Below are 144,179 nucleotides of genomic sequence, written 5' to 3'. Positions count from 1 at the left end.
CCCCTGTTGAAGTACGCGCAGATGTGCGATAACCATGAAGAGCAAAAGGTAACATCTCATGCCAGTCTTTGTAGGTTACTGTCATTTTTTGTATGATTTTCTTGATGTTCTTGTTGGCAGCTTCCACCGCGCCGTTCATCTTTGGTCGATATGGAGAGGAATTATGATGTTTGATCTTGAACTGTGTGCAAAGTTCAGTAATCATTCTGTTGTTCAGATTTGTGCCATTGTCCGTGATAATCCGTTCAGGGATGCCATACCGACAAATGAGATTGTATTTGATGAACCGGGCTACCACATTTTTGGTGACAGAAGCAAATGAAGCTGCTTCTACCCACTTTGTGAAGTAGTCAATAGCGACCAGGATAAAGCGATGTCCGTTGGAGGCAGTAGGTTTGATTTCTCCAATCATATCAATACCCCACATTGCAAAAGGCCAAGGAGCCGTCAGGACGCTTAATGGAACTGGAGGTACATGTACTTTGTCAGCGTATATCTGGCATTTGTGACATGTTCGGGAGTGACGATGGCAGTCTGTTTCCATGGTAGACCAGTAATAACCTGCTCTCAGGATCTTTTTAGCCATTGTATGTCCACTGGAATGAGTACCGAAGGCACCATTGTGTATTTCTTCCATGATCTGTTCTGCTTCCTTCTTGTTTACACAGCGAAGTAAAGTCGAGTCATGGTTGCGTTTGTATAGGGTTCCATTGCTTAGAAAGAATTTGGCAGCAAATCTCCTTAGAAACTTTCTGTCGTTAATGGATGCCCCTTCAGGGTACTCCTGAGCTTCGAGATATCTTTTTACCTCATGGAACCATGGTTTTTCCTCGGTTCCTTTGGTATTGATCTCATTGCAATAGGATGGTTCATCTTGCCTGTAGATGGTGATCATAGGCGCCTCGTTGTCCCATCTGACTTTGAACATGGATGACATGGTAGCTAAAGCATCAGCTAGTTGATTTTCCTCGCGTGGGATGTGTTCGAAAGTGATTTCTTCGAAGTAAAGAATCAAACTCAGCACATATTCTTTGTAAGGAATTAGATTTGGGTGCTTCGTGTCCCATTCCCCTTTGACTTGGTAGATTACCAAGGCCGAGTCTCCGTAGACTTCTAGGAATTTGATTCTTAGATCAATTGCAGCTTTGAGACCCAGAATACATGCTTCGTATTCGGCTATATTGTTAGTGCAATTGAAGCATAACCTGGCAGTGAATGGTGTATGACCTCCTGCGGGGGAAATGATCACAGCTCCGATGCCATTTCCAAGTGCATTAGAAGCTCCGTCAAAAACCATAGTCCACCGGGATCCTGGCCCGGGTCCTTCTTCTGGTCCTGGTTGTTTGTAGTCATTGACTAGCATAATGTCTTCGTCCGGGAAGTCAAAGTTCAATGCTTGATAATCATCCACTGCTTGATGAGCCAGATGATCAGCTACCACACTTCCTTTGATTGCTTTTTGTGAAGTGTATTGAATGTCATATTCTGTTAAGATCATTTGCCATCTCGCTATTCTTCCAGAGAGAGCAGGTTTTTCGAACACGTATTTGATGGGATCCATCTTGGAGATTAGGAAAGTGGTGTGATTTAGCATGTACTGTCTTAGCCGGCGAGCTGCCCAAGCTAAGGCACAACAAGTTTTTTCGAGTAGTGAGTATCTTGTTTCACAATCGGCAAACTTTTTGCTAAGATAGTAGATTGCGTGCTCCTTTTGGCCGGATTCGTCATTGACGATGAAACCTAAGAGTTTGCCGGATCTTACTCCAAAGGTACACTTATTTGGGTTCAGTCGCAACTTGTATTTCTTGAGTCTGTCAAACAACTTGTGTAAATGACCCAAATGTTCTTCCTCGGTGTTGGATTTTGCAATCATGTCATCGACATACACCTCTATTTCTTGCGTTTTTCAGACCAAAGGGCATTACTTTGTAACAAAAGGTTCCCCAGGGTGTTGTGAAGGTTGTTTTTTCCATGTCTTCGGGTGCCATCTTGATTTGATTGTACCCTGAGAATCCGTCCATAAAGGAGAATACCTTGCATTGTGCGGTATTGTCAACCAGTACATCGATGTGTGGTAAAGGGAAATCATCTTTGGGACTTGCCCGGTTCAGATCTCTGTAGTCCACGCACATTCTGACTTTCCCGTCTTTTTTAGGTACAGGGACGATGTTAGCTATCCAAGGAGGATAACTTACAACTTTTAGGAATCCGGCATTGAACTGTTTTTCAACCTCGTCTTTGATCTTTTTTGACATATCAGGCCTACTCCTTCGTAGTTTCTGTTTGACTGGAATGCTACCTTCTTTGATTGGTAGGCGATGAACTACGATGTCCGTGTCAAGGCCTGGCATATCCTCATAGGACCAGGCGAATATCTCGACGTAGTCTCGCAGCATTTGAATCAGTCTTTGCTTGACGCTGTGTTCTAAATCAGCCCCTATTTTGACTTCTTTCTTTTCTTCGTTGCTGCCCAAGTTGATGACCTCAATTGGCTCCTCGTGAGGCTGTATGGCCTTGTCTTCTTGTTCTAGCAGCCTTGCAAGTTCTCTTGGCACTTCACAATCTTCCTCACTTTCGTCCTCAGTTTGGTAGATCGGATTTTCAAAGTCATGACGGGCAATAGCAGAATCGTTGTTGACTGGATCCAGAGTGTATGTGAATCTGCAAGTTAATTATGTGAGTATGTGTGAAGAAAAAACATAGCTATTTGAAAGCGAAGAAAGAAGGAAAAAGGATCACAAAATTTAAATATGCAAGCGTCCCATGATTTTATTGAATGCACATGATCATGATATGATAAGCCCTTATAGAAGGACCAGTGTGCTAAGGCACACGGCTTTCAAGCTCATGGTTCGATTGTTCAGGAACCACTTTTATCTTTGCACATTATACACAAAGAAAACAGGAAATGGCATTTACTCCTGGTCAAAGGAGATCACATCCTCAGCTTTCCAGTTGTTCAATCCACTGTTGTGAGCAGGGGGTACCCAGCTGTTCCAGTTGCAGTTGTCTTTTTCATCTTCCACAGCATTGATTTCATTAGTGGGAAAATGAGCCGGTGATCCTTCGGGATAAGGGATATACTCTGCTGGATACGAGAGCCCAGGCTGAGATATCTCTGTTGGCTGAGCGAGATGCTCGATAAGGCCGTCCCATGAAGTCGGGATGATGTTTTGAATAGAGACTTGTGCATCTTGGTGAGGAGTGTATGCTGACAGAAAGCAACCCTCGTTATTTGGTATTTCCCTGGCTTTTTCAAGAGCGAAATTGTCATCGTAATGTTCATCCCATCCAGTTGGGACAATGTCCTCCATGGCAATTTGTGAGCTCGGAGGAGCGGAATATTTCACCATATAGTCATATTTGCCGCTGGGTTCTCCTAGCGTGTCCCATACTTCTTTGGGTGGATTTTGATATTGCTCAGTGACGGGACTTGTGAAAATTTGATCATTTCCAACTTCATCACCCCATCCAGTCGGGGTAAGGTCCTCCATAGCAATATAAGAATTCTGAGGTTCGGCATACTGATAATTATACCCGCCGTTTGGTTCTCCCACAGCATCCCACATTCCCATGGAAATGGGTGGAATTTCATCTGGATATGGCTGAATGATATGGTTCATGAACACTCCTTCATCTTCAATAGCGTTTACTTCTTGGCTGACGAAGTGTGACATTAATCCTTCAGAACGAGGACTTTGATCATTCTTTTGATTTTCACTATCATAGCCCAGACCTAGCTTGTCAGATTTGTAGGGTATATCGGGAAGCTGTCCCCATACTGTGCAATCACCCTGTTCAATCATGGCTTTGGCATCTTTGAGAGAAGCCATAGTTGTAGTTGGAGTAGCAGGAATATGCTTGGTGGTAGAGACATCTGGAGAGACCACCTCAAATGATTGGCATGGAGTTTCGATGAATTCGTCCTCCAACTCGACATATTTGGAATTGCTTAGGTGACTAACCACATATTCCTCTTCGCCATAGACTGTGACAATCTTTCCTTTTACTGGATATTTTAACTTCTGATGCAGGGTAGAAGTTACAGCGTTTGCCCCATGTATCCAAGGGCGTCCAAGTAAACAGGAGTAGGCTGGGTGAATTTCCATTACGTAAAAGATAGAATCAAAGATTTGAGAACCCACTCTGATTGGGAGATTCACTTTTCCGTATACCGTTCTGGTTGACCCGTCAAAGGCTCTTACCACAACATCGCTTGGTTGTAACACAATTCCTTCGAAGTCAAGCTTTTCTAGTACTGTTTTCGGTAACACGTTCAGAGAAGAACCGTTATCTACTAGCACATGAGATAGAGTGGTGCCATTACATTCAATGGAGATATGTAAGGCTTTGTTGTGATTTTTTCCAGCAGGGGTTAGATCCACATCAGAGAAACCGAGACCATTGCTCACGGTTAGATTGGCAACACAATTCTCAAATTGGTCGACTGAGATCTCTTGAGGCACATGCGCAGCTTTCAGGAACTTCATCAGAGCTTTGGCATGAGCTTCTGAATATTTTAGCAGAGATAGCATTGAGATTTTTGAAGCAGTGTGCCCCAGTTGCTCAACAATATTGTAATCACTCTTGCAGATGATTTTCAATATTTCCTCCATTTCTTGCTTTGATGGATCCTCAGCAGTGATCTCCACCGGGGTTTGAATTTGTTCAACTTGTGGCTCTTTGCCTCGAGCGTTGACATTTTGATTAGGAACTGGGACTCGGACTGGACCAGCAGCAACATTTGGAGAAATTTCTGGTGAAAAGATTCTTCCACTTCTCGTGATCTTGCTGGTACCCACAATATTACCCACAGTTGGAGTAGTTAACTTTGCGGTCTCTTCAGTCGAGGTACCCTGCTTAACTCCATGAATGTAAACATTAGTGTCATATCCCCATGGGACAGCTTTGTCTGAGGAGTATGGAAATGGAGTTGGACTAGCAATGACTACTGATGCCACTTTGAGTGTAGCAGAAATTTTGAATGGAGCCTTGGCAGAGATTTTGAATGGTAAGCTGGAGATCACTGAGGCATCCTCTATTCTTATCCCGTTTGCAAAGACTTCGCACAGTACGTCCATAGAAGGGAGCCTCTCAAACATAATGATACGGCGATCCATCCATTTTTGAATTCCCATCCTCAGATTTTCACAACCATTGGGCAGGCAGGAGCAGTAAAAGCAGTCGGGGTCACACCCTGGGAAGTAACCAGCTCGGATTAGCTTTCCTTTGACTTCGCAGAGTGGAGTTGATAATTCGTTCACATCATAGATGTAAACAGTGTCCAGGATAGCGTTGACAGTTTTGTCATGCTTTGGCATAGGTGCTGTGATGACATTTGGAGTTTCTGGAGGATCGAACTCAATTTCACCAGCATCTATCATATCTTGTATTTTATTTTTCAGGGCCCAGCAGTGATCTGCGTCATGTCCTGGACAGTTTGAGTGATAGGCACATGTCGCATCAGGGCGATAATTCAGAGAGGAAGTGTTGACATTCCTTGGAGGACCTCTTAAGGTGATCAGATCTGCTTTTAGCAAGTGCTGCAATGCCTGAGAAATTGGCATGTTGATTTTGGTGAAATTTCTTCTTGGTGCATCTGGTCGATGCGTATATTTTGGCTGTTGATCTTTTTGAGGTGCAGATGCGGAGATCAGAACTGCCCCTACAGATTGATGCTGCTCACTTTTGCGACTTTTTTGAATTTGAGTTGCATTGACCTCATTTCTCCCACTGATGGGCCTTTTTGTAGTACCAGAGGTGGAACCTATTTGAATTTTTCCATTTTGAATGCCACTTTCGACACGTTCTCCGGTCAGTATCAGGTCAGTGAAACCTGATGATGAACTTCCCAGCAAATGGCTATAGAAAGGGCCAGTTAAAGTGCCCATGAACATGTCAACTAGTTCGCGATCAGATAAGGGTGGTTGAACCCTTCCAGCCATATCTCTCCACTTTTGTGCATATCCTTTGAAACTTTCTTTTGGTCCCATAGACATGCCCCTTAGTTGAGTACGGGTTGGCGCAAGATCAGCATTGTATTGGTACTGTTTGTAAAAAGCAGCAGCTAATTCTTCCCAAGTATGAACCTTGGTATTTTCCAGCTGATAGTACCACTCGAGTTGTGTACCCGACAGACTTTCTTGGAAGAAGTGAATCCACAATTTGTTATCCGTTGTATGAGGTTGTATCTTCCTCACATAGGATCTCAGATGTAGTTTCGGGCAAGAAACTCCATCATATTTTGCAAAGACAGGAACTTTGAATTTTGGAGGGATAACAACATCCGAGATGAGCCCCAGATCATTGAAATCTAAGCCAGGTATTTTTTGTATCTCCATAGCTTTCATACGGTCTTCCAGCTGTTGGTATTTTTCATCATCCGGTTCGTCCCCAGAATGATCATTTTCTTCATTTGAAGAGAGAGAGGGTTTAGCAGAACCCTGGTTGCTTTGATTGTCTTCTTGTTCATCATCACCGACTGTTTCAGGGATCGGTGGCTTTGTGAACTTTTTGACTGGAATTTTGATCTTTCTTCTCAGGTGACTCACACCTACAGATCCTTTGGGCTTCTTTTTCTTCTTGATTATCAGGGCTTTCAGTTCTTGCTGCCCCTTTGCCAGTTCCAGAATTGCCACTTGAACTTGGGCATTCTGTGCTTCGAGATTCTTGATGCTCATTTCGGATTCCATCTCTTCTGACTGAAATAAACAGCGAGAAGATGAGAAATCCGTCATGTGAACCTGTTATGCAATGTGTATGACTGGATGCCATGTGTATGCAATGTATGAAATGTATATGCAATGTATATGAATGCAATGTATGAAATGTATATGCAATGCATGAAGTGAAATGTGTGTGCAATGTTTCAAGGATCTTAGAGTTTAGATTTGTTAAAGAAGAAACAAACGTTAGTTAATCAATTTATTTCTTTTTTTTTTTTTTTTTTTTTTTTTTCTTTGCCTCATTTGGGCTTACAAGACAGAAATAAAATAAATGATCCTTCAGGTCTCCCGTGGACGCTTTCTCTTTGCCCCCAGGAATGTGTTGATCTGCTGTTCTTCTTGAAGCTGTCCGGTGAGCTCCAATATCCTTCTCTCATAGTCCTGACAGTATGATTTGAAGGTGTCTCTTTCCTCTTTGAGTTGAACCCAAGATTTTTGCAACTCTTCTAGGTCAGTTGGCATGTCCGGGTGTAGAATAACTTGAGGTTCATATCCTTCGACCTCTGGTTCAATAGTCACAGGTAGAACAGCAGGATATGGCATAAGGAGTTTCTGAGCATGAGTGCGGACCCATCTGAGGTAGGGTTCCATAGGAATAGAATTCCATTGCCCCAGAGTTTTGCTTTCTATTCTATAGACACTGCCCCATGCATGTATGAACCTTCGTCGGTGTCTATGAGAATCATTCTCGTAATCAAACACAATGCCATGGATAATCATGTCATGAGGACCGTTGCTCCTTGCATATCCGAATTGGCGTAGAGCTAAAGAGGGATTGTAAGTGATGCCTCCTTTGATGCCAAGGAGTGGCACATTAGGGTACTCTCCACAATGATCAATGATAGTAATGTCTCTTTGAAAGAAGTTGTTCCACCGGATATCTGAATGAGACAAAGACATAATCCTGCGAGACCAATGCATTCTTTGTTCATTTCTCAACACTGATCGGGGAAGATGAAATGTAAACCACCTAGCCAGTAGTGGTATACAGCACATGAGAGTTCCTCGTTTCTTCATGGTACGAGTGTGTAGAGAATGTAGAATGTCTCCCAGCAATGTTGGTACCGGGTTACGGATTAGGAAAAGGTTGATGATGTGTACACTTATGAACTGGTCGGGATTTGGGAATAAAACCAACCCATAGATCAAAAGTGCCATAACTTCCTCAAAAGCTGGATAACTTTTGTTTTCTAGCAGTAGTCGAGCCTTTTCCAATAAGAACTTGGCAAGTAAACCCTTAACTCCACTCTTTGTTTCCCAATTGGACTCGATTTCTGATTTCCGCAGATGTAAAGCAGCAGCAATGACTTCAGGTTTTGGAATCCTTTCTAAACCAGTGAAAGGTAATTGATTTCGAACAGGCAATCCCATTAGTTCAGAGAATTCTTCCAAAGTGGGTACCAACTGGTAATCAGGAAAGGTAAAGCAATGATGTTCAGGGTCAAAGAACTGGAACAGGACCCGTATCATGTCTTCTTCAAATTTTGAGGTAACCAAATGGAGTAGGTGACCATGCCTTTCAGTGAATTGAACATTCCTGGGGAATTCTGACACTAAGTCTTTTAGTTCAGATGGTACCGTTGAGATGTTGATTCGGATGTAATCTTTGGTGGCGGGAGCCATTACCTGCAAAAACAAAGGTAAACTCTTTGATCCTTGAAGTGTTTGGTGCAAAAAATGATATGCTTATGATGCAAACATGTGGCACACAAAAACAAATCAAACAATAGCCTTAGGTTTAAAGGCTTGCATGGAGCTGATAGGTGATACCCTCCCCACTGAAGTTGAGTTGGTTAAAACCTGTCCTAGAATTGGATTCGGGTTCTATGATCCTTGGAAGTAACATCTCAATACGGCGCTCGAGCGGCCGATCAAAATATTCCTCGAGGATAACTAACTTCGATCAATTTCAAAGCTAGCCACTTAATAGGCCACAAGTCAAGTTCAACTAAAAAGGTTCTAAGACAAATTAGTGTTTAATGACATTTCGGAAGCCTAATATACTCCTTGATCGTTTTCAAGGGACATCAGTATAAACCAAAGTATCGCACTAACGATGACTACCAGATCAACCGTATCGGTACATGCCGTACAGTTTCCTTGGTCTATTGTCATATACTTAAGGTATCTCGAGATTCGGGTTAGAATCTTTCACACAAGCAAAATACCCAAGCAAGCCTTTGAAAAATAGAGCAATCAAGTCAATCAATTGAAAACATCGAAGTGATCTATTCTCTTAAGGTAACCCCTTTTGAAAACATTTTGTTTTTGAAAGTATCTCCCCAGCAGAGTCGCCAGTTCTGTGGACCTCCGATTTTTTTTAATACCGGGCCATACCTCTGATCTGTAGAGATACGTGAACTGACTCTTTTTTGTCGCTTAATGCTTTCGCATTTTTGAAAATTCACAGAGTCGCCACCGACCTTTTATTTTATCCAATTAAGGAAAGGTTTATAAAAGAAACAGAAAAAAGACCTTTAAGAAATTCTGGGTAAGGGGGTAGGTTATACAAAGGGAAGGTGTTAGCACCCTTTGTATCCATGGTTATCCATGGGCTCTTAAGTTTGCTTAGCTCACTTGTTTTTCGATCACTTTTCAATTGCTCTGAAATTGCTCATATGTGGTTTCAAATACCTTTGTAAATTGAATTTTGTAATGATCCGTGTGTGGATGTATACAAAATGCTTGTTTATCTTTCGAAAGATGTTTTGAAAAGAACGTTAACTTTGTAATAACCCGTGTTTGGATGTATACAAAGTATTGTCTTTTTTGAAAGTTTTGAAAAATCAACAGTGTATGAGAATTTTGTTTGTTTTGATTTGAGCAAGCAAACTAGGAGGTCTACCCTGAGTTGTAAGGTCTTTATCCTATTTCCTTTAAAAATCTATCCTTTCACCGGATATAAAAGCAAGGTTCGATTTTGTACTCAAAACAGTAGAATTTTGACTTTGATTTTGAAAGAATGAGAAGGGATTACCTGAAGAGGTGCAAGTGTGATTGTGATTGGATTCAGATATTTATCTTTGAAGTTAGTGATCTAACGGTTCAATTTTATCTTTGACATACACGCAGTTTATATTTGCTGGAAATTAAAGTGCGGAAATGTAAAGTGCGGAAAGTAAATCTACGCTATTACATCGATTGTGCGGGAAATGTAAACTAGCCTATTTACATGAATTTGACATCCTATACATTTATCTAGGAATTTTAAATTGCAAGAAAAATAAAAGGCATGTTTTTGGAATTTTTATGATTGGTTTTAATTATAATTAATGCATGATTAATTAAATTAAAATGAAGAAAAAAGATGAAAATAGATTTAAACCTAGAAATTAAGTTTAAAATATGTACAAAATATTTGTTAATTAATTTTAAAACAAAACTAATTTTTTTGGAATTTTTGGAAATTGATTTGAAATTGATTTAAGTTAATTAAAACATAATTATGCAAATAATTATACAAATAATTAAAACTTAAAAAGAAAATTATTCAAAATATGTACAAAATTAGTTTATAATATATAAACAATATTTAACACAAAGAACAATTTTTTTTATGATTTTTTTGATTGGTTAGAATAATTAAAAAGCAAATATATAAATATATACTAATTAATTATGCAAAAATATTAAAATTTTGAAGAAAATAAAATATTTTTATTTCAGAAAATAATATATTATTTTAGAAGTCTAAAAATATTTTTTGTGTATTTTTTGGATTTTTAAAACTATTTTAAATTAATTTAACGAAGAAATTAAAATAAAATAGAAAATAAAATAGAAAATAAAAGGATACTGATCCTGTGTGGTAATCAGTGAGGGAGCATGGTGGGGAAGAGTGATCTGGCGCGTTGGATCATTCATTAAATGAGATCAGATGGTCCAGAAATTGAGGCACGTGGTGATCAGTACACCTGCAAAGCACAGAATCAGAGATAAATTTAAAAACACGCGCGCGCTTCTGGACCAATGAGGGGGAGACACCTCATCGTCTTCAACCTTCAGACAAGGCCTTTTACAGCGCTTTTGTAAAAAAGCGCTATTGTAAGTGAACCCTAAATCTGCAAAATAACGAATAGGGTCAAACAAGCATAGAAATCAGGCGCGATGGTACCATTGGATTCGTCTTGTTCCACTGAATGTAACCCTGCCCTTAATTTGTTTTAATTTTGGCCCTAATGAAGAACCCTAATTTTGAGCTAAGTAAACCCTAAAATGGTATATGCTACAAACATCCATTAAAATCCAATTGAAGCTCCAGAAACGACCAGAGCTTCAAACCAAACACAATTATGCATCTACATCTTGTTAAATATGCGTGTGTTATGAGATATAAGTTGGTTTTAGTTTGAACAAACCGTGGCCTATATAGCTCGATTCAGTGATGTTTAGGACTTGCAATTGATTGGAATAGTTTCAGTGAAGCTCAGAGATGATGTTTGAATGCTTAGTTTGTATTGAAATGGACTGAAATTAAAAACTCGAATTTGAATTTTCTTTGAATTTTTTCAAGTGATTACAAGTGTATATGAGCAAGGCTTTGTTTCTGATTCGTGTCTCTTGTTATTGCTGATGTATTCCACTTCTTTTATAGGCCAAAGGCTGCTTGGAAGTGAAGCTAAGAATCTTTGTTGCCTTTGTTGAAAACTTGGTTTTTAAATATTAAAAACCTTGAATTTTTGACCAAGTCTTGACTCCATTCAATGCTCTTGCCTTGTGCACCAATCCTCTGCAGAAAATTGAAGGTTCCTTGGGTGAGTCATGCTTAGATTGTAAGCTACCATTTATCCATGCATTTTCCTTTTAATTTTAATCTTAAAGTAAGATAAAATCATGCAAAAAATGGATAAAAAAGGTATGGGCTTAGTCTTGGTCGTGGGAGGCCCATTACATCATGGAAATGATGTTTGAATGCTGAAAACTTGGCCCCATTTGGAAAAAATGCATTTTTGAACAATGTTGATTTCATGTATTTTCCCAAAATTTAGCCAACTTCAACAAGGTGTAAATCCTTCAATTTTTGTCATATGAAGGAGATCTTGCACTTTTTGGAAACCTCAAAGAGTCCTCTAACCAATGCCTTTGGTCTCATGTCAAAATGATTTTTGAAGCTCCTTGTGTGTCCTTTTGAAAAAAGTGTCTTTTTGTTGACTTTGAAAATGACCTGTAATGTCTTTGATCATATTTTTCAAATGGTGAATCCAATGACCATGGGATCAATGGCATTTGAAAGATAATTGAATTTCCTTCCCAATGAGCTTTGGTTTGAATTTTTTGGATGAAGGATGAGAGAGTTATGATCAGTCAAAGTTGAGTTGACTTTTCAGGCAAAAACCCTAATTTTGAATCTTAGGGTTTTGTTGATTTTTGATCTTTCCTTGATGAATTATGATCATCCAATGATCAAATGATGAATCCTTTGACAAAATATGGACTTTGACAAAAAATTTCATTTTTGACTGTCTGTTGACTTTTTGGTCAAACGGGTCGTCTGTTGACTGTTTGAGCTGCTGACGGTGCGTCTGAGTGAATTGAAGTTTGAAAATTTGTATGATGGTACTTTGAGATATATGGATGTGTATGAAATCCATTTGAGCTCTCAAAAACTTGTTGCTCCTGTAAAAACAAGAAAAAACCCTGATTAGGGACTGTTTGTGTAGGAGACAGTTAAGCGTACCTGATTTTTGTGCAGTGTTGAGTCTCTGCTAATCGCGTGATATTCAGAGGACTTCTAGCACAAAAGATCTTGGAATTTTGAATTGTGAAAGATTGATTTGATTGATGGTACAAAACACTGAGAATTGTACTGCCAGCAGTTTGGCTGTCAGCTGACTGTTCAGGTATTGATGTAGCAGTTAGAGTGAAAATCAACAGCCAAAGTTAATTTTCTTTTTTGTTGTTTTTTTGTTTTTGTTTTTTTGTTTTATGTGAAAAATGAAAGTTTATTTACATGACTTGTTAGAAAAACACAGACATAATAAATAACTAATATTTACTGTTACCAGTACAGTATGAGTTTACTGATTCTGCGCCTGCAAAAAGATTTAACTCTGTACCAATTGCGTCAGTACTATTTATCTGTAAATAAATAAATAGCATGTGTGAAGTAATAAACAGTATTTGGCGTTTGCGTAAGAATAAATTCAACTGCAAGCCAAATTACTGTATAAGAAAAATTCTGAAAACTAAGTATTTCATATGTCAGGATATTTGTTGAAATAAAAATCCATGATTATATGAGACTCTTAATTTTCAGATTGGAGTTTTCTTGAAAAATATGTGGGCAAATTTTGGGGTATAACACCTATTAAGTTGCCTTGTTAGTTGTACTTTGATGTTGCTAATGATGACAAATAATTCTGAGGTCATTATATGTTGTCTTGCCTTGTGAATTATTCTAAGGCCATTATTGTTACCTTATACTCTACTTTATGCAATAAGTATAAGATAATCTTCATCAAATGAGTATTACCCCTTCTTGTATCCAAATCCCATTCAATCAATTACCTATGAACAAGAGTTGTCTGACAACTTAAGTTCCCTCTTCCAATTGTATCAAGATTTCTATGGAACCAATGATGCAATTACCCCTGCTGCTGCATCTGAAAGTCCAAAAGTAAGATCTACTTCTAGGTTGGGAAAGAGGAACTTTGAGATGTTTATAGAAACTGTTGTGGGTAATAATTCCATCTTGAATTATATCTTGAGGAGCCTCATTTGAAAGTTCCCCCTAAAGCTAAATTTGATGTTTTAACATGGTGGATAGGAAATGAAGCCAAGTATCATGTTCTTAGTAAATTGACAATGGATATCCTAACTGTTTCAGTTACTACTGTTGCTTTAGAAGTAACTTTTTGTGTTGAGAAAAGGGTTATTGATCTGAAACGATCATCTATGAAAACCAAGACAGTTGAAATGGTGCTTTGTGGAGGTGATTGAGTGAAGGAGAAATATGAAATTAAGAAGGGTTGCACTGCTTCAATTGCAAGTAAATTTTTCATATCTTATTTCATTTGTAGCTAATACATGTTGCTTATTATTCTATCTAACTAACTAATACATTTTCCATTTGTATTGTAGCTTGAGGAACCACAAGATGAAACTTTGACATATCATTTTGGTGAAGATCTGGGTGTCGCTTCATCTACTGCAACTTGAAGATCAGATAATACAATGCCAACGATGAGATTGTTCTGAGGCATAATTAATACAATGTAATGATCTTTTGTGTGTTTTTTGACATATCATTTTGAAAACTTAAGTTTGTTAACAAGTTTTTTGATACAATTATCTTGTTATGGTCTTATCATAACAAGATTATGGACATGGTGTTGTAACTTGTAATATTTAACAAGATTATGCAGTTTTATTTAGTTTTCCAATTAGTTTGGAAACACAAAAAATTCTGAATTTTCATTTTTTTCCTCTTCTTTATCGGGTGGTCCAGTTACCCGATCGAAATCATCGGACCGATTTCGGTTATCTCTTCAAAAGTAATTTAAATTCGGTCTGGTCTCGATTTACCCGAATGTATCAAATTGTCTCAAAGATAGATAAACATCACGGATGATAAATTTAATTTGACTTTTTTAAAAAAAATTCAAAAATCATTCCATTTTAAACTTTTTTTTTTACAAAATACGTCTAAATATATTTAACTTTTAGTTTTTAAATTAATTTTAAACAAAATTGCACACTATCGAATCCAAATTTAAACAATTATTTTCTATTTAATAATTTTTGTCCATTGAATTAGAATTCCTATTTTAAATGACTATTTTCTATTGAATAATTTTTGTCCGTTGAATTAGAATATAAGAATAAAAAAAGTTCGTTCTATATGACCACCTAATACATTGAATAACACAATAAGTGATAAGTATTTGTGATATTAAAAATGGAAAGGACTAATCTCTAGAACTTTCTAGATTTGATTATTGCCATAAAAAAGGTTTTGAAATTTGAAAATGAAAAGTGTAATAAAATAAACAAATTTTATTGCTTATCAAATGCAAAAAAACAGAGTAGCCACCAGCTATACAATCAAACGGTCAAAACACATTCTTATCAGATTTTTAAATTTGAAAAACATTCCAATAGCAACAATTTACTTAATTCAATTTCAAACACATACACGCATTACTCATGCGAAGCATTGCACTTGCACCTTTTCGTCCATACCGCGAGTATCGGATATCAAAATAACGTGAAGCGGGAAACCGAAAATAAAAAACAAAATCCAAAAAATAGAATAAAATAAAATAAAGTAAAAAAATAAAAAAATTCCCAAAATTTCGGGAATGGCCTTTCACTCTTCCACACCGTGTGAGAGTGGAGCTATTAATCATCATCACTCAATCGTACACGAGTTAGCAATTGTTCATTGCATTTTCTCGCTCTTCACTCTCTCTCTCTAGCTCTCTCTCTCTCTCCAAACCCTAGAAAATCTTCAGAATCATCTCTCCACTGTAATTCTTCAATCTCAAGTGTTTTTCAGCGTTGATTCTCTTAATCGATCAGCATTTTCTTAACCTATAACCTTCTCGTTTCGATTTTGCAGGTTTCCATGGTTGCCAACTCGTTCGAGATTAACGATTCTATTGCCAACGACAGTGGTAGTGGCGTCGTTCCGCAGCATTTGGTGGTTTCTCCGGAGACTGAGACGAACCCTAAGGTTAAAGTAACGGTGAAATACGGTGGTGCTAAGAAAGCTGAACCGAAAGAAACACCAATGTCTCAACGTAGATCGAGCTCTAGAATCCAGGCAGCTAAGCTTAAAGAGATGGAGGAGGTTAAGCTTCGACGGAGTGTAGAGGTTGTCGAAGAGCGGAAGAAATCAAGCGTGGTTGTGACGGCAAAGGGAAAGTCGAACAAACGCGTTAAGAAAAGTCATGGCGAGGAAGAGAGCGTGGTGAAAGAAGAGGTTGAGTCTGATTTACAGACAAAGAGTAATGAGGAGGCTGCTCCGGAGAAACAAATGAAGAAGAAGAAGTCTGCTATGGATGAGAAGCGTGAGCTGATGGAGGTTTGGGATGAGAAAATGAAGGTGGATTCTGAAAATCCAGGTGATGCATCAGCTGAAAAGAGTTACGCAGCTAAGGTGAAGGATACTATCAGATTGTTTAATAAACACTATCTCCATTTGGTTCAGGTCAGTTACAGTTTGTTATAGTTTTTCTTTATCTAGCTGTGATTTGTCTCTTATGATCGCCTTGTTTTGCTTGAAGTAATTCATCTTTCAAATGTACAGGAGGAAGAGGAGAGGTGTGCTAAGGCAAGAGCTGAAGCTGAGAAGAAGAAAAAATCTCCCAAAAAATCTCCCAAGAAATCTCCTGCAAAGAAATCTCCTGGGAAGAATTCTAAGTCAGCTGCTGGGAAGAAAAATGCTAAGGTAAAGCTCTCTGCAGTTGGTGTGGCTTTTATTATTTGTGTTTCAATGTCACACACTAGACACTCATCGCAAGTTTAGGCCTGAGCTGCATTGTTTGTTAAATACCTTGTTTGCAGTATACTGCTTACAAAACTCTTTATGTTTTAACTTGTGTAGAAGGATACTTTGCCTGTAGAACCAAAGAGCGGCGCCGCCAAGCGACCTGATCTGAAGGCATTGACCAAGGCAAGTAAATAATTGATTCTGTTGAATCTTGATTATCGGCTACACAGTCTGCTGATATTTTCTATCTGACCATTTAGTTTAGATTTTACTTTCTTGGATTGTCAGTAGTGTTATCGATGCCGGAGAGCCAAAATCCTGTCATACAGGCTGCATTACGGCGCCGTTATAGCGGATTATGGCAGAAAAACGTGCAATATTGGCCGATATTTACCATTGCGGCGAGCCCAAAACGGTATATATCCGCCATAGCTGGCATGGCTCCGCAATTTGATAACACTGATTGTCAGTGCCGTTGCTAACTTGTTATGAATTTACCTTATTCATCTTTTGATTGGTAGTGTTTCTTAGTTGATTTTTATCTTCGTATTTATCGATGCCTTACTTTTTGTTTGCTATGAGCCATATCTTTGAAACAATTTAAAAGAGTACTTTTACTTCTATTTATTTTTCATATGTTCCTTTGTTTTGATTTTATTCTTATTCTGGTACTTTGATTCCAATTGTTGCTAGGGGAATAATCTTAATGATCACTCGAGTTGTCCAAAAAGTATTATTTTGCCAAAAGAAGCTTCAGCCAGAAGCAAATCAGTTTAGTTGTATCTAACTTGTTTTCTTTTAACACTGTCTTTGTATTGGAGATCTTGCAGATGATGCAAAATAATGAGATACTGTTCCCTGAAAAGAGAATTGGCGATATTCCAGGTTGGCAGCTTCATCTTGTGTGTATTAACTGTTCATTTTTTATAGCATAACAAATGTTATAATTAGCTTATTTCATGTTTCATCAATAATTACCGTTTATTTTTGCTTGTAATGTATTTAAATTTTCTAATATTCAAGGCGTCGAGGTTGGATATCAGTTTTATTCTCGTGCGGAAATGGTGGCGATTGGTTTTCATAGCCACTGGTTAAATGGCATCGATTATATGGGCCAATCTTATTCCAAAGAGGTAATACAACTTCTTATTGCCCTTATTTTGTTAAGTAGTTTAATTTTTCATATCAAAAGATCTCAAGTGATTCATATGATCCTAATTAATAGATTTTTTACTATAATGTTCCTTACAAACCCCTATCTTTTTACTTTCATCTCTTTGGTTGTTGCAGTACAACAGCTACAATCTCCCAGTTGCTGTGGCCATTGTTATTTCTGGAATGTATGAAGATGACCTCGATAATGCCGAAGATGTCGTTTACACTGGTCAAGGTGGCCACAACCTGACTGGTAATAAGCGTCAAATGGGAGATCAGAAAATGGAGCGGGGTAATTTAGCACTCAAGGTATGCTTTCTAATGATTGTAGCAAACATTATTCTATCTGCAGAATGCTTCCAACAATTCACCCAAAAGCATAAATAACCAGCCAATGAACCTTACTTTTGTATTCTTTCATGCACCTATGTTCTTTATAGTATGGCATGTTTCTCTAATCCATTTTACTCTATTGATGTTCTAAGGCACATCTAACATGATTTGTTCTCATGTGTAGAACTGTTCAGAGCAATGTGTGCCAGTAAGGGTGATTCGAGGTCATAACTCTCGTGACAGTTATACTCGTAAAGTTTATACATATGATGGATTGTACAAGGTAAGTTCTCTGATGACTTTATTACTTAAATCTGTTTCCCTATAATAATTGAATCTCCATTTTGCATGCCCACGTATGCATGCACGACACACACACATATGTAAAAGGCGGCTAAAAATATCAGATATTAATATTTTAAATAATGGTAAACAAGATACATGCTATCTGTCTTTACATATTTATTTTTCACTGTATGTTTGTGTATTTAAATTTGTAAGTTGACTCATATATGTATGCCTATATAGTGTTTAAGTGTTGGGCAATAATTTTTGATTGGTAGTTGAAGGATATATTCATGATAATTACATTCACTTGTATTATTAGTTATTGTGTTTTGAACTTACTACAATTATCTAACCAGCAATAATAATTCCATATTTTAATTGTTGTGGTTGTTTTGCAGGTTGTTAATTATTGGGCAGAGAAGGGAATATCCGGCTTCACAGTCTTCAAGTTTCGGCTTAGGAGGGTTGATGGACAGCCTACATTAACCACGAATCAGGTTTAACTATATTTTTTCTAGCTTCATCTTTCAATTGTTGCTTGTATTTTTATATGTTGCCTCCTAATATGTTTTATTGTAAAGTTGTTATCAAACATTTTGTCCTGCCGGCACCTCAACATCCTCACTCTCATCCTCAACAACCAACTATTTTTACCCATCTTTGTTATGCCTCACTTATAAATTTCAAGTTCTGTCTTGATTGCACCTGTTAGGATTCATGTTTAGTTTGTATATTGTTTTTTATTCTTTGTAGTAGTGGATATCCTTCCATAGTCATTTTGTGGTTCGGCATATGTGCTGCTATCTGAGATCAATGCAGAGGTTCAAATCAACAAATTATATTTTAAATTAAACATCCAAATTTAATTTATTTAGGGTACATTGGTTCTTTAATCAAAACCTTCTTCACCCTCTTCTTCATCATCTTCCTCTCTATCTTTGATATTTCCCTTTTCTTTATAACTGAGCAGAGGTTTCTGAGTTTAGTTTCTGTATCATCTATTCTTTTTCAGCCACTATCCACATTTTAGTCCTTTTCATTAAACTGCCCTTAATTGTTTTCAGTTTCCTTGTGCTTTTGGTAGATTAACTTGTTCTGATCTGTTATTCCTGATCAGTTTTAATTTCTGAGTTATTAGGTTGTGGTTTCTTGGGGTGTAAAATTATGATTTTTAGATGTACTTCAAAATTTGCCATTAAGGGTTGTGGTTTTTGGGGTAGGGGTATGTAAGGCATGGATAGGTGGGTGTTGATGTACGTCGTGCTTTGTTGGGTGATGTGAATGGTTAAGTGGCGGGCTGTAAGACATGTATAGGTGGGTGGCAATGTTTGGAAATCTGGGTGGTAAAGTGCCAGGTCTTGGAATGTGTATAAATTAAAAAGGCAGAAGAATAAATAGAATGAGGGTGTGGTTGAAGATGGAGAAACTAGTTGTTATTACTTATTGCTGAGGCTCATTGGGAGCTACATTTCTTCAAGATACAAAGTTGATAGCTCCGTCGCCTAATTCCCAATATTCATTAGAAGACCGCAATTGCAACTCCTATTAGACTATTCTATCACAAATGAATTTATTAATAATACTAAAATGGTAATTAAGCTGCAATGTGGTATTAGTTCTCAATGGTTTGTATTTATAATGATACCAATCTAATTACATTAGTGATACTTACAAGGTAATAGGGAATGATTAAACAGAAGAAAATTTAAGATTTTATCTCATTAAATTACAAAATGTGTTCAAGAGTTTGGTTTTTATAACATGTCATGTGTTTCCATGTGTGTTTTATCAATAATTACAGAAGTACACTTTGTTTTAATATTCTCTTGAAAGAAAGATTTGGCATACAAACAGTTCTCTTTATCTTGATTTCTACATATGGTCATAGTTCATCTGTCACTTTGTTTCTTTTTTAGCTCATCTTCCTTTGATGTCAGGTTTATTTCACAAGTGGACGCGTGCCTCAGTCTGTTGCAGAAATACGAGGGTAATGTGAAGTAATTCTGAAAAATTGAATTTTTAATATGCTTTATACATTTTACATTTTCCCTAATCCTTGCTTTCATTTGTTTAGGCTGGTATGCGAGGATATCACTGGAGGTCAGGAAGAAATACCAATTCCAGCTACAAATTTGGTTGATGAGCCCCCTGTTCCACCCACAGGTATGTTGATTTAGTTGATAATACATAGTGGGTGACCCGTTAGATCTTGGATAACTCTAATCTTACCCTATCATTATCCATTGTGGAACCCTCAAACACTCCCATATGCCCAGAATTGGACATCTAAAATATAATCTTGGTCACCAAATGACGGGTGGCACAACTTATCTAGACTAGGCTTTGATATCATCATTATAACGTTTTCATTTTTTCTTGGAAAAGTTGAATTCTTGTTATTGTTTTTATAATGTATGTACCTATTTCTTATATGTATCACTGCTTTGAACATTACATAGGTTTCAATTACTTCAAGTCTCTGAAGGTTGCAACAAGTGTTAAACTTCCTGTGAATGCCTCTGGGTGCAAATGCAAAGGCAATTGTACTGATACAAAAACCTGTGAATGTGCAAAGCGCAATGGCTCTGAGTTTCCCTATGTATCTAAGGATGGTGGCAGGTTAGAAACTCTGGTGAAATGTCATTTAAATCAAGTCTGTTGTAATAATACTGATGTTATTTTTAATATATTGACAGATTGGTTGAAGCTAAAGATGTCGTGTTTGAATGTGGCCCCAATTGTGGTTGTGGTCCTAGTTGTATGAATCGGATTTCTCAAAAAGGACCTCGATATCGTCTGGAGGTTGTACTGATTTCCTTACATCTTTTGAATATTAATTTTAAATCAATCAAATATTGATCTTGATAATACCCAGGTTTTTCGCACTGCAAAAAAAGGGTGGGCTGTACGATCCTGGGATTTTATTCCATCTGGGGCACCCGTGTGTGAGTACACGGGAATTCTGGGCAGGACTGATGATGTAGACAGTTGTTTAGAAAACAACTATATATTTGAGATCGATTGCCTCCAGACAATTAAAGGTCTTGGAGGAAGGGAGGTAATAATTTCTATGAAATCATGACTCATTTTCTACCAGTTGATTCAGTTCAGTGTTGAAATTTTTTCTCCTGTCCTTGGTGAATGTTAATTTTGACAGAGGCGATCACAAAATGTACCATATGCTGCCAATCTTTTGGACAAATATGATGACCAAAGTCCTGATAGTGCACCAGAGTTTTGTATTGACGCAGGATCTACTGGAAATATTGCTAGGTTTATAAACCATTGTTGTGAGCCTAATTTGTTTGTACAATGTGTTTTGAGCACACACCATGATTTGCGTTTGGCTCGAGTGATGCTGTTTGCTGCTGACAACATACCCCCATTACAGGTAGTTTATTTAATATATTGTATAAATTATGATTTTTTTTAAATCCTCTATCTAAAGTCTAATGCTCATTATTTAGTCCTTTATAGAATACACAAGTTATACAAATGAGTTCTTTAGGTTGTACCTAACAACAATGCATGCTCTGTAAGTTATAAAAATGAATCATGCTTGTACAAATTATTGATCTTGCCCAAGGCCAAAAAAAATAGTCATGTGTACTAATTATTGGGGGTTCAATAGAAGGGAATTATGCTTCCAAATCCTCATTTTTCCTTCACAGTCCTCTCCTTTTCCATTTGTACGTATTAAAAGAGAGGGAATACTGCTTGGAGGGTTTCTTTTTTCTTTTACATATTAAAAGAGAGGGAATACTGGTTGTCGTTTTGCCAAATGTGTTGAATCTCTGATTGTACCCTTGCAGGAGTTGACATATGACTATGGCTATGCTCTTGATAGCGTCTTGGACTCTGATGGGAAGATAAAGCAAATGCCGTGTTATTGTGGAGCTTCAGGCTGCAGAAAGCGATTATTCTAAATCTTTTATCCCTTTTGGAGACATTAGTAGATTTTTTCAAAGTTAATATGCTAGTGCTCATGCCTTTTGATTTGCAGTATGCATTGGGCCAAAATTCAAAACTTATTAATTTTTCTTTTTTTGTAAATTCAAGAGATAATATAGATTTTATTCGGCTTGATGTAGCCCTATTTATTGGGTGCCGAAAATTGACAGTACTCAAGCACAGCAAGAAGAATATAAGAATTACTTGATTTTGCGTATTCTATTGTCTTACATTTATTTGGAAACCTTTCAAAACTGTTTGCATATACTGCCTCTCTCATATGACAGGGTTGTAGAGTTAACTGAATTGTTTAACTATAGACCATAGAGTGTAGTTACCTACCAAAGACATGCCTTATTGCTTTAAAAAATCCTGAGTTCCCTTTTGAATGGAAAAGGATCAAGTGAATTTTCAAATATGATAACTTTAGTTGAAGGTTATTGGGGGTAAATTGTGAGATTTGTTGTTGGGTGTTGTAGTGGTTGGATTTAATGTGGTGGGTTTTGTTGTTGGCGCCAGCGTTGGTATGGTGTAAGGTGGTTGTGTTGGGTTGAAAGGTTGTTTGGTGTTTGCGGTGCATGTGAATGTGTTAGGATCTAAGTGCTTGTGGATGAATTGGTTATGAAGGTCAAATAGTAATCTAATTTGTGATATATATACAAATTTTAAACAGATCAATGCCAAATCAAGCATTTATAGCTTGATTTACATTATGTGCGTATGATATAGTATCATAAGATAGCATTGCTGTAGTTTATCCATTGAAGATGAACTTGTTTATAATGGTTTTTCTAATTTCTATAATTTTCTTTGGTTTGACGTAGAACTTGTGTGATACTCAGCCATGCATCTAGTTGGTCTCAATGTCTTGTTGAATATCAAATTGGAGTATAAGCCTACCTGTATGATGCATTTCCATTAGTGAAAAAGATTAGAAGTGTTGTTGAACTCTACATGTCACTATCTTTTGGGTTCTCATTTAAAAATGAAAATGGTAAAAATGTAGTCAACATTTATAAAAATAATCTAGGAACAAACAAATTATAAAAAATGTTGTCAAAACTTACATACGAACCAATATTTATCAGTGTTTCTCGGTGGCAGGGCCGGCCCGACACATTTGGAGGCCCGAGGCAAATTAGTTAAGATCATTTTAATAAAATTTATTATTTATTTAGTAAAATTATTAGTTTTTTATTTAAATATTATTTTTAGATTTATCTATGAATTTATTAAAAATAGTCTAAATTAGATAAATTTCATTTATTTGATGGTAAATTTTTCTTTATATTAATAAAAAAGAAGATAAATATTATATTTTTCAAAAAACTAGTAAAAATATTAAAAGCCCACAATTTATTCATGTTTTTATAAATTATAAATTTTTTTATAAAATTATTATAGTTGTGTAAATATATTAATTGATGATAAAAGATATTGTTATTTTTTAATTATTTCTTGTGCTCATTAAAAACCTATAAATAAAGAAATGTAATGCCGATTTGTTTTCCCTTGATTTTCAAATTTTGTTTTGTTCTAGACTTTCTTTTTATTTTTCATACAGCCACGTCACAATCAAATTGCAAAACAACCCTATCTAATACTTACTGACTGTTGGTTATATATATACTATGCAAATAAAAGTAATACTATTTTTTAAGAAAGTGGATTGTTGGTCATATATACACTATGCAAATAGAAGTAATACTGGTCATATATACACTATGCAAATAAAAGTAATACTATTTTTTAAGAAAGTGGATTGTTGGTCATATATACACTATGCAAATAGAAGTAATACTGTGTTTTAAAAAAGTGGACTGTTGGTTATATATACACGAACAATTCTTGCATGGACACGGACCTAAATCCATATATTTAGGAACAACCAATAAGAAGAGAGAGAATTTAAATTTATTTAAAATTTAATTTCGTTTTTAATTGCCAACATGGAGGGTGGTTGTGATAATGGAGGAGAGAGATAATTTTAATTTTATTATTTAATTAATAAAAAAATGTGATTGGTTGTGTGTAAATCTAGGTGGTATAGCTGTGTCCATCTAAGTATTTTCCTATATACACTATATACTGTGTTTTAGAAGTAATATTGTGTTTTAAAAAAGTGGACTGTTGGTTATATATATATATACACTAAAAATGAGGCCCTAGGCAGTGGCCTTCTTAGCCTACCCCTAGGGCCGGGCCTGCTCGGTGGCCTTCTCCATATGTTATAGAGACATTTTCTCAACAACTTTGTAAATAAGTGCTAGTAATTTGATATGAGAAGTATATATGTTCTAGTAACTTTGTGTGCAATTTTGGAGAAGTATTTGTGTTTGAAAGAGATGTGAATGATATTTAATGAAGAATATAAAATCCATGCATGTTGGTACGTGAGATTCCCTGCATGCATATGCTGCAACAGACTCGAATATGCATTGCGCTGTCGAGTTTAAAGTCATTGAGATTGGCACCACCATTTCATTGGGCGATTCTTCCATTTCATTGGGCGATTCTTCCCTGTCTGCTACATGACGTGATAAGATTCATGCATGCAAAGATTGGAGACCGCATTTTTCTTGGGATAGTGTTCAGAGCATGGTGCTGCATTACCTTTCAGTAGTGAGGGCAACATCTAGGTATTTCTCAACCTCCATGATATTACATACATTCTTATTTGTGGAGTGTATTTTTCTTAGTTGCTCCAGCTTCTGTTCGGCCTCTCTAATAGCTAGCATCAGGAATGTTTCCAAATTTCTTCTTGCCCTAGCTGGCAAGCGCGTTAAGTTTCGTTTTGAGTTTTTTTGATGACTTCCTTGGATATTGTCCCATACAACTTTCACTATGTTGTTGCTCTTAGCTTTAGTGCTCCACACATTTTGATATCTGGTTATGTTGTTTTTCTTATTTTGTGGTTGCCTGGAAAAGTTGTTATAGTGTAATATTCTAGAAGCATAAGGCAGCGATACAAAGTGTATCTGATTAAGTGAGTGCTATCATGATTAAGATATTTATCTTTCCACTTAGAGGAGGCAAGAAACCTATCCATCCTCGCTTGAATGAAATTACTGCTAGTTTGGTTATTAGCCCAAGTGTAATTATTGTGTTTAAAACCAAGATAAAAAAGGTTGCAATTTCTAATGGTATCGTTAAACATCTTAGTTATGTTATTATGCACAGTGTTACCACCTAGCTTTTCAGTATTCTGAAGGCCTATTTTTAAGTCCCCAAAAACAAATCCACTCATCATGAGTGTTATTACTACTAAGGTCTCTTATAATGTTACAAATAAGGTTATTATCTTTTTGGTTAGGGTATCCATAAATGCAAGTTATTCTACACACATCACTACTATCTATAAGAGACATGTACACATCAATGCAATATTTATTGCTATAAAGAATATTCATGTTCTCATAAGGGAATATGAGAGTAAGCCCCCCCGCTTTCCCTCCACCATTAGTGAAACAATCATAGATATAGTTGGTTGGTGCTGGATTGAAAAGGTGTTTTGAGCTGAGGCAGTTGTGACTGCATCCTGCCTGATAAACAAGTGTCTCTCGAGTGCCTTAGGGATGAAGATACCTAAAGAAGTATGGTTAGGTAATCCATCAAATTTTGACATACTTAGAGTATTTGGATGTGTATCCTATGCTTATATTAGGCAAGGCAAAATCAAACCTAGAGTTGTGACATGCATGTTTCTTGGGTATCCCGAGGGAGTCAAGTCCTATAGCTTATGGTGCATAGAACCAGGTCACAAGAAGTGCATCACAAGTTGTGATATAGTTTTTAAGGAAGATGAGATGTCTTTTAGGAAAACTGATGATGCTGGTACAAGTCGAAAGATTTCTGACGAGGAGCAAGATCATGGAGAAGTTCTTGTTAAGGTGGAGCACATAGAAGTTAATTTACATAATCAAGGTAGGAACCAAGATGAAGTTGTAGAAGAAGCACATGATACTGAAGCAAATAAGGAAATTGTTGATGACTATTTACTAGCTAGATCCAGGTCGAGAAGAATCATCAAACCACCTCTGAGACTTTGTTATGTATATCTCATAGCTTTTGCTTTAATCTCTGATAGTGAGGTACTTGACGAATAACCTAGATACTACAAGGAAGCTGTGAGGAGTCAAAATAAGTAAGTGTGGTTGAAATCCATGGATGATGAGATAAAATCTCTTCATGACAACGACACATGGAAGTTGATCAAGAAATTCGCGGGTGCTAGATTAGTTAGCTGCAAATGTATTTTCAAAGTAAAGAAAAGAATCGAAGTCGTCATGTCGATGAGATTCAAGGCAAGAATGGTTGCAAGGGGCTTCACTAAAAAAATAAGGGGTGGATTTCAATGGTGTATTCTCTCATATTGTGAAACATATATCCATTAGAATGCTACTTACCAAGGTGGCTAGGTTTGACCTAGAACAGGAGCCGATGGATGTCAAGACTTCTTTTCCTATATGGTGATCTATATGAAATAATCTTGATGAAGTAACCTGAAGGGTATGAAGAAAAAAGTTAGAAGGATTATGTGTGCAAGCTAAACAAGTCACTATATGTCTTGAAAGAATCTCCTAGATAATCGAATTAGAGATTCAACAAGTTCATGACACACATAGGTTTCTCAAGGAGCAACTTTTATCATTGTGTCTATTTCAAGTCCCCGCCTGAAAATTCATTTTCCATCCTATTTCTCTATGAGGACGACATCCCCATGTCAAGCAACCTCGTTGAAAAAGTAATGAAGCTGAAAGCTGAACTTAACCAGGAATTCAAAATGAAGGACCTTGAGCTTCAACCAGGATCTTAGGTATTGATATCAAAAGACATAGAAATCATTCGAAATTATGTTTATCTTAATAGTCATATCTAAGGAAAATTCTTAACAGGTTTGGTATGTCGAACTCAAAACTTGTTATAACGCCAACAACTCAACAATTCAATTTGAGTATAACTCAAAGTCCTAATACTGAAGCTGAAAGCGCATATATGGATATCATGTCATATGCTAGTATAGTAGATTTTTGAATGTATGTTATGGTTTATACCAGGACAGACATAGCTTATACGGTAAGCTTTGTAAGTAGGTACATGGAAAACCTTGGAAAAGCTCATTGGCAAGCTTTGAAATGGATCCTAAGATATATAAAATTTTGAGCAAGATCCTGATTTATGATGGAGGCAGAAGGTGGACTTTAACTATGTAGGATATATGGACATCCGAAAATCTCTGTCTTAGATATATATTCACTATGTTTGACACAACAATCTGCTAGAAAGCAACAATTCAAAAGGTTATAACCTTATCAACCACTGAAGCTGAATACATTGCTCTCACTAAAGTTGTAAAAGAACCATTGGGCTTGAGGGTTTTTCCAAAGAGATGAAACTTAAAATTCAAGCTATCACTGTTACATGTAATAGTCAAAGTGTCATACGTTTGTCCAAGAATTCAACCTATCATGAGAGAACTAAACACATTGATGTTAGACTGCATTTTTTCTGAGGGATAATCAAACAAAGAAGAAGTCAAAGTGATAAAGGTTTCAAATAATCACAATGTTGATATGATCACCAATTCATTGTTTATCTACAAGTTCTTCTATTGTATGCAATTGATAAAACGACATGATGATAGCTAATTTGTTCCCATGGTGTTTTGGAGTTTGTTCCAAGGTGGAGATATGTAGCTTTGTTGTTATAAGCTAGCATTGGATCGAACTCAAAACTGAAAGGAGTAGCTTCAAGATTCGACAGAGTCAAAGTATTCAAAATTCATCATAATCGAACTCCCTTGTTGTAGTCGAAGTCTGATCATGTATACAGTAGTCGATGTCAGTTCATGTATATTGCAACATGCAACATGCAACATGTATGCCTTTATGTAGTAGCTATGTATGTCATGTAATAGATTAAGCATCATACATTAGATACATATGCTAATAGTCTACACATAGGTTGTTCTCTCACTTGTAAACAATTAACGCTCTTTGTAAAAGTGAATAGAAAATTTGTTTTAACCATCTTTCTTATCTCCTCTTTCTCCTTTCTTTCTTGAATGAAGAGGTTATTTATTTTCAAGAAACTCTCTCTTTCTCATAGAATTACTTTGTTCTTGGCACTGTTTTCTCAACACTTGTTCATGATAAAAACACATTGAATTGAATCAAATCCAACTTATTGAATCTAAGGAGATCCACAAGATACAATCTAGAATGGATGATCAAATCACAACCAAATTAATCACGGCAATAAATTAAATTACAACAAATTGAAAAATATTACAAAATATCGAAACAAAAATGAAAAAGTGTGAAAAAGTGTGAGGATAACACTTTTACCAACATCATAATTTCACATTTGTATTAAAATTGATCCTCGTATATAAAGTTAAAATCGATCATTGTAATACGCATGACTATTAAATAAAATTAATTGAATTATATATGTAATATAATATATTATATATAGAAGAAAATATTTCATGTGTTTGGAGTGTATGTTATTGTTTTTTATTTATTTTATTTTTGTAGTGTTGGAAAATTACTTAAAGATAAAGCATATTAAATTTTTTAGAAACAATAATTAAGCTCAACAAAAATTATAAAAAACCAACATGTTAACATGAGGGAGGGGCCGGAGCCCAACCTTGCCCTCCCTTGGATCCGTCTCTGCTTGTCAAGATGGATTTCCTTGTTATAATCAATATGATCATTTCTCAAAAGACTAAAAGTCTTCATTTGCTTCCACTTCTTGACAATTTCTCCAATTTCACAAATATCTTTTTCTCTCTCGTCTTAAATAATTTTTTTATTCAATTATTTAGTGTTGTTTCTCAACCGTTGGATTAGGCACTGCAGAGATAGCAGAACACACATAGCAGGAGAGGATCCTATTCCCTTGACATATTCTTATATGTCACGGAACACACACATTAAAACTGTAAGATCAAACATATTTATTGAAAAACTTAATAGTTGTGTAGACCTCCTTGCAAATATCGGTCACAATGAAAAATTTGAATTAATAAAATTTCTATGACAAAATCCGTGTTCTCGAAGTACAGATGCTGTTGGTCTTTATTAATCAGACACAACTAAAATTTCAAAACAGCAACGGGATATGAGATGTAACCAGCACCAAATCTTTATTGCGTCTCATTCCATGCTAACACCAATTTTTGTCAATCAATAAGTAATAACCACCCAAAGGATGAGTGAAAGAGGATGCTGACAGAGAGAACTAGAGCAAACTTGAAATCAGATTCCAAAGTAATCGTTTTTGTCCCTACTGCAGCCCTCAAGATGTAAGTATCTATCGGAAACTTTGGATTTGACAATACTAATGTTAAACTAAGTATGTTTTGCACAGCTCAAATAAAGCTTACATAAACTTTTAACTTCAAAAATATCTTGGGCACTGCATTTTGCAATTGCATGTTGTAGATTCAAAGGGCTGTGCCAACAGTAGAGGTTGCCAAAATATCTAAATTCCAAAATCTACATTCTAACAATTATGCTTAACCTGCATCAGTTACAGCAACTACATAACTTTCCAAGTCAAAATCCAGGCACCTGATGTCTTTCCACAAAAGTTTGAGAAAAATTAACTAGTGAGAAATCTGATTATAGCAAATTATGTAAGCTAGTAGTACTGGGAAATGAAGGAAACTGTGGTGGCACCACGTACTAAGTTGGAAACTACACTTTCGAGAGGCGGGAGTTTCACTGTGGCGGGTGAGCTATGGGACAGCAACAACTCCAAACATGTTACAAATCTAGGAACTCATTCTACAGTTAAACAACAGTCTCCTCCAGCTCCTCATCGGTTTTCTTCCTGTACTTGCGGTTTGACTTCTGAGAGCTTCTTTTAGTATCCTCGCTAACTTCCTGTTCATCCTCCTCCATTGCACATACATCACTGTTTTCAGTTTCGTCAGCAGCAGCTATGCTAACAGGGAAGGCTTTTTTATTCACGCAATCCTTTTCAACATCAAGCTTTAGCTTGAACACTGTCTCATTCTCTCCCATAGTAACATCACCAGATTTCTTCTTCGGTATAAAGGTAACAGATGGAAGATCATCCAACGCTTCATCTGCCTGTGAGGATGCATTTGAACCTTTTATCTGTGCAAGGAAGCTCAAGTATGCCTCCTTATTTGCTTTGTCATCAATGTCAGTCGAAGAATCAAAAGTATAATGTGTGTATCTCGAAGGATTGCGAATATAATCGGGAACTGCTGAAGCAAATTCCTGCAACTTCGATGGCTGATTTAAAGCCGCATCCTCTTCCATTGAAGAGCTCTTCATGCGAACATCCCTGGTTCCTTCCTTCTCATCATCATCACCATCACCATCACCATCTCTATCAACACATTCAGAATCAAACCGAACACGTTTATTTGGCCTAGACTCCGAAGTATTATCTTTACTCTTCAAAATCGACTTAGGGTTAACATTAACAGAATCAACCCCACCACCGCCGCCACCTCCACCACCAATACCAATGTCAGGTGTAGTAGATTTGACATCAATTCCATTTGCTTTTTCTTCATCCTGCTTCAGCTTAATCTTAGCAGCCATGTGATTCGCTCGCGGGTCTCTCGAAAAACCTCCGAAAGCACGAGAACTAATCCCAATTCCATCTTCATTTATAGCACTCATATACAGACGATCCCCCATGTCATCTTGGCCCAAAGCTTGTTTGTCATAATGATCTTCCTCTTCCTGCATATAACGATTCAGTCAAAGTTCTCTCTTTTAATCTCAATCCAAACTTAAAAAAAGGAAAAACCCTAAAAAAACTTCAATAAGTTGAGTGAAACTAGTTCCATTAGAATTTGAAAAAAAAAAAAAAAAACCTATTTCTCTTACTTCAACACTCGTCAATTTCTTTGTCACAGTAAATTAACTATAGGTTTTCTAATTGATAGAAAAACTTGGCTAAATTCAAATCAAATAACAGAAAAATCAAAACTATTAAGTGAAATTAAACAATAAAAACATCAAATTTCTGATAAAAAAGAGGAATGGTAAATCGGTACCTCAAAATCGAGGGTGCAATCGAGACCGATACCGGATTTAACCTGCCACTGTTCCTCATCGTAATCGGATGGCTTATCAGAGGGCTTAGATGGAGCGGCGCTTTCATCTTCGTCGAGGTCGTTGAGGTCGTTGTCCAGTTCAGGTTCGAGAGGGGAAGAAGAAGGGTAGGGTTTGGGTTGGGATTTGGGATTGGGTTTGGGTTTAGGTTTGTCGTTGATTTCGTCTTCGGAGAGAGACCAGAGAGAGGCGGAAGAAGGAATTGGGAGAGAACCGAAGGCTTTCTCTACACGGACTCTGAAAGTATCTTCCATGATTTTTGATTTTAGGTCTGCACACTTGCGAATTAAGCAACGGAATTTAATTTAAATGGGTTTGGAATTCAAGTGTAGATGTGAGGGGAAGGGTGTTTTTGTTATTGCATAAGAAGAAACTTGTTGGATAAGTCCTTTTATTTATCTTCCAACCCTATATAGGTTTTTCTTTTAAGTTGTAGTGTATCTACAATTTTTTTTATGACAAAAAATAAAATAAAATAGAGAATATATACTCCTACAATATTATTTATGGTGTGTTAGGTGGTAAGAAAATAAAAAGAGAGCAAGATTGTGAAAAGAGAGAAGGGGTGAAAAGATAGTAGATTTGATTTGACTTTAATTTTAATTCAAAAGTAAATTAATTATTTCTATATAAATTATTATTTTATTAATTGTTAAATATTTTATTTTAGTTATTTAGTTAAATTAATTCATTATTTAACATTAATATTTTTCTATGTGCTTGTGTCATACCCCAAATTTGTCCTACCCTTAATTTCTAACTGGCTCATGCTTTTCATTTTACATGCATATTTCCACTAGGGCATTAACATAATTCATGCATCATTAATCAATAAATTGAAGTTGAGATCAAAGATCTTGAAAATTGAGGTTCCTACTACACCCAAGTGGGATTCATCTGGGAATACCTGTGAGCGTGGATCAAAGGGTTATTGGTTACTATGGATTTCTTGGGCCTTCTTCATTGGTTAAAAGGAATGTGCTTAAAGTTGCTTGAATTGCAATACAATTAGGGTGTCGCTCATTGATTCCTAAAAATTCCCCTAATTAATCATGTTGCAAATTATCTCTTTGGTTCTCATACAAGGCTTTGATACAAACATGATAGTTGGCATCTTATCTTATGGTATCCACGCGAGTTAAGGAATGTCTGAGATGTGCATCTAAAGCTTAGAAAGGAAGAAACTTCATTGGGAATTCAAGATCAACATTGATTACAAGTTCCATTCAATATCCATTACATTACACATGAAAATTACAACAAAAAGTTTGTGGTTAACTTTTAGTCACAGTTGACTTTTTAGTCAACCATTGACTTTTGTCAATTGTTGACCATTGACTGAGTTTGACCAGATTCTGGCCTTAGACTTTGACCTCTGACTCCTACAAAGACTTCTTCAAGAATCTTCCTAAACCTACCCTTCAAACATTGCACTTCATAAGCCTGCCATGCCTTTGATACACCAATGCCAAACATCATATCCATATACATTTCCAACCATATCCAAAAGGTCATATTCTACTACAAGTATCTACGAAAGCCATATTTAACAAGGTCATGCTGTTACTTTACATTTTGCTACATCATATGAAAAATTACAAATTACACAAAATCTGTTTCTAAACTTCATCTTCATCGTCCGGAAGCATCCACCAAGCCTGCTTTGCCATTCTATTACAAGTGCGTGTCCTCCAAGCGTCATGCCATGCCTTCCAAAACCTGCAAGCTTCATCATCAAACCAAATATCAGTAACACCCCAATGCTAACCATACAAACATTGCATCCCCACATCCCATCAATTCCCAACTGTTATTTACCAGCAAATCAACAAAAAAGGACTGCGTAAATTATAAAAGAAGCATCTTAATCCAAAAAAAACAAAAACAGACTTGCTGCAAGAAAGATAAACCAATATCAACCACCTACAAGTTACCTCATTCTGCCATGTTCAAAAGCCGACATATTCTAACTCTTTCCTTGTAACAACCCTGCAAACTTTACCTACAAGTTACCTCAGTCCATGACAGTTCCAACAAAAAACCAGAAAACCAAACTTCAAACTAACTTCTCTAACTTCAGTTCATTTGTTAACTAACATTTACATTCAGCCCTATACCTCACATAACAGATACTAAACCATAATTAACTTTCATTTCTAACCAATACTTCATCCACAAATTAACCACCAAACCAAAAAACAAACTTTCCTAACAGCTCTAACAGAAGTATAACCAACCATCTCTAACCTATAAAAATCTAACCTTTTTCAACAATCAGACCTCACAAAAATACTCATCAATATACATACCATACATCCATCAAGCAAACATACATGAAATCCAATCCACCCTGCATTAAAAGACCGAGTAAACCGGTTCAGAAAAAGATTCCAATTCTCTGCATTCAACATACTAAACAGCCTACATAAAAACAGCCCTATACACTCACTACACATACAATTTACAAAAATCCATACCATACACAGTTCAACATGAAAGAGTATACCTCGGGTACCGAACAAGTCCCGACAGGAACTTTATAACAGGATGCTACTTCAAGAGAGATCCACAACCGTGTTGCGTTCGTCATTCTTTCAGCTCCGTACCATAAACCTCACAGTTCCATCATTCAAGCCTCATAATGTCAGCCCTGCACATATATATCATACACACGGTTAAAACTGATCCCTACACATTACAAAACTCACAAACAGAATCAGTTACTCCTCTAACCAATCCTAATAACCTTTAACCAACATCATAACAGAAAATAACTGAATCCAAACCAACATAACTAACTGAGTCAGCTTTCTAACAAACTAACTCAGTGAGTGAACTAACTGATTCATTCTTAACTAACTTCAGAACCGATTCAATCCTCACCCTTCAATTCCTAACAGAAAACCAATCCAAGGGCTCACCTCTTCCTCTCCTCTAACTAATTCAGTTTCCTCCATTCCTAGTCAGCATCTCCCAACCTCAATCCTCACCTATCTAACTGAAACCGAACCTCACTCCAAACCTAACTCAACTGAACCTAGCTCATCACCTTCTCTATATAACCACCCTTCCCTCCATAATTCAAACTTCACGCCACAATCACCATTTTTCAACCTTCACCTCTCTCTTTTCCTCTCTGGACATTCTTCACACACGCCATTCTCACACTTCACTCATCATCATCTTCATAATCTTCATCATCTTCAACTTTGCTTCTCCCTCAAATTCAGCACTCTCTCTGTAACTTCATCTCTCCCAACCCCTACCAAAGCTCATCACCAGAGTTGTTGGAGTTTCAACCTCTGAAACTCCTTCAATCGAGCTAAACCTCCATCGCACATCCTCAAATCAATCAACACTCTCTCTGCATATTCATCACCTAGAGCACCTTACTCTCAATCTCTCAATCGCTCGTTCTCACACGACAGCAGAGACTCAATCAGAAGCTTACGAAAAATCAAAAGAAAGAGAAGAAGAAGAAGAATGTAGAAGAAGAGGAATACACAGCGTAACAAACGAAAAGAGAAAGGAGAAGACTTGTTTACCTGAGTTTCACGGTGGTCGGGAATCTCCGCCACCGTATCGGAGACTCAGGACGCCACACAGGTACGTTTGATACATCTTTGACTCATCTCTATTCGCTTTTGTCTGATTAGAGTTTCTCTTGCTCCAATTGTTAGAATATTTCTTGAATCCTTGAATCTAGAAATCTAGGGTTTGGTTTGAGAGATAGGGACGATATGGAATAGGAGAGTGAACGAAGTGAGGAACGAGAGCTGTGCGGTGGGAGACGACTCTCGCCGGAGCGGTGAAGAAGTCGCCGCCGCGAGTTAAAGATGAGGGTGAAGGACTTGAGAATTCTGATAGTCATATTCACAACCCTAATTCCCAATTTCGATTTTCCTTTTCTTTATTTTTTTTATTTTCTGATAATTGAATAACAATCAACTTGGGCCAATTTTGCCTTCACACCCCATACTGGCCCGTCACATCCATTCTTTCTGGTATCAAAAAACTATAACAAACAAGATTGGGCCACAAATTCCTTAGCGCACCCCACCGAGTCCATGTGTTTTTTTTTTTGGTAGACAGTATCTGAAACAATAGCAAAAACACTTGCTGGGCCAACACCCTGGGCCCAGCGCCTCATTATTTGCACCATTATATTCAGATCGCACCCCCTGTTTCTATTAGTAGATTTAGGTTTCAATTAGTTTTTTTTCCTAATTTTCTTTTAGCAAACAAAATGCTGTTTTTTCTTATTCTTTTAGACTTCAATACTAATTTCGACATAAAAAATGTTCATAAAAAATGTTAGTTTTAGGCTTATGATTTTAGTCTCTTCCTTTGCTTGTTTTATAGTTCACTTCTCTTTCATTAAAAATACACAAAAATAGTAGTATTTTTTAGGCTATTTTTTTGCACTAATGCTTGAGTTGTTTTGTACCATTTCCGTGTTATTTTTGGTATAATTGTTGTGTGATTTTATTACTTGCTTTTGGCCATATTTTGTTAACACTATTCTAATGCTTCTTTTAGAATTTAGTTACCATAATTTTAGGCTAGACTTGTACATAAACAATAACTCTAGGATTAGAAATTAGGCTAGTCCCCCACCTTTCTCATTCTTTTCCTTTTACAACACTAAAACACTTAACAAATATTCAAATAAAATCCCTTTAAAAAAATACAAAGAAAATACTTAAAACACTAATAATCAAAGTGAAAATTCTTAAAAAGGGAATGGAAGCTTGAACATCCCTTGCTTAAGGGAATGTTCGAGTGCTTGGATCTCCCTTGCTTAAGGGTACCATTCAGGCGTAAGTTCTCAACTTCTAAAAAACACCAACCAAAGAGTAACTCGAGTTTCCCTTGCTTAAGGGATTTCCTCGAAACGCTTAAAATCACTCTCTCACCTCTTTTCTTAAGGGCATTGTTATCTCCGCTCTATTGCATCCTAGGCTGTCCCGTTATGCAAGAGCGCGAGCGTTAACTCCGCCCAACTAAAAAACACAAAAACAAACAGAAAATCGTGAGCCGAACTACGGCGCTCTGATTCCTGAAAAGGATACGTAGGCATCAAGTCGCGGGGCTTGAACGAGCACAATTGTAAATAATTCCTTCTTTTCCCCGTATTTCTTTTGCATGCATTCACATATAGGTAGACATAGTACACACCCTTTAGATAGAAACAAACATAGGTGGATACCATCGAGTACGCTGGGCGCGAGGGGTGCTAGCACCTTCCCCTTGCGTAACCGACTCCCGTACCTTGATTCTCTGGTCGCAAGACCCTGTTCCTTCCTTTGTTAGGTTTCCTGATATTCCTTTCCCTTATGGGATAAATATATTGGTGGCGACTCTGTTCATTTTTCGCGAGCGTGCGACAGCTTGCATTCGGGATAATTGAATTTCGAGGGAGATCGAAACATCCACACTCCTCCACAGGATCAGGTAGAGAAACAGTCGACAAAGACAAAGAATCTGTAGAAAAATCCACTATGTGTTTGCATTTTGGACAAATGGGCTTTAAAATTATTGGAGAAACCTCGTGAGCTAGGCAATTACAAGAGAGATCCTGACGATCATGTGCAACTCGTCAGCGACCGGTTGAACTACCTCCACACCGAAGAAGCATCCAAGTGTAAATTGTTTGATTTAACTCTAGTAGAAACGACCAGACTGTGGTCCAACGCTCTGTCGGGCGGGAGTATCAAGTTCTGGACTGACCTGTGTGAGAGCTTCACCGTCCAAAAGAGTCAGCCAATGATAATAGCGACCTTAAGATGGATCATATAAGGAAAGAAAGTGAGTATCTGGTCTTATATCGACCTCTTCACTAAAGTGGCCATGGAAGTTGAAGGAGCCGAGGAGGGAAGAAAAGGAGAAAGAGAAGATTCACCTAAAAGTAAGTCCCCTTCAAAACCCGTAAATATTAGGTCTAGTGGAGAAGATAAGAAGGCTAGCAAAGGAAAAAATATACATTTCCGCTATCACTAGAAGGGCACTCCGAGCAAACTTCTCATCCAAGGGGACGATGAAAAGATCACCGAGATCTAGGTCGTTCATAAGAATGGTAGAGGTACGTCAATAAAAACCAATTACCAATGCTCGGGTTCTAGGACTGTGAGAAAGTGGGGGAACCCCAAATGAAATCTCCCCCTTAGTGATAACTGCTAAGATCGAACATTTTAATGTCTCTCGAGTTTTGATCTACAATGATAGCTAATGTGATATCATGTACTCTGAGTTGTTTGAGAATATGGCCCATGAGAAAGGAAGTTTATGGTCGTAAGAAGGCTCATATTTGTAGGCGTTCAACATTACAACGACTAATTCATAAGGGTACATTGAGATAATGATATATGTGGGATAGGGGAAAGGCGTTTGGCCCTTCAGCTTATAATTCCTTGTAGTTTACTGCATAATGTTTACAATTGCATTCTTGAAAGACCCTTCATAGCCACCTTGGACGTTATAGCCTCAGTAGTTCATCTCAAGCTCTAATACCATAATCTTCAAGGAGAGTCTGTCACAAACAATCAATGATGATCTTGAAGGGGCGAATAAAATATAACAAGCACTCTAACGAGACCAAGGACAAGGCAAGGCAATGGAAATCAACGTGGCATTCCTAACTGGCCATCTTAAAAGCATGAACATCCAGTCTTCCAAAAGGGAAGGATTTGACAAGAAACAAAATAGGAAGAATAACTGGTGTCCAATTCACCTGGTTATTTTTCGTATAATTAGTTTTTTTAAATGTGGGATCAATACCCAATTATTAATGAAATATTGCAAGTTCTGAAGTATTTTTTTCTTTATGACCGTGCAAGGTAACAACGAGTTTGGGGTACGACTGAAGGGATCAAGTTCCCAACACAATGACTCATGGGTGTTGTCGCAAACTCCACGAGTGTGCTACCATGTCATTCAAAACCCCACATTCAAAAAAAGTGGCAAAACCACTAAAACAACAATAACGTTTCACTCCCTCTAGTAGCTAGCCACTCTATAGGCCGCGGTGGGTTGGCTACACATTGACTTCGGTAAGAGAAGCATAAGCTTTATGTATCTCTTGCATGTATGTATCTTGTTGAAGCATCGGGCTAAAAACACTTTCTTACTACCGTCATTTCTCTTTCCATTATTGGTTAGACCAAGGAGTATCCTAACAACCAGCACCACCAATGGCCAGAGCAGTAGATGTGGGCTAATGTAACACCCTAGAGTTACCAGGTCTTTCTCTATGGCATGCTCGAACATGATGGATAAGTATGAGAAGTCATCTTCACAAGGAGGGACCCTGATGTTCTTTGGAATAGAGCGGGCCAGACCTTCAAGATTTACAAAAAATTATCATCCTATCCTTCCTTGTACGTACATCCATCAATAGGCGAGTGTCAATAAGTCATTTCGAGCATTTCCGAGAAGCTTCATCCCGAGGAAAGACACTAGGGGTGCTCAAAACCAAACCAACCCAATAGAAAACCGCAAACCAAACCAAACCAAACCGCAAAAAACCGCATTTAGTTCGGATTAGTTTGGGTCATCTTTTAATAAAACCGTACAGTTCGGTTCGGTTTGCGGTTTGTATTTTGTAAACCGAACCAAACCGAATCAAACCGCATTATGTTACAACCTAACTTTTACTTAACTCACATCCAACCCAAACTTAAATGTATTATACCTTAGCCTTATGATTAAGAACAATTTTCTCGTCCTTACACATATGATTTTAGTCCCGATCTTCTCAAATCTCTAATAGTATTATCGCGCCTTCTTTGCCACATACATCTTCCCTCTTTTTCTATAATCTCTACTCTCTTATATTCTTTCTTTTTTACCTTCTTATTTTTATGCAAATGTTCCCTATTTCAGTTTCATTTTTATCGCACATCTTCTTCTCTAATCTCTCAACTCTTTTGTTTTTTCTTTTTCACCTTCACTAATCTCTCATCTCTTCTATTTTTTTGTTTCATTTCTAATAATTTTTATATTGTTTTATACTATTATTTTATGTTTATTATTTAACTTTTGTCTAATTTAATTTTTACATATTAAATAGAAAGTTGTTGTCAAAACATGACGAGTTTTGTTGTTATTTGATAGTGTATAAATGTCTAAATACAAAGTTATATTGTCATCTATATGTATATATTGTTCAATAAAATATTTGTAAAAAACCGAACCAAACCACATTAGTTTGGTTTGGTTTGGTTCGGATTTTTTTTAAAAGCCAACCGAACCAAACCAAACCGCACGATTTTTTCTCTTGCGGTTCGGATGATTTTTTTCGTCAAAACCGCCCAAACCGCACCGCGATCACCCCTAAAAGACACCCCTGGGATAAACTAGATCTTTTGATGAAACTCACATGTCAATTTTCAAATACAAATCTTCTTGAGAAATGTCGTCCCCTTTGTAAACGTACAACTCATTTTCCATCAGGAAATGACCCTCTTTCTCCGATGTTGCATACTATTTCCCTGCTCCAACTCCGACGGTGCATACCATTGTGTAATTATATAGTGCAACCTAAAGGGGTTGAATTAAGTTTTATGAAATTATCCGGTTATTTTTTCAGATGAATGTCTCTTTTATTTTTTTGGTTAAACAATGGAAGAAATGCAAAAAAATAAAGTGCGGAAAAAGTAAATAATAGAAAGATATATCCTGGTTCTTCTTTCCAAACAAGATTACTCCAGTCTCCTCACATCCGTGAAATATTTTCACTACTGTCTGATCTGTGTACAAGTCTACTAAGAATTCTTTTACATTCTTTTAACAACAACAAATAAGAACACCACTTCCTTGATTTCCAAAAACACAAACAACAATGGTGGAATTTGAATCACCCCTATCCAAAGGACCTTTCCAACAAATAAAAAGACAACCTTTCCTATTTGTAAACACCTATAGATAGAACAACCACTTTCTTACAAACAAAAATCACCACACATTTGGTGAATAATATATAACAAGCTGATAAAATTTAGTACAAAAAACTTTGCAACAAACTTGATAAAATTGAGAGCTTTGCTACTTCTCTGGTACATTGACAATTCAATTTTCTCCTTCAATGAACAAATTACGATAATATAAATATTTAAGTTCTCAAGTATTTTTATTAAACTTTTTACAGATGAAACAAAAATTATGTAGAAAATAGTTTCACTATGAAATATGTTGGAACATAATTGGTTTGTATCATATTCCTAAGGTTTTGATGAAAATAAAGTATTTAAAGAACAATTTTGTATACTAACTTATGCTCAAGTGTGAAGGACCATAGACTAAACATTTGTGATATAAGTTAAGTTCTGACGGTGAAGTTGAACATTTGAAGAGAAGCTTGAAGACCAGAATCTGAAGGATCAGAACCTGAAGACCGGACTTTGAAGAGGTCAATTTCTGAATATTAGACTCTGAAGAAAGTTAACCTGTGAAGATCCAAACTCTGAAGAGGAGGTCAACTTCAGAAGACCCAAACTCTAAAGAAGGCCAAGCTCTAAAGATCCAAGCTCTGAAGACTCGGACTGAGAAGTCAATTAAAGAGTTTGGTCAACAAACTCTGATAGATCACTATGAGACTCAGAAAGCAATTTATCTTCTTCTGGTCACATGAAGATTCAAGTTCAAAGACAACAGGGATGAAATAGATAATTCCTTTTGAAGCTAAGGTTTTTCAAAAGTGTTTTTTCCGGGCATTAACCATTTGAACAAACGTCTTAATGTCTCCTATGAAATCTTCTCAATTACTCACTTGTACAAGAATTCTTTCCTAACTTCTCTCATATATTTATCTATATAAGTAATAGAAAACTTGAAGAAAAACTAATATAACGAACTATTGATAAACAAGAGCTATTACTCTGTTAAATCAAAAACTTAAGTTCAACTTAGAATTTTTTAATACTTGCACATTCTTGTATATATTCTTAAGTATTAAAATTATTTTGTCTTATATCTTGCTTACATATATTCTCTTAAGTATTAAGAGAATTTTTTTAACACTTGCACATTCTTATATATATTCTTAATATAATTTTTTTTTTCAAAAAATATTACAAACTTCTTTATATTTAAAAAAAAATTATTTTATGCAATTAGATGGAGCACAAACAATTAATTGGAGGGACAGACAATTATATGTAAATCTTAATCAAGTTCTCATTCAAATTTACTTTCATCATATAACTTTTTTTTGTGTGGAATGGTTTCATAATATTTAAAAGTAGTAAATTTTGACTTATTAGACTATATTTTTTTAAAAACATCACAAAACTACATTATCCATCAAATTCAAAAACAATTTTATTACATCATAATTAAGAAGAAAACCAAAAACTATTTTTAAACTTTTGTCAACTCTCTTACACTTATGACAAAATTACATAATTTTAAAAAGCCATTTTAATAGTTTCTTTAGCAGTATCCTGTAATCTTTTTATTTCTTTGTCCTCACCAACAACCCCTAAAATATAGAAGTACTTTATTATTCATGTTTATCTCATGATTAGCATTATCTTAAGTTTTTTCGTCATGAATTAATTATTCAATCATTTAAACTAATTATAGTGTGGGGTTGTTCTTTTATTTCTTTCCTTACACTTCAAACTCCAAACTTAACCTTACTATTTCAGTAATCATCATCAGAACCAAACCACCACAGTAACGACGATGATGATAACGGCCGATACGGTGGTGCTATTCGCCGTTTTGGCGATGGCGTTATGTATAGTGAAATCAGACTATATAGAGTACAACACCTCACACAGAATCGTCCCCAACAAACTCAATGTTCACTTGGTTCCTCACTCCCACGATGATGTTGGTTGGCTTAAAACCGTCGATCAGTACTACGTTGGATCCAACAACTCCATTCGTGTATGTCTCTCACGTTCTTACTATCCTTTGCTGCAAAATTTGATTATCATTTGATTCTTTTGTTGGTGTTGTTGCTGTGTAGGGTGCATGTGTGCAGAACGTGCTTGATTCTGTGATGTCCGCACTCTTGGAGGATCAAAACCGCAAGTTTATATATGTTGAAATGGTAATTGCAATAATAATGAAATACTCAAGTTAAGGGAGGGAATTTGATTTTGGAGATGCTGAGTTGTTTTGTTGATTAAAAAATGTATATAGGCATTTTTCCAGAGATGGTGGAGGCAGCAAAGTAAAGCTATGAAACTTAAAGTCAAAGAGCTTGTCAACTCGGGTCAGCTCGAATTCATGTAATCTAATCTAATTCATGTTTGTAGTTTAACATTACTTTAGCTAATGATTCGACATAGATTGTCAACTTTCACCATAATTAGTAAGTTAGAACCGTTTGGATGAAGATCAGATGGTTTATCTTGTAGGTTGGATTGATCGAGTTTTGGGATTTGATCCATTTGATTGTCATCCATTGCTTCTGATTTCCATGATTAGTGATTATACATAGATTATATGCAAGTTGATGGCTTTTAATCTGGTTCGTATATTATTGTTCTCATTTTAATTTTTGTTTTTGGTTTTGAAGAAATGGTGCTATGTGCATGCATGATGAGGCCACCCCTCATTATATTGACCTGATTGATCAGACCACTCTTGGGCATCAGTTCATCAAAGATGAGTTTGGCAAGATTCCAAGAGTTGGCTGGCAGATTGATCCGTTTGGCCATTCTGCAGTTCAGGCATACTTGCTTGGAGCTGAGGTATGATATGCGATGTTATTGCTTCTTACTACTTGTCGATGTAACATGCCTGAATGCACTAGATCTGATCATTTGAAAACTAGAATACTATTATAACTGGAGTCATTCTACAGTCGTCTAAAAGTTGCAGCGCGTCATTGTGAATTTTCAAGTTCTATGTGATTGTGTCTATGCTGCAGCTAGGATTCGATTCCCTCTTTTTTGCTAGAATCGATTACCAAGATAGAGCCGAGCGATTAAAGGACAAAACTCTAGAGATTGTTTGGCAGGGTTCTAAGTCTCTGGGTTCATCTTCACAAGTAAGTTGCCTAATGATATTATGTCCACTAAACGAAAATATTTTATTTTATTCCTTATTTTCGGTTCATTAATGACATTATTGATTTCAGATATTTACTGGGATATTTCCCAGGCATTATGACCCTCCTGATGGTTTCACGTTTGAGGTACATGATGTGTCCTCTCCTATTCAGGTAGAGATCTTTTATTTGTTAAGAATTTATTGAATGAATACATTTAATACTCTATTTCCCTCTCTTCTAAAATTCATATAAAATTTATTGAAGGATGACATTCTATTGTTTGACTATAATGTTGAAGAAAGAGTCAATGACTTTGTATCTGCTGCCTTAGCTCAGGTGAGGTTTGGCCGACTATTAAACCCCTTCTTTTGCCAGATCATCTCTTTTTTTATTGACAGCTCTACTGCACATTAGAAGTAAAAGAATGCAAGTGATATTCTAATTAGTAAACTAGGAAGGTAGCGGGTTTTAATTAGGTGCTTTTTATAGAAAAAGACTTTGTTTGGGATTTTTTTGTCCATGACACTTCTAATGGCGTAATTTGCTCCATGTAGCCAATCCCACTTAGAGAGATAAGGTTTGGTTGTTGTTGTTGTTGTTGTTGGTACTTCTAGTGATTTTAAGAAACTGTAGGAGCCTTTTGACTCCAAGGCTTTGTTTGGGGGATGAATTTTGGAGGGGATGGGATCAGGGAGCCCGTTGGGAAGGTAGACCTTTGTTTGGGAGTTTTTAAAATTAAGCATAATGGTTTTGGATTTTCACCCAAAGCCCTCTTGAGGGTTTGTTTGGGAGGTGAATTTAGGAGGGTATTGTAGGGCTAGGTCTATATCTCAATATATATTTAAGGTTTTTTTTAAATAAATGAAAGAACACCATGGCTTATCATATAAAAATTCAATTACATTTCATTCTTTTTTAGCAACATTTTTTCAGTTTGCTTAATGTAGGAAAGAAAAATATTCCCTCCCCTCCAAATCCCCTCCCAGACAGATCCGGAAGAATGGTTCTTTAACATTTAAGCAAGGTAGTTTTTTCATTGAACATATAGTATCCTAGCTTTTTTGAAAAGCTAGATCCTAAAGAGGCCCTAAAAGGCCTCGTTATGCGATATGAGACTAAATATTTGTTTTCATACCAATTGTTTATTTTGGTTTTATGTAGTTTGAGATGGAATATTAATATTTTGAAGATGTTAGGAACTATGTTGTCTATTTGTTTCTAGGCTAATGTGACCAGGACGAATCACATAATGTGGACAATGGGGACAGACTTCCGCTATCAATATGCTAATTCATGGTTTAGGCAGATGGATAAGTTTATTCACTATGTCAATCAGGTGCTTTGGTTTGCACTTTGCAGTTGTTGTCTAAAATATTTTATGGAGTTTATGTTTGGCATTGATCCTTCATGCTTGTTTTTTGTGCCATACTGGTATTATCTCAGGATGGTCGAGTCAATGCATTGTATTCAACACCATCTATCTACACTGATGCAAAACATGCAGCTAATGAGCAATGGCCACTTAAAATTGATGATTTCTTCCCGTGAGTTTTTCTTTGATACTTTAGTTTTAGATTTGTATTTGAAGTGGGAGGAAAGGGGGGGAGAAGGTACATAATAGGGAAAGTGTTTATTTTAAATTAACTTAAGGGATATAACTGTTGTCTTTCCCACTTCAACTTAATTACCAAGCTAGAGGAAGAGATTTCCCTTTCCATAAACAACTTAAGAAGGATTACCAAGCTTAATCTTTCAGTGGAGTTATTTTTTGATAAAGAAGAAGTAAATCCTCGCATTTCACATTTCACACTTCCCTTTTCCCCTTCACTTCAAAGCTGACACACATGATTTCGAGATCTCAAATCTGATTTGAAGACACAACTTTTCAGGTATGCTGATCATCCTAATGCATATTGGACTGGTTATTTTACAAGTAGGCCAGCTTTAAAGGGTTATGTGAGAGTAATGAGTGGTTACTACCAGGTATAATGTTCGGCCCTTTTACTTTACGAGGTAACTTGTTATATGCTTCTGAGTTCTCATAGTTCATTCTTCCTTTTTGGGCAACATTCATTCTTTTCTTCTTGATATTTAGGCCGCAAAGCAGTTGGAATTGTTTAAAGGGAGAAATGAATCAGGACCAAATACTGATGCATTAGCTGATGCTTTAGCACTTGCTCAGCACCATGATGCTGTTAGTGGCACAGAAAGACAGCATGTTGCTGCTGATTATGCAAAGCGGATCTCAATAGGCTACGCCGAGGTGCATATTAATAATTTTCTGTTGAACTTATGATTTCATAAATGTAAACTGAAGTGCTCTACAATTTCTTAATTACAGGCAGAAGGCTTGGTTGCATCTGCTCTTGCTTTATTGGTAAACCAAAGATTGAGTTCACATATGATGAACCCGGTAGCAGGCTTCCAGCAGGTGTACTCTCGTCATAAAATACGTTTTTCACCTTTTTCTTAATTCAAGAATCTAACATAATATAGTTGCAAGTTGTTACATCGTGACTTGACAATAAATTATAAATCCAATAAAAGATTTAATTTTCGGTCTCATTACACATTTGTATCAGAAAAATAAACTCATTGAGATCTATTATTAATCTTTACTTTATATTTCTTCACAAACTAAGACTTGCTTAGCTACAAGATATCAGAGTCCTTAAATCTTACAGAGTTTGAGAAAACTGTGATATATTATCCTAAATATTTTATGTGAAAATGTTGGCAGTGCCCTCTTCTTAACATAAGCTACTGTCCTCCGTCAGAAACTATCTTGGCTAATGGGAAAAACATGGTAGGGATGATATTTGATCTTATTATCAATGCATTGTTTAACCATTCAAAAGTTAAAAGACTCTAAAGTATGATTAAATATGTATCTTATTAACATGTTTCTCTCAATTTTGGTGCGTTTTGTAGGTTATTGTTGTTTATAACCCTCTTGCTTGGAAGAGAGAGGATGTAATTCGAATTCCTGTAGGTATTTTTAATGGTATTTTATTTGATTTCTTATTGGGGTATATACTAAATGATATACATTCCCTCATCATTTCAAAATCAATAGTGAATGCATTGCTAGCCACTTGGTTATCATTGTTCATTTTCTTATTGCTTGGCATCATTATTTTCTTATTGATTGGAATTTTTAAATCTTGAAACATATGTCTATCCATTGATAGTTGCGAGATGTGTTCTTTCCAACTTTTTGTTTACCTCAGTGGAGCCCAAGATTTATTGTGTGTATTAAATAGCTTTGCAATGAGATGTTTAAGACTTACAGATAATGAGATACTAGCTTGATATTGATACAAAAGACTAAATACTAACTCTTATTTAAAGGAATACAATACTCTTCATCCTTAATAAATATGGAAATCAGGAAACAAATCATGATGGTTACTAGGCAATATAGAAACTAGTCCTAGGAGATAGTCTAAGATACTCTAATATTAGAAACTAATCCTAGGTATTTTAACATAATATGAAAGATATTTTGAGATATCTCATATTCTTACAGGATACATATTAGTTTTGTTTTTGATACACCAAATAATTTTCTTAGAACATCTAAATTTAGCTCAAGAAGTGTCAAGTAATTATTCAAATTTACAAGTAGAGGCTGAACCCATTTAAAAAGTTTAACAATTCAAAAGCAAAATCTACCCCATCCAAATAGGCCAAACAACCGCAAACCAAATCACATGACATGCTTCCCTGACCTTTGCAACATTGGGTTTTAGTTTATATGGTTTGTACTTCCCTCTTATCTCATAAATCTATGCACTAATGCATCCATCATCCATTGAGCATGCTAATGAAGATAGAGCACATATTAGATATGATATTCCGACTAGTTAAGTTGATCAAGTTTTGAAGTCTTTAGACATTGATTTATGCTTGTACGCGACTAACTTCAGAACATACTTGCCACAGGTTTCCACTTCAGAAGTTTTTGTCCAGGACTCTGCTGGGAAGGAAATTGAGTCTCAGCTTTTGCCTCTATCTAATATTACTTCGAGCATAAGGAAAAAATACGTCAAAGCATATATAGGAACACCTCCTGCTGGGGAACTCAAGTACTGGCTTGCATTTCCGGTATCTGTACCCCCCATTGGTTTCAGCACCTATGTAGTATCAAGGCCTAAACAGTCTGGTTAGTGATATTGATTTCTCTTTTAACTTTCAGCTGATATTAGATTTGGAGTGAATTTATATTATTTTTTATTAATTCACTGCAACATAAGTAGACTAATAAGGACAAATGCTCTTTGTTATTCCCTAGATTAGAGCTGAATAAAGCAATAAATCTATATTGAAAGAGGAAATAAAGTTATGAATATGTACAAGATGTGAATAATGGTAGAATAATCAACAATAACTAGACTCATTATCTCTTCTTCTCTCTGTATGGGTAATGTTGGACTGAAAGATTACACTTATTAACTCAAACTTTTATGACTCTTAAAATGATGAAGGTCATGTTTCAATTATCTCAAAGGAGTTCAGATCAGATGGAAGTACTAATGATAGTATAGAAGTTGGACAAGGGAATCTAAAGCTTCTATATTCTGCAAATGAAGGAAAATTGACTCATTATGTTAACAGTAGAAATCAAGTAAGTTTTCCTTGTCAATGTATTAGTTTTTCTAAACATATGTTCCATGATCAAATTTTATCTGAAATATGTGATGTTTACAGTTTTGAATTTCAATTTTCATTGAAGCATAAAGTTAGTAATGCTGAAGTTTATTGTTTTGTTTTGGTTATGGCTGAAGGTTACAGCATCAGTTGAACAATCATACAGTTTTTATTCTGGAAATATTGGGGATGATAAAGATTCTCAGGTAGTCATATTGCACATAAAAGATTCAGTAGTGAAATACATCTCGCCATAATCTAATTATGTTATTTTTTATTGCAAACTGTGTTTTTTTCCTAAGGCTTCTGGGGCATATGTCTTCCGTCCAAATGGCTCGTTTCCTATTAAATCTGATCAGCAGGTTACAGACTTTTCCTTCAAAAAATTCAACAGCTAATGATAATTATAGTTTATGACTAATTATATGTTTATTTTATGCATCGACTTGTTCAGGCATCTTTTACTGTCTTGCGTGGTCCGATATTGGATGAAGTACATCAACAGCTCAATCCATGGGTATCTCAGGTAAATTATGTTTAATTTAACTGAATATTGTTTTCGCTACTAATATTAACACCACTCTCTCTCTGGATGGCATCTCCTAGCTCCTCAAATTTTCGTAAATTAAAAAAATTATTTTTTCCATAGAACTTACGTATGGAAATCTTATTTTGCTTTCTTCTTGTACAGATTACGAGGATATATAAGGCAAAGGAGCATGCTGAAGTTGAGTTCACAGTAGGTTATCTTCCTTGTTTTCTGATTGTCAAAACAACTGATAGTTTCGCTTATATATACCTCAAACAGTTGAGGATTTGCATCTTAAATCTATCTATACATATGTAGATTGGGCCTATACCTGTGGATGATGGCATTGGGAAAGAACTTATTACTCAATTTTCAACTACAATGAAGACAAACAAGACATTCTACACAGATTCTAATGGACGTGACTTCATCAAAAGGGTGTGTTAAATTTATTTACTGTGCTTCTATGTAATATTATTACTTCTTTTCTTAATGAGTTTTCTATACTTATTGAAAATAAAGTTGTTTTACAGATTCGAGATTTCAGGACTGACTGGGATCTAGAAGTGAACCAACCTGTAGCTGGAAATTATTACCCGGTATGTTTCATTTAAGCAACAGCTCACAATCCACACATTTATTCCCTGTTTATATTTAATCCTGTCGCAGTCTTATGCATGTCCACTATTTATTTCAAGCTTATGTTTTTGCTGAGCAAATGAATTTAATTCTCGTGGAAAACTGAATTCTTTTCTTATTTTTCTCCGAGTTCCAATCATTGAGCTCACAATGTTTCCCTTGTCACATAAATAAAGCTTTCGACGTGTTTCAAATAAATATACCATTTCTGGGATTTCATCATTGGCACTATTCTTCAAATGGATATTTTTAACAAAATTATGTCTTCCTATAATTCTCTCAGGTTAATTTAGGAATATATATGCAAGATAGCGGTATGGAACTCTCAGTTTTGGTGGACCGCTCAGTTGGTGGTTCTAGTTTGGTAGATGGTCAAGTAGAGCTGATGCTTCACAGGTTGGCTCATATTTCTCATTCATCTGATTTGACACTGATCTCTAGTTGCTTTTGCACTTCACTATATAGGAAAAAAATGAATGCATAATGATTGACATTTCCTGATTTTGTAATTTGGTTTTATATTGTTCTAGGAGGATGCTTCATGATGATGCAAGAGGTGTTGGAGAGATACTTAATGAAACTGTTTGCATTGCTGATAAATGCGAAGGCTTAACTGTTAAGTACATCTTACAACAAACAAACTTACCTCTTGAATAATGATTTCTGGTTATTTGCTCCATATATGAGGACATTTTTAAGATGCCTGATGAAGGTTTTCCTTTTATTAACTTTACCTTATTAGAGATATGGTTAATTTTTTTTTTTTGTGCAATTATATATTTTTTGTTTTATTGATCAAACAGCATTTTCTTGCATATGGATCATGATGTGGTTGAAACATACATTAATTATATTATAAAGTAATAAATTTTTCTTACCAACTCGTCTCTTACTAGTACTGTTTATCTGGTATTTCCAGATTCAAGGAAAACTGTACCTTAGAATTGACCTTAAAGATGAAGGTGCTAAATGGCGGCGTACAGTTGGCCAGGAATTATATTCACCATTGTTATTGGCTTTCACAGAGCAGGTAAAATGAAGGTAGGATAAATTTAAAAATGTGAGAGTTAAACCCTTCATCGTAACTTTTTTCTACTTGTTTTGCAGGATGAGGATAATTGGTTGCATTTTCAACAATCAACATTTTCTGCTATAGACTCTTCTTACAGTTTACCAAACAACACCGCACTTCTAACTCTCCAGGTATGATATGTGGAGTGACTTAGGGAGACTGTTTATTACCTCATCTTCAAGCTTTAAGATGCCCTTTAACATTTTACCTCATCTTTTCTCTGGTTTGTATTTATTGTTTCTGTGAACATTTTGAAGGATTTTGGAAACGGAAAAGTACTCCTAAGACTGGCTCACCTTTATGAGGTTTGTAGTTATTTGTCTGATTTACTGATAGCAATCTTTGGTTCTATCTTAATCATTAAATTTCCCTTGCATCTTTTATCCTATTTTCGAATTTATGAATGTTGGGTGTTACTGCATGTAAAGATTGGAGAGGACAAAGACTATTCGGTAACTGCAAATGTAGAATTGAAAAGGCTTTTCCCTAATAAGAAGGTAAGAGTGATAACTAACTATATTCCAAGCTATTTTCTAATGCATGTATAGATAGATTCCTTCTAACAACTTAACTTTTTTTCAGATAAGTAAAGTGACAGAGATGAGTTTATCTGCTAATCAAGAAAGAAGTGAAATGGAAAAGAGGAAACTAGTTTGGAAGGTAGAAGGAGGCTTCACTGAAGAATCTAAGGTGGTGAGAGGAGGACCTGTTGATCCTACAAAGCTTGTTGTTGAACTTGCTCCAATGGAGATTCGGACATTCTTTGTTGACTTTGATCCCCTGCAAACAGCACATGCAGCAGAAACTCATGTAGCAATGTAACAAAGCAGCCAACAGAGAAGCATGTATGTCTTATTGTTGTAGTGCTGGAAATGATATGTAGTGTTAATATTTGCTTGTAAATAAATAAGAGCTTTGTAACTTGAGTTATACTGAACATAAATACATCAGTTTTACACGTAAAATTTTCTAGAAGTAAGTCTTAAGTCTCTTCCATTGGTTTTTTGCTGCGGTTTTTCTAAACTGTTAACCATTTAAATTGATGTTAAAATGTTATCTCAAAATACAATCTCTAGAGACTTGTATATGCAGAGTGTTCGGTTATGGAACCAGGAATAATAAGGAACGAGATCATAGTAAGAACTTCTGATACGGTGGTAAGTGTTTCCGATATAACTGAATGAGGGGAAGCTGCAAGGTTATCACTGACTGATGTCATTGAAATAATCCAGAAGTAATTTAGAGCGAAAATGGAAAAGTCAAGATATCTAAAAATAGCGCATGTGGAGCTTATATAGGGTAAACGGTTAAAACCGCTTCCGTTTAACTTGATGCATTATGTGAACTGTTGTTCAATTAAAAATAAGGTGAATTCTTATCTACCCAACTCAAAAAGTTGGGCAATGTTACCTCCTTTGTAAAATGCTTTGAAAACAACAATTAATTATAGTATTTAATAAATAATTAAATGTGTTAAAGTTAGATGGTAGCATGTGATTGGTTCGAGGTACACTACCCAACTTTTTGTGATGGGTAGAGAAGTTGTCCCCTAAAAATAATAGTGAGAGATAGGTCATAAGTTGGGATCAAATGCTCATTCATGTATTGGGGTCTGTGATTAGCCCTTTGATTTAACCGGACTGCAATTTGCTGCAGTCACACTGTCCCTGCAGTCACGCTGTCAACCTTCTTTGGCCGTTTGATCGAGATCAAGTGGTTCTGATTTAAACTTAGCATTTTTAGTTATTAGTAGTATTATATAAAAAAAACAATATTGCCTTTTTCTAGACCATGTGATTAAGATCAAATGATTATCGGTTGACTGACTGCATCAAAAAACTGATTGCAATGAATCCATTTTCGATTTAACCATAGGTTCGAAACACATGGGTAGTTAAGTCTACAATGTGCATTATTCGAAATCCTATTCTAAGGATTGCTCCCGCATCTTAGGAAAAAACTAAAAATGTCTCCAGAATATGAAAATGTATTTCCAGAAACATCCCAAATACACCATTATATTCTACTGAAAATGTATTTCCAGAAACATCCCAAATACACCCTCATATTCTACTGAAGTATATTTTCGAACTGTTTTTTTTTTTATAAAATGAAAGTGTGATTCCCTTACGCATGAATTTAATGTATTTATTGCGTCTGAAAGTATTTATGGAGACATTTTTGATGTGGGAGAAGGAATTCCCTTTTCCAATATCAAATGAAACGTTATAAAACAATGAAAGATTATAAAAATTTGTGTTGGGTTTCCAACTTTCCATGTGCATTAATAATAAATAACCTTATTGTTTGAACGTTATGGCAACCATCTTATTTAAATGAACACGGTTTTATATAGAAATTAATGAATGTGTGATTAAAATATACTAGTAGTAAAACAAAAAGGACGATTCAAATAAGATATTTTAACACTGTGATTAAAATATTACATTGTTTTAAAAAATTTAATAATATATAGGAGTATTAAAATATGACATTTTCCCTAAATTTGTGAATAGTAGCTAATAGTATATTTTTACATTGGAATCTTAAACTTTAACATGATGGAATCTTGCTGAACGAGGTCTTATATTTTGCATTCCACAACTTCCAATGTAATATAGTGTATGTGACTCAGCAAAAGGACAAAAAAGTTCCAAAACTCATTTTACTTTTCTTCTTTAATTAAAAGGCAAGGCAATACCACTTGTGTCTGGCTCTAGCTATCTCTTATCCACTTATCTGAAACTATTTTGTCAAAAAAAATATTTATTATTAACTAATTAATATACAAATGGAAAATGATTTGGTCATATGATGTCACACACATATCCATTATCACAACTACTGAAAAGGAGACATCCATTGATTTCGATTTTTAGTTCCATTAGAAGTGAAGTCAAATTAATCTACCATTTATTTAAGTATGTTTAGATATAAAGAAATCATCTCTTCCAATTTAATCAGAGATTTTAAATTTTTGGTATAATAAAATGTTTTTCGTTCGAAGTAAGAGAAAATTTTGTTATCTATTATAGTTCTTTCTAATTCGAGAGATTAATTTCTGCAAATAAACGCAGAAACATTCGATTTCTATCGAAAAAATTGATATTGCATATTTATTTATATTAAAAAAATTGATATTGTAGTTAATATGTATAAATGTTTTTAAATAATTTTTTTTTTTAAAATAACCATGAATTAAAAAAAATTACACAAATAACTACGTTTCGAAAAAAATTACGCAAATAACCAGGTTTCTGAAACCCTTAACACCAAGGCGCCATCTCACATGGCTTATTCCCTTTTTTTTAGTCCTAGGCGCCATCTGACATGGCACACTCAGTCCCAATAAGCCATGTCAAATGGCGCCTCCCTTCAACTTTTAGGAGGAGGAGCCATCTCATATGGCGCCTCCTTGTATATTTTTGTTCAATTTTTCATTTGAAAATGCACCAAGGCGCCATCTGAGATGGCTTATTGCAGAAAGGTTGTATATAAGAGCCATCCCAAGTGGCGCCTCCCTTCATCTGATACAATAGTGGCGCCATCTCACATGGCGCCTTGGTGTCAATGTTTTCTGAAACTTGGTTATTTTTGCGTAATTTTTTTCGAAGTATGGTTATTTGCGTAATTTTTTTCTAATACATGGTTATTTAAAAAAAAAATTCTTTTAAATACCTATTATATATAAAAGTAGTTAATTTTAACTTTTTATATTCTAAGCCACTTAATAATACTAATTTTTATATATAAATAACACAACTATTTTGAAAAAAATGTACAGTTATTTTGGAAAAACTTTACCACAAAAGAAACCTAATTTATCAAAAGAAGAAACATATCATCAAACAGTGTCTCATAAAATCACCTGTTTTGTAACCTTTTGAAAACACATGGAAGTGGCTCTGTCCACCACTGTGCATGATCACCAACTGGAATTTCACTTCTTTCATTTCTGCTCATAAATCAACTAAAAGATTCTATTTTTAGCTTCCCTCTTACCATCTGAACCGTTTTTCGCTTCTGGGGTGTGAAGACGCCACTCCACTTGTCTATGGAGAAAAAATTCATCTTTTTGTTGACCCTTTTGGGTATACTCTTCTATGGAGGAGATTCCAAGTTTACGGTGTATAACACCTCGCAGGGTATAGTCTCTGGAAAACTCAACGTTCATCTGGTTGCTCATACTCATGATGATGTTGGATGGTTGAAGACTGTTGATCAGTACTATGTTGGTTCTAACAATTCCATTCAGGTCTTGATTTGTTTTTGTTCAATCTTTCTCTAAACAATAGTGTTATGTATGTGTTGATTGAAAATTCATGGAGTTGTTATGTTGCAATGTGTAGGGGGCTTGTGTGCAAAATGTGTTGGACTCTATGGTTCATGCTCTATTGGCTGATAAGAACAGGAAATTTATATATGTGGAGATGGTGAGTGGAATTGTGTTTTTAATACTTTATGTATTGCATTGCTATCTTGACAATCTTTATTGGATTGAGCTACCAACGGAGCTGGTTTATCGGAACAATTCTAGTGTTCGCATTTAAAGTACTTGCTGTTTTGCATTCGGTTGTTTTCAGGCCTTTTTTCAGCGATGGTGGAGTGATCAGAGTGAAGCTATTCAGAATATTGTTAAGCAGTTTGTTAGTTCGGGTCAACTAGAGTTCATGTAAATCACATTTCCGGAAAATATTTCTTTACGACTAGATAAAATTCATCCTTCATGTTTATGAGGGTTTCAAATAATATCATTCATTGTCTCTCATCATTTTTATCCACGTTACAGAAATGGGGCCATGTGTATGCATGATGAGGCAGTACCTCATTACATAGACATGATCGATCAGACTACACTTGGACACCGATTTCTGAAAGAGGAGTTTGGTGTGACTCCCAGAATCGGTTGGCAAATTGATCCCTTTGGCCATTCTGCTGTGCAGGCTTACTTATTGGGAGCTGAAGTATGCCATAAAATTTCAACCGTAGAATCTTTTGCTTAACATTTTCGGAAAAATAAATTAACCATCTAAGTACATTTTCATACTGTGGATGCAGGTTGGCTTTGATTCATTTTTCTTTGGTAGGATAGATTACCAGGATAGAGCTAAACGTAAAAAGGAGAAGAGTCTCGAGGTTATCTGGCAGGGTAGCAAGAGCCTTGGCTCGTCTGCTCAGGTGACTATCAATACTAATAATTATTGTTTCCCTCTCATATAAGATTTGTACGATTACATTCGTTTTTCATCATGATTGGTGTCTCTTAAACTACATGCTTCTTTTAATTTTCTTATGTGCGCTTATTTTGTTGCCTTTGTGTTCTTCCAGATTTTTGCTGGTGCATTCCCTAAGAACTATGAGCCTCCTTCTGGATTTTACTTTGAAGTTAATGATGATTCCGAAATAGTTCAAGTAAATTGTTAAAACTTGTTAATTTGCTATCTTACATTTATTTGTTGTATTCTGGTGCTAAAATTTGACAACTTACCGATGAAGGATAACATGGATTTGTTCGATTACAACGTGCAAGATAGAGTGGACGACTTTGTTGCTGCTGCACTAACACAAGTAAGTTGTGCATTTATTGAAACTGCTGAACTATTTTTGGGATACAAGTAGGTATTTTGAGATACTTTGAATGAATGAGAAAGAGAAAGACAAAATTTCTGCACCGACACTGACACTTGTGATTACATTCAATATATTCATGTTTTTTCAAATTTTTATCGATGTCGACGTGTCAGTTTCGCTGTCGTGTCCGTGTCCGTGCTTCATAGTTTGAGAGACTTTAACAACTATGCATGATCACTGTTTTACTGTTGCCTCATATTTTATTTTTATTTTCAGGCAAACATAACTCGAACAAATCACATAATGTGGACAATGGGAACTGATTTTAAGTATCAATACGCACATACATGGTACCGGCAATTGGACAAGCTTATTCACTATGTGAACAAGGTATCACTCCCTTTGACTAGGGTTCAAAATTACATTTAATGTAAAGACAAACAGTAATACTTAGATAAAAAGGAATTAATTTGACTCGTGATTATGCCTGGACGACCTTAGGATGGACGTGTCAATGCTCTGTATTCTACGCCATCCATATATACTGATGCTAAATATGCTGCAAATGAGTCTTGGCCAATCAAAACCGGCGATTTCTTCCCGTGAGTTAATGTGTAACTGTTGCATAATCTGTTTGCGCAGTTCTTGATTTTTCCTTTTCTGTTTATGATGTTTTCTGTCTTATTTGCATTAAAAAAACAGTTATGCAGATCGTGCGAATGGTTTCTGGACAGGATACTTTACCAGTAGGCCAGCTTTGAAACGCTATGTCAGATTAATGAGTGGTTATTATTTGGTATGACATTTATATTTATAATTTGAGTTTATATAAGGTAATTGAAGTCTTTTGGTTTTCGGATATTTATTTATACTGACAAATTATCAGGCTGCAAGACAACTTGAATATTTTAGAGGGCGAAAGAACTCGGGGCCAAATACAGATTCATTAGCAGATGCTTTAGCAATTGCTCAACACCATGATGCAGTCACTGGCACAGAAAAGCAGCACGTGGCCAATGATTATGCTAAACGGTTGGCGATAGGCTACAAGGAGGTACAGTTTCAGTTTATCCATATTCAAATAGTATTTTTCGATATCCATTTTTTCTCGTATTAATGCAATGATATTGCCTTTGTGCAGGCAGAGGAACTGGTTTCATCATCACTGGCTTGCTTGGCTGAATCAACATTGTTTACTGGATGTCAGAACCCAGTTACAAAGTTTCAACAAGTAAAATATCTTTAATCTCGAACTTTTAAGTGATAAAATTTGATTAACCTGAAGGTTAAAGGTGCTGTTTGGATCTTAAGCATTTAAATTGCATATCGATTATCTGATATAATCATATCCAGTTTCAAGCTGTAGGGCTTTTTGACAATATAAATCTGCTCTTTTTTTCTCTTGACTTTTTCATTTATGTTCCAGTGTCCGCTTTTGAACATTACTTACTGTCCTGCAACAGAAGTTGAACTGGTTCATGGAAAGAGTTTGGTAGGGATACATTTCTGTCACCACATATTTCACTCTCTTTTTCAAAGCATTCAGTTGTTTTATATTAAATTTTTTAATTATGTATTCACACTTCAGCTCTTTCCATATTTAGGTTACTGTGGTTTATAACTCCCTTGGTTGGAAGAGGAATGAAGTGATTCGAATTCCTGTGAGTGAGGCCATTCTAGTATTTCTTGGTTATCAGAAATTTAACAATTAACAGTGCTTAGAGCATGTGAAACTTATACTTGCAGCTGCAAACATTTGCAGGTTATTGACGGCGATGTTACAGTTCATGACTCTAACGGTGTAGAAATAGAATCTCAAATTCTACCTCTGGCCGAGGCATTTGTAAACTTAAGAAACTACTATGTCAAGGCATATTTGGGAGAAAATCCATCCAAGACACCAAAGTACTGGCTTGCATTTACGGTTTCTGTTCCACCATTTGGTTTTAGCACCTATACAGTCTCGACTGCCAAAAAAACAGGTTCACATATAAGTTGCTTCACTCTTCATCAAGCGAGTGTTTATCTGCTTTCCATGTTTCATAACATGAACTTTGTGATAAGTGTTTTCTGCTTGTTGTTAGGTTCCACTAGATCATCTGTATATACGCATCAAAGTCATGAAAAGTCTTCTATTGGTCAAGGAAATTTGAAGCTTACATTTTCTACCGATCAAGTAAAACAGACCAATTATGTTAATGCAAGAAACATGGTGCGTGATGCTTCACTCTGCATTGCATGATTCCATTTTAGTTACTTTGCATCAAATGTGTCTGTCATTTTTCCTTTCCTCTCATCATGTTTGAGAATTAAGTTTTGATCAACACTCTTACTTTTGACATGGAAGGTTGAGGAAGAGGTTGAACTGAGTTACCTTTACTATTCTGGATATAACGGAACCGATCAAAAAGATCCACAGGTATACACTAATACTATAGATACCAATATATTTTTATGTCTCCATTCCAGGCATCCGACATTGAATTCAAATTTACACTTTAATTTCTGTCGCAGAATGCCGGGGCCTATATCTTCCGTCCAAATGGCACGCATCATATAAACCACGAGAAACAGGTTTGAAATGCTTTTCTGAAATGGAATATCCCTCCAAAGCAAGTTCCATTACATTTTTCACTAAACAATTATTGAAAATTTCAGGTTCCGGTGACTGTTCTGCATGGACCAATAGTAGATGAAGTGCATCAACAAATCAATCCATGGATATATCAGGTGCTTTACTTGTTTAGCTGCAAGACTTTCATCTTTGATAACGTCAGAATATTAATTTCTCAATAACAAACTTTTCGATTTTGCAACAAATTGTCATTGTATATGATGAATTGAAAAATATGTAACGCAGATTACCCGACAGTACAAAGGAAAGGAACATGTTGAAGTTGAGTTTATTGTAAGCTTTTAAAATTATCCCTTTTATATTTACATTTGTATTCATTGCGATGCAATAAATATTAGATTTATTTTCTTTTATGGATTCTATATATAAAATGTTGAATCATTTGAACCAATGGCATTTTAAACACTACTAGGTTGGTCCTATACCTATTGACGATGGAATTGGTAAAGAAGTTTCCACTCGAATTTCAACTACTATGGAAACCAATAAAACTTTTTACACAGATTCTAATGGGCGCGATTTTATCGAAAGGGTAAGCAGCTTAGATTGAATACCATGCAAATGCAATACTTCGTATAATTAAATTAGATCTTCTTAAATTTCTTATGCTTTAGGCGTAACTTAAATCTGTTGTGGATTTCATCTCTTTGCAGGTACGCGACTACAGAACAGACTGGGACTTGGAAGTGAACCAGCCCAGTGCCGGAAATTATTATCCGGTATGTGAAATTATATAGAACATTTCAGTTAAGTTCATTAGTAGTATTAAATATCGGATTTTATTGAGGGAGGGGGTTGGTTGGATTGGAGCATGTTCTTGCCCGATTCCACTTCTGAATTTAGACCATCCTTTAGGTTCATGATATAATTTAGTTTGTTCTTTCAGATTAATCTCGGGATTTACATAAAGGATAGTAAAAAAGAATTCTCGATTTTGGTGGATAGAGCTATCGGAGGGTCCAGCTTAGAAGATGGACAAATCGAGCTAATGCTCCACAGGTATATTTTGTTCTTGTGGTATTTGATCAAGACTTTAATGAAATCTTAATTAACTCTCATGGTTTTCAATTAGGACAATAAAGATGCTTTATACTTGACATTCAATCTACGACTTCGTACTAATTTCTCATTTTCTGGTCACCAATAGGAGATTGTTGCTTGATGATTCAAGAGGTGTTGCAGAGGCCCTAAACGAAACAGACTGTGTTGCCGACAATTGCAGGGGTCTAACTGTAAGAATTTCTTATCGACATTCAAGAGGCGTTGCAGAAGCCCTATAACTAACTACTTATTTTGCAGGTCCAAGGTAAATATTATTATAGAATCGATCCCTTGGGCGAGGGAGCTAAGTGGCGCCGTACTTTTGGCCAGGAAATATATTCTCCACTTTTGTTAGCCATTTCTGAAAAGGTGAAATTCAAAACTGAAAAACCAATAATAGTATTGAAAATCCATGCATGAATTTTGTATATAATTTATAATGATATCACGTGTGTCACTCGCTAAAAAATCAACTTCGTTTTGTAGGATGATAAAGATGACTGGATGAATAGCCGTGTAACAACATTTTCAGGATTTGATTCTTCTTACACATTACCAGAAAACGTTGCTATTATAACATTACAGGAACTTGATCACGGGACAGTTCTCCTTCGATTATCGCATTTATATGAGGTCTCTACTTTAACTCTTATTTAGAAGTTTAAATGTGTGCTTTGCATTGATATTAAGATCAGCTCTTGGAGTCGCAACGGTATTGATGAGTTGCATATTTGCGTTTATGCACAGATTGAAGAAGACAAGGATTTGTCTGTATTAACGAGTGTGGAATTGAAAAAGCTCTTCCCAGGAAAGAAGGTAAACAATGATAGGTTTCACCAAAGGATTGAAACCTTTTTTTTCAGACATGTTCATCTCATTTTCTGACTGAAGTGTGTTTTTCCTTGACTAATATATTAGATCAAAGAAGTTAAAGAAATGAACTTATCTGCAAATCAAGAAAGGAAAGAGATGGAGAAGAAAAGACTTGTTTGGAAAGTAGAAGGATCCTCTGGAATTGAAGGTGTTACAAGGGGAGGAGCAGTTGATCCAAAAGAGCTTACTGTCGAGCTTGCTCCAATGGAAATTCGTAGTTTTATCATTTACTTTGATTATAGTAATCATCTTTTTGATGCATTGTAGAGTAAAAAATCACTTGTTGAATGAATGGTATTTTACTTGTTCCCCTGACCATGATAACATGTCATAGTTATAAAGTATGAAGCTTTTGGTTCTTGGATATTCTGCACACCAAAAAAAAAAAAGCATACCTTCAATATAAGGGGGTGGTCGTTTTTGCATTCGAAAATACCTTTTCGCACCATCTGGAGATTTAAATTCTAATGCACCCAATGCCATGAAAATACCACACAACAAATATTTTCAATAGAAACTCATTCAATGCAAGTAAATATTTGTCGGATTATAAATTCAGGACACTCTCCGGCTCTACGGCCAAGGAAATCCAGGATTATAAATTCAGGACACTCTCCGGCTCTACGGCCAAGGAAATCCAGACTAATTCGAGCAGAAAAACAAATTATGCATTACCTTGTGTTAAACCATTAATTTTTCATGATCGTAACATATTTTTTTAAACCCTTCTAAAAATTTCTTGCATTCTTATTCAAGATTTTTGTTTGCAAATACAATCCTATGTATATGCAATAAAGAGGTGAATTTGAACTTCAATCTCCAGACAAACTCTTGAGACAATATTGCATGTGGACACTATGTATATGCAATAATAAATAGTGAATCCGAATTTCAATCTATGGAGACACCAATGAGACAATATTTCTTGTGGACTACGTGGATCATGTGATAAATATGGGGTGAACTCATATTCTAATCTCCGAACACACTCATGAGGCAATATTGTTTGTGGATTTTGTATATGTGCAATAACAAAAGGGTGATTTCGAATTCTAATCTCCTGACACACCCCTGAGACAATATTGATGGGTCATCATGAGGGAGAAACATTCACATTGGGTCAAACATTCACCTAAAGATCAAAGACGCATCCAAACAAATGAGAGAGACACCACATATTCACCCAAAACCTTAAGGTGATGGGTGTATGGATCATCTCATTTACAAAGTGTTTAACCTTCACTTTTCTAAGCAATGTGAGACTTTTGAACTCATACTTGTTTCTTCATACAACTCACACTTGTTTCCCAACAAATATTACTTATGAACTCTATGTATATGTGATAACAAATGGGTGTGTAAGTTACAATGGCAGCTTTGGAGAACACAGTACTCGGTCATTCATAATTTTCATACATCATTCATAATTCATAACTCATACATTCATAATTCACACCTTGGTCATTCACAAACCATACAAAATTCATGACTTATTCATTCAAAATGTTTACATCGAAATACAAATTAATATACAACTACTAGATATATCTAATGCTCATAATCCTCCTTTGCCTCCTATACTACAATGCAAATCTTGGCTCTAATAATATTGCTTATAAATTGACTTTCTCAAGAGTGTCTTCCTAAACTCTCCTTTATTTATGACATCTCATTCAATAACAATATGTTGGTATAGAGGCAATACATTGATGACATGGTCCACCCTTACCAATTCCTCCTCTAGTATCTCTTGATGAGCTGGCCTAAGGAAATATCCTTATGGAACTGATGTCATATGAGGATGCAAAACTCTAAAATCATTGAATTTAATTATATATCGTACTCCATGACGAGGAGTCGGAACACTACATGCATCATATGGAATCAAATCACTACAACAAAATACACATTTCACCTTGGATGTGAAATGCATTTAACCTCAGCTACTTGAGCGAGGTAACGAAGGGCGTCGTGAAAACTTGTCAATTTATCCCTCGATTATTAAAAAACTGGGAGTTAAGTTATCAACACATTTGTTTGATCCCCGATATCTGCATTTTTATTATTTTCATAACTGGATGGCGCACCCAATATTTACTCTTGGTGTTGTGTAAAATTGAGGCAATATCTAAATGTTTTTAACTCGGTTTTTATTTAAAACTGAGGGGATAACATTTTTTTATTACTGTCATTTTTACTTGTATTACAGAACCATATTACAGAATATAGAACCATATTTTACAAATTTTCGTTGTTTGTACCTGTATATTAGAGAAACATTATACCCCAAATATTTATTGTTTACACCAAATGCAAAGTCCAAATGACACACACCTTATAATTTTACAACAAAACTAAAACAAATGATTAACAAACAAAAGTAATAACCAAAATGAATTTTTTTTGTAGGTTGTCTAAAAGTTCTATGTTAGGATTTGTCACTGGTCGTTAAGCACATATAACTTGAATAATATTTGAACCAATTAGGATAATTAACAACAACTTTAAATTTTTGGTAAAAGGAATAAAAAGAGTGAAATGAATAATTATAAATTACTAAATGATATAAAACATTTACTTACTAGTTTTCCCATATCCTCTCTTTATGATCATGACAAATAGCATGCACATCATCTGAATCATTTTCTTCCGATGAATAAGGAGTCTCATAGTTAAAATCTTGATTTTCACCAGTACTACTATCAGGAAGATATTATATGTGAAGAACAATTGACCATCTAGTGTTAGAAGGATCATTGACATAGAAAATTTATTTTGTTTGGGTTGCCATGATGAATGGTTCGTTCTTATAAGTTGTCTTTCGAAGATTAACCCATAGAAATCCTAATTCATCAGTTTATACATCAGTGTTACTGTCAATCCACATTCATTTAAATAAAGACACTTTAAAAGCAACATAATTAATATCCAAAATCTCCTTAATGACCTTAAAGTACGCTCTAAATGCTAGTACATGATTGTTATCTTTGGAACTAGAGAAGTACATGAATTCATATTCAACCATAACCTCGCTATTTTGCATGGTGCTACGATCATCCTTTGATTTTGTATAGAATGAAATTTTAGTAATGTCGTATGCACTTCAAGGAATGACATTAAACTTAGGCATACATGACAACCATTTAATTATCTATGATGCACTACTCTCTTTAGAAACACTTTCATTAAACCAATTTATGAAAGTTTGGTTATGCCTTATCAACAACCATCTTTCATTCCTCCGAGGGAAGTTTTTCTTTATAATACTTTTGTGAGCGGTCAAGTAAAATTGAACTTCACTAAGGCTATTCAATATATACAAACGTGCTTGAAGAACTAATTCCCGGTCAAATGTCTTAATATTTAAACCTTAAATAGCTCTACCATCATAACTTACATCATGATGAAACTCAGGAATTCCTATATAGTTTGCATCTGACAAATAGTTTATATAAAACTCAATACTTTCTTCTGTGATGTACCATTCAACGATCCAAGCTTCCAGATGGCGATGATTCTTTGTATATCCTTTAATGATCTTCATGTATTGCTCTACCAGATACATCCTTTATAAATAAACTGGGCCACAAATTCTATTTTCCCTTACTAGATGAACAACTATGTGAACCATAATGTCAAAGAATGAAGGAGGAAAAAACATCTCTAATCGACACAAGATATTTCCAAGTCGCCTAAATTTTTAGGATCAATAACTTTACTACATATAACATTTAAGAATACGCATTAATTTGGTTATAGTTACCCTTACATTTCGTGGTAAAAGGCCACAGATAGCCACTAGTAGAAGTTGTTGCATACTTGCATTAAGACATGACAATCATGAGATTTTAAGCCAACTAACTTGAGATCATTCATTGACACAAGTTTCTTCAAATTTGATGAGTACCATTGAGAAACTTTGATACCATGCAAATAATCGCAAAATTTTGTTTTTCTTTTTCAGACAGAGTGACATGCTAGGGGCAAATAGGTTCTATTTCCTATTTCTTTGGGGGGCTAACTCTTGTCATATACTCATCACAACCATATCTTCACGAGATTTCTTAGTTTATTTTGTCTAGCCTTTAATATTTAGAAGTGTTCCAATCAAACTATTACATACATTTTTCTCTACATGCATCATATAAAGACTAAACCAGTATGGAAGATCAAAGAACACCGACCTCTTTTTACAAATATTTTTCTCTACAGGCCTTTTTTTGTTTCTTCTCAGAGATAACATTAATATTTTGTTGTCTTTTAAAAACTTCCTTCCCAGTTAAGGGATTTGAAGCTATATCAAACTCTTACTCTCCATTAAAAGTCTTCCGCAATCTACGGTATGGATGATTAAGTCTTAGAAATTTTCAATGCCTAAGATAAACTGTCTTTTTTCCTTTTTGTAATTGGTGGTGGCATATATCAAATTCACATATAGGACACACTTTATGTCCCTTGACGCTGTACCCAAACAAATTATTGTATGCAAAAAGTCATTGATTGTGCAAAATAACATGACACACAGCTTAAAGTTATCACATGTATACACATCATCAACACCAATGCCTTCCTCTCACAAAAGTCTTAAATCTTCAATTAATGACGTTAAATAAACATCTATGTCATTCTCTGGTTGTCTTGGACCTAAATCATCATTGATAACATCATATATTTGCGCTTCATACACAACCATGAATATAGGTTATAAATTATGAGAAGAATAGGCCATGACGTATGGTTAGTATTCAAATTACCGAAAGAGTTCATTCTATCTGTGGCAAATCCATGCCTAAGATTCCTCGAATCAAGGGAAAAATCTGGAAACAAGGAATCAATTTTCTTCTATTGCAATGAATCAGCTTTCCATCACACACTCTTTCATCTGCATGCCATCCAGTATTCTTTGCATCCTTAAAATTAGCAAACAATTTCTTGAACCTTTGAATTGTCGATAAGTACAATATCACTTTGGAAGGAACACCCTTTCTAGTTACACCATCATCGTCTTTAACACCACTGTCCTTCTGCTTGTAGCGTGACTCCTAACACCTCGGGCACTCCTTCAAGTTTTCATATTCTTTCCTATATAATATGCAATCATTACGATAAAACTTTTTAGTACTTTCCTCCTAAACGCGGAATTTAAACTCGAGTGCCTTTCAATTTTCAATTGCCAATTGGTTGTGTATGTAGAGATTGTAGAGTGATGGTAATCTCACCATGAGGAAAATGAAATGACGATGTCTCTGGATGCCACCTCTCTGTAAATGCCATCAGCATCCCATTATAGATTTTCTGGAAGCCGACCTGACAGAGGTCCCTCAGCCCAGAAGCTGCAAGTACATTTTGGAACCACAACTCACCAGGCTGCGCGAGAGCGGCAATCTTCCGGCCGTGGTTGTAGAACCTCTGGGGATCCCTATCTTAAAATTTTCCAAAAAAAACACTATTATTAATAAGCAAAGTTAGAAAGTGAAAAAAAAGTAATAACCAAAGAAAATTTACCTCCCTCTCCCAGATATGCCTGGCTAAATGATCTACATACCCTGTCAACAAGGATGCATTTATAGGACTCCTAGGGTACCAGACAGGCTCCGGCACTTGATCACCCTCGTGTTACTCAAGAGGTGGCACCAAAGATCCCACATCGGCCGTCACTGGTACAAAAGTAGAAGAACTACCCCGTCGACGTCTGCGGACGATGGGCATCTGTGAGGAACCCTCAACATCATCCCGAGGCCTCCGTGATGAAGTAGTAGATGAAGAAGGCCCCTCAGTTGGAAAGGATGGAGAAGGTCCATCGACTCAAACAGATGGAGAAGGCCCTGCTGGAACGGGTGTAATAGGTACATCTCCTAGAACGGCAGCTCCATCAGTCACCTGTGATACTACATGCATCTGTTCATGCCACGCGGATGCATGTTGTGCAGTCCTCCCATATATAATGCGGTCTGAATGGTCGCCCATAACGTCTGCATTGTGATACAAATAAAATCGAATTAGATACTATATAGTTATAAGAAGAAAAGAAAAAAAAACATTTGTTCTTCCATAGATGCATCTACGAAAGTACCTTATGTTTCAAAAAAACTGGGTTTCTTCTGTAGATGTATCTACGGAATGACCCAACGTTCCATTCTTCCGTAGATGTATCTGGGTTCTGAAACCTCAAAAATACAACAATGACGTCTGATTACTGATGCAGAGGGTTAAAAACCCCATTTTGGTGGCTTGATCGTCCGTTTTACACATCAAACAGTACCCACATTGTCTCTAAACTAGATTTCTAAAACTATCAAATAATATCTACACCTAAAAATTGAATTCTAACTCTATTACAAATACTCTAAAATAATTCGAAAAATCGAAAACTTACCGATTAAATTAAGTTTTGAAATTGTTGGAATATGTTGATAGTTGGTGTTGACGTTATCGGCCGAACTCGAGAGAAAGAAAATAAGTTTTGTGAAAGTTTGATTTTTGAGGTTGGGAGAGTTTGAGTGTTTGGAAATGAGAAAAGTGAAGAATGAGGGAGGAGGAGAGTCTGGCGCGAATATAACACCAAATGCTTCTATAGATGTATCTACGAAAGCTTTCGTATGTGCATCTACGGAACAAAACAACTTTAAACAAAAAAATGCTTTTGAAAGTACATCTAAAAAACAGAAGGACTTTTTAGAGAACTCACATGATGAAATAGATAAAAGGGGGTGGGGTAAGGTATACTCTTATAAAATTTATTTTTATAAAATAATATATAATATATAACATAAAATGGGTAGAATAATTATCAACATCATTGGACTTATCTCCGTAATATGCACATGCACATAAATCTACTTTAATATATAAAAATCAATTACCATCAAATTCCCTTAATTGCCCTAATCACAATCAATTTAAGATGATTTTACATACCCCTGAGAGTAATTACACAACTAATAATCATTACATTCCAACAACTAATTTAATGCAAATCTTTTTTTATTGGAATATGAAAAAGATGCACTACGTTCTATGCCACTAATTGCATTAGAACATTCATCTTAATAAACCCTACCCTTTCATTTTTTCTCCCTAGAGCTATATATTCGTACAATACAAAGTTTCAACCTTGCATGACTAAACTCTTCCTCCTTCCAGTTGCCGTTTTCAATCAACACTTGAGCGGTATATTTCGTTTCTTCTTCCCCCAACCAACATTGAATGCCTAAACTCTTCCTCCTTCAAGTTGCCGTCTTCTTTTTAATTTTATTTTTGAAAATACCTTTTCTCTCTCTCTCTCTCTCTCTCTCTCTCTCTCTCTCTATAATATATATATATATATATATATATATATATATATATATATATATATATATATATATATATATATATATAGTTTTCCTTCATCTTCATCCTTTAGTTACTTCCTTATCTTCTTCATTTTAATTTCTTTCAATTTATTCTTTCAATTTATTTAGATACAACTCAATAAACAAACGTTTTTTCAGGGTTATGCATCAATCTATTTAGGACTGAAGATTTTTAGATAAATCGGTTATAAAAATCACCGACGCACACCAATCAGCAGTCTGAGCCAGAATTTGCGAGAAGAAGTTATCGAGGGAAAGAGAGAGGATCGCATATTGTACCTGAAATAAATCTCACGCAAAACTACACAACATCTTCCAACAACAAATAGTGGCATAATAACGAACCTGGGGATTCGTCACCCCCATAACTTTCAGGTCGGTAATCGTTTTCAATTTCTTTTGCTTTCAAATGTGTGAGAAAGGGGGACTGGCTCCATCTCATAACCTTAAGTTTTTTTGTTTCATGTTGTTTACCTTGGGCTTAATCCCATGCAGCCCAATTCTATATTTTCTTCCATTCTACACACTATACCAGCGCACCCCTTCTATATGCTTCATTTGCTTTGGGCCTGCAAGTTTAATGAGACCTCTTCTACTTTTAATTAATTTAATCTATTTTAATATATATAAACTAATTAACATTAAAATGACTTAATTATCTTTTCCCAAACCCTATTATACTTCCAACATTTTTACTCGGTTAAAGAAATTAACGCATTGGAAAAAGAAAATTAACCTTTTGAAATCCTTCTCTATTTTCTTTCATATTCCACCATCATTTATTATTGCATTTCCCTTGGTTGCATTTTCCACCATCATTTATCATCTGTAACTTCAGATTTGTGTAGACAAATTTTTCCTTGCCTTTAATTCATTAATGTATTTTTTTGCAGTGACAAAAAGTAGAAAATTTGACTGCATCAAGATATTAACTACCACAAAGGCTTCATATCAAGATATTCACGCTGAATGGTTGTTTATGTAATAAGCATGATGTTTTGTTTTGACATGTGAATAATAATACTGATTTAGCAATCCCAAATTATTTATCATAGAAATACTAATATTTCTAAAATTAATATATATTAATAATATCTGTCATTAAAACTTATGAAATCTTATAATCATTACACTATCTTTTATTTATTTCTTTATTGACTATCTCACGTTTCCAAAAACAAAATCTCTGCATTCCAAGATTTGAAGGATTTTTAAATTTTTTTTGACAAAAAAAGGATTTTTAATTAGTTCAATCAAATAGACACTTTTTAGTAGATAATTAATGTAATTTATGTTAAAAAAATATGATTTTTTCAATAAATAAATTACTAATAATTTTAATTATAAATTATTAATAATTTTAATTATAAATTAAATTAGTTATATATTCAATTGAATCAATCATATTTTTATACATGATGTAATGTCAATGCAAAAAATTATATCATTTTCCTTTTTTTTTTTACGAATACCTTTTCTTATTATAATTTTGTGATTTTGAATAATCAAATGTTCTTTGTTAGATACAAATAATTATCTTTTAATAATGATATACAGTTCTCAACTATAACATTATTATATTTTAAAAGTTATAATAAATTTTAATAGAAAATAAATTTCAAGTTTTAATTTAAACATATAATAATTATTCAATAAATATTCAAGAATTTGAAATGTAACATTCAAATTATTATTATGAGAAAATCATTTGAAACCAATTTTAAGTTCTACATTTAAATAGACAATAATTAGCAATTAAATTACTATTAAAAAAATAGTAACTATTGTTTTAGTTTTGAAAATTGAAACGTTGGTCATTATTATGACACAAATCACACTTCATAATATTTAATTATTATTATTTAATTGAAAGTTAAATTATTTTATGTCTTTTGACCTAATCTCATAATGTAATTATTGAGTAAGTTTCCAATTTTAATGTTTTCTCTACCATCATTATTTTTTACGGTTAATATCTACTTTCTATACTGAATACTATCAATGCACCATAAATTAAGAAAACCATTCATAATAATAATGAATATAATAAAGTAAATGCATCCTCCATAAATCGATTTATATTCTAAAGCAGCTACATAAATTGGTCTGTGAATCTATCAATTTCCATAAAAAATCAAGAACGCTGAAAACATTTTGTTTTGCCATTTTGTTTTAGAGCTTTCAAAAATTCATTTGCTACTACAACGAAAATCGGGTAGTGAAAAGTATTTTTTTTCATTTCGAACCTTTATTTTCTATAACATTCATCATCTTTATTTCAATAGCGCAGGTAAAAATTTAGTCACATTCAATAAAAATATAGTAAATATTATATAATAATTATATATTTATCAAATAATAATTATATACATGTTATTTTTAAAATTGTAGTAGATTCAAACAATTTCAAATTATAATTATTGTACTCAAAATTAGAAGAAGAAAATAGTGTGTTTTAAAATTTACTATCAAATATTCAACTTCTCCTTATTTAGTATGATATCATTTTGTTTTAAATAAACAACTATCATGTACTTAATAAAAAATTATATATGATTTTATGACATGATATAAGAAAAAATAAATTTGACTTGAAAGAATATTAATTCTTTTTGTGACAAAATGTTAACATCTACCTTAATATATAAAAATTAATTACGATCAAAAGTATTTAATTATCCTAACCAAACTAATAAAAATATTTTTTTACTTTTTTTTATCAATATTATATAGTATTATATTTTCCATTTCTATGTGACAACAATATGATGCATGATTAATATGATATTGTTAGGAAAAAACAATCAATGTTATTTATTATTATTATTTCAAATTATTTATTATTTAATAATAATATATTAGTATTATTATTATTATTAATGTTTAATTTAGAAATTAAGTAAAAAATTCTACACATTTATTTATTAGGTAAAAATATTGTATTAACTATTTGCGTGAGCAATAATGAAAAGGAGAATACAGAGTCATTTTTTCCTGTAATGAGAATTTCAAGACTGATTTCAAAGACTGCATTAATGTTTCTAATCTAATATGATCATTATTTAAGATTTTTTAAATATTTTTTCCTTTATTCCAAACGGGTGCATTAATGTTACTAATAAGATATAATCATTATTAGATTTTCTAAATATTTTTTTTCTTTTATTCCAACGAGCCGTATTTCTTATCTCTTTGTTCCACTTAAACCTTTGAGGCATTTGAATTTATTATGTTAATTTATTTAAACAGTTATCGTCCTTAGTAATGGAATCCATCCTATTTTATAATTTTTTATTGTTGTTATTTCAAATAAAAATGAGACTGGTGTCCGAGAATATAAACTAATAATATGTTCGAACTAATCTAATTAAACAATTATTTTCAATTTTATGAGATAAATATGTGTTATTAATAACTATTTTTATTTAATGGGTTGGACTTAAAAATAGAATTTAATGTTAAGAGTCTTTTTTATATTTTTTGGTTAAAGAGTAATTTTCTCTTATTTTAAATATAATATCATTAAAAGATTAATAAATAAAATAAATCTATTTTATTTATTGACCATTGTTGTTTTAAGTTTTTCAACAATTGTTATTTGTCTAAGATTTGTCAGAGATTGTTATAAAACTTAACTGTGTTTAATTTTTATTAGATGATAAAATCATATAATATCAATAAAATTCATACATCTACAATACACAAGAATTTAAAAGTTATAGGCATGTCTGACGGTCCGAACCTATTTTTTGATGGGCCAACAAAATATTTACTTAAATTGAACAGATATTAAGGATGATGCACTGATAGTGTAAATTATTTTTACACTATCAGCCAATGACATTGACAACCATGCATCCCGCCAAGTCATACTGTAAATTTTAAAATACTTTTATGATTTGACACTTTAAAATATTCTAATTGAATTTCTGTGTAATATTTCTTTATACTGATGGTGCACTACCATTAAACTGACTTCTGACTTCTGAATTACTATAGCATATAACTTATAAATTATTACACAAATTTACCAAACATACTATTATTCAATTCATTAAATCAAATCAATTATTAAACCAATATATTTTTTTGGTGTATAATATGTTTTATTTTATAATGTTGTTAATAGAAATTGTAAAATTAAAATTATTAACAATTATAAAATTTATAGGTATGACTGACGGGGCAAACCTGTTTTTCCACCATATATTTAGTTTAATAACAATTGTCAAATCTATGTATATCCTGACAACTATTACAACTTGATAAATTAAATTAATATTTATTATAGGACAATTAACATTGAAATATTTTTTCTATTAATTCGTATAAATTTTTATATATATTTTTTAACCATAACTATATAATATTTAAATCGACTTTATGCGACCCGTGCGAACGCACGGTGTTCGCACGGGTCCTTTGCTAGTAAATAAATAAAAAGAAAATAAAAATAAAAAAGGACATAATTGTAATTACCGAAACTAAAACCGGTTGTGGTAGAACAATATTCGGCGAAGATGCGGCAGAGATACCAAGAACCCCACCATGCCGCTAAACCAAATCAAAACAAAAATACAATAAAATGTGTTTTCCATATAATTGGTAAAGTAGAATTAGAAGAAGCTGATAGATAGCAGCGGCGAACCCCAAACCCACTCTCTCCCAGAAATTTCATGTCCATCTTGCCCTCTCAAACCCAATCGCCATCTTCATCTTCTTCGTCTTTACCAATCCCTAACCCTAATTCACAACATGGAGTTTCAGAAATCGCCTCTTCTCTTTCCCCTCAACTCAACCATGCTCTCGGATCTCTCCAGATCTCCGACTTTCCAGGTTCCGTTCTAGATTTTCCCGTTAATTGGATTTTTTCTTCGATTACGTTCATTTGTTTTAGATTTTTTTTTTGTGGCTACGTTATTGTTTATCCCGTTTTGTGGTGTATTTGACAGGTCCTTCAACTCCAGCTGCAGAAGATCATGGTAGACCCTCCGAAAAGGTATTTTAAGTTTTTTACCGATTATTTATCTATTGAACTCTTGTATTTGTTACATTATGTGTCTAATTTGAAATAGGACTATGGTTGAAATGCATTTTTGAAGAAACTTATGTCTTATGTTGTGTGTATATGTGTTGTTTTTGTTTTCTACTTTTCTTTGCTTTTAGGTGACGGAACTAGAGTCTTCAAGTGGTATGAAGGCACCTCAGAGAAACTCTAGATCACATTCTAGGAGTCACTCAGGAAGACGGACAGTTGGACTCTCCCAGTCTGAGGGGATGACAACGGGAACAGTTTCTTCTCATAGAAATCAACAGGCTACTGGATCCGTGTATTCTCAAGGGAGCAGCCCTTTCGCAGGAAGGAAATCTCAGATGGCGAATGGCAATCACTTGCTCAACTTTCAATATGATCCAATATCCCGTTCTCAACAAAGGGGTCCTCCCCCTCCCCCTCCAGCAAGAAGGCAGCGGAAGAGAAGACCATACAATAGAGATTTGTTTTTGCAGGCGAATTTCAAATTCATGGTGCTAGATTCTGGAAATTATTCCCCTGAGTCAATGGATCCAGATAAAATGTTGTCGTGGGAAGATATTATATGTGTGACATATTCGACCCCCTCTCCTATTCAGTGTCCAATTTGTTTGGAGCACCCCTTGTGTCCCCAAATAACCTCATGTGGACACATTTTTTGTTTCCCATGTATTCTACAATACTTGTTGTTGGGTGAAGAAGATCATAAAGGTGATATCTGGAAGAGGTGTCCACTGTGCTTTGTAATGATATCTGTCAAGGACTTATATACAGTGCACATCACAAATGTCAAACAGTATCAAGTAGGAGATAATATTGAGTTCACTTTCTTAACGAGGAAGAAGGATTCATTTACTCTTTCGCATAAAAATAAACAAGAGACTGATAACTCATCATGTGGCCTAGGAGATGTATGTGATCCCTTTTCTAAGCTCACACTCACATTAGATGTAGATCTCTCAGTGAGACATGCAATATCAGATCTAGATGGTTGGCTGGCCAGAGCTGATTCAGGTCTTGTCGACGACCTGGAGAAGCTTCCATATGTTAGTGCTGCAATGCAACAACTAAAACAGAGAAAGAAGTATTGGAATGAGCTCAGGGCTTCTAACAGTGAAAAATCTTCTAACCTCGTTGATAATGCACTCCAGGCACCATCAATATCTGCAAATGCTGTGGATACTGATGATGAAAGCTGTTCTAATGGATCAAGAACTTCCTCTACTGAGTTCCCCGATCAAAGCAAGGTTGTAATATTGGATAAATCAACTGCTGGAGCCTGTCAGGATGAAATTTTGGACCTGGAAAAGATACTAATAGAGCCGGAAATGAACTTGTCTTCTTCTTACGAGGAGAAAAAATGTATTCAAGGCCATTCAAATGGCATTGGAGATGCAAAGGAAAATGACTCTTACAATTTTTATCAGGTACTGATGGCATTTATTTTTTGGTATCTATCCTATGTTTCTTGCTGTTTATTTTCCTATTTGGATAGAGCAAATATGTTGTCTCATTCATTATTATGTACATTATTCGTATTAGGCACTGTATGGAGAAATTTTACATCATGTAAATTGCTAGATAAATATAGGGAAGACATATTGACTGTGTTGGGCTTGGCTCAGTTGGCTGGGATGTGTTAGAGCTAGAGTAGAGGGAGACCAAGAAAAACTATAGGTTCGCTTGTTAAGACTTGAGAGTAATTTAGAGGTAAATAATCCATCTTTAGACGAAATAAATGACAAGAATTTTGTGGTGTTTATTGATCCATGTACCAAGCAGAGTAGTCAATCCCAGATAGCGGCGTGGAGCGGCAGTCCCCTAAAATGGGATAGTGGGATGGCGTATTGCGGAGGACCACTATTTAATCATTCTTTAGACAAATTACACGAATAATGATTATGAACATATAAGTGCAGAGGGAAGAACGAAGAACATGTGATTTTTTTAGAACGGATGAAGTGCAGAAATGCCGGTGAAGGAAGGTTATGGTTGAGTCTCAACTCAAATTTGATTGAAAAACCCAAAATTACCCTTAAAATATTTTACATTTAAGGGGTAATTTCAGTTTTTCAGAGGGGAATAGGATAGCGGGAAAGAAACCGCTCCGGGTGGGGAGCCGCTCCGCCCCTGCTACCCGCTATTTACCCTATAGCGGCCGCTATAGTGTTCTGCACCGCTAAGGCTCTTCCCATAGCGGCCGGCCTCCGCTCCGCTATTGCAGGATAACACCGCTATTGACTACTCTGGTACCAAGCCCCAACTAGTAGAAAAAAGCTTGGTTGCTGTTGCTGAAACATGGGTAATCCGTAATCCCCTTGTCATCCTCTCCCTTTTTCATTCACCTCATTACGACTACAATTTGTTTTTCTGATTCTAAAAATGGGTTGAAGTTTAGGGGCTGAAAATGTTTCTCCTAACTGTAGAAGGAACAAGCATTGAATCTCAGAATGAGTCTAATTAAATTTATTTATTCATTTAAGTAAGTTTAACATGGTAGATGGTTAAAATTGAAACTACTGAATTGGATCCTTCCATGTGCTATTTTTTACCTGTGATGGTAAGCTGCAGCCATGGTACTAGTAAAGCATGGGGTTGTGTGACAAAATACCACTGTAAGCCATGGCGGTTGTGTGACAAAATACCACTGTAAGCCATGGCGTGGCAGCTTTTATATTGTTTCTACTATTTCCACGGTCGTCATGATGCCCCAATATTGTTACAGAGAGGTTTCTTAATCATCAAAATGTTGGCGAGGTTATGTCCAATTAGGTCCTCTGGTCACTTCCTGCACGATATCACAGTATCTCCCAAGTTTTTAGTCACAAATGTAAAATTTGAGCTGGTTTTGATACTACACTTATCTTCATCATCAATGTCTTTAATTTTATTCATGTCAGTTTACAGACGTGTCATGTTTGTTAAGATTGTCTGTTTTATTTGTCATGCTGGTTGTATATGCCAGTTGTTTTTAGTTTTACTACTAACATGTTGATGTTGAATTTTATTGATTGACATCAAATTGTGTATAGCATCCTTTACCATTTAATCTTGTAATCCGTCACAGTTTCTATGTGGAATTGTTACTTTCAGATTTATCGGACAATGCCTAACTGCTGCATGCATAACAGCTTTCAATCTATATCTCATGTTGTTTATAACATTTGACCTGTTACTCTGCCCATGTATTTTTTAGGCTGCTGATGGGCAACATCTGTAAACTGACATGTATTTTTTTGTTCATGTCAGTTTACAGACGTGTCATGTTTGTTAAGATTGTCTGTTTTATTTGTCATGCTGGTTGTATACGCCAGTTGTTTTTAGTTTTACTACTAACATGTTGATGTTGAATTTTATTGATTGACATCAAATTGTGTATAGCATCCTTTACCATTTAATCTTGTAATCCGTCACAGTTTCTATGTGGAATTGTTACTTTCAGATTTATCGGACAATGCCTAATTGCTGCTTGCATAACAGCTTTCAATCTATATCCCATGTAGTTTATAATATTTGACCTGTTACTCTGCTCATGTATTTTTTAGGCTGCTGATGGGCAACATCTAATTCTTCATCCTTTGAACACCAAGTGTTTACTGCACCATTACGGTAGCTATGATAAGCTCCCTCACAGGTTTGTAAAAGAAACCAAAATATATTTCTCATACGAGCTGATGGTAAAATGTGTTGGTTTGTATGCGTAGGTTCTAGAGATAGTCATGCCTAGATTTTGGTTTATACTCACATGTATCTGACAGCAAGGACTTGTAATCCCATGAGTTTTTATGTACATGCGGAATAGTGTTTGGCTGAAAAAGATAATGAATGTCAGGAAAACTAATGCGATTTAACTATATACATGCTATTGCTAATCAAGGCTGTACCTTTGATTTCAATATTGTGTTAAACCTTGGCTTTAAACTGAAAAGACGGTATTCAGTCAAATATAAGTTTGGTTTCTGATTTCTTTTGAGAAGTAACAATAATACCCAGTGAGCTTTAACCCACTAGGTTAGTAGGCTACATGAACCAATTGAAGTTAGGTCTCTATCAAAAGCCAAAATTTCACTAAATGTTGCATGAATTTGTATATTTTTCATAATATTTATAGTAGTACTATGTTGTAGCAAATGTCTTTCTATGCGAATATATAGGGCGAGGCTTGAGGGGTATTGGCCAATACTTTTAGTGTCTTTGTGTATGCCTATTGTTGATGATGGCTTGAATTAACATCTTCCTTTTTGGAGTGGACATTAAATGCTCTTTTATTATAATATACTGATTGCAGAATAAGTGGAAGGATTCTACAATTGGAGACAGTTACTCAATCTGAGGCAGTGAGGAGGCGGTATCGATTTTTAAGTCATTTTCCGTTAACCACGACTTTTCAGGTGCTTTTTATATGGAGTTATTTAGTTTTATAATATTTTCTAATGATTTATAATAGATGTTTGCTAATTTTTCAGCTTTGTGAAGTTGATTTGAGTGAGATTTTGCCTGCTGAAGCACTGGCCCCATTTTTGGATGAAATAAAGAACCGTGCTAACCAGAGGAAGCAACTTGCAAAGAAGGTATCATTGTAGGCCAACCTATTATTACACACATAAACAAACGTGAATTGGGGTTAAGAGGATTTTTCATAGCTCTTGGCTTACTTCTTGCATAGCAGGATATGATCTAGTAGTAGCTGCTTTCATGGACTTTTTCTTTTTATTATTTTTCTCTTATTTGTAAGTCTTTGTTTGATGTGCATGTCGAGGAAATTGTTTTAAAGAACTCTTCATGGGATTGTGCCAGGCTAGGTTTTAGGATTGTGCTTACTTATTTTTAATCCTGGGTGTCTGAGTCTGTACCCCAATTCATGTTATAGATTACAGTTGAATCTGGTATCCACATGATTTAGATAGCACTTTGCCATGACTTTGTAATTGTATTGTTTTCTTATTTCGTAGGAACTGAAAGAAAAATTAAAGGCTGAAGCTACTTCTAATTATGCTCTTTCCATGTCAACCCATTATCAGTTTGTTTCTCGTGATGATCCTCCCACGTTCTCCATGGATGACTTTGAAGGTAATTAATATAGCCTATCAGTAATATGCTCTCGGGACATTAAAATAAGGGATTTGTGGTCACATTACTAGAAACCCTTAAGTTATTATTTTAGAAATGTTATGCTGCTTGTGAGAAAATGAACTAATCATATGAGCCGTAGTTGTTGAGTTAGAGTGTCGCAGATCGACAAAATTTCTGTTATTGACCTCTGGGGCATCAAGGCTATTTCAGCCGAGGCTTCTTTAATTGTTATACTTATATTTATTGCAGCCAATGATATAATACATAATTATTGAATTTACTTTTTGTTTAGCTCTAGGAAATTCCGCTCTGTCATCAAGTCCTCCAGTTGTTGGTGAGAGGAAATTGTTTTCAAGTGTGACTAGGCTTGGTTTTGCTGCTGCTCATGATTCTCCATCCTTTCAAGCTCAAGAAACTAGCAATCTAAACAATAACAATTCGATTGCTGATTCTTCTGGTACCGCAGGTATTAAATGATTCTGCAATATTTTTTTCAGTTATACTATGTCTATATGTGAAGAATTAAGCGGGGGCTTCACGGGCCTGAATTTCGTAACTGTTGGAATCTAATAGGTTTGAGGAACGGGGAGACACTATCATACTCCAACGTCATATCCAGAGCAGAATCTAATGGAAGTTCGAATGCACCGAAGACAAATGACTCAGGAAAGAAGGGAAAGAAACCAAATCGAGTTCTTCTGTCAACAGCTGGTGGCAGGCGTTATTGATTATTTGTTCTGTAGATTACATGTATTTTACACTGAGATTACTTGTGTGGAGAAATAAATGTTTTCATCAGTACATAATCCATGACTTAGTAGAATGTTTCCATGGATCTGTATAATCACGTGCTATACCAAGTTAGGAATATAGCTCACACAACTGAGGGGTTCTAGTTAATACATTCTACTACAAGCTTCTACTTTGATTATTTTTAAGGAACTTGTTAGTACTACCAGTAGTAACCACAAAGTCAGATTATATTTATACAATTTACACATATTTTGTTCCAAAGATTAAAATATTAGAAATCTACACGAAAGAACTTTAAATAATATAGTTATGGAATAATATCCTAATCTAGGAAACTTGTTAAGATATCAGTGTTGGAGATGATCTAAGGTTGTCTCCTATTTCTATTTTCCAAATACGCTCTAATTTTTTTTATTGAAAGCTTGATGCATCCATGAGGCCAGAGCTGCAAAGATGAGATATTTGTTATCTGAAGTATCAACTTCTTCATGCCTATGAGTATTTCTTATCAACCCTTGGAGCATTAATAGTGGGACGTACCTTTCTCTTGTTCTTTGGGATATTTTCAATTGGGGTTTACTCTTTCCATTTCAACTTCGTGAAAAGTTACGGTCTCTAGCGTCCGGACTAAAATCACATTTCTATTTTATTCAAATAAAATGTTCGGAGATATATTTTTGGATTTTAGAGATGTATAGGTGTGTTTGGAATAGATTCTGCAATAGCTCACACGTTTAGGTACCACTTTACCGTGAAAACAAGAAGCTACAAAGTGTAGCTTCTGTTCCAAAACGTGCGTCTGCAATTTTTCGCCGCAGATCTATATATCTATAAAGTGTGTAGGTATTATGCAATTTACTAGTCTTCTGGCATATGTCATGAAGCTGTTGAAGCACACGGATGAAATTCCAAGGAAGTCCAAAATCCTCTTTGATTCATATTCAATAGGACTGCATTCAAGCCGGGAGTAAGCAAAGCTCTTTCAAAGCAAGTAGTTCACTGTTCATCAACGAAACCATCAACAGACTCCAAATGTTTTTGGCTCCAGTGAGACTAATGCATCAATACACCATAAAAAAGGACCGCACTTGACCGTAAGTGCAGAATAAGATTTCATCTTCAAGTGCTTCATGATGCACACTCCATAAGACTATTAAATTGCATAATATCTGCACACTTCGGACATTTTTTAAGACAAATACAGATGCTATTGTTGATTTTAGGTATATCTGAAAATACATCTTCAAACCCTTCAACTTTTCAAAGGTGCGAGACGTATTTAAAAGTAAGAAGTGGAATCCCCTTTTCAAATTTAGGTACCAATTAGGGGTGGACAACGGTTCGGTTCGGTTCGGGTTCGGGCCCAAACCAGTGAACCGAACCAACCCTCGGGTGTAATAGCTGGACCCTAATTTCGACCCTATTAGCTTTCGGTTTTTTTCGGTTCGGATTAAACCGGACCGGGTATTAAAACCGGTTTAATTCGGATTGGACCGGACTAAGTATAAATTTATTTTATTCTTTTTTTTAAAATTTTATTAGATTCCTTCTTTTTAAATTTTTATTATTTGGGCCACTAAACATATTTAGAATGACAAGTTAGAAAAATACGTCTATTAAGTATTAAGCCAAAATATATATTCCATTAAATTGTGCTAATAATTAAGTTATATTTAATTAAAATTAGTTTTATTATTCAAATGATTAATTAAAATATAGATCAATTTTTTAGCCTCCAAAATTAGATTTTTTTAATAGAAAAATTAGGCTTTTTTTGGTGATTTCATATTAGACTGCTTTAGTGCAAAATATAAATATTTGATTCATATTAAAATTCATCAAATGCAATTAAAACAACTATTCAAGTCCATAAATTAAAATACATTAATAATACAAAAATAGAAGATTAATTCAAATAAAATTCATATGTAAATACAGCCCAACATAAATTTATGGTTTGTCCAAGAATATTGATAACCAATCCTCATCTGATATACTTGCAACACCTGAAACATAAAACAAAACAATTGCAACAGCTGACCTGAAAGACAGAAACATAAAACAAAAGATCAATGGTTACTCACTTATAAATACAATTTTGAATAAATTGTTTCTAGCTTCCCTAAAATATTATAATGGTTTAAAACTATTTTACTTAAGTTATTTACAAACAAAACATACCCTTACAAACAAACAAAAACTCAATAAACTTTTCACTGCATCTATCTATTTAAACATATCAAAACAGAACGTAAAAGGGGAGGAAGCCAACTGCAGTGAAACTCTAAACCACATCCATCTAAAATGAATTACATCTCCACTAAACCTCCTTTCTAAATCATTTCCATCTTCAACTTGCAACGTTTTCAGATCTAGAAACCTGCAAGTGAAATGAAAACCCTAAAATGAAAACCAAACAACACTAAGTGAATGAAAACCCTTAAATCATAGTTAGCTAACACAGTAATAACTCAAACAGTAAATAATAATCCCTAAAAAGAAGCCAAGACTTTACCTTTGTAGATTTTCATGTCTTCAAAATGCTAGAACAACATCTTGTAACATTAAACAGATTCAATAAATAAAAATAAAACAATGAATGAAGGACAGACGACGGTGAAGATGAAGAAGGGTGGGCTGTGAGAGACGAAAACTCAGAAGAAAATTCAGAAGAAAATTTTCTTCAAAAAATTAGCGCCGTTGCTCTTAAGATTTGAGAGAGATGAGAGTGAGGTTGTTGCGGCTAGGGTTAAGAAGGGGGAACATATATAGAGAATTGCTGATGACAACTTAAAAACTGGGTTTGGATCTTCAAATAACAAGAGTATTGGGCCAAAAGTATTGGGCCTAACATACCTATTCCATGGTTATTCGGTCGGATTCGGACACCGACGGTTACAAAATTATCAACCGAACCCGACCATTGATGTCCGTCTACATCCATTTTAGGCATCCGACAAAACCGATAAACCGATCAAAACCGTCCGAGAGCGTTTCGGAAGAACGGGTTCTTCGGTTTTCGGTCGGTTCATGAAAGCTTGTCCACCCCTAGTACCAATGCTTACGAGCATTTTTATTAGTTTTCTTGCATATATCAACGTCAATTTTTTATTTAATATAAAATCTTATTCATAATTAATATACATCATAATGTAATAAAGATAATAAGAAAGATTACTAAACTTTAGGGCGATAATGATAATAGTATTATTAACGTAAAATATAATAAAGGTGAACATAAAGGTGAAGATTGTGTAAAATATAAAGATGATATTAGAGATAATGGTAAACATAAATATAAATATAATGATAGATACGGAAGAAGTATTGGAAATATTGAAAGATTTGATTTGATTTATGCAAAAATATTTATAAAGGATGGCAAATTAAGAACTCCAAATTCTGAGACTGTAAATTCGAATGCTTATTATAACATACAAATGATTCTTTTATAAACAAGAATCCACGTAGAAACTATTGTAAACTTAAGCATAATTTTTTACAATAGATAATGACCGACATGACCTGAATAATTCAAATAAAACAAAAAACTTTAATAAAGTAGAGACAATAATTCAAAAGTGAGTCTGAACGGGAGATAATTGAGTGCTATAAAAAAATGATATATACGTATACCAGCATCGTGACTTGCCTCTTCTAACAAAACCGCAATGTTCAGTTCGATTTGCAGTTTGTATTTTACAAACCGAACCAAGTCGCATTATATTACAACTCAAACTTCACTTAATCCACGTCCAACAAAAACCCAAACCTATTATGGCTTAGTATTACGATTACAAATGATTTTCTCTTCTTTACACTTACGATTTCAGTTTAAGTCTTTATAAATTTCTCCTAGCGGTATCACACTTTCTTCTCATCTTCTTTTCAATGTATGTCTCACTCTTCTTCTCTAAGCTCTCATATCTTTTATGTTCTTTCTTTTTAATTTTTTAATTTTATTCTACCGCTCTCTCTTCCAATTACATTTTTTAATGCACCTCTTTTTCTCTAACTCTCATCTATTCTGCTCTTTCTTTCTCATCTTCTATAATATTTCATCTCCTCTGTTTTTTCAATTTCATTATAATGTTTTTGATATTGTTTTAAGCTATTATTTTAGGTATTTTATTCTACTTTTATCTAATCTTATTTTTTTTATATTAATTAAAAAGTTGTTGTCTAAATATAATGAATTTTGTTGTTATTTGATAACACATAAATGACAAAATATAAAGCCATATTGTCATCTATATGTATGTATGACTCAATAATTTTTTTTTTAAAAATCGAACCAATCGAACCAATCCAAACCACATTAGTTTGTCTTGATTCTGTTTTATTTTTAAAAGTCAATTGAACAAAATCAAATCAAACTACATACATTTTCAGATAATTTTTTACGTGAAAACAATCTAAATTGAACCGCGAATACATATACTATGAATAATATAGTTTTATTTAACTTTGTAAGTGTGAATGATATATTTTTGGTATCATAAAAAAGTGAATTCATACCAACATGGAAAAAAAAGAAAAAGAAAAAGTGAATCATGATTAAGCTTAGATTTTGTACCCATAAGAAAAAAAAACTTAGATATATGCAAAATAAAATAATGCAAGCTGTAACAGCGTGACAGTCGCGCTTCCATCATCAGAAGCAAACTCGAAGTTCTTCACATCACAGCCTAATACGTCGTCGTTCATTGCTCCGTCCCAGTTAACTTCTACATTCACAACCGTTCTCTCTCTCTGAAAGTGTTTGTGTTGTAGCAAATAGCAACATCACCAATGAGACAGCACAAGCAAGCACCAATCGCGGGACCGAAGATTGTGTATCTGCTGTGCGGCGCTGCATTCTTCTCCTTTCTCCTCTTCTCCATCCAATCCTCTTTCCTCACCGGTAATCACTATTTTCACTAATCCTATTTTTTCTTTCTAATTCCTTTTCACTAATTCTCTTTCCGTTTCGCATTTTCAGGCTCCTTCTATTCAGATCGAAACTCCGAATCGATTCGCGACTTGTTTCAGTTTCAGTCCAATGTTCAGCAATGTGTGGTAACTTTCCGATCTCAATATTAATATGATTCTTTATCTTACTATTTGTGATTTTTTGTTATGCATAATATTGAATTGAAGTCTGAGAAACTTTATATGACTGTGTTTGTGTGATGATTTTGTATAAAATTGATTTGGTTGCAATTGAGTTTGAAGTGAAGTGAAATTCATGTCTGTTTAGATTGGCGGTGTACAAAATTGATTTTAATAGAATTGAGATTTGCAAAATTGATTTATGTTTGGATACATTTATGTAAAATTGTGTTGGACAACAAATTTCAATGTAAAAATCAAATTTAAATTCAGAAGTTACAAATTCTAGCTTCAAGTAGCATCAATTCTGGAGGCAGAATCAATTCTACTTTAGAAGAACCAAACACCTCAAAATCAACCCATAATCAATTCTACACTTCCAAAAGGCAAACCAAACATGCTAGAAATATATTTGGATGTAATGCTAATGATAAATTCTTCAATCTAATCATCGTTTCTAGTCAAGCGAAGGTTTGGAGACAAATCAAGTTTATGAAATACCGATCAAACACCTGAATTTTTACATGTAATTTTGCGAGCGGAAAAATCAATTATGATATTCTCTATATTGAAACCAGTGTTCTGCATTTTTCTGTGTTCGGCTTCTTGTTTCCTTTTTTGGTTAAAAGATTTGGATCATATAGTAATGTGAAGAACTGAGCCAAGCTTGGAATTGAAAACAGGCAAATAGGGGGCTTGGACTCACTGCAGAAATTATTGACCATTGCACATTGGTTCTCAAGTACCCTGAAGGCACCAACAGTACTTGGGTATGTGCTTATTTGATTCAATTTTCAACTAATAGCTAGATGCTAGTTTTTTTAATGTATTTTTAATATTTTTTTACGTTTCAATGATTGCAGTACAATCAGCAGTTTAAAAAATTTGAGCCTTTGGAATACACTTATGATGTGTGTGAGGCAATACTCTTGTGGGAACAGGTGGATGTTGATCCTTTCTATTTTATGCCTGCTAAGTTCTATGTTTTAGGATGAATCTGGCCTGAATGCTGATATGTTCTGATGTTGCAGTATCGAAACATGACCACAGTGTTGACAAGAGAGTATCTTGACGTTCGGCCTGGTGGTTGGTTAGATTATGCTCCACTAAGGATAGCACAATTGTAATCTTAAAACCTGACTTCTCCTGTTTGTGTATCTATTGTATTTGATATGAGCATTTTTTTATGAGGCAAGTGTAGTTACAAGTTTTCTTCTTGTAGGGGGGCAAAGAACTGCTATAATAAGACTCTATGTGAAGAGCAACTTAATATATTATTACCTGCAAAACCCCCATTTCATCCAAGGCAGTTCCGTACGTGTGCTGTTGTTGGGAATTCTGGGGACCTTCTAAAGACAGAATTTGGGAAAGAAATTGATAGTCATGATGCTGTTTTTCGAGACAACGAGGCCCCTGTTAATGAGGTAAATCTTTCTTAGATATCAACTTCAAAATAATTTATTGTTCTAAAACTTAATTATCTGTTGAATTGATATCCGGTTACTTTATTGACATTTTGGTTGCCTGCTAATGCAAGCTCCAACCATTATTCTTTTTGCTTCTGAACAATATGCAAGTAGATTGATGTAGAGCATAAAGTGCATCGATCTGACCTAGTTTGAAATTTTATTGCAAAAGCTTACTTTGTCCTTATGAATTGTGTAGAAATATGCCAAATACGTTGGTCTTAAGAGGGACTTCCGTCTAGTTGTAAGAGGTGCTGCTCGTAACATGGTTCCTATTCTAAATGGGTCTGGTAAGTTACTATACATGATAATATTTAAACAAAAAATGTCAAACTTTATTCATAACCATCACATTGATTTTTGGGTCACATTAGTTATATTGAGATTATATTCACCCTCCCCATCATTACAATTGGCTTCTCTATGAAATGTAGCCTTAAATCTCTATATGCCCCAAATGGGTTAAATCTCTACCTTCTGTAATTTCTTGCAATATCGGTGATTTATTTTGTTTTCTTATTAAGGTTTTTGATTCTATTTCTATTCCGTGTGAATTGTTATGCCTGGTTTTCATGTTCTTCAGAAGTTTTGTAAAATATAATTCTAATATTTTTTTTTGTTAAAATTCATTACGATCAAAAGTCTCCATTGTTAATTCAGTCTCATTGAATCATATGAGTAATGAGTTTTAGATTCGAGGTAAGAAAATTTATAAACTCGTTTTTTCCGAGTCCTGTAGACTAGAGCAAAAATTGTTAAACTTGCACAAAATTACGAGTCTAGCCATGAGTGAATTAAAGGGAATATAATATCTTCCTGGAGTTGTCCAAAACAACATGCCAAAAAGGCAAAAACTACTATGTTGCTAAGAAAGCTTGAAACACCATTAAGCCTAGAGTTATCTGCGCTTCCAATTTCCATGATAGTTGTTGGACAGAACACAGATCCTGGAGTGAACCCAGTTTCAACCTTGTATCCTATAATTGTAAGCCTAGCTTCAACACGGAATCTAGCTTTTCCGAGTTCTTCCTCCAAGCCTGAACTACTGGTCTATTTTGGACCCAACATTATGCATATGCGCTGTTTATAAATTTTCAATTTGAAATCAGCTGCTACTCTTGCAGGCCTTTTTTATCTAAAGATTTTGGAAATAATGTAAGGCATGCTAGATTTGACTCTATGACTAGATAAGAAAATCAAGGAGCAAGACTTAGAAGTAGAACCGAAGGACTTTTGTTTCACCTTTCCATTCAGATTACAACTCTCATTGATCTGAATATCATGTTCCTAAGAACGATCAATGAGGTTGTTTAAAACTTCATAGTTCATTTTATCATTTTGTAAAATTTTAATCTTAAGCAACCTTCCATCAGTACTTCAAATAAAAATGCACAGACATGGGTGACTCAATAATTTTAGATTGACTGGCTTCATAACCACTGGATGCACCCATTATTGTTCTACAAAATGTCTTCAATAGCAGAACTTCACTGTTACTCTGAATCCAGTGATTGCACTTTTTCTACAAAGGCACGGTTAGGAACCCGGATAATTGTAATGGAAAGTTGGTGGAGAGAATCGAAAGTAAAGAATAATTTTTTTAAATTTTGAGAACAAGTGAAAGATCTCTCTCTCCAAGGGTTTTATACAATTGAGTTACTGCTCTATTCACTCAAATGTTTACAAATCTGAATGATCCATCTCTACCCTTGCATTCTCTTATTTACTCCGTAATGGATTCCCTCTAGCAAACCAGCTAACTACTCTAGTTGTCCATAACTAGTATCTTCTTTTTCTCCTAACAATACCTGCAACAGTACCACTCTATGTCCCAATTTTTTTTCTTTACTTCAACACACCTTATACATTCCTTGAATACATATCAGACATATCTATAAAGATTACGGATGTGTCGAAGCAACGTTGATCAATGAAGGGTTAAAGACATTTAATTTTTTTTTTTTTTTTGGGTCTGTAGACTAAGTGGTAATAACCACTAGAAACTCACACTCAACCGTGAGTACCAAGTTCGAACCCTGGTGATGACTTCCAACCTAGCAATATCGGCTTTTTCCAGTTGAATTAGGATCTGCGGGCTAAAGACATTTAATTTGATTGTGACATTTTTAGCTTTTTCTATAGTAGATGGATAAGTAAAAGTCAAATACTATATCATATTTTGTTTGATTTTTTTCTTAATGAAATATATTGCTCAATTTAGATCTTTTGAAAATAATATTAATATTGTGTAATATCTGTACCGGTGTCAATGTCATATGCTCTTTACATTAGCTGTGTCCATGTCAGACTATATGCTTCATAGGTTCTGCAATTCAACCTAGTTCTCAAGGTTTCGACCTGAAAACTTGAACATACAAAACCCTTATGTCCGCATCCATGCCTCCCGATTCTAATCTTTATTGTTGTAGAAACAATAAGCGAATGGGCTGCATATATTACTTGAATTCTATTGGCTTGGGCTTGGCCCACTATATGGCTTGGTTGGCAGAGCTTTTCATTTACTCGTCATTCATTAATCTCGTAACTAAGACCTATTTAGGCCTTACTCATCTGGTCATACACTATACCCCCTTTTGTAGAATACCCATTCTGTCCCATCCTTTTTCTCTTTGTCTAGAGAGTCCACACATCTATATCAACCTCCATAAGATGTATGTTTTTGGTTAAGGTGTAGCTTGGACGTCCTTCTCTGCAATACGTGGCTCCCAATCTGGCAGTTCCAGATTCCAGTGGTGGTACAAGACTGTTCTGAGAATTGAGAACCCAAAAATTTTGCCATCAAGGGGTTTTCTACAGAACCTCTCTTCTAAACTTCGAACCAATTTCTAGGAACCTGTATTTAGGAAAATGAAAAAATTGTATTATTGATAGAAACTAGATATATTGCAGCAGCAAACTCACTAACCCAGAGCAAAAGCTCCTCAGGGAAGAAACATTTCTTTCTCTGTCCAAACCATAATGTTTCTAACTGAAATTTTTTGAATGCCCTCTCCACTTGCTACCCTTCTTAATATTAGTTTGTTTCCTCTCTTAACAGATTTGCCATCTAGCTACATCGCAACCAATTCTCTATTTGGCCTGCTTGTTGGTCTAAGGCCTTAACCCGGTATCTAACATACACATTCTCCAAATCAATGTAACCATGTATAAATTTTGCTTCTCCATCCGTTATCTGTCCCCCGATGTATCATAGCAAGTGAATCGCATCCATGGTTTACCTTTCGAGCATAAAAGCAAATTGATTATTAGTAACTTTGGGTTCTTTTTTTAGGCTCTGCTCAATTACCCTTATTAGTAACTTAATAGTATGGTTGATAAGTTTTTTTTGTTACAAAAGGGAATTTCATAAGTTTAATCCCTATATTTTGTAAATAAGTTTAAGTAATAATAAAAACTGTTACTCAGATGTAAATTTTTGTATTCTTTTAACTATTGATGAATATATCACTATACTATTTGGATATTATACTATTTGGATAGTTGATCTAACTATCCGACTCAGATTTATGGGGATCGGCTGTATGATAATGATAGACTCCAAATACCGCAGAACTAGAAATCTAGAATTTCACTCAATGCCATGCAATTTTTGTCCTAATTTTTCCTTGTACTAGCTAGTATTTTTACGTTTATTAAGAAAGTGCATCATTTTTTTCATTGTTGCAGATAATGAGGTACTCATAATCAAAAGTCTGACACACAAAGAAATCAATGCAGTTATAAAGGTGAGAATCTGTTCTTTGATAGCTATTTATTTGTTGCTTTTTGGTATATAAACTTGATACAAATGGTAGCCATTGTATTCTTACAAGGATTAGTTTTTTCTACGTTTGTTTGCACTACCTTTTAATGCAGACTATACCAAATCCAGTCTATCTCTTTCAAGGTATTGTACTACGTCGAGGTGCCAAAGGAACTGGAATGAAGTCTATTGAATTAGCACTCTCTATGTGTGATATTGTTGATATATATGGTTTCACCGTTGATCCTGGATACACTGAATGGTGGGTTTCTTTATTCGGATATTGTTTTATTTCACATATTGTTGGTCTATGATCTGTACTCCTTTTCAGTACATTCTTGGTGCTTGTGCCCTTGAATATATTTCTTTGATGCTACTTCAAGTCTTCAATATTTTTGGGGGTACATGGAAGGCTGTTATATTGATTGCAGTGTATTTTTTATATTTTTATCTTATTATCATTTTTTTCCTTACAGGACAAGATACTTCTCTGATCCTAGGAAGGGACACAATCCACTTCAAGGCAGAGCATACTACCAACTTCTAGAATGTCTTGGGGTATTTGCATTATAAATTTCCATAAAAATATCCTTTACTTGTACTTTTTTTTAACTAATGTTTTTTGACACTAGGATTTATTGTCAGGTAATCAGGATTCACTCCCCCATGAGATCCAAGAGGAAGCAAGACTGGTCAGATGTGCCAAGTAGAGAAATGATAAGCCAAGCACATGCAGCAGCTTGGCGCTTGAGAAAGAGTTTGGCTGGTAAGGCTGGGGGTTTAGGACAATTTGGCAATTGTAAGGTGTGGGGCAATGTAGACCCAGACAAAAGTGGGCCTATCTCAGGCTCACCAGACATGAGTGATGTCAGGAAGAATTCAAATTATCAAAAATGGGAAGTCATGCCTTTGAAAAGTTTGAGGAAAGAAGCACAGGCTCACTATAAGCAAATGGAAGGGGTCTCGCAATATAAAATGGATGGCAATAAGTTGGATGATCTAGTGTGTGTGAGGCACTCCTTAAAATCGGACGTGTAAATGGTGCCTTTTGGTCTATTTTTATTTGCTGATCACTCTCAAGTCCCAACTGTCTTCTAAATGAAATCTGGGATGAAGTTACCTTCTAAGAGTTGGTGACTTATAGCTCCTCAACACTTCATCTGTTTATCACGTAAAGAGGCCAACAGAGCATTGAAAGAATCATGGCTCCGTAAAGGGAAAACACGAGAGTCAATATAACTTAATTGATCCGAGTGATTTATATTCATGGTGATCAATGTTAGAGATCTTAAAATCCCGATATAGGAATTAGAACTACAGAAGTTTGTTGTGCTGAGTCGGTAGTGTGATAGATATCTATCTATTATAATGTATTGATTGGCTGAAGAAAGTTATGTGATGATCAACAAAGCCTATAAAGGAGAAAAGTGATAGTCACACATATATAAACTGGTTTTCATGAAATTTAATGTTATTTTGTAGCTGAGCTATTTTACCTTGTTCATGTTTATTCTCTTTCCCAATATTCTCATGCACTACTGCTGCCTCCTATCTAGACTTCGGTGCATGAAACATGGTGGTTTATTTGTTTTGCTGAATTTATTCATCTTATTCTGAAATATTATTAAATCACAATCCGTTTGTCTAATGGTTGGGCATCTTCAAGGAAAAAAATCTTTAAATACTTTGAGATATACAGAGTGCAGGATGTCACAAAAGCTGATCTCGTTCTACTTATACATTTAAATTCGAACTTGCAATTGACATTTTTCTAAGAAATTTTTATAAGACTATGCAGGCAGATGTATAGATGATATTGAGGTTTTGTAGATCTTAAAAGTTAGTCTAGTCGATCTATCAGTTAAAAAATAGATCTTAAAAGTTAGTCAATCTATCACTTAAAAAATCTCAATTATGATATATTTTTTTAAAAAATAATTAGAATTTCTTAACTTCTTTAAAAGTGTTAAATATAAAGCATAATTAGTCATTAAGTCACTTAACTTAATTTACTGTTTTACTGTAGTCTTTTAATTAAAAAACGTACTACTACGGTCCCTTAATTTTACTCTATTAGTTTTATAAGTCATTTCTGTTAGTTTTTCAGCAAAAAAAGTTAAGTGGTGCCAACGTGACAATATTGACTTAGCAAAATGATATTAAAATGCTTTTAAGTGTTTCATTTGTCTTCTCTCATGCTCTCTCACGTATTGAAGTTTCATCTTCTTCCCTTCATCTATTTTTATGAGTTTTTTGATTTCTAAAGTTTTCATCTTCTTCAATGTCAAAGTTGTCAAATCGTGCTTCAATATCTAACAATCATTCAATTGGAACAACTAGATTTATACTTCGTAGAAACAAGAGGAGAGATTGTTTGTGTCAAGATGAGTGTGTCTTTCATACGGTAAGTGAAACTAGTAGTTTCAAGTTTGGGAAAAAAATAGGGGTTGTAGAAATTACAAAAATCAGTTGGATAAGAGATGTAATTTTTCAAGTGGTTTGATGAAAAAATTGTTAATGAAAGGGATTTGAAGATTCATAGGCAAAAGAAGAAGATTTACAAATTGAAGAACGAGGTTCTCCATACAAGAGGATGGTTAAAAATGTCCACTGTAGTTGGAATTTTGAGCTTATGGTTGGATGTTGTTTTTGTAACAATATATTTCAAATAAGTTAAGGGCTGAATGTTGTGATTCCAACAATGTATTTTGAGTTTGTAACTCACTTTGTTGTAATTCACTCTGTCGTGAGTTTATGTTATGAAAATGAATTTGTTTCGAGTTTACACGAGTTTATTGGGTTACTTTTCCTGGTTACATATCAGAATATATAATTTGGTTTACATATCATGAGTGTATTGGTTAAAGTTAATTTTTATTTATTTATTGGTTAATGTTGCTTATCTTGTTTTATTGGTTAATGTTCCTCACTATGATATCAGAACATGATTTACATATCAAAATTATATAATTTGGTTTACATATCATAACATTGTTCCTCAGGGCCGTCTCAAGAAATATAGAGGCCCTATTCTAATACTACCTCTGTTCCTTTTTATAAGAGACAACTTACTTTTTAGATTCATTGAATAATCAATATATCTAGTCTATAAATAGACCAAATACATTGGTTATCCAATGAACCTAAAAAATGATTTTTCTCTTATAAAAAGGAACGGAGGTAGTAGTATTTAAAAAATTTCTAATAAAAAATTGAAAAAAAAATCCTAGACAACAAGTATAACATTTAGATTTTCAACCAAAAAAAATTGTGGATTTTATAAGAATTTTTTTAAAAGTTAATTTATTAATTTTTTCTTTTTTTTTTCATATTCAAAATCAAACATACAAATCTTAAAGAGAATAAAATTACAAATTAAAATTAACAATAAAAAAGAAAAAAAGAATTAAAAAGTAATTTTATAAAATAGAAAGATTAAAAATTATATTATAATATATAATATACACTTGAATTTTTAAATTATGATGTCCATGCAAAATAATAAAAATATAATATGAAAAAATATAAAAGATCAATATTTCATAAGAACAATTTTATATTATAGCAAAATCTCACCATCCATCTTAAATATTTAATTTTAAAACATTAATAAATTAAGTTTGAATATGGTATGATATATTGATGAGAAAATAAACAATTAAGATACTGCATTGATATCCATAATAAATAAATAAAAGATATGATCTTTAAATGTATATTAGTAATAAGAATTAATTATATAAGCTTTGCTATTTAAAAATCTTTAATGAAAAATTGATTTTAAAAAAAAAACTGAAACATGTACATAATTGATTGTTACGTGAAGATTTTTATTTGAATTTGATTGATCGGTTGAATTTATTATGTAACTTTACTACTGCTGTTATCTAGTCACAAGTTATAGAAGATATTAAATTAAATTTTTCTAAAATTTGCTACTGTTCACAAGCTTTGAATTTGGAGGCCTTTATATTTTTGGAGGCCCTGTGTAGTGGACCTGACTGCATAGGGGTATCACCGGCCCTGTTGTTCCTCACTATTATATAATTTAGAATTACACAATTTAGTTCAAAGTGACAATATATACCATATCATTCCATTAATATAACTCATTGCATAATTTAAGTCAAAGTCATAAGTCATTACACAAAAGTGACATTATAAGTCATAAGTTATTACACAAAAGTGGCATTATAAGCCATAGCACATTACATCAAACCGTAGAGTTGGAATTATAAGCCATAAGTCATTACATCAAACAATAGGGTTGATATTGAAGCCATAAGTGACATTGTTTAACTACTAGGGTTGGCTCGTAACATATCTTAGTCCTTTTGAAGTCTCCTTTTTTTTGGGTGGTTGTTGAGTTGAAGTACAACATGTTGCTTCATAAATTGAAGTAGTAGATGGCTGACTAGCAGGTCCAGATGATTGTGTAGGTGGTTGTGTAGATGGTTGTGCAAGTAACAGAGTTACTGAGGGAGGAAACTTGCATGTGACCTTGTTGTGTCCATGCTTACGGAACCTATTACATCTGATACTAAATTTTGCTTGTTTCAGTTGTGACTCATGTCTCACTTGTTCTACAACCTCCTTGTTCCTTTTCTTCTTGGGTCTACTAGACTACCTTTTATGGGTGGTGGTTGTAGATCAACGACATTTGATTTTGTCCATAAAGATACCCATTAAATGGATATAACAAGCCTCATAGCAATCCTTCTTGTGACAATTAGGCAGAAACTCATCAACTTCTGAGTGTTGATCTTTCATACATGAAATGGCATGACAACATGGGAGTCATGTCAGCATCCACATTCTACATGAACATTCATGTTTTAAAAGATTGACAATAAATTTTTTTCCATTAAATGATATTGTGTCAAACCTCATAGTCAAATTCACCTGCACGCCTGTAAAAAATGCAGAAAACATAACATATCACAACTTATAAGTTATAACTCTCTATAAGTATATAACAGTCTATCAACATATAAGAGTTTATAATAGCATTTAAGGTACACAACATATCACAACATAATTACAAAGAAATATCTTACCTAACAATCCAATTGTTAATTTTCAGTAATTCCTTTTCCATTTTCTTTTTGATATTTGGTATAATGTTACCATCAAATTTGGTAATCTTCTGCCTGTTGGACTCACACCTTTGCATAAGGTACACTCTAATTTTCTCAATCATGGTCACAATAGGATTGGCTCTTGGAGCTATAAAAATTGAGTTGAATACCTCTGATATATTGTTCACTAATGTGTCACACATAAGACTAGTTCTAAATCTTGACTTTCTCCAAAACCTTGGTAGAATCTTCAAGAGATTCTTGAAGCCTCCTCATTAACGCTCTTAGTCTCAAGCATGATTTTTTCCCAAGCATTTACGCTCTTGTGAACTTCTTTATGAAATTGTTGTATAAATGCATGCATTACAATGACAGTAAACCACGCATTACCTAAAAAAGCAGTTACATATGAAAGATATCAATGACAATAAACACGGAATTACCTAACATAGAACCTTTGGTCAACCTCTGGTAGAAATTCATCCAGTGCTGGCAATAAACTGTTAGAACATAATTTGGTTCTAATCATATCTTAGTGTTTTGATGATAACAAGTAAATAAATTTTGTATAAGGAAATGTGGTATTCTAATTATATGCTTCTCATTTAAGAAGATGTTCTAGTACAAGTGTCATCAGAACATGAGCATTGTGAAAAGCTAAACAAACGCTTAAAGGAAAAGCCGCTGAAGTTCTAATGAAGTAACTTCTGAATGCACCAACCGCTATAGACATACTCTAATAGAAGTTATATTCAAGTCAGAGCAGAAGTTATAAATAGATGCAAAGCTCTGAATCAAGATAAGATGCCTTTAAAAACATAATGATTAAAAGACGGCTAAAGCACTCAAATGGAACAATTCCCAAGGTTGATTGAAGAAGCAACGCACATGCAACTCGTTGGAGAAACAAAAACAAAAAAGAAAACACGTAAGCTTTTAATGCTCTCTCCAAAGATCAAGATAACGGACAAATACTTGAAGCTATAACTATAAGATCACTTGAAAAAGAAAGTGTGTGGTGGAGTAACAACGAACATTATCAAAACCAAAGTGAACTCTTACGCTGAAGAAAATTATTTTTTACGTTAACATTCTGAGTTCATACTCCTTGTACAAAACTTAGTGAAAAATCATAGTTGTGACTAAAGTTTATTAGAAGCAATCTGAAACACTATTATTTGAAGTTATTGTGTAATTGTTCCTTGAGAGACCAGTTGGGTCAGATTTCTCAAGAGGGCTAGGACTAGTCTGTCTTAGAGGTGTTAGTCACTTGCAGTTGGCTTGTGCATTGTATTGTTAGTCACAACAGTTGGTTGTGCATTTGTAATCAGTTTTGATTATAGTGGATTAAGTCTTGGGAGAGGCGAAATCACCTTGACGGGTGGACTGGAGTAGTTTGAGTTACAAACGAACCAGAATAAAAATAACTGTGTTTTGTCTATTGTTGTTGCAAACAAAAAAAGGAAAAACTTATTCAACCTCCCTTGAGAAGCATATAACAATTTCAAAAGAGAAGAATATAACAATTAATCAGATTCAAAAGAGATTCAAAAGAGATTCTAGCAATTCAGATTCAAAAGAGAGGCATATAACAATTGATCACTCTTTAATCTATCATCCTTTCAGTTTCACATAGCAAAAGCTGCATCTAGGCAGTAAGTCTTTACATGATTTCTGTTGCAGTATCTGAAAATAGCTACTCAAACTAGAAACATGCATTTTTAGATAAACAGAAAGTAAACTTCAAGTAATACCTATTGCTTGGCGATCGGTCTGAGCTTCTAACCAATGTTGTTCAAACTGAATATTGTAAAGAGCTTCTTCCAACTTCGCTATCTGCTCTAACAAAGGGTTGAAATGCTCTACATTTAATCACAAAACTTTCAATGAACGTTCTTTCAAGAAACTCAAAGGGAAGAGACAAAAGTAAGAACAAATGACAAGAGACAAGTGAAGTTCATGGAAGAGGAATTACCGTCATGGAAGAGGTTCGTCGGCGAGTGAAGAAACGAAGAAGAAGAAGAAAAGCAAGTTGAGATTTGAAGAAAGGAAATCGGAACAGAGGGACAGAAGTCTGGGATGAAGTTTTTAGGGCTCATCAGTGAAAGAGATGAACGAGTGAAATCGCGTGGGCTGTCGTGGTGGTTTCCGTGAACGGTGAATAGAAACGGCGGTTTATGGTGGTGGTGGTTTCGTGAAACGTCGATTTATGGTGGTGGTGGTCGTCGTGAGTGGCAGCAACGATTAAGGGAAAAAGAAGATAACAGAAAAGTGATAAGATGAAAACCTAGAATGTAATTTTTAATTTCAATTTTAAATGGGCTTAAACAGCGCTTTTCGTGAAAGCGCTTTCTAATGTATGGGTTTAGCCAGCGCTTTTATATAGTATGGGTTTAGACAACGCTTTTTAATTTGGGTTTAGGCATCGCTTTTTTTCAACTTCAGGCATCACATTTTTCCATAAGCGTTGTTTAATGTATATAGTTGTATATTTTATATTTTTATCGGGACATATAGCATTGCTTTGGTATAAAAGCGCTGTCTAAAGCAACCCTTTTAGCAGCGCTTTTTAGAAGCGTTGTCTAAGGTCGGTCTTTTAGCAGCGCTTTTACTCATTTTCGTATACAGTTTCCGTATTTTATTTTTTATTTTACTTATAGCAGCGCTTTTATATAAAAGCGCTGTCTAAGGTGCGCTGTCTAAAGGCCTTTTTGGCGTAGTGCCATGACACTCCTATTAATAGGACACTAAAACAAAATAAACCAAAACATACAAGTACAAAGGTGTGGCTTAAGAAAAGATAAACCAAATAAGATTATTAAACTTATTTATGATGTTTTGCTAAATATCTCTGATGGATGTTTCTAATGTTTTCCAGAGTTACATTCAATACTTTCTTGAATGTCTCTGATGATTGTTTCCTTTTCTCCAGTAAAATTGTCACTGCTTTTCTAGATGTTCCTGATGTATTTCCCAGTGAAGTTATATTCAACGCTTTCCCGAATATCTCTGACGTGTCTTCGAATTCGGTCTCATTCCACATCTAATGCTTTTCTAGATGTTTCTGATGTATTTTCCATAACGTGGTTCTCTTTTACATCCAATATGCTTTTCTAGATGTACCTTATATCTTTCTAGGGTTTATCACTCTCATTCTAAGTTTTGTTAGATATTCCTTGATTTCTATGATTAATCTCCGAAAACAATTTTTTTCCAGCGAGTCTTTTTCACTTCAGCCAATCTCTAGTAAAATTTCTTATTCAATTCTTTTTTATAATTTTATAGTTTATCTCTCATATCATATTCCCAGTAAAAAAAAGGGTTCATTCAATCATAGGATGTCATTTCATTGCATTAAGGGACAAAAATTGGATATTTAATTTTTAACTATCTCCTACTACGATTATACGAAGAATCACCATCTTCATATACTCTCGTTGAAGATATTTAAATAGAACCATCTATCATACCCCGTTTTTTTATCCCTATAGGCTGACATAGTCTATTCCCATATCTAATGATACCTTGAAATTTTTATATCAATATTTCTGTTGAACGTCGGGAATCTAACCAAAAGAAATTTAAATATGCAGAAAAAAATTAGAAACAACAATCATGTCTTTAATCAATCAAATGCATACACTAAGACTAAAAAAAGATAAAAGTTGTCTCTATAACTGTGCAGCATTCCATAATGCGAAGCTTTTATCCGCATAAGGCATGTTGAACAGTAGGTTTGGCTCACGTCTTACGTGTATCTCACACTCCACATGACACAATATGTCATCTCTGGATGTGGAACGAGGTCTTATTAAGGTGGTGGTTGTTATAGCAGGTCACAAGGCTTGTACTTTATTCATAAAGCTTTGATCGGAGACCTATGTTTCAGATTCCCTACGTTAATGTCTTCGCCTATGATTATGGCATGCATTCCTACCACTCATGAAACAAACTGAGAAGCGTTAGAGCAAACATCTAGACTTCTTTCTTTCTTTGTTGGATAAGCAATTCAAGATCACTTTGTTTTGAAGACAAAATATCTACAAGGGACCCTAAAAAAATTAATGTTTGTCAAACACACCTATGTAACAAATAATCTTTTAATTAAATTGAATTAATGTGCGCGCACACGAATTTGTTTTTGGTGTGTTTTTTTCAATTTAACAAAAATACTCAATAATAAAAGAGAAAAAATAAAAGGAAAGAAAAAGACATACCATTGATCATATAGACGGGCACAATACTATCTGATATGTCCTTTAGAATTCTGATATATATAGAAATAATATGGTATTTAATTTTATGTTTTTTATTCAAAAAAAATTAAAAATCAATTAAATTTAAATTTTATGGTGCTTACCCGCCACTTATATAAAGATGTTTTAGTGAAAAAAATAATTTTGCTAGAAGACCTTTGAAGAACCAGTCTTATACTCTTTCATTAGTTAAATCACATCAAAGTTAAATTTTATTTTTTTATCAAATATTTTTGACAATGATATTTAAACTATTATGGATGTCAGGATTAAGTTTAGGAAATATGATTTAATTAGTACTTGTTCATGACTTCAATTAATTTAATGACTATCATATTCTTTGGGGACAATTATACGTTAAATTTATATTTGATTTAAAATCACAGGATAAAAGACATGTGTATAAATTAAATAAGTTATTTTTTTTCCACAAAATAGTCATTGCCACCTCTTGATTATAATGTTTTGACTATCTCACTAAAAACACTAAGCATATGCTTAAACACCTTTATAGTCACATGTTTTGAACTCTTAGCTAAGCATTTATTTATTCATGCCAACCAAATTCATATTTTTAAGGTACTAAGCATTTCTATTTGCTGTTATTTTATGGTATTACCTAATATTAATGTCTATATTGTTCTCACTCTCAATGATTAATGATCATTTACTTCTATAATTAGGACCACTTATAAGATATACTATTAGAAAATGAATGAGAAGTGTATATTAGTGGCTACCCTACTTGCAAGAATGTTGTTTGGTAGAAGATGAAGATTTTAAAGAACAAATTTTTCTATCTTTGACATGATTTTAATTTACAAAAAATCATTTTAAAAAACTATTTTTACTAACTAACATAATTGGAATGAAAAGAAGTGCTATCTTTGCCTCTATTGTAGGTAGAAATCCAATGAGGACGAGGAGAAACACCATATTCTTTCTTGCATTTTTCAATATAACTCTTTTAAGTAAAACATATAAGGTTAAAACATGGTATTGTTTCCTTTTCCGTATGGCATCACCATTTTAGTGTACGTCTGAATTGTAAAAAAAATCATATTAGTTATAATATCAATTAAATATATGCGAGAGAGAATATTATAAGTATTAATATATTTAAACATAATATACAATAAAAAATAACAAATGAATTTAGAAAATTAATTTAAATTAAGTTTGGTTACTTCAATAAAATATATTTATTACACTTGAAAATGATATTATATATACTTGTCACTCCCAACCTACTAGAAACTAAGATATATGCGTAGAGTGATGAATTTGGCATTTTCCATCATCCTGATAAGCCACAACGCGTGAATATATCTTATCAAGAATATTATTTCCAAAAGAAGCTTCATCAACTCCATTACATATCTTAGTAACTGGATAGTTTAGAGGTTGATTGTATTGAGCTGCATCGACATACATGTCTTCCAGATAGCTTGCCAACTCTAAATAGTTGCTCAAGGGGATGCAAGAAAGAATAACATCAATACATTAATTTTTATAAGCTAAAATAAAATTAGGCACAAAAAATAGATCTTTGTACCTGCAAGTGTTGAATTTTTCACTAAGAGTGAAAAGACCGTTGGGCTGAGAAGCTATTCTGTCAATTTCTAACCAGGGTTTTTGTATGGTTACTTATAAAGCAGTGTCCTAATTATTCTTTTTACTAAAAAAAACACAAGACCAAATAAATGGTTACTTATAAAGTAGTATCCTAATTATGTCCACACTTTCCATTTTAGTCCTGATATAAATGTTTTTTATTTTATATTTGGAGGACTACAATGCAACCATAATCATACACAATCATGTTTGAGGTTATATCTATTGGTTGCATTTTAGTGTAATTCTATGCATTATCAAGTATCGTGACAATGCTACAATGGTTAATTTAAAAATTTGATAAATAATTTGAGAACTAACTTCCACCATATAATCCTCCAATCACAATTACTGGAGGATTTTAGGCTTGAAATCGATATATCCCAGAGTACTTACATTCTTGAATACTTCTTCCTTCGATCCAAATTGTAATGATTCCCATAATATTGATGTTGATGGAATTATTAAAATTATTAAAAAATTTTAAACATAAACATAATAGTTGAATTATATAACGCAATACTAAAATAAACCTATAATACATTTAAGTATACTAGGAGAGCTTTACAGAAATCTGAGTTGTCTGTCATAAATCCTACATCATGAGGAGTACGGTCTATTGCATCTTTAGCACCCAGGTAGGCAAATATGGGAGCACTAGAATTTGATCAAATATGATCTAATGTTTGTATGTAATAAAATATTTGAATACTTTTTATGTTTGTTGAAATCAAAGACGGAAGATGGTGTAGCCTAGTTATTTTCCAAATAAAGTAAACAATTAAGGATGAAGCCATATATATATATATATATATATATATATATATATATATATATATATATATATATATATATATATATATATATATATATATATATATATATATATATATATATATATATATATATATATATATATATATATATATATATATATATATATATATTGTGCGCGTGCGCGTAAATATAAAATTTGTTTTTCGGGTGTTCTTTGATCAATTTAACATAAATACTCTATAATAAAAGAAAAAGACATACCGTTGAACATATAGATGGCCATAGTACTATCTCATATGTCCTTTAGAATTATGAAATATATAAAAACAATATGGTATTTTGTTTTATACTTTTTATTCAAAAAATTTAAAATCAATTAAATTTAAATTTTATGGCGCTTAACCGCCACTACAATAAGGGCGTTTTAGTCCATTAGAAAAAGTAAGTTTGCTATAGCACCTTTGAAGAACCAGTCTTATACTCTTCCATTAGTCAAACCACATCAAAATTTAAAGCTATTTCTTAACAAATACTTTTGAAAATAATATTTAAACTATTATGAAAGTCAGGACTAAGTTTAGGAAATATGATTTAGTTAGTACTTGTTCATGACTATAATTAATTTAATGACTACCATATTCTTCGGGGACAATTGTATGTTTAATTTAGATTTGATTTATAGTCACAGAGTAAGAGACTCGTGCATAAATTAAATAAGTTATTTTTTTCCCGCGAAAGAGTCATTGTTTGCCTCATGATTATAATGTTTTGACGGTCTCACTAAAAACACTAAGCTTATGCTCTAACATCTTTATAGGCCCCTGTTTTGAACTTTTAGATAAGCATTTATTTTTTCATGCCGACCATATTCATATTTTTATGGTACTAAGCATTTCTAATTGTTGATATTTTATGGTATTAACTAATGTTAATGTCTATACTGTTTGCACTTTCAGTGATTAATGGCCATTAACTTCTATAATTAGGGCCTCTAATAAGGTATACTATCAGAAAATAAATGAGAAGTGCATATTTGTGGCTACCCTACTTGCAAGAATGTTGTTTGGTAGAAGATGAAGATTCTAAAGAACAAATTTTTATATCTTTGACATGATTTTAAATTACAAAAAATTCATTTTATAAAACTGTTTTAATTAATTAACATAATTGGGATGAAAATAAGGTACTGACTTTGCCTCTATAATTGGTAGAAATCCAATGAGGAAGAGGAGAAACACCCTATTCTTTTGTTGCACTTTTCAATATAACTCTTTAAGTCAAAAGTATAATGTTGAAACATGGTATATTTAATTGTTTCATTTTCCATATGGCATCACCATTTCAATGTATGTCTGAATTGTAAAAAAAAAACCATATTAGTTATCATATCAATTAGATATATGCAAGAGAGAATATTAAAAGAAATAATATATTTAAGTTAAATTACGCTTGGTTACTTCAATAAAATATATTTATTACACTTGAAAATGAGATTATATATACATGCCATTCCTAACCTACAACAGACTCAGATATATGCATACAACGGTGAATTTGGCATTTTCCATTGTCATGATAAGCCACAACGCCTAAATATATCTTATCAAGAATATTATTTCCAAAATAAGCTTCATCGATTCCATTACATATCTTAGTAACCGGATAGATTGGAGGCTGATTGTATTGAGCTGCATCTACATACATGTGTTCCAGATAACTTGACAACTATGAAGAGTTGCTCAAGGGACTGCAAGAAAGAATAACACCAATACATTTATTTTTTAAGCTAATCTAAAATTAGGAAATAAAAAAGATCTTTGTACCTGTGAGTGTTGAATTTTTCACTAAGAGTGAAAAGACCGTTGGGCAGAGAAGCTATTCTGTCAATTTCTGACCAAGATTTTTGTATTATTTCATAGCAAGTCTGAATGGCTTCCTGAAGAAAAAAACTTAATGGTTACTTATTAAGCAATATCCTAGTTATTCATTTTAGTAAAAAAACACAAGACCAAAAATCTTTTTTAAATAAAAGATAAATCATGCTACAATTTAGAGGATTGGTGTTGATGAAGGCAAATCACCAATAACCATAGGAAGATATAGTAATCTAAAACATGAAGCAAGCAGTGCATAAAAGATATTTCAATAAGATAACAATATAAAAATATGGGAAATAAACGTTTTTTTATTTTATATTTTGAGGACTACAATGCAACCAGAATAATACACAACCATGTTTGAGTTTATATATATTGGATGCATTTTACTGGAATTCCCTGCATTATCAAGTTTTGTGACATTGCTACAATGGTAAATTTATAATTTTGATAAATAGTTTGAGAACTAACTTCCACCATATGATCCTCCGGTCACAACTACTGGAGAATTGTGGGCTTGTAATGTTTCATTCATGTGTATGAGAACTTTTACATAATCTACAAGCGCTTGAGCCGAATCAAAATATCCCAAAGTACTTGCATTCTTGATTGCTTCTTCCTTCAATCCAAATTGTACATATTTCCCATAGTATTGATGTTGGGTGAAATTATTAAAATTATTAAAAAAATTTAAACATAAATATAATAGTTGAATTAGATAACTCAATACTAAAATAAACCTATAATACTTCTATGTATACTAGGAGAGCTTTACAAGAAGCTACTTGTCCGTCATAAATCCTACATCATGAGAACTAAGATCTATTGCATCTTCAGCACCCATGTACGCAAATATGGGAGCACTAGAATTTTCTCCACTACAATACTCAAAATGATCAAATATCTTTGATCAAATTTATTAAAGCTTTCTGGTCTATAATTGAAATGATCTAGTGTTTGTTTATAATAAAATGTTTGAACACCTAGTTATTTTCCAAATAAAATAAACAATTAAGGATGGAACCATTAATAACTATTAAGGGAGAAAAAAAAGTTACCATTCTATTAGTCATGACTTGGTTTAAAACCATAAACTCGCACTCATTAATTTAACCATATATTATGGTGGCTTCTAGGGTGGGAATTGAAAGTCCCTCACGGTAAAATCTATGTTTGTCAGATAGACATATGTAACAATAAATTATTTGTTTAATTATATATATATATATATATATATATATATATATATATATATATATATATATATATATATATATATATATATATATATATATATATATATATCGTGTGCGCGCGCGTAAATATAAAATTTGTTTTTAGTGTGCTTTTATCAATTTAACAAAAATACTCAAAAATAAAAGAGAAAAAAACAAAAGGAAAGAAAAAGACATACCATTGATCGTATAGACGGCCATAGTACTATCTGATATGTCCTTTTGAATTCTAAAATCTATAAAAACAATATGGAATCTAGTTTTATACTTTTTATTCAAATTTTATGGTGCTTACCCGCCTATACTATAAGGGCGTTTTAGCCCATTGGAAAAAGTAATTTTGCTATAGCACCTTTGAAGAACCAGTCTTACACTCTTCCATTAGTCCAACCACATCAAAATTTAAAGCAATTTTTTATCAAATACTTTTGAAAATGATTTTTAAACTATTATGAAAGTCAGGACTAAGTTTAGGAAATATGATTTAGTTAGTACTTGTTCATGACTTCAATTAATTTAATGACTATCATATTATCCAAGGACAATTGTATGTTGAATTTCGATTTGATTTACAATCACATGGTAAGAGACATGTGCATAATTTAAATAAGTTAATTTTTTTTTCCCACAAAAGAGTCATTGTTTACCTCTTGATTATAATGTTTTGATGGTCTCACTGAAAACACTAAGATTATGCTCTAACAGCTTTATAGCCCCTTGTTTTGAACTCTTAGCTAAGCATTTATTTCTTCATGCCGGCGATATTCATGTTTTTATGGTACTAAGCACTTCTAATTGTTGATATTTTAAGGTATTACCTAATGTTAATGTCTATACTATTCGCACTTTCACTGATTAATGGCCATTTACTTCTATAATTAGGGTCATTTATAAGGTATAATATTAGAAAATAAATGAGAAGTGCATATCTGTGGCTACCCTACTTGCAAGAATTTTGTTTGGTAGAAGATGAAGTTTCTAAATAACAAAATTTTCTATATTTGACATGATTTTAAATTACAGAAAATCATTTTTAAAAACTATTTTAGTTAACTAACACCATTGGGATGAAAAAAAGGTACTAACTTTGCCTCTATATCAGGTAGAAATCCAATGAGGACGAGGAGAAACACCATATTCTTTCTTGCACTTTTCAATATAACTCTTTAAGTCAAAAGTATAAGGTGAAACATGGTATTGTTAATTTATTCCTTTTCCGTATGGCATCACCATTTCAGTGTATGTTTGAATTGTAAAAACAAATCATAAATTAGTTATAATATAAATTAGATATATGCTAGAGAGAATGGAATTCTAGTATTTAGATCTCAAATATCCTAAGAGATGTCGAGACAATGATCTCTAAACAACACACAATGACAAGGTATATAAATTACAGTGCAAAGAATTCAACGAACACGAGTAATTGTTCACCCACTTCGGTATCAACAATACTAATTCTGGGGCCTACAAAGCTAGCGATAAGTCCACTATGATAGTATCAATTTGAAGTACTATGCAAACAACCTCCAGTTCACGTAAACAACCTCTGGTATACAGCCTTCTCACTTAATCACTACTCGTGCTAACTTCTACCTAAGACTCACCTAGGTATGAGGCCCTCCTCAATCCCCCTCATTCACAATTGTGATGATCAGTAACAAAATATTAAAAGATACACTTCCAAAACACAGTCACTCAATGCTTAAAATCTTATGAGTGAACATAGAACTTATAACTCAATGAAAACACCAAACTCTTCTACCAATATGATATTAGAGTGGCTCACAATAGACAAGATTGCACAAACCCTAACACAAACTACATGTAAGTTTCACACAATACTAGGTTTGATGCTTGCTATTTAAAATAGTCTTCTGGACTGGACTTGGGCTTCAAATTGCAGCAGAGCACTCCAGAAAATGCTCTACAATCTTCTCCGTGAAGATATATCTCAAATCATTAGTTTCCTAAATACTCTTCATATTTAGAAACCAATCAAATATCTTGAAAACAGAGACAATCTCTTATCTCTAAATCAAGCGCCACATATGATTGCATAATATTTCAAAATATTCCGCACCTGTACATAAAACCAACTTCAACAGATCCAACGATAACTTTAATAGACGCGGTGTCGAATATATCCTGCATAGGACATATTTCTCGACATGTCTTATTCATTTGAAGTGAATAGAACATCTTGTTCAACATGTTCCCATAAGTTATTTTTACCAAACATAATGCCAATCATAACACAGAGAATTAACAATCTCCCTACTTTGGCTTATTTTGGCTAAAACAACTTAACAACCTAATCTCTGAAAATAAATCAAACATAAAGGTAATTCTCAGCCCTGTAGAGAATACACAACAGAAATTCCACAATCAGAGATGCAGCAGTAAAATAAACATGCAAAACAAGTTAGTAGTCAGTAGAATCTGCACACAGTAGTTGAGAGATGAAATTCCTTAACCAGTTAGTGATGTCAAGACATTTTGTTTGAAATCTCTGCACACATGCCAATCCAGCTCTTCTTCACGCCTATAAAGGAAAAACACTTCCCCTCAATAGCAGCAGCTCATCAGTAACACACCAGAGAAAAAAAAATAATTTTCTCCCCCTCAGTCAGTGGTTAGTGGTTAGTGTAAAATCACACACAATATTACTCCCCCTTTTTTAGCACTAATAGGACAAAGCAAAGGTAAGTAAGTAACCAACAGTGAAAAACCACACACATACATTAGCATATAATATATAATGATAAACAAATCCCAGGCCAACACCAGCAAGCTGGACTAAAGTTCCTGGATCAAACGGATACCCTTGACGGTAACAAGAGATTTGAATCCACACTGAAGTTTCACTAGTCTCGTTGGGAGAGAGACGATGATCTGATCTTCTTTTTTTCTTCAGTGCTTGATTGCAGCCTAGACATTAATTCCTATAATTATTCACACACAAAGACCCCCAGTTTTCTCCTTAATTGTTCAAATTGAACTACATCCAAAGCCTTTGTAAAAATATAAGCAAGCTCATTTTCTATTTTCACATGCTCAAGTGTTTTGACTTTGTCTTCAATAAGGTGTCTAATGAAATGATGCCTGATGTCAATGTGCTTGGTCCTACTATGTTGAATAGGATTTTTGGAAATATTTATAGCACTGAACTTGTCATAGAACAATGTCATAACATCTTATATGACATTGTATTTAGACAGAATTTGCTTCATCCACACATGTTGAGAACAGCTGCTACATGCATCTATATACTCAGCTTCAGCTGTGGAAAGAGATACAAATTATGCTTCTTGTTGAACCTTGAGATCAAGATGTTTCCTAGAAAGAAACATCCACTAGAGGTACGTTTCCTGTCATCGATGTAACACTGTTCTAAACCCCGCAAAATATTAAATACATTCATAGTAAAAATATGTACAAGGGTATTACAACTCCAAAATAAATAAAACATCAAATCATGTCATGCCTTTTGAGGGACATAAATAATATTATTCAGTAAACATGTTTAACGCAGCGGGATAGTTCATAATCTGAATAACATAAAACATCGGTATCCAACACCAAAAATCACCAACTCATAATCCAACCAAAACTTATTCAAACAATGGAGAGAAGAGTTTATCAATAACTCGAAAATAACTAAACGTTCCCCAGTGTTACAAGACCAGAGCACGACATCGATACGAAACTAGCAGACTAGCCTACAAGCTATCCTCACCAAGACAAATGCTGCTACTCCTCAATCTGAAAATGGTCAACAGTAAGGGTGAGACATATCGCAATTAAACTATATTATAAGTTCATAACGATAAAATATCATAAGCAGATTATTCACCCAACTGCAACATATTTAGATTTCAGATTATTCACCAACAGTTACGAAAATACAATCAAGTACATCACCATGAAATAACACTGTAAATCTTCCAATCATGTTATAACAACATATATGCAAATGCAATGACACCATGCATGTGGTATCAATCATGGGATTAACTCATCTCACCGATCCATACACCACTGGGATATGGTTACCGCCAACTCACTAATTCCACACAATGGAAATTAGCTACCGCCGATCCTGTAACACCCCATATTTTCTAATTTTAATTTAATCGGAAATTAAATTATTATTTAGAATTATTTGGTATTTTCGTCGAACTAATTGGAAGAATTATGGAGTATTGGTCTTTGGGCCAAGTGGGGTATTTAGTAATGAGGGGGGGTGTTAAGTGTTGAGCCCATTACTAAATTATGCCATGTTTTAATAAAACAAGGAAATAAGAGAAAATTTAAAAATAGAGAAGGAAGACCTAGGAGGGAGAGAAGGAGAATTCATGGAGAAAAGAGATTTTCGTATTCATGGTGCAGCCCTCACAAAATGGGTCATAACTTTCTGCTCGTAACTCCAAATCAGGTAATTCTTGAAGATTCGGATTCTACATGAAATTTCCTTCGATTTGATATATTAATTCGTGTCAGGGAAGTTCTCGATGAGGGAGATAAGCGGGTTTGAAGATTGGAGATTCTTGCTGAAAGTGATGAAAAGAGGCTTACGGGTTTGATGGAAAAGAAGGAGAAAAGTCCAGATTCTTGGCTAAGGTAAGGGGGGACTCTTCCGGTTAATTTCTATTATGTGATTATGGGTAATAGGATGGATTAACGTATGATTTGATTCGATTGGGTATATTGGGATTTGATATTGTTAGGTATGTTATGATTTGGGATAATTGATGAGTTTGTATAGATTGTTGGTTATTGATGTGTTGTTTTGATGTATAATAATGTGTGATGAGAAATTCGATGTTTGTATGCCTGTATGTGATGTCTGAAATCGTTTTTGGGTGAAAAGGGTGTGAAATCGCAGGGTCTGTCGCAGACTTGGGATTTGCTGAAATCGCAGATCCACTGAGCGGAGGGGGTCCGCTGAGCGGAGGTCCCAACGTAGTTCGCTTCGGTTGGATGTCGCTAGAGGTCCGCTAAGCGGAGGTCTGAAGGATTCGCTTCTGTCTTGCGTCGCTGAGCGAACCTTGCTGTGTGTGAGTTTTTATAAAACTTTAAAATGACGTATCTTTTGATCCGTGAATCATTTCTTAGTGCCGTTTTGGGCGTTGTGCAAGTAATTGAATGTTTTATATGATGAATGATGAATATGGGCGGTGGCCGACTTTATTTCTTTAAAACTCGATTTAATTACTTGATGAGAATTGAACATTGTGTGCATATGAGATAGGCGTGACAATGTGTTTGATGTGATGATGAATTGGTTGTGAATTATTATTGTGATTGTGATGAATGCATGGCTATTTGAATGATGTTGAAAAGATGTACGTACTTATTCGGTGATGTGGTGTTGAGATGAGTTGATTTGTTCATCGTGATTCGGTGATGTTTATAAGTATGTTATGTGTGTTTCATTCATTCATATGCATTTGATGATGGATCCCGTTGATGAGTGGATCGTTGGTGGCTAATTTCCATTGTGCGGAGATTAGTAAGCAGTCATCGTGTGCCCATGGGGGTGTGAGCGATGAGGTTAGTCGTGTGCCCATGTGGGGTGTGAGCGACATTGAAGGGCAGTATTATAGAGAGAAGTCCTGTGAATGTGATTCGTGAATTTTGGTACCACATGCATAGTGTCAGTTGTGTCATGTGCATTTTGTCATAACATGATTGTATGGATTTCTGTGTTTTGTGTTGTAATCTATTATAGTGTGAATTGATGAATAATAGATGTGAATCTGAATATATGACAAATTGGGTGAATGATATATTATGATGTTTTGTTGCTTATGAATGCATAACATTGATTAATTGAGAATGAGACTCACCCTTACTTGTTGACAATTTTCAGATTGAGGAGTAGCGGCATTAGTGCTCGGTGAGGATGACTCGTAGAGTTTATTCGTTGTTTTGGGTCGTGTCGGTCATGCTCTGATCTTGAAACACTGGGGGACGATAGTTATAGAGTTTTATGAGATTACTCTATTTTATTTGGTGTTGGATTATATTTTCATTTGGTTATATTGATGATGTTTCTTATTCCGCTGTGATAAACATGATTGTGTTTTTGGTAAATTGTTTCCTAATGAAGCATGACTTAACCATGGTTGGTTTATTTATTTTAAATAATTGTGGCACCCTTGCGTTTATGTTTTTACTCTGATATATTTGTTTAAAATTGCCGCGGGGTTTAAAAGGGTGTTACAGATCCAAATACCACTGGGATACAACCACAAAATGTTTATGAATGCATGCACAACATATTGAATTCTACTCATCAACACCGATTAAGATGAACACCATCATCATAATCTAACTTACCGAAACAACACCGAGTAATGCATTCATATTTCAGCACCGTTCAAATAAATCATATTATATATAAATCACACCGAACACAACATCAACATAGCAACTTCATTGCCACAACACCACCGAATTGTTACATTTAGTAGTTATGCATACAATATACAACTCACTGTCATAAATTAAAAATTGGGATTTTAAAAATAAAATTGAGCTACTAGCCGTCACACCATTTTATTTTATAAAATATTTAATTATCTTTACAACGCTTAAAACGGTGCTTAAAACGGCTATACGGTTTGAAAGATATGAATTTTTAAAATATTTTTCAAAAAGTGCCAGGTGTATCCGGTTACAGTAGGGAGCGTGCCTAGTTACGCCTTTACGTAACTATATTTGCTATTTTCAAAACCCAGCTGTAATCAGTTACTGCATGGAGGGTAACCGGTTACAGTACTAAAAAATGCCTAAATTCCTTATTTTTCAACGCGGTAACCGGTTACAGCACCGTTGTTACCCGGTTACAGCGTACTCAGTAGCAGAAAAACACAATTCCAACAACACTTCCTCATCTCCAATCCAACCAAATTCGCACCAAACTCAATACATCACCAAAACATAATCAATTCACACATTTTAACATACTTCTAACACACTTAGGGGTCAATTATCATCACACATGTTTCATAATCATTCAAATTCATCAATTTCATCCAATTTGACTCTACATTCCAAAATCCACAAACCTAACATACATCCAATTGAACTAACAACCTACACAATCAATCCTATAATCATTAAACTGATAATATAGGCTAAATGAATTAGTCACCCCTTACCTTAGCCAAAGTTCTTGATAGCTCTTCTCTTATTCCTCTTGTTCTTTCACGTTCTTCTCTTCTTCTCCTCTTTTGGCTTTCTATTTCTCTTCTCACAATTTTCTTTATTTTATGAAAATACAAATTTCAATTTAGTAAAAGGCTTAACACTTAACACCTTCCTTTTTACTAATTGTCACACCGGCCCAATGACTTTATTTTCATAATTCCTCCAATAATTCATTAAAATGCCAATTAATCTAAATAATTAATTTAAATTCCAATTAAATTAATAATAAAAATTATGGGGTGTTGCAATCGACACTTTCAGCCCAATCAACATCACAATAACCCAATAACTTAGAGCTTGAGTTATGTGAGTATAGTATCCCATAGTTACACGTGCCATTCACATACTTCATAATCCTTTTAACTTGATTGAGATGACTTACTTTAGGTTCTGCTTGATACCTAGCACATACTCTAACATCAAAAGTAATGTATGGTCTGCTTGCACTAAGGTAGAGAAGATTACCAATCATGCTTCTATACAGACTTTGATCAACGCTAACCCCCTTTTCATCCTTGGATAGCTTCAAGTGTGAAGGAGCACAATTTCTTTTGTGACTAGAATTCTCCTACCCAAACTTCTTCACAATATTCTTTGCATATTTTTCTTGGCAAAGAAAAATAGAGTCTTCCATATGCTTGATTTTTAACCCAAGAAATTAGGTTAATTCACCAAGCAAGCTCATCTCAAACTCATATTTCATTTGCTTGAAAAAATGTTGCTACCATGAGTTTTTAGTCTATTTCTTTGACAAAGAAAGTTGGGTTAATAGTAGTTTATCTCCCTGTAATATGAGCTTGTTTCGGTTTACCCCCCCACCGTTGCCAAAGGCAGGTTTTGGCAACAATTTTTATTGAAAAAACCGTTGCCAAAAGGTATGGAGGGGGGAAAAGCAAAATTCGCTAACATTACAGGGGGTGAATTACTATTAACCCAAGAAAGTTTTATCTATTCTACCCATCTTATATCCATGATGGACTATAAACTCATTCAACCTTTCATACCAAGCTCTAGGAGCTTGTTTCAGACCATACAAGGCTTTCTTCAGTTTGAACACCTGATCTGGAAAAGTAGGATAATCCTTTTGGCTATTCAACATACACCTCTTCATTCATATACTTGTAGATGTTCTTGATTGACTGCATTTTATGGTAAAACATACTTCTGTGTTTAGATGTCTTGACTGATGTCATGACATGCATGTGTAGTGTACTGCAGGATTTGTATGGTTAGCTAATACATATTTTATTGGATGTCAAGCTGAATGTTGTGACATCAGTATCTGACAGCATGTGATGTTATGTTTTCTGTTATGTTTCCTTATTAATCTCAGGCTATATTTTAGGAAACTAATTATTGTGTTGATTGTATATCAGTAATAGAACGAGCCATGGGCTAATTTTTAGCACCCTGATATGTGAATATTAGGTTAACTTGGTTAACCCTAATTTATGTTTGTTAGGCCCAAGGCCCAGGAGCTGCCTATAAGAAGACTGCTAGTCCTACTTTCACCAGAAGAGATTTTACGTGAAGAATACTTTTTTGTGTTGCACTATGTGCGTTAGTTTTATTGTTCTTAGTGTTCTCTTGTGAGCCAAGCAATTGTCGCTTTGATAATTGTATTGGAGTAGGGTGTTTTTGAGTTGTAATTTGTTGTGTCACTCTAAGCTTTTAAGCACGGGTGTTGTGTCCCTTGATTGAAGCTTTTAAGCAAGATCAAGATTTGTTTGAAGCGTGTCTTCACTTTGAATTTACTGTATGTTATCACTGTTGTGATTGAGGGGGAGTGAGTAGGAACTCAGGTCTAGCGTTAGATTGAAATTGCATTGGGTAGGTCTTAAGTGAGGGGTGTAAACTGGTAGTTTAACTCTGAATTAATAATGCTTATAGTGGATTTCCTCCCTGGCTTGGTAGCCCCCAGAGTATGTGTTGTTATACACCGAACTGGATAAACAATTCTCTGTGTTCCTTACTGTTATTGTTTACTTACTGCTTAATTTAATAATCTGTTCAGTAGTGGATGTCATAACATCTGATACGACATCGATCGTCAGTTACTAGAATTTTCAATTGGCATCAGAGCAGGCACCCTGCCTGTTATTTTCTGGGTGTGATCTAGGGACAGCATATTCTGGTACTATGGACAAGGATGTAGAATTTGTGAATAGACCACCCATTCTGGATGGATCTAATTATGACTACTTGAAACCTCGTATGATAGCCTTCTTAAAATCTCAATGAATGCTTTAGTTTATTTTAAATAACCAAATATTTGAACTCAAGAACAAATTGTTGGGGTACTATCGGTCAGTTCACAATGTGATCGGAACTTGTTGGCTAAAAAAACAAACAACTTCTATATATACATTTTGTCACCTTCGCAAACTGGACATTTTGGCGCCAAATAAACCAAGTGTAATCCGTCACTCATCTCATGAATTACATAAAACCATGCACGAGGAAACCCAACGCGTTCAACAACCTTATCACGCTAACTGCTCCAAAACCTCTCATTCACGTCGACGCTTCCATCATCAAGACAGATTTCGATCCCAACACATTCCGTTCCAATTTCCTTCTCAAAACTTTTCTCCAACGCGGGGATTTGACTTCTGCCCGCAAACTGTTCGACGAAATGCCTCACAAGAACATATTCTCCACCAACACCATGATCATGGGTTACATCAAATCTGGCAATCTTTCTAGAGCCAGAACCTTGTTTGATTCCATGTTTGAACGTACTGCTGTCACATGGACAATGTTGATTGGTGGTTATGCTCAGAATGATAAATTCCGTGAAGCCTTTAGCCTTTTTGTTGAGATGGGTAGGCACGGGATTGATCCAGATCATGTCAGTTTGGCTACTCTGTTATCCGGGTTCACTGAGTTTGATTTTGTTAATGAAGTGAGACAAGTTCATACCCATGTTATCAAATTGGGCTATGATTCGACGCTTGTGGTTTCTAACTCGTTACTTGACTCTTACTGTAAGACTCGCAGCCTTGGATTAGCTTGCCAGCTTTTCAATGATATACCTGAGAGAGATTCTGTGACTTTTAATGCCTTGTTGACGGGGTATTCGAAAGAAGGGTTCAATCATGAAGCTATAAACCTGTTTTTCAAGATGCAGGAATTGGGGTATAGGCCATCGGAGTTTACTTTTGCTGCGATTTTAACAGCAGGTATACATTTGGATGATATAGAGTTTGGGCAACAAGTTCATGGTTTTGTGGTGAAGTGTAACTTTGTGTGGAATGTGTTTGTGGCTAATGCTTTGCTTGATTTTTACTCGAAGCATGACCGGGTTGTTGAAGCAAGGAAGCTTTTTTATGAGATGCCGGAGGTCGATGGTATCTCTTACAATGTGCTTGTCACCTGTTATGCGTGGAGTGGAAGAGTGGAAGAGTCTCTTGAACTGTTCAGGGAATTGCAATTCACTGGATTTGACAGGAGACAATTCCCATATTCTACGTTGTTGAGCATAGCTGCAATTTCTTTAAACCTAGATATGGGTAGACAGATTCATTCCCAGATTATTGTAACGGATGCGATTTCAGAAATTCTAGTAGGTAATTCATTGGTTGATATGTATGCTAAATGTGGCAAATTTGGGGAAGCAAATAGGATTTTTACAGATCTGTCTCATCAAAGTTCTGTTCCATGGACAGCCATGATCTCTGCATATGTCCAGAAAGGGCTTCATGAAGATGGTCTAAAGCTATTCATTGAGATGCAAAGAGCAAAAATAAGTGCCGATGCAGCCACTTATGCCAGTATTGTTAGAGCATGTGCAAGTTTAGCCTCATTGACACTAGGAAAGCAGTTGCACTCACATATACTCGGATCGGGATACATTTCAAATGTATTTTCTGGGAGTGCACTACTTGACATGTATGCAAAATGTGGATCCATAAAAGATGCACTTCAAATGTTTCAAGAGATGCCTGTAAGAAATTCTGTCTCCTGGAATGCACTTATTTCAGCTTATGCACAAAATGGAGACGGTGACCGCACCCTTAGATTATTTGAAGAAATGGTTCATTCAGGTTTGCAGCCAGATTCTGTTAGTCTCCTTAGTATTCTATGTGCTTGCAGTCACTGTGGTCTAGTTGAAGAAGGGTTAAAGTACTTCAAGTCTATGACTGAGATTTATAAACTTGTACCCAAGAAAGAGCATTATGCATCAATAATTGATATGTTATGTCGCAGTGGGAGATTTGACGAGGCGGTAAAATTGATGGCTCAAATGCCTTTTGAACCTGATGAAATAATATGGTCATCTGTTCTCAACTCATGTAGAATCCATAAAAATCAAGAGTTGGCAAAGAATGCAGCAGAGCAACTATTCAATATGAATGTACTTAGAGATGCTGCTCCATATGTTAGCATGTCCAATATCTATGCAGAAGCTGGTGAATGGGACAATGTAGGGAAGGTGAAGAAGGCCATGAGAGAAAGAGGAGTGAAAAAAGTTCCTGCTTATAGTTGGGTTGAAATCAAACACAAAACTCATGTTTTCACTGCCAATGATAAGTCTCATCCACAGATGAGAGAGATAATGAGGAAGCTTGATGAGTTGGAAGAGAAAATGGGGAAACAAGGGTATAGACCAGACTCAAGTTGTGCCCTTCACAATGTGGATGAGGATGTGAAGATAGAGTCTCTTAAATATCACAGTGAACGCATTGCCATTGCCTTTGCACTAATTAGCACCCCAAAAGGGTCACCTATATTAGTAATGAAGAACCTAAGAGCTTGTACTGATTGTCATGCCGCCATAAAGGTGATCTCCAAGATCGTTGGTCGAGAAATCACGGTTAGGGATTCGAGCAGGTTCCATCATTTCAGAGATGGGTTTTGCTCCTGTAGAGACTACTGGTAGCCTTGCTTTGTACCTTTCATAAAGCCATCAATTTTCCTTGAAAAAACGAGGTAAAACCTTGTAAAGAATCTAGTAGTGTGAAGAACTGAGCTGAGCTAGGGATTGAAAACTGGCAATAGGGGGCTTGGACTTACTGCAGATATTATTGACCCCCTGCACATTGGTCCTTAAATATCCTTAAGGCACCAACGGCACTTGGGTATGTAATTTTGTCTCCTAACACCTCTTCTTTGATTCAATTTTCAATCGTTAACTGGATGCTGGTTTTTTATTCATTCAATTATTGCAGTATCATCATCAGTTTACAAAATTTGAGCCTTTGAAGTACACATGATGTGTGTGAGGCAAAATACTACTGTGGGAACTGGGGGATTTCTATTTTCTTAAATTTATTTTACCCTGCTTAAGCTGTGTTTCAGGATGAATCTGTACTGAATACTGATATTTGTGATGTTGCAGTACCGTAACATGACTGCAGTGTTGACAAAAGAGTATCACTCATCCCGGTAGCTGGTTAGACTATAACCTTCAAAACCCCCTCTCATCCAAGGCAGTTTTGTTCTTGTGCTGTTGTTTTGAATTCCTGGACCTTCTGAAGACAGAATCTGGGAAAGAAATTGATAGTCATGAATCATGATGCTATCTTTCTAGACAAGGTGGGCCCTTTTAATGAGGTAAATCTATTTTAGATATCAACAAATATGATTTTTTGTTCTAAAACTTGGCTATCTGTTGTGTTGATATCCAGTTATTTTATTGACATACTGATTTCCTGCTAATGCGAACTCCAACCGAAATCTTTTTTCCTTCTGAACAAGATGCAAGTGGACTGATGTAGAGCATAAAGTGGATCTATCTGACCTAGTTTGAAATTTTATTGCAAAAACTTTAATTTTATGAATTGTATAGAAATATGCCAAATAAGTTGGTCTTATTAGGGATTTCTGTTTAGTTGTAAGAGCTGATGCTTGCAACATGGTTTCGATTCTATATGGGTCTGGTATATATGATAATATTTAAACAAAAGTATCAAACGTTCTTGATAACCAGCGCATGACATTCCGGGTCACTTAGTTATATTGAGATTTTTATATTCACCCTCCCCATCATTTACAATTTGTTGCCCTATAAATCTATGAATTGTTATGTCTGGTTTTCATGTCCTACAGAGGTTTCGTAAAATATAATTATAATATTCTTTTGACTTAAATTCAGCATGATCAAAAGTCTCCATTGTTGTCAAACTTGCGAGCTAATTTGGTCCCGTAGAATTGTGAGTAGCGAGTTTATAACCGTAGGTAAGACAATTTAATGTACTCACTTACAACTTACAAACTCATTTCTTCAGGCTCTGGTTGACTAAGGGAAAACAGGCACACTCGCCCAAAATTGTGAGTCTAGTGAAGTGAACTAAGGTGAACCAAAACCACCCCGATCTGGCATTAATGCCCAGGAGATACCCTTTTCTCTACCAGAAGTACCACAGAGCTCAGCTAGCAAAGGAAATCACACCACAAGTTGGCAATGACAGTCCAATTTAGGAGATTTTGTTTTGGTCTAACACATTGCTCTCAGAGAAAATGTACAAGTTCGCCGTTGACGAGCATATTGTTCTCAAAGTCACAGAGCAAAGACGATAAGAATAGACCAACGGGGGCATCAAACACCACATCAGACATATATTATCAGCTGATAAGAGATGACAATATGGGGGAATAAAACGAGGATGCCTATTTACAAACAAAAAGCAATGTCAAGCCAAATCGAAAATAACGATATCACGTGACAATAATGCACTGGCCGGAGGTCAAACTCACCGATCAATTGAAGTGTATTTCAGATTGTAGAAACCGAATGTGTATTTTTATGACTACACTACACTGACCGGTGATCAAATTCAACGGCCACACCGGCCATCTGAAGTGTACTTCGAATTGAACAATTTAAATGTTTATTTTGCATGTGCAGAGTTTGGAATCCGTAATACCAGTAACAGAAGATAACGAAACAATTTATTCAGTTTTCAATACGATTCTAAAATTCGGACATTTCAAAATCAGATTCACTTCAAGAATCCGGATCTTAGAATTTGAAGGGTATTTTTGAATTTTCAAGCATTCTGATAGGGTGGGTTGAAGGGGAGTTCTTTCCAAAATATGGTGCTTTAGTCATCCTATTCTGAAAATTTATTAAATCGCAATTCTTTTGATTAATAGAAGAGCAGCCTCGAGATTAAAAAAAACACCTTAAATACTTGTTGAAAGTTACAGTGCAGGATGTCACAAATTTTTGGGTTGCTATACATTATACTTTAAGTTGATCTCATTCTACTCAAAACATTTAAATATTTTTCAAAGAACTTGCAAGAGATTATTTGTTTCATCGAAATTGCTACAGAGTATAGTTCGTACGTCCATTTTCTATTGGTTGCAACAGTGATTGAGAAATGCTCTCAAAGATAAGAATATAAAAAAGCAACACGTACTATATTGAAAAAGTCCAAGAGTCTCACTATTATGTTGTGAGTCGGGACAATCAATCTCTCCAAAAACAAAAAATAGAACCTTATCTTGAACATCAAATATCTTATCCATTATAGTTACAGATGTCATATTCCCATTCTATAAATTGGATCCAAAGATCCTCAAAACATTACTAATCAAACTCCAAAATTCACAAAACACACTCCAAAACTCCAAAATGCAGACATCTTTAACCTTTGCAGCCACCACCACCGTTGTGCCTCTTACAACACCAAAGAGTGTCTCACATCTTAGTACTTTCCCTACCAAATTCATTGCCTCAAGTGCTTCTCCACCTCGTTACACTGCAATCAAAGTTGCATCCGGGAACTCTGACCCTTCAACAGTCAACTACAACTCAGCATTCTCGTAAGATTTCATTTTTAATCACCTTCATCTTAATTTTTAGTTCATGCTTTTCTAGGCTTTGTTTGGTCATCCTTGAAAAGGTTGTTATAACATTTGTTTGTGTTATTCTCAGTGTGTTTCCAGCTGAGGCATGTGAAACGGTTGGAGGGGAAGCTTGTTTGGCAGACATGTATCCTGAAGTGAAGCTTCAGCCAGAGGCAAGTAATGACACACCAAAGGCTGCAACTTCAGAGAACATTGAGAGAGACTATCTTGAATACAATGACCCTAAGACGTAAGATTTAATAGTATTGATTGAATGTTGTTAAAATATCAAATCAGAATTGTAGGTGAGATGATAATATTAAATGGATGATGTGTTTTTCAGGGTTTTCCAAGCTGAGGCATGTGATGATCTTGGAGGAGCTTTCTGTGAACCTGATTATCAAAAGGGTGTCTACTAGAAGAAATTAGAAAAAAAAAGCCTGTTTTATGGCCATGAATGTTTCATACTACTGACTTGTAGTATTGATTGTAGATATATATAATGAGTTGTGTTATTTAAATATCAAAAGTTTGTGCAACATTGTCTGTGTTAGCTATATGTCTCTTAATTTTTATCATCTTCTATAATTCATAGGCTTAAAAACACAAGCAAAAATCTTCTATAATTCATAGACATAAAAACACAAACAAAATCCAATTTCTACATATCAATTAATATTTTCAATTGTCTCTCGACTGCAAGTGTCTCTGGTCGCAAAAGGCCAAGAACCTCTTCTTTCGTGGTAGCAATTACTCTAACACAGTTGGTATTATTGGTGGCGCTTCCAACAAATACTACATATATTACGCAAACAACACTCATTCCCAAATGTTTTGGTGTTACTGGTGGTGCTTCCAACATATATAATGCAAACAACATATATAATGCAAACAACACTCATTCCCAAATGTTTTGGTGTTACTGGTGGTACTTCCAACATATATGCAATCATGGTCTTGGAGGATATGTGTAAGCCTGAGAATCAAGAAGGTTTCTTCTTCTTCCCACGTTTTGGATATAGATGTTCAGTTCACAGTGTTGTCTGAAACCCGCCTTGCTTGGCAGATACAGAGACTGGTCTTCAATTTTGAGGGACTGTATGATGATTACACCAGTATGCAGCATTTCAATTACATCTCTGGCTAGTACTACCTCCAAAGTTGGTTCTAAAGCATATCAAGCCAGTTAACAATCCTGGGCTGCAGGATAGACACGTGTTTGAGACTGCGTTGTGTCGTTTATGACTGAACAATAATCTAATGAAGAAGATATGAAAATGGAGTAACACAAAATTACTTAGACTCTATATGACACTCTAAAGTATTTGCCTGATTGGCTGGTTTGAGAACCTATAATGTATATGTAGTTTGTATTTAGGTTGCAGCAAGCCTTATAATTCAGTAAAATAACATTCATTTTTTATTATAAGAACAACATAGGATAATTCTGTCCAAATCAATTGGACATCACATCACAACCAAACCACCCATATGTTTTCATCAGAAACACAAAACATCCAGCTAAAGCAAAACATCCTCTAACATGGCCTTCCAATTAGATAGTCATATCTAACAAGCTCAACCCATATACAGTCTGCCATTACTACATTACATATCAATTATGAATTCATGTTACTTAATTCTATTCCAACATGAATCACACGAGCATTCAACTGCATCAAACATGCAATTATTTGATTATATAAAGGTATACCTAGTGATTAAAACCTAGAAGCATAAAACCAACAAACAATTCACAGTCACAACAGAACATGTATTCTCAAAATTCTCCATTAGAACAAACAAAATTCAATACATAAAACTCAACTTCACTAAAAATAAACAAAATTAAAAGCAACTTATTTCTTGACTAAGTCATCAGGAACCATCCTAAGCTGTTTCCTCTTCTTCGACTTCGCAATCTTCTTCAAAGTCTTAGGGTTCGTAACCTTCTGAAGCTTAGTCCCAGTCCTCAGAATATTCTCTTTCTTCTTCTTCTCCCTCTCTTCCTTCTTCTTCCTCTTCTCAACCTTATTCAACCTAATCTCCTCCTTCAACTCCGTCATCCTCTCCTTAAACGCCGCCTTAATACTCTTCGCTCTCGCCCTCTCCTCAAACGTCGTCCCCTTCTTACTCACCTGCATCGCCGACGACCGCCTCTGCCGCACCTGCTTCCAGTTTCTACCAGACACTCTCCCGGCAATCACTCCGTCGTAGGTAGGTTTACCGAACGAAAAGGATGAGAACGACGGTTTGTTGGGATCTGATTCCGATGGGATAGCAGATCTCTTTGCTGGAGGGGCTGTGTCGTCGGTCTCCATCTCCATGGCGTGGATTTCTTCCATCTTTGCGTCCTCGGCTGCTTGGGCTTGTTCGCGTTTGCGCTTGTAGGTTTTGCCGCCGAAGCCTTCGTCGAGGTGGCGGAAATCGATAGTGGAAGCCATTGTTGGTATCAGAGGTGTGGGGAGTGATACAAAACCCTAATAAAATGTTTAAGTTTTATTTATACTATGGATAATAGTGCTTAATGTTACGAAACCCACGAAAGTAATTTGATAGGTGGAATGGTTAAAAAAAAAATCTTTCTTGATTTATTAGTCAAAAAATAAAGGGTATTATTTTTCTCACTTTCACCTGTTATATTCACACCAATGTGAAAAATCAAAATTATATTTAAAATACCAAAAAAATATTTTTGGACGCGTCCTAGTTTACACACAATTTATTTGTAAGTATTTTTATCGTGAAATTTAATAAACAAGCGCTACTAATTTAAAATGTTACTTGTAGGATCGATTAGATTATCTTAAAATATATGCTCATAAAGTTTTTTGAATTTTGTATGACTTTGTGTAAAGAAACAAAGATTTCGACACAGGCGAAATCTTGAAGATAAAACAAAGTAAATAAAGTAAAAGTGTAGGAAATGTAAAAGGGTTGGGCTTTGAGAGTGGTCGAAGAACTAAAAGTAAATGCAGAAAAGTAATTTTAATGTAAAAGACTTTGCATTAATGAAAAGTGGTGTTTACATACATACATTGCACTCGATCAAATTCTTTTCTCACTTCGCTCAGATACTTTGAGTATATTGAGTTTTGTAGTAATTTCTACCCATAAATCTAACACTAGAACCTCCATTTATACTAAAATCTAAATAATTGCAACAAACAGTCCTTTCTTTATAAATTGACACGTCTTTATTTGCATGTGTTTTGCCTCCTAACTTGCTTCCACGCGACCTTCCAGTGTAGATAATGCCAAAAGGTAGTTATAACCATGTTTCGCATCCCAACTTACACTGTCGAAATGATCTTTTATGTTGCTCTAAAAATCACCAAGTCCCAAACGCTACTGTGTACATAGGAACTTCGACACATTCCTTTGAATAATTATGTCAAAAATTCTTCCAACATGTTTGTCGAAAATTATAAGATAGAATCACCCAAATTATATCAAGTGTTTCTCCACTCTTCTTTTAGATATGCTGAAATTTGAGGCATGTCGAAAATCACAGCTAACAAATTACCCCTAAAAAATATCCCCTTCGACCAACGAAAGAAAGAGGAATTTTTTAAATACTTTAATATTGTAACCAATATTGTACTGGCGTCATGGTCATCATGACCACTTTTCTCAAACGTCATTTCGGGACGTGCAAAGTTCAGAAAAGCCAATTATGGCTCCTATTTTCAAGGAGAACGTTGGCCACAGAAAATCAACTGTCTAATTATACCCCTAGGCGGGATACACGAGTCCCACGATTCAAACTCAAATGTCAGTAAAAAAATTGAACAGTTTCCTTCTTTCATTTATAAATTCTTTATTTCTTCTCATTTCTTCATTTTTAGCTTCCCATCTTCTTCAAACTCTCTGAGTCTTCTTCCCGAAAACACGCAAAAATTTTAATCTTTTCTCCGAATCTTTCACCATTTTCACCATGGTTGCTTCCAAATAAAAGAACTCCAAAGACTCCAAGAGCTTAAAGGATTATCTACCTCCTGTTACTAAGATTTTGGGTCCACTCATCTTTGGTAACCAAGAATACGTTCATGAACCACCTCTTCATAAAAAAAAACTGCGTATCTACAAATCGCACATATTAATCCCTTTCTCTATATCTGAAAAAACTCATGCGCTCACAGGTCCATTACCCAACCCTAAAGCAAATGTTGAGAAAATGAGGAAATTTTTCCCTGCTTATCACCGCACGAATCCTATTGCTAGCTTTAAAAAGCCAACGGTTAGTGCTAATAACCTCAGTGCCACATCGGAAGTTCAAACAAAACCTCATAAGGCTAAGCCCGTCGATGTGACGAAGAAACTTAATGAAAAATGTGCACCTAACGCAACAGACCCTAAAGATACATCTGTTGTCAAAGTAGAAAACCCCATTAACATAAGTTATATGAGCAACACTCTTTGAGTGTTCCGCTCTTATCCGTTATTCAAAAATCCTGAAGATTACCTTTCTTGGCAAGAAAAAGTCTAAAAGAAAAAGGCCCAAACCTGTAAAAATATGGGGATCTAAAACTTGATTCAATTGTCGAAAGTAGGTCCCTCCTACTGCCAAAACATGTTGGTCACTTCCTTGTATTTCTGAGAAAGCACCACAAATACCTTCCAACTCCCTTGTGGAATGACCGCACCAACACTTTTCGACATAGCGACCATCACTGGCATTCCACCAACTGGGGAGATTTTCGACTCCAATGAGAGGACTGGAGAAACTATTAACTTCAACAATATCGAGCCAACTTCAGTCACTACATAGCTTATCACCATAAAAAAAGACAACGACAAAGTATCTGATGTTGAGCATATCGCCTTCTTGGCACTCTGGTTGTCACACTGCATCTTCTGTTGCAAGTGATTGAAAGTGGCAAAAATATTCATGACTTTAGCCAATCAACTACAAGAAGGTCAAGATATTTTCATAAGCCAGTTGATACTAGGTTGTCTACACGAAACCTTGGGGTTGGCTGTCGATTCCCTGAAAACCATCCAACTTGGAACTAACTTCTTGCTGGCTAGGCCGTAATGGCTACTTCAATTATGGTTAAATTTCATTTTTGAACCATCACTCCAAATCGACAAACCTAAGGATGATGACGAAAACATCAAGAATAGGAGGACCAAAGGGGCTTGATTGGCCTTGATGACTCCTACTGATAGTGGGCGCACTTTGCAAAAAGAATTCACAGGATATGTTATAATGTTTTCCAAACGCCACAACTTCACCTCATCCATGGCTCCCTTTGCTAGTCGAACCCATGGTCCTGAATGGTTCACTCGAGAGTTCCCTGCCCCCAACGCTGATCAAAAAGTTGAATTTCTTGCAATATGGGAAGCTTTTCTTGTTCCAAAGTTAATTTAGGCCAGGTTAGGGCCTTCTAAAGATCATGTAATAAAATTGGTTATCAACCCAACCTTGTGTCTCGACAAATTGGTCTTAACCAACTTTTGTTGAAATCATTCTTCAATCGAAAGAATGAACTTCGCCTCTACCACGTCAACTTTTCTGAAAGTGAATACATCAAACGCCTGGGTCGACACTTTGGTGAAACTGCTAAACTTACCCCAGTTTCATTTCGACCATATTTTTATGATACTTAGTGGAGAACTTACTATGTTGAAGAGTTTTCAAAGTTTCAACTTTGTCGCAACATTTAATGGATGTTTTTTCTTGCATACAAGCGAGATTGAAGAAAGTTAGAGGCAACCACATAAAAAGAAACCCAAGCTTTCCAACATTACTTCGAAACTGTGTATAGGCCCAATGATCTTAGTCGAACTATCTGCGAAGTCGCTCATGAGGACAAAGAGATGCCTGACTCTTCTAAAGAGAAGAAAGACAAAGATGGAGCAAAGAGTGATGATGCTCATTAGGAAATGACAATAAAAGTCGATAAAACCTTCAGTACAACTACAACCTTTAAACTACCCTAAACATAAACTACCTCTATATTGCAAGAAGAATTAGAGAATGGTACTTGATATTTCAAATCCATCATGCTTTGTGGTCTTAGTAGGCCTATAATTCACAATGGCATCCCTAAAGACTCTCTTTCATCCCTTCATCATGATTCCGCCATGGTGGATCTTTGGAATGTCGATTTATTGCTCACCCTGAGCAGCCTTCTTATTTGCCAAGGTAACTTCCTTTCAGCGGCATTCACGAGGATTATTCTCTATGCAAAACGAAAAGAAACAGTAAGCATTAATAGATAAGAAAACCCTAGTAAAGAACACATATGGAAATTAAAATTATGCAAATATTCATCAATTTTATAAACTGCGCCCCCGCTGAGTTCCACGATCTCCCTAGAGTTCATAATCTTGAACTCATCCAAAAAGTTGACTAACTCTCTCTCAGTGATGGTTATGAATTCAAAATTAAAGTTTTTTATGGCCACAATATTGTCCATCCAATATAAGGTAAAACAACAAGCGTTGTCTTCCCCTGAGGTAACCATGGACATCCTATCTTGCCTCATCACTCTTGCAAATCTATCTTTCAAGTTCTTGTAATGGTTAGAGTGGTAAGTAATAAGATTATTTCTGACATAGCGCCTAAAGTCACCCAACCACATTTAGATCTTGTCTTGATTATGTAATTGGAGAATAAGATACCTATTGTAGGGTTAACCTCTAAGTGATGACAAACAATCTAAAAAGGCCCTTATAAAGGCCTATTCCTTGGGAATCAGTTGGAAGGTTGCGAAATTAATGGTCATGAGAAGCTCTTATTCAAAATGAGGAAATGGCATGAGCACTCCAAGGTCGTGCGTAGCTAGAAGGTGCATGTAGAAATAGAGTATGAGGCAAATATGTTGGGACAATCATATTATCCCATCATCTTTGAAGCCACGCTCTAGGATGACATCCCCCCATCGCCCGTTCTAGAGAGTTTTAGGTGTTTTCTAAAAGAGGTCACTCTCATTTCAGAGGTATAACTGGTTTTAAATTCCTCCACTCCTGAATGCTTGGATGAGTTGATCGCCACTAACAACCCTAGATTTTCTAAGAAAGAATGGGAAAAAAGATATTCATTATCACTACTAGAATTGGAGTTGCTCTTGCAACTCCCAAAAATACCTATTTTGAGAAACCTGTAGTTAATTGTTCCACTAACTCACTAGACGTTTTTTCCAGCAGTGTTCATATAATTTTATAAGCTCCTTACTAGTGGAAGGTTCAACCATGTTACCCCTCTCGTGTAACTCCCTAACAATCGTCATTTCTAGAAAAAGGAAGATGAAGAAACGAATGGAGAAATTATACCTGTTATGAAGGAAGAATATGAAGTTAAGCTCGAGTAGTTTTTAATACAATAGAGAGAGAAATTTAAAATAACGTGGATAAAAAATGGGCTAAGGATTTCCTTTTTATAAGATTAAAAACCAAGGTCACATAAGACATGATTACTTTCTACTAGATGCACACCAACAATTGTAGAATGAACTGTAATACGTCTTACATCCTAAATTGTATGAACAAACCAATGGTCCTCAATAGACTTGGATTTACCAGACAAATCCATCATGAGAAGCATTTAAAACTGCACGTACTGCATAGGTTACACCTGAGGAACTCGCTTCAAGCTTTACTTAAGCGACTCACCCCAAGATTTGATAAAGGGACTCGCTTAAGTTATGATGGGTGGATTTGCCTCAAGATACACTTGAGTGACTCGGCCCAACTTTCGCTTAAGAAATTTTAGGGTGGCAATACACTTGAGGTAAACCACTTCGTCCTTTTCAAGGCCTCAAATTGAGGAATTGTAGACTGGGATAAATTTAAGGGTGGTAAACGGCCATGCCCATCCCTTTTAGGCCTGCCTCGCAAAGGCCTAAAAAAATAGGGTGGATGAAGCGGTTATCTTTTAGGGAGCGGTCATAAAACCTCGGCCAACCCTGCAAAAATATAAGGGTGGACGGGTTTGCAGGCACTGCACTTTTTAAGCCTAAAATTCAAAAAATTATGTTAATACCCGCACCTACAAAAGCCCGCAAAAAATGTGCCTAATATATTAGAGAATGTGGACCTAAAACTTTGGCCCACCCTGTAAAAAAAGTGCATGCAAAAAAGGCGTGCCCAACGAGTCAAACCCGTTTTTCCCCTACATAAATTTATTAGGCCTAAAAAGGTATGGTCCATGATAAAAATTTCCCCTAGCAAGAGAAAACTAAGTGTGAGTAGCCAGGCTAAGGGCTTGAAGTAAACCTAGTCGTACAACATAGGTTTAGTCGCCCGAAAAGATCCAGGCCTCCCGATTGGATGCATCTCTTCCATTGAAGATATTTACACGTTAATAATTATCATGCATGTCCCATGGATATCAATCAAAGAGAATATGTTTCTCCCACAATTTGGGGAGAATAAGTCTTCCATTATCCTCATGTTTTTTTATCATGGAATGAAGGAACCACTCCCTGGTTTTCTAGCCCATGCCTAAGAGATTCCCTATAAATAACTCAATCCCGAAATTGAGGGAGTAGACAAAAAAAAAAGAAAAAGAAAGATACGTAAATCTCTCACAACTTCCACGTGAGCAGACTCTTCTTCTCTCATTGTTGTACTTTAGCAAGTACTTTGGTAATGTTGAATGAAACTTGATTTCTTAACATTTTTAGTTAAGTATATAAAAATAATAATTAAATTTTTTAATGAATTTATTGCAAATAAAAAAAATTAACAATAGTATTAGACAAAATTTTGGGATAGAAACTTATTAGTATTTTATCTATTTATAGACATAATTGTATATGTTCGAGAGACAATATTAAAGACGAAATCATAAGAGTCAGATGTGTTACATTCATCTTTAATATTGTCTCTCGAACACATACAATTATCTAAGACGAAATATGTTACATTCGTTTTAGATAATTGAATGTAACACATCTAAGACGAAGTCAGATGTGTTACATTCATCTTCAATTATGATATAGCAAGTTATAATGCCAGATCTTACTTGATCATCTAAGACGAAATATATTCGTCTCTATTCAGAAACGAAACAATATTTCAGTCTCTAATCACTTCGCGACAAATTCTTAACAAAAATTTATAATTGAATTTCGTCTCTAATATGTTCAATGACAAAATTTTCATGTTTTAGAGACAAATTTTACTTGTCCCAATATTCAATTTTTCTAGTATAGTTTGTTTTATGCGATATTGGTTATCATGCTTTGAGTCTTTCTCCAAACCACCACATTGACATAGATTTAATTTACTATATAGTATAAGAGTATGTTTGGTTTAATTTTTGGAATAAGCAAAAATCATTCAAAAGGTGTAGAACTGATTTTACAATAATTGTAAGATGTTTAATTTTTTTTAAAGTAGAATTATTTTATTTGAAATTATAATTTATATTTTTTAAATTTAAACATGATTATTACATTAAAATTTATTGTTGAACTTAATTATGTTTAAATTTATTTAAATATAAATTATTTTACTATCAATTCATTTAAAAACAAATCAATTAATTCAAAATTATTGTTTTCACCGCAGAATAGACCACATCTTTCGAATACTTTCAATCAATTATAACCATACTATCAGTGGCGGAGCCAAGAATTTTACGCAGTTTGGGCAAAAACTTTACACCATTGATTATTCATCGGTTTTAATTTTCACACCCTATTTTTACTAATTTTGCCCCTGATTTTGTCTAAAAATCGACTATTAAATTTGGAGAATACAAAGAAAATAGGGGTTGAGTCCGGGCGCCTGCCCGGACTAGCTGGGCCTTGACTCCGCCCCTGCATACCATAGTTAAAAAAGTTAAGTTTATTATAATTACTTTAAAACTATACAAATGAATGAAAGTGATTTGGTGTTTGAGAAATAGTGAGTAAGTTCCGTAGGAATATTATAATTTAATTCATAAGTCACACACACACACACACACATATATATATATATATATATATATATATATATATATATATATATATATATATATATATATATATATATATATATATATATATATATATATATATATATATATATATATATATATATATATATATATATATATATATATATATATATATTGTCGAACTCCTTCCTTAAATACTGATCATTTGTGTTTCCTTTAGCCAGAGGTACCTAGATCCATCATCCAAGGTCAACGCTCTAGTTGTTTCTATCAGAATCAGATCTTGCATCATCATGTTGAGAACACTTGCAAGGTTCATTCTTTTAGTTTCTAATTTGAAACCTGAAAATAACTATTTTATACATTTGTAAAGTATAGTGTTGTATAAGTGGTTGGAGTTTTTTGAAGTTAGATTTGTGTTTTGATCTTTAATGCAGGGAGTTGAACTTGAAGGTCATCAACATGAGAAATGGTAGTCTGGTTAAAAAAAGCAGCAGATTCTATGCAAGTTCAGTAGTTGGTGGAAGAAGGTAATAACTCTCATTAAAGCTATCTGAATTCTTCATAAATGAATTACATTTTTTTATTACATTTTTAGTAATTCCCTGGTTTTGATTATGCTACACTAAATTTACATAAGGTAAACTTGACTTACATTTTAACTATTTATGATTTTTGTTATTAATATATTATATATCTCACTTTAGAGGAGTCTCTTTCTGTCTTTATATATGATTTAACATAATATGAATAGAAAAATGAAACAGTGTAGAATAGTAATATAAGATTAGTGAGAGTTGAGTTGAGGGTAAAGAGACAAATAAAAAGAATGGGAACCAAAATCCATGAAACACATGGAACAAATCCCGCTAGCTGCCTCCCATATACATGTTCTCATGTCACTCATCTAACCTACACAAACAGCTATCACTATTTCACTCTTCATTTATATATATTTTTATTAAACTTCTTCAATGATTCTCTTCTCATACACTTCTAGACTAATTAATAATAAATCCAAATTTAGATCAAATTATAATTGGTCAATTACCTAGATCAAATTTCGATATAATAGTGTATTTAATATTATATTTTTATCTAATTCGTTAAAATCAATATTTTTTAAAATAATTTCACTTATAAATTTTTAAGTCAGTCCTTTGGTCCCTGTAAGTTAGCGTGTTTTTGAATTTAGTCCCTGTATTTTTTTTTTTGGTCTGAATCCCTATATCTCACTTTCTTGTTGACTTTGGTCCCTGACGTCAAAGTTCTGTTACAAAAATGCTTATGTGATCAAGGTTTGAACCTTGAACCTCCTACTTACCACAACCTTGTATATCCACCAGGCCACTTGTATTTCTTGTTTTATAATTGCAATGCATAAGTATATATTACATACTTGTGTTAATTTTGTTTAAATGAATTTTTTAAATGAAATGTGTTAAATTTTGTTTAAATTGTTGAATAGTTTAAATAGTCTAAATATTTTAAAAATAGTCTATATATTAAATAGTACAAATATTTATTCAAACATTATTTTTACTTTATAAATAAACTTCAATATGTATGATATATTTTAAGTACTTTATAAATTCATTCAATGTACAACACATTTTTCAACTCAATAATAAATTGGAGACCATATATTTAATTTATACGTTAATTCAAAATATACTTTTTTTGAAATAAATTTTGTTTTGTTTTGAATTTTGGTAATAATTGCTGTTTTGTTTTGAATTTTGATAATAATTATTGTTTTGTTCTAATAAATAATAATATACAGTAATAGAAATAAATAAATAATAAATAATAATATATTGTAACATAAAAAATGCATTTAAAAATAGCATATATTATTGTACCAAAAAAAGAGAGGAAACATTGCATTTAAAAAACAAACAACATTTAATGCATTTAAAAATCAAATATCATTTATAATCAAATAGCATGCATTGCAAATAAATATCAACTAGCACAAGTGGCTTAGTGGAAATGAATGAAAGAAATGATTTAAAGGGAGTGGGTTCGAAACCTATTACCCACATTTTTGAAAATGTTATAATTTGACCCTACAAGGACCAAAATCAAAAAAACAGAAGAAGTTGGCCTACGTGGAATTATTAAATCATTAAATTAAATCATTAAATATAAAAAAAACATAAAAAATCGCAGTCAACAAGAAAGTGAGATATAGAAGATACAGGGACTAAACTCAAAAACACGCTAACTTACAGGGACGAAGGGACTATTTAAGCCTTATTTGATTCATCTATATATAATCTATTTTTCTCACAATAAAATTTATAGACTATATGTCTAAAACAAATAAACCGATTTTTCAACATTTGTATTTCATAGTGTTACCTCATTTCTCTCTAATATTTTCTTTAATATTATCATTTATAATATTATCTCGTCAAATTTTATACCACATATTTGACACAAAATTTTCATCTCTTTTAGACTTATTTTATTAGTTTGTTGATTTTTTATGCTTAAGATTTTGTCTCATACTCCTTTTAAAAGTCATTTAAGGAATATACAATCTCATGAAACTGTTGTTGGGTGAATGTTTGGTCCGCAACATCATCCTCCAACTTTGTGAAAAAGAAATGATGCTTTTTGATTTAGACATTTGAAATAAAGCTAAAATATTTTACATTTAGATAAGAAACCATCATAAATCATCATCGCCATCATCTTCTATAGTCTATAGTGCTCCACTATTCCACTCAAAATTTAAAACCAAGCAAAAATACTTTTATCATCCCCATACTTCTTTCCACACACCCATGATGATTCTCATTAATTTATTCAATTTTATTCATTTTGGTTCCAAAAAGCAGGTTGGAAGGAAAAGTGGCAATCATAACAGGATCGGCAAGTGGGCTTGGAAAGGCCACGGCCCATGAATTTATCCAAAATGGAGCCCAAGTAATAATTGCTGACAACGACACTCAACTTGGGCCACAAGTTGCAAAAGAATTAGGCCCATCAGCACAATATATGGAGTGTGATGTCACTATTGAGGCCCAAATAGAAGAAGTAGTGAATGTTGCCATAGCAAAGTATGGTAAACTAGACATCATGTACAACAATGCTGGCATAACAGGCCCAATATTCCCACCAAGCGTAACAGAATTGGACCTTGATGAATTTGAGAAAGTCATGAGAATCAATGTTACTGGAGTCATTGCTGGTATTTTTTAGGGTTAAATATGTTTTTAATCCTTTAAATTTTTATGATTTAGATGTAACAACAATAAACTCGTTATTACAGGTATAAAACATGCAGCGCGGGCGATGATACCAAAGAGCTATGGATCAATTATATGCACATCAAGCATAAGTGGGATACTTGGTGGGCTTGGGCCTCATCCATACACAATATCAAAGTCTACAATACCTGGGATTGTGAAATCTGTGGCTAGTGAACTATGTGGAGCTGGGATTAGAATAAATTGTATATCACCAGCTGCAATTCCTACACCAATGTCAATAAGTCAAATTGGAAAATTTCTTACCGGTTTAACCCAAGAACAAATAGGAGAAATTGTCAATGGGCTTGGTGTTCTCAAGGGTGCCAAATGTGAGACCATTGATGTTGCTAGGGCTGCATTGTACTTGGCATCCGATGATTCTAAGTTTATCTCTGGTCACAATCTCGTAGTTGATGGAGGGTTCACTAGCTTTAAAAATTTTGTTTTTCCTTCTCCCGATCAAAATGCGTAACACTCGTTTTAAATTGAAATTGTAGAAAATTATAAATAAAATGTGATTGTAGTAGTGGTCATAGCAATATGATAAGAGAGACTTAAAAATCTTTGTATAATTGTATTATGATTGATTTTTAAATTTATTTGAAAATTATTTTATTTATAAATTTAGTTAAAAGTTTTTTCCCTTATAGTTTGCATGGCAAAATGTAACTTTATCAAAGTGGACGATAAAAATGTGCACGTCAGGCACAATACAAATTCAAAATTTTATCATAGATAAATCATAGTTAAATAAAATTTTAATATACATTTGTCACAGTTAAACCGTTATTAAATAATGTATATAACAACCTCTGTGATAGTTAACCCATGGCTAAATAGTGTATCTGACGAACTCTCTTAAAAATTGAAAGGTTGAGCCTCTACAAGTTTTTTTTAAGGCAATTTCAAAATGGTGTATGTATTTTGGATTTGTATGTGATCCTTGCGAAGGGACGGTATGGGTGAGATGTGATGAAATTATTTTGGTATATAGAAAAGTAATGACAGTGAGATAGGGATGAGAGTGTAGTCAAGATACTTAGATCCACACCGATCAAGGTGTATATCTACACTTCAAATCAGTTCTACTGAATTTGCGGTTAAATTCTATTTCACCAGAATTGTGAAGCAATGGCACCGTAAAAAACTATTTGGCCCGCAACTGAACGTCTGGAAAAAGTGGCTACTAACACTGTAGAAAATTGTCTTGTGCTTACTCCTTTTGCTCCACAACCAAATTATGTACAACAAAAAATGATCAAAGGATCCCTTCAGCCTCCTCCAGCCACCTTCAATGCTTAGTAATTCTACATAGGAGGATCATCCATCCGATTAAATGCACCCCCTGTAGCCACTAGGCATGAAATACTTCTTAGTTTCCAACTTCTGGAAGCCAATTTATGACTGGAAGCAACTCACAAATGTTGAATGGTATGTTCAGGATGATCCAACAACAAATCTCACAAGCCAACACTGGCAGACTCACTCGGATAGAAGAAAGTCTATTGAATGTCGTACCAAAGGACTGCATTGTCCAAGAAGTGGCCTTATATACAATGAAGGAACCAACAAATTCAAGTATTAGAGGAACTTTTGAGATCTTCTGACCATCAAGAACATAGACATCGCACATTAAAGTATTTAGACAACTCCTTACAAATAGAAAGATTGAGACAACTCCTTACAAAGAGAAAGATTTTCTTCATGCATGTTGGTAAGATCGGCCCCGATCTTTCGATGATTATCTTGAGATTCCTTCAAAGCTTTCTCTAACTCCTCAGTCCTCTTTTGGAAAGCTTCTAAGGACCGCTTTGCCTCAATTAGAGCTTCGTCCTTATCATCTATCATTTGAACTAGTAGCTGCATCTTTTCAGACAGAGAACCAAGATACCCTAAAGGTTCTAAGGTAGTTTATATGGCAAGGAGTGAGTTGGAAACATCCATAACCTCCTATAAGCACTTGTTCCTCTCAAAGGAGTATGAGCATGAATAGATTTTATTCCAACAACAACATCAATAAAATTGGTCATTATAATTTGATTTGGACCATTGATAATGGCGTTCCATAATCCCCGGTCATAGGAGTTGATAGGATACGTATACAAGCTTTCCAACAATCATAGTTTTCACCAGTAAAAATAGGTGCTATATTGTATGCCCCTTTAGGTTCATAAGCCACAATTTAATAAGCATTTTTGAAGCACGGAATGAATCGGAGCTCGTGATACCACTTGTTAGACGAAGACAACTTATCTAGAGGGGGTGAATAGGTCCCAAGTTAAAAAAAATAGTTTGTTGAAATAGTGTTTTAAAAACTTTGTTAAAAACTATGGCTAGCGGAAGACACCCAAATCTTTTATCTTCTAAATCGAACCGTTATTGAAAAGCTCAGATATGTGTTAAACCAATGTTGTATGTGATGAAAATGATAATTTTATTAGTCAATATATTTCACAAACACTAGTTCGAATATGATCACAAAGGCAGTCAATTTCCAATGAAATTAGTAACAAATACAATGTTATCGAACACTTGGTGAACAATCGATTTTTCAGATTTTCCTTTTGGTTTTGTTGATATGAGAAATCAATTACAATCTTATGGATTATAATATAATCAACAAAACTCTTTCAAGTTTGATAAGTAAAGTATTTTTCTATACGTATCGATTGCATAATCAGTGAATTAAACAATTTGAAATTTAAAGTAAATGAGAGAGAGAGAGAGAGAGAGAGAGAAAGAGAGAGGACACAAGGATTTATTTCGGCAGTTCATTAATCGTCCTCGCTACGGCTACGTTTGCCCTCAATTCCAAATTGAATTGAGATATTAATCTTACTTTGAAAAAATCAATTACAAGATAAAATTAGCAATACAACCCTACAAACCCAATGTTTGATGTTGATCCTAACTCTTTCTCTTCCCTTGATCTTGAGCTCGATCAAGTAATCCGATAATACCAATTGATCCTCTAGTTACCGCTACTCCTTTGACAGAACCGATGTTCTTCAAAGCTTTAACTCGGATGAATCTAATTGCAAGTTATCGTGACCCAAGTTCCCAAACGATCATCTGGTTACCGTTACTCCTTCGACAGAACCACCTTCTTCGAAGCTTTCACTCGGGTGAATCCGTATTGAAAAATCTTATGCAAACCCCCAAATCAAAACCTTGATCTTAGTGGACAAACCCTAACATATTTTTCACAATGAAACCCCCAAAGATTCTCAACACAATTTATAATTCAACAACCTAAATTGGATGTTATCAACATTGAATCTAGATGACACTCAACAAGAATGATTATATGTGATTGTTGTGTTTATGCATAAATATAAGGTTGAAGATTAAGAGAACTCTGTGTATATTTTCAGGTTTCATCTCGTTTGAAAGATTACAAATTTTCAAAAATGTTGTTGCATGTGTCGACACATGTAAGTCATGAGTCGACTCATTTTACAGCATGTGTCGACCTATATAAGGTCATGTGTCGACTCATGAGAAACAAAAGCCACGGGCTTTAAAAATCATCTTCATGTGCGACTCATACGACATGTGTCGACTCATAGAAGAAAATTTTCTTCTATTTGTTGACCTGAACACCCTTATGTGTCGACACGAGAGAAACATAGGCTACAAGCTTTAAAACGCATCCACATGCGTCGACTCATAGCACTTATGTGTCGACACATAGACCCGTTTTTCATATAAAATCTGATTTTTAATGTATAAAACCTTTTCTAAACACATTATCAGTTCCCTAATACTAAGATGTGCATTAAGACTCAGAGATACCGTCCAAAATACAGAAATGCTAAAGTTGTCCTAATTTTGACATCATACAAAACATCTTTAATGGGAAGGTGCACTCACATCAAAGACTGTTGAACGAGTATTGTGGTACTTTTCGTTTATCGTTTCCACAAGGATTATTGAGATATCACCGCCGTTCTATAGTCTATTTTGTCGTGAGTTAAAGTTATCATGGGGTTTGGTTTTGATTCTGGTAACGTAATTCTTTAATCTCATGCAAGAAGTGCTAAACTTGGTATGTGGTTTTAAAAGATGGTAAAAGAATGTCAAGATTAGATTTGTTTTTGATAATTTGCTTCTAAGATATTTTCTTGATCAAATATGTGAACTCATGAATGATACATATAATCACAATCCTCTCAATATGTTTCATGTCTAAACCATATTGTGAAATTTGCCATTTTGATCCTTAAATGATCTCTCAACCTAACTATCAAAATGACAACACTCAAGGCTTAATATAGGCAAATATCAACTCACAAAGCTATTTCTAAACTTTACTTGTTGATAGATAAAAAACCTAGGTTAAGACTTGAAAACATTTTCTCAAATAGAATACAAATCTCATAAATAAATAAACACAAGGTTTTTCACCATATATATATCATCACTTGTTCACATACAAAAGATCAAAAGAAATACAAACTAAAAGCAAATCATCTACCTCTAATCTTGACACCAAGAAGGTTTAGCCACCCATTTCCATGGTGACTTGAGCAACAAGCAAACTATCAAGCTTTATGAACATCAAGATGGAAGTCTCCAAGATTGATGGGTAAAAACTTGAATTTTACTAACAATGGAAGTTTTAGGGTTTTCTCACTCCAAAAATATTGTATTTTGGTTCAAGAGAGAGATATATTAGATGGAATGGTTCTCAAAATATCTAACTAGCACTATATAGCATGGCACATCAGCCCAGATTCGCCCGGCGGAAGAACAGCTTCGCCGGGCGAAACCCACTAAACAGGCCACGTGACCTTAATAGTACACAAAAGAACCCAAAAAAATATCTTCTTCCGCCCGGCGAGACAGATGCTCCACCGGGCGCTCCAGAGCAGAAAGATGGCCAAAAAATGAGCTGCTTCGCCCCTGGCTCGCCTACCACTCGCCGGGCGGAGCTTCGCTTCCAAGTTATTCGCCGGGCGAAAACAAGAGGAACACTGACACCTTCAGAGTTGCCAAAATCCTCGATTCTTCGACTTTTTTCCCGATTTTTCTGAACATTTGCTATCACCAATAACTGAAACACTAGAAAGTAGATCAAAATACCAAATATTTACATATGACAAAAATCACTTATTTACATAAGCTATTCTTCTAAAAACATAGAAAAAGGGTTAAAAAGTGCCTTAAAAACATACGAATAGAAACAACAAAAGACACTCAACAAAATCTCCCCAACTTGCATCTTTGAATGTCCTCAATCAAAGGAAAATTTTAAAAATTAAACCAAAACGATTCAAAGCACAAAATCAACCGAACAAAACTTGAATGGTTCAAACTCGACAAGTGCATGCCCAAGGCAACTTCATAACTTAGATAGATAGATAGCACTATAACGAATTAAACCCTAAACACAAACTTCAAAATGCAAATCTTTGCCATAACATGCTCATGTATGAATCACCTAAATTTCTCACAAAACAGGGATTATACACAATATAAACAATGGACAAAACACTCTCGCTAATAACTATATTAACATCCAGAACAATTCATACGTTCATCTCGACATTTCGCAAAGAAAACCATGGAACAAAGATCACAAAGGACTTTTCTCGGTTGTAGCTTGGCTTAGGATAAAAAGGAAAGGATAATATATAAGGCCATTGAAACGAAAATTGGTAAGAAACAAGAAAAACAATTCTCAATCTGATAAATTCATTCTTGCTCAATTCACAACTTCTCACAATTCACTTCCTTTTCTTACAATGCATCTTCTCTTTATTTTTTTATATTTTTTTTTTCTTTTTTTTTTCTTTTTTTTTTCTTTCAATATATATATATATATATATATATATATATATATATATATATATACATATATTCTTATAATCATGTATTTAAAAGATGCATTGCCCACCACACTTTCTTTCCCGTGGCAACTTCACAAATAGGAACCACTCTCCCCAACTTCACACTTTTCTATCTCAAGAGACGAGAATTGCTTTTCAAAGTAAGATAAAGGTTCAAGGGAAAGTGTTTACACAAGAAAAATATGAGAATGAATCATCATTGACTAAATTTGCTTGATCAACAACACAACTACTAAGTGGTAATCTTAATAATTTGTTGGCATGCAATGGATTCATTCACACAAACTTTCGGCTCAAAAAGGTTTACAAATGCGCACACACTAATTCGGTTAAATGAAGCCTTTTTGGAATGTTGGTTTTTCTCAATAATACAAACAATGCCTTGATCCCTTCTAAGTTCCATAATTTCAATTGAATACAAGATTTGACATGAATCGAACGAGTTAAACATAATTACTAGACATCACAATATTTCGGTGAACAATGGAAGCTACTCACATTTATGGTTAAGTCCTAATGATTCACACATGAACATATATTTACTAGATGATGCATATCACGAATTTGCATAAAGCGTTAATTTAATTAACGTGTGAAGCAACTGGAAAACTCATCGAAACAAATACAATGAAGTCGCCATCGAACATCTATTTATCCTACATACAGGAATGGAAAATATCGAAGAAAACCAAATAACAAGCAATGGTCTCAGAGAAAGGGTAAGGGTGTCTGTTACGTGAGGGGAAGGTATTAGCACCCCTCACGTCTGTGGTACTCCACAGGATCCATTCTTGCTAATTTTCTAATCTAAGGGTGTGTGTGTGTGTATCATGCTATGTGCTAAGGGAAACATGCAATGGAAGATATACAAATAAGAGGAAACATGCAAATAATAGGAAAATAAGATAAGAAGAAAAGGCCGAACAAAATAAAGGAAAAGAGAAAAGATCGCTCGCTAGGGTGTTCGTACCCTATGCCTACGTACCTCCAATGTGCAATGGAGAAGTCAGAGCGCCGTAGTTCGGCCCAAAAGTTTCTGTTTCTATCTCGATTCGCGTCTCCTAGAGAAACGGAACCGAGCACCCTAAGGGAGCATGCAAACAAGGAGCGTCACAAAGATCCTAGCAAACATGGCATGTGAACAGGCATCACAGATAAGAACAGGCGAACAGGCATCGCAAATAGAAAACAGACGTGTAACAGGCATACACGAATGTGAGTGTGTGAACAGGCATCACAAGTGATAATGCGAACAGGCATCGCAAACAACACGTAACGGGCATACATGTGCAAGTGTGAACAAGCATCACAAAGATATCATACGAACAGGCATCGCAGATAAGAAGATAGTGAACAAGCATCACAAAGATATCATACTAACAGGCATAGCAGATACAAAGATAGTGAACAAGCATCACAACCATAAGGCATACATTCGAGCTCCGCTCGAGAAACAAACAAACTACCGAAGTAGTAAACAATGCAAATGCAACACACAAACGAGCTCAGCTCGTAAAGCAAGCAAACTATCGAAGTAGTGACCTGGGAACTAGGGAGACGTTCTAGCTAACGGGGAAAGTCCTCCGAAGCCACCGTCCACGGGGAAAGTCCTCCGAGACGGGTGAACAAGACGATAACGGGAAATAAACGTTCTAGCTAACGGGGAAAGTCCTCCGAAGCCACCGTCCACGGGGAAAGTCCTCCGAGACAGATGAACAAGACAATAACTAGAAATAAATGTTCTAGCTAACGGGGAAAGTCCTCCGAAGCCACCGTCCACGGGGAAAGTCCTCCGAGACGGTTGAACAAGACAATAACTGGAAATAAACGTTCTAGCTAACGGGGAAAGTCCTCCGAAGCCACCGTCCACGGGGAAAGTCCTCCGAGACGGTTGAACAAGACAATAACTAGAAATAAACGGAAAGCAGTAAACAAACAAAAACAGAGCCTCTTTCGAGGGCTTGGCCAGATGAATGCCTAGGTCCTACTTCTCATGGCAAATATGATGCTGCATGCCTACCCTACTTCTCATGGCAAGGTATGATGCGCGAAAGAGTAAAAAGGACAAAGGGGATACCGAGCGGATAGCAAATCCGCAGTGAGCTAGCAACGCAAGCAGAACTAAGAAACTTCACGTAATCTAACATCCAGCAGAGCTAGGAGTCCAGCATAAGCGTCAAAGCGATGCAGTGTGAAAATAAATCACAACCACTGTGTGGTGCGTATCAGACACAACCACACAAGCTACCTGCGAGAAACACAATCCAGACAATACGAGAATATACATCTCAATGGATGAGAGATCAGGAATAAGTTTGTGTCCCACAAATAAAGTGGAACACAACGCAATCGATTCGCAATCGAACTCTCTCAAAGTACCTTGCACAAGCTAGCACACTTATTAGAAATAACAAGGAAATGCGAACAAAGTCGCTTAATCAGATTATGAAACAAAATAGAGGTAAAATTCTAATTAAATTCTAAGAACAAAATCTAACAAGAATATTATTTTTCATGGCATTTATATCTAAGACAATAGAACAAAACTATGTACAAAATATTAAATCTAACACGGAGAATAGTACATGTTTTTATTATTCTTTTATCATGTCAAAAACCTAACAAAGATCAATGTTTTTCATATATTTTGTTATACTAAAAATAATAAGCAACAAACTAGTTAAAAAAACACTAAATCAAACATGAATTAATGGAGTCAGGGGTGTATTATGGAAATTGGTGTGCAGAAAATGAAGGGGGCGCTGGCCCAGCATCTTGGCCCAAAGCAAATTTTTGTAAATCAGATTTTTGTTATGCCAAAAAGAGTGTGGTGTTGGGCTAAGGAGGGAGGTGCAGCACGATTGAAATTCGTATGGCCCAAGGACTTAATGCTTGTTTCCAATTTGCTTGATCCAACCACAAATTATTGTTCAGAGTTTATTCATTTTTAGTTGAGAAAGCATGCTAATTACACTAGATTAATGACATTTACTGCAGGTTTATGAATCAATCAACAACACAATTATCAACTAAACTATATTACTAATAAAACAAAAATAGGAAAGGGATTAGGGTTAAAATTTCATGTGACCTTTCACGTTCTTCCCTCCTCACACCAACAGCAAGCGGCCGCCGGAGGTCCTCTCAACCTTCAACCTTCTCCGATTGAGACCTAGCGGCGGCGAATCTCTCGATCTCTCATCTCCGATGTCTCTTAATTTAAGATGAAGTCGCAGCGGCCACATCTTCTTATCCGACGGCGTTTTGCGATTCCGAGCGTGGTTCCTTGTATGACTCTGGCGTTATCGTCGTTTTCGGTGAAATTGTTGGAGTTTGACGAGGTTGCGAAGATGATGATTTATGCATTGAAGATGAAAATGATGCGTACTAGCTGAGAGGTGTTACGAAGATGATGAAGATCGTAGGTTGACGATAACGAGATCGATGTTGATTCTTCTTGAAATCGAGAGGATTAGAGATTGGCGAATCTGATGATGAAGCTTCAAGAACTCGGTCAGAGGTTCTTTCTTCTTCTTCAAAATTTTCTTTCGATTCTTCTGAAATTTGAGCGTCGAGATGATGTTGTCGATTGTTGCAGGTTCATTGCAATGAAGAGAATCGATGAAGATGATGAAGTGAAGAGGAATTTGTGATTTGTTGAAGTGGATGAAGAAGGTTTGGAGAGAGATCGTAGGAGATGAAGGCGCATAGATGATGAAGAAGGTGAAGTTTTGTTACAGATTTCGTTACATTTTTCCTTCTCTTTTGTGTTTTCTGATTGTTGTATTTGCGTGATGTTGTTGAATGAAGCCTGAGGATGATGATTGATTATGGTGATGAAGATTGATTGAAGAAACTTGGAGAAGATGAAGGTTCGATGGATCGAAGATGAAGATTGAATGGATTGAAGATGAAGATTCAAGATGAGAGAAATTTGTTACAAATTTTGAGTTTTTGTTATCGATCCCTGATCCTTTTTTCTGTTACATTTTCTTTTCTGTTACATTTCTCTGAGTTTTCTGAATAATTGGTGGAGATTGAAGATTGATTCGAGATGAGGTTTTTTGTGATTGAAGGTTGATGATGAAGAATTGATGGAGGTTGGATGTGAGGATTGAATTCGGTTATGGTGATTGTGTTGAGATTGAAGATTTTTTTTTGTGATGATTTTGCCGTGAATATTGAAATGGTCAGAGGAAGATGATGAAGGATCCAGAGTGGAGTGTTCGAGAACTGTGTTGAAGATTGAAGATCCCGAGAGAAAGTTTGTTACGATCTTTTTTTCTTTCAATTTCTGTTATTGATCTCCCTTACTCTCCTTTTCAGATTTCTGTTATATGATTCCAATCTCCCCCTTTCTGAACCCGTCTTTTTGTCAAATGGTTTATGCTGGTTTTTATTTGTATTGTGCAGCAAGTTTTGGTTTTGATTATGCAGGTGAAGTTACGATCCGAGGACCGGTTTTTTCCTTCAACTTGAAGCAGCTTGGTTCGGTTTATTTCCCAGTCTATGAACTGACTCGGTTCAGCCTTCTTTGTTGTAGCTTTGGTTTGTTTTTGAAGTGTGCAAAGTCGGTTTAGTCGTGACTGAATTTTCCTTATGTGTAATTTTTGTGGTGGAGTTTATTTTTTTATGACTTGGGCCACTCTTGTAATGAATAGAAAATTTTGAACATTCTTGTAATCTTTGGACATTTGAATTTGAAGGATGAATCTTGTAAGAAATTATTTTAAATGATGAATATTGTTGAATAATCTTGAAACTCTGTATGATAAAATCCATATGAATGAATCTTCCAACTTGAATCTATTCTTTGACTAATCAAATGCTTAAGACCTTGAATGCAATCAAATAATGTCGAACTTAAATTGGATTTATGGAATCAAACTTCAAACCCAGATCATCTTATTCTTCGAATGCAACCTTAACTTCAATCGTTAAGCCAAGTCAAACTCATATTGCAAGCCGAAAATAAATGCGAGAGTAAGCACGCCTTGAACTAAATGAACTCACAAGTATAACTCTCACGCCATGACATACACTCCACTTCGATCCGACATAACAATAAAGCTTTGAGAAACTCTAGAGGAAGATAAGAATTGAAGCACATAAGAACCTCTTGACATGAAATCCAATGAATCTCAGTTGCATTAGCGATTGCGCACACCATGTACAATGGAACTCTTTATTATTTTTCTTCATTTTTTTAGCGACGAAATAAACGTCGTTGATAACTTATAGTACAAAGAAAGAGGGCAAAATTTGGGGTGCAACAGCTGCCCCTATTCAAACTTCTTGAACCTGACGAGTGAGATATGAAAGTTTCGAACTGTCGAGGTGGAAGGAGATTGAATACCAGAATGAACTCGAAAATTTGCGCTCTTGATCAATAGAAGATTCCAACTTGCAGTAAGAAGGAATGTACCACCCCGCAAGCAGGGATAAAAACTTCAATTGATCTGGATAATTAAGTAGCTCCAACTTGCGATAAGAAGGAACGGGCAACCCCACAGGCAGGGGAAAAAAAACTTCAATTGATCTGGGCATCAAGAGAAGGAACATCTCGACTGATCTGGGCATCAGGCGTAGCAGATGTCTTCCGAACAGGAATCGGGGATAGATGCCTAAGTCGATCTGGGAATCGAAAGGAGATATTTCGGTTGATCTGGGCATCAACGGGTAGTAAGTATCTCTGGTCTGGGCACCAAGGCGACATCTCCATCTGATGCAATTAAATCATCAGGCAGATATTCCAACTGATCTGAGTATCAGCGGCTTGCTCCTTCGTAAGATCGACGAGATCCGGAGGCGGTTCCCTCAACTGAAAGTCTGGTTTATCAGGAATAGGAACAATATCTCTTCCGAACTGTGTACGCCGGGAAAGGAAGTCTTTAAACTGATCTAGGCTCGATGCTAGAAAATAAGTAGAACAATCCTCATCTGAATGACAAAGTCAATCAGGCAGATATCTCCATCTGATCTGGGCATCAGTGGCTTGCTCCTTCGTAAGATCGACGAGATCCGGAGGCGGTTCCCTCAACTGAAAGTCTGGTTTATCAGGAATAGGAACGGATATCTCTTCCGAACTGTGCACGCCGGGGAAAGAATGCCTTTAAACTGATCTAGACATGATGCTAGAAAATAAGTAGGACAATCTTCATCTGAAAGACAAAGTCGATCAGGCAAACATCTCCATCTGATCTGATGATATCAGTGGCTTGCTCCTTCGTAAGACCACGGGGATCCGGAGGCGGTTCCTTCAACTAATCTGAATCTGAATATTAGGATAGGAACAGATGTTTCTTCCGAACTGTGTACGCCGGGTAAAGAAAACGTCCTCAACTGATGGTTAGGCATCAGGACTGGGCAAACGAATTTCTTCTTCTGAACGAACTAAATCGTCAGGGAGTAGATATTTCCAACTGATCTGATGTATCAGAGGGCTTGCTCCTTCGGAAGATCTTGGGAGATCCGGAGGCGGTTCCTTCAACTGAAAGTCTGATTTATCAGGAATAGGAACAAATATCTTCCACCGATCTGGGGGCATCGGGAATAGGAATGTCTTTGAACTGATCTGAGCTATGCCAGAAAATAAGTAGAACAATCCTCTTCTGATTCAAAACATCAGGATAAGCGCCTGTAATGACTAGGCGAATATTGCTCTTTGGGAGCATTTGAATCTGGATAAGTTTCCTGCAGAAAGAAACAGATATGATATGATTTATGCATGATGCATGTATGAATGTAGGGGTGATCGTATCCGAACCAATCCAAAAGCAAA

The 144,179-nt window shown here is 34.7% G+C and overlaps 9 protein-coding genes, 1 long non-coding RNA gene and 1 pseudogene across 13 annotated transcripts; 8 read left to right on the top strand and 3 right to left on the bottom strand.

The window, feature by feature from the left end:
* The first annotated feature begins 15,028 nt into the window (after positions 1-15,028).
* LOC131609845 (histone-lysine N-methyltransferase, H3 lysine-9 specific SUVH4) lies at positions 15,029-22,121 on the top strand. Its single transcript, XM_058881657.1, has 16 exons — positions 15,029-15,193; positions 15,286-15,876; positions 15,976-16,116; positions 16,273-16,341; positions 16,989-17,043; positions 17,182-17,291; positions 17,449-17,622; positions 17,831-17,929; positions 18,333-18,431; positions 19,872-19,921; positions 20,009-20,097; positions 20,394-20,553; positions 20,631-20,736; positions 20,810-20,992; positions 21,092-21,325; positions 21,747-22,121. Exons 2-16 carry the CDS (start codon positions 15,292-15,294, stop codon positions 21,858-21,860), a joined length of 2,268 nt encoding a protein of 755 aa, XP_058737640.1. The 5' UTR covers positions 15,029-15,193; positions 15,286-15,291; the 3' UTR covers positions 21,861-22,121.
* A 7,256-nt stretch (positions 22,122-29,377) lies between these two features.
* On the bottom strand, positions 29,378-31,371 carry LOC131609844 (uncharacterized). Its single transcript, XM_058881656.1, has 2 exons — positions 30,935-31,371; positions 29,378-30,617 (listed from the first exon to the last, which is right to left on the bottom strand). The coding sequence occupies exons 1-2, from the start codon at positions 31,244-31,246 to the stop codon at positions 29,688-29,690; spliced, it is 1,242 nt and encodes a 413-aa protein (XP_058737639.1). The 5' UTR covers positions 31,247-31,371; the 3' UTR covers positions 29,378-29,687.
* A 10,134-nt stretch (positions 31,372-41,505) lies between these two features.
* On the top strand, positions 41,506-50,865 carry LOC131609843 (alpha-mannosidase At3g26720-like). The gene is made up of 29 exons (XM_058881655.1): positions 41,506-41,882; positions 41,965-42,048; positions 42,141-42,229; positions 42,520-42,694; positions 42,874-42,993; positions 43,084-43,167; positions 43,261-43,332; positions 44,219-44,332; positions 44,440-44,540; positions 44,886-44,979; positions 45,092-45,259; positions 45,338-45,427; positions 45,737-45,802; positions 45,928-45,984; positions 46,942-47,161; positions 47,484-47,623; positions 47,784-47,852; positions 47,949-48,008; positions 48,101-48,172; positions 48,338-48,385; positions 48,494-48,613; positions 48,709-48,774; positions 49,098-49,210; positions 49,345-49,429; positions 49,734-49,844; positions 49,922-50,017; positions 50,144-50,191; positions 50,315-50,383; positions 50,469-50,865. Exons 1-29 carry the CDS (start codon positions 41,676-41,678, stop codon positions 50,706-50,708), a joined length of 3,078 nt encoding a protein of 1,025 aa, XP_058737638.1. The 5' UTR covers positions 41,506-41,675; the 3' UTR covers positions 50,709-50,865.
* A 2,828-nt stretch (positions 50,866-53,693) lies between these two features.
* Positions 53,694-60,370, top strand: LOC131609842 (probable alpha-mannosidase At5g13980; annotated as a pseudogene).
* Positions 60,371-71,880: 11,510 nt separating this feature from the next.
* On the top strand, positions 71,881-78,408 carry LOC131609840 (uncharacterized). The gene is made up of 9 exons (XM_058881654.1): positions 71,881-72,197; positions 72,314-72,360; positions 72,528-73,820; positions 75,939-76,027; positions 76,682-76,784; positions 76,860-76,964; positions 77,346-77,463; positions 77,759-77,932; positions 78,040-78,408. The coding sequence occupies exons 1-9, from the start codon at positions 72,038-72,040 to the stop codon at positions 78,192-78,194; spliced, it is 2,244 nt and encodes a 747-aa protein (XP_058737637.1). The 5' UTR covers positions 71,881-72,037; the 3' UTR covers positions 78,195-78,408.
* A 1,659-nt stretch (positions 78,409-80,067) lies between these two features.
* Positions 80,068-81,275, bottom strand: LOC131609841 (uncharacterized). Its single transcript, XR_009286335.1, has 3 exons — positions 80,735-81,275; positions 80,401-80,599; positions 80,068-80,260 (listed from the first exon to the last, which is right to left on the bottom strand). It is a non-coding gene; the product is annotated as an uncharacterized LOC131609841 (long non-coding RNA).
* A 1,536-nt stretch (positions 81,276-82,811) lies between these two features.
* Positions 82,812-90,041, top strand: LOC131609839 (sialyltransferase-like protein 1). Its single transcript, XM_058881653.1, has 11 exons — positions 82,812-83,122; positions 83,201-83,277; positions 83,994-84,080; positions 84,174-84,251; positions 84,342-84,433; positions 84,533-84,734; positions 84,976-85,066; positions 88,464-88,522; positions 88,653-88,801; positions 89,016-89,097; positions 89,185-90,041. Exons 1-11 carry the CDS (start codon positions 83,011-83,013, stop codon positions 89,575-89,577), a joined length of 1,422 nt encoding a protein of 473 aa, XP_058737636.1. The 5' UTR covers positions 82,812-83,010; the 3' UTR covers positions 89,578-90,041.
* A 22,767-nt stretch (positions 90,042-112,808) lies between these two features.
* LOC131609835 (putative pentatricopeptide repeat-containing protein At2g01510) lies at positions 112,809-117,986 on the top strand. Of its 3 annotated transcripts, none has more exons than XM_058881649.1 (3): positions 112,809-115,675; positions 115,936-116,132; positions 116,825-117,986. In XM_058881649.1, the coding sequence occupies exon 1, from the start codon at positions 113,029-113,031 to the stop codon at positions 115,474-115,476; it is 2,448 nt and encodes an 815-aa protein (XP_058737632.1). In that variant the 5' UTR covers positions 112,809-113,028; the 3' UTR covers positions 115,477-115,675; positions 115,936-116,132; positions 116,825-117,986. The 3 variants fall into 3 exon arrangements, with proteins under 3 accessions (XP_058737632.1, XP_058737631.1, XP_058737630.1); XM_058881648.1 differs by having other exon boundaries at positions 116,225-117,986; XM_058881647.1 differs by having other exon boundaries at positions 115,936-116,150.
* A 127-nt stretch (positions 117,987-118,113) lies between these two features.
* On the top strand, positions 118,114-118,932 carry LOC131609838 (light-regulated protein 1, chloroplastic). The gene is made up of 3 exons (XM_058881651.1): positions 118,114-118,367; positions 118,480-118,641; positions 118,735-118,932. Exons 1-3 carry the CDS (start codon positions 118,177-118,179, stop codon positions 118,808-118,810), a joined length of 429 nt encoding a protein of 142 aa, XP_058737634.1. The 5' UTR covers positions 118,114-118,176; the 3' UTR covers positions 118,811-118,932.
* Positions 118,933-120,144: 1,212 nt separating this feature from the next.
* On the bottom strand, positions 120,145-120,875 carry LOC131609837 (protein PXR1). Its single transcript, XM_058881650.1, has one exon. It carries the CDS (start codon positions 120,833-120,835, stop codon positions 120,251-120,253), a length of 585 nt encoding a protein of 194 aa, XP_058737633.1. The 5' UTR covers positions 120,836-120,875; the 3' UTR covers positions 120,145-120,250.
* A 7,616-nt stretch (positions 120,876-128,491) lies between these two features.
* LOC131612269 (zerumbone synthase-like) lies at positions 128,492-132,093 on the top strand. Of its 2 annotated transcripts, none has more exons than XM_058884076.1 (4): positions 128,492-128,599; positions 128,724-128,816; positions 131,133-131,485; positions 131,567-132,093. In XM_058884076.1, the coding sequence occupies exons 1-4, from the start codon at positions 128,580-128,582 to the stop codon at positions 132,016-132,018; spliced, it is 918 nt and encodes a 305-aa protein (XP_058740059.1). In that variant the 5' UTR covers positions 128,492-128,579; the 3' UTR covers positions 132,019-132,093. The 2 variants fall into 2 exon arrangements, with proteins under 2 accessions (XP_058740059.1, XP_058740058.1); XM_058884075.1 differs by having other exon boundaries at positions 131,130-131,485.
* The last annotated feature ends 12,086 nt before the right edge of the window (positions 132,094-144,179 follow it).

The sequence above is a fragment of the Vicia villosa genome, linkage group LG6, assembly GCF_029867415.1.
Source record: "Vicia villosa cultivar HV-30 ecotype Madison, WI linkage group LG6, Vvil1.0, whole genome shotgun sequence".
Taxonomy (NCBI): Eukaryota; Viridiplantae; Streptophyta; class Magnoliopsida; order Fabales; family Fabaceae; genus Vicia; species Vicia villosa.
Note: the sequence above shows the minus strand (reverse complement) of the source record. Positions and strands in the feature narration are given on the sequence as shown.

Bases quoted from the DNA above. Each gene is read 5' to 3' on its own strand.
- LOC131609845 (XM_058881657.1), top strand. From the start codon at position 15,292: ATGGTTGCCAACTCGTTCGAGATTAACGATTCTATTGCCAACGACAGT. The intron at 18,432-19,871 runs GTTTAACTATAT...CTTTGATGTCAG, and splicing joins CTACATTAACCACGAATCAG to GTTTATTTCACAAGTGGACG. The intron at 20,737-20,809 runs GTTGTACTGATT...GATAATACCCAG, and splicing joins GACCTCGATATCGTCTGGAG to GTTTTTCGCACTGCAAAAAA.
- LOC131609844 (XM_058881656.1), bottom strand. From the start codon at position 31,246: ATGGAAGATACTTTCAGAGTCCGTGTAGAGAAAGCCTTCGGTTCTCTC. The intron at 30,618-30,934 runs GTACCGATTTAC...CGTTATATGCAG, and splicing joins ATTGCACCCTCGATTTTGAG to GAAGAGGAAGATCATTATGA.
- LOC131609843 (XM_058881655.1), top strand. From the start codon at position 41,676: ATGATGATAACGGCCGATACGGTGGTGCTATTCGCCGTTTTGGCGATG. The intron at 43,168-43,260 runs GTAGAGATCTTT...AATTTATTGAAG, and splicing joins ATGTGTCCTCTCCTATTCAG to GATGACATTCTATTGTTTGA. The intron at 44,980-45,091 runs GTATAATGTTCG...CTTGATATTTAG, and splicing joins TAATGAGTGGTTACTACCAG to GCCGCAAAGCAGTTGGAATT.
- LOC131609840 (XM_058881654.1), top strand. From the start codon at position 72,038: ATGTCCATCTTGCCCTCTCAAACCCAATCGCCATCTTCATCTTCTTCG. The intron at 72,361-72,527 runs GTATTTTAAGTT...CTTTGCTTTTAG, and splicing joins ATGGTAGACCCTCCGAAAAG to GTGACGGAACTAGAGTCTTC. The intron at 76,965-77,345 runs GTATCATTGTAG...CTTATTTCGTAG, and splicing joins GGAAGCAACTTGCAAAGAAG to GAACTGAAAGAAAAATTAAA.
- LOC131609839 (XM_058881653.1), top strand. From the start codon at position 83,011: ATGAGACAGCACAAGCAAGCACCAATCGCGGGACCGAAGATTGTGTAT. The intron at 84,434-84,532 runs GTAATCTTAAAA...TTCTTCTTGTAG, and splicing joins CCACTAAGGATAGCACAATT to GGGGGCAAAGAACTGCTATA. The intron at 84,735-84,975 runs GTAAATCTTTCT...TGAATTGTGTAG, and splicing joins ACGAGGCCCCTGTTAATGAG to AAATATGCCAAATACGTTGG.
- LOC131609835 (XM_058881649.1), top strand. From the start codon at position 113,029: ATGAATTACATAAAACCATGCACGAGGAAACCCAACGCGTTCAACAAC.
- LOC131609838 (XM_058881651.1), top strand. From the start codon at position 118,177: ATGCAGACATCTTTAACCTTTGCAGCCACCACCACCGTTGTGCCTCTT. The intron at 118,368-118,479 runs GTAAGATTTCAT...TGTTATTCTCAG, and splicing joins AACTACAACTCAGCATTCTC to TGTGTTTCCAGCTGAGGCAT. The intron at 118,642-118,734 runs GTAAGATTTAAT...TGTGTTTTTCAG, and splicing joins GAATACAATGACCCTAAGAC to GGTTTTCCAAGCTGAGGCAT.
- LOC131609837 (XM_058881650.1), bottom strand. From the start codon at position 120,835: ATGGCTTCCACTATCGATTTCCGCCACCTCGACGAAGGCTTCGGCGGC.
- LOC131612269 (XM_058884075.1), top strand. From the start codon at position 128,580: ATGTTGAGAACACTTGCAAG. The intron at 128,817-131,129 runs GTAATAACTCTC...GGTTCCAAAAAG, and splicing joins TCAGTAGTTGGTGGAAGAAG to CAGGTTGGAAGGAAAAGTGG. The intron at 131,486-131,566 runs GTATTTTTTAGG...TCGTTATTACAG, and splicing joins TGTTACTGGAGTCATTGCTG to GTATAAAACATGCAGCGCGG.